At 40.7% G+C, this 144179-nt stretch overlaps 6 protein-coding genes across 12 annotated transcripts; all 6 read left to right on the plus strand.

Annotated features, from left to right (window-relative positions):
• Window positions 1-3662: 3662 nt before the first annotated feature.
• Window positions 3663-19179, plus strand: LOC125894297 (plastin-3-like). Its single transcript, XM_049585610.1, has 16 exons — window positions 3663-3788; window positions 7930-7998; window positions 9231-9382; window positions 10191-10320; window positions 11196-11328; window positions 11549-11630; window positions 11861-12026; window positions 12294-12433; window positions 13672-13767; window positions 13883-14069; window positions 14181-14259; window positions 14371-14491; window positions 14729-14862; window positions 15413-15536; window positions 15702-15826; window positions 16479-19179. The coding sequence occupies exons 2-16, from the start codon at window positions 7938-7940 to the stop codon at window positions 16609-16611; spliced, it is 1863 nt and encodes a 620-aa protein (XP_049441567.1). The 5' UTR covers window positions 3663-3788; window positions 7930-7937; the 3' UTR covers window positions 16612-19179.
• A 1479-nt stretch (window positions 19180-20658) lies between these two features.
• LOC125894395 (cyclic nucleotide-gated cation channel-like) lies at window positions 20659-27487 on the plus strand. Its single transcript, XM_049585742.1, has 11 exons — window positions 20659-20720; window positions 21112-21201; window positions 23036-23146; window positions 23318-23509; window positions 23611-23721; window positions 24021-24127; window positions 24244-24731; window positions 24843-25121; window positions 25452-25550; window positions 26419-26796; window positions 27268-27487. The coding sequence occupies exons 2-11, from the start codon at window positions 21113-21115 to the stop codon at window positions 27451-27453; spliced, it is 2040 nt and encodes a 679-aa protein (XP_049441699.1). The 5' UTR covers window positions 20659-20720; window position 21112; the 3' UTR covers window positions 27454-27487.
• A 1440-nt stretch (window positions 27488-28927) lies between these two features.
• Window positions 28928-32940, plus strand: LOC125894384 (calnexin-like). 2 transcript variants are annotated; one of them, XM_049585722.1, is made up of 6 exons: window positions 28928-29039; window positions 29453-29539; window positions 31116-31235; window positions 31421-31523; window positions 31627-31700; window positions 32618-32940. In XM_049585722.1, exons 2-6 carry the CDS (start codon window positions 29468-29470, stop codon window positions 32624-32626), a joined length of 378 nt encoding a protein of 125 aa, XP_049441679.1. In that variant the 5' UTR covers window positions 28928-29039; window positions 29453-29467; the 3' UTR covers window positions 32627-32940. The 2 variants fall into 2 exon arrangements, with proteins under 2 accessions (XP_049441679.1, XP_049441680.1); XM_049585723.1 differs by lacking the exon at window positions 28928-29039 and having other exon boundaries at window positions 29053-29539.
• A 2973-nt stretch (window positions 32941-35913) lies between these two features.
• fgl1 (fibrinogen-like 1) lies at window positions 35914-41877 on the plus strand. The gene is made up of 8 exons (XM_049585506.1): window positions 35914-35980; window positions 36063-36151; window positions 37836-38004; window positions 38171-38330; window positions 38420-38508; window positions 39091-39179; window positions 39806-39993; window positions 40396-41877. The coding sequence occupies exons 2-8, from the start codon at window positions 36089-36091 to the stop codon at window positions 40592-40594; spliced, it is 957 nt and encodes a 318-aa protein (XP_049441463.1). The 5' UTR covers window positions 35914-35980; window positions 36063-36088; the 3' UTR covers window positions 40595-41877.
• Window positions 41878-44293: 2416 nt separating this feature from the next.
• Window positions 44294-66261, plus strand: snx25 (sorting nexin 25). The gene is made up of 22 exons (XM_049585505.1): window positions 44294-44510; window positions 44770-45512; window positions 46350-46434; window positions 50497-50713; window positions 51404-51576; window positions 54775-54961; window positions 55455-55525; window positions 56931-57121; window positions 57267-57398; window positions 58177-58326; window positions 58459-58584; window positions 58702-58866; window positions 59005-59136; window positions 60084-60224; window positions 60651-60764; window positions 61001-61078; window positions 62384-62467; window positions 63265-63382; window positions 63645-63711; window positions 64541-64722; window positions 65140-65240; window positions 65352-66261. The coding sequence occupies exons 2-22, from the start codon at window positions 45162-45164 to the stop codon at window positions 65415-65417; spliced, it is 2931 nt and encodes a 976-aa protein (XP_049441462.1). The 5' UTR covers window positions 44294-44510; window positions 44770-45161; the 3' UTR covers window positions 65418-66261.
• A 1913-nt stretch (window positions 66262-68174) lies between these two features.
• LOC125894639 (centrosome and spindle pole-associated protein 1-like) lies at window positions 68175-89737 on the plus strand. 6 transcript variants are annotated; one of them, XM_049586186.1, is made up of 28 exons: window positions 68175-68299; window positions 70604-70705; window positions 71033-71105; window positions 71809-71912; window positions 72468-72533; window positions 73547-73869; window positions 73976-74061; window positions 74158-74254; window positions 74633-74738; window positions 74946-75223; window positions 77509-77633; window positions 77789-77930; window positions 78322-78433; window positions 80577-80724; window positions 80841-81017; window positions 81346-81458; window positions 81701-81850; window positions 82013-82156; window positions 82797-82910; window positions 83515-83581; window positions 83873-83999; window positions 85538-85677; window positions 85756-85884; window positions 87483-87523; window positions 87688-87748; window positions 88360-88469; window positions 88635-88791; window positions 89388-89737. In XM_049586186.1, the coding sequence occupies exons 1-28, from the start codon at window positions 68297-68299 to the stop codon at window positions 89558-89560; spliced, it is 3468 nt and encodes a 1155-aa protein (XP_049442143.1). In that variant the 5' UTR covers window positions 68175-68296; the 3' UTR covers window positions 89561-89737. The 6 variants fall into 6 exon arrangements, with proteins under 6 accessions (XP_049442143.1, XP_049442149.1, XP_049442148.1 ...); XM_049586192.1 differs by having other exon boundaries at window positions 80841-80969; XM_049586191.1 differs by having other exon boundaries at window positions 74633-74690.
• The last annotated feature ends 54442 nt before the right edge of the window (window positions 89738-144179 follow it).

Here is a 144179-nt window from a genome sequence, read left to right on the forward strand (position 1 = left end):
GCCAGTCTTAATTCATGACAGAAAGTAGGCCTTATTTAAAGTTAACCTTATTTATATTATGTCATGGTCTTTAAAGCTGTAGTTGGTAACTTTTATAAAAAATAAGTTTTTTCGGTATTTGCTGAAACTGTAAATATGTACAGACAGTAGTACACGGGAAAGATATATTTGCACTGTATATAAGTATACTGTTCAGCTGTAAATGAGAACGTTTGTAACCCGACCGCCATGTTGAAAACATTCAAACCAAAACAAAGCACCGACCACCGGCAAAGACAATTGTTCTCATTTTACAACTAAACAGTACATTTAGGTATGTTTCTGAAAACATCTGAGGTGAGAGCATGGCAGTGCAGTAACAGAGTATTTGACCAGCATTGCCTAGTTTGACAGTTTGACCACAGCTCACAAGCAGTGATTGACAGCTGCATTAAACTTCCTTAAGCTGTCTTACAAATGCAATTAGAAGCACTATGAAGAGGAAGAGGAACGTGATTTCTTATCACACATTATCAGTCTGATGTACTACTGTCAGGATGTAGCCTATGTATAGTTTCAGCAAATATCAGAAAACAGTTTTTACAGGTTTTTTTTACAGCTTTAAGGGATGTAGATGAATTCAAGTAAATATTTTTCTATCTATATTGTGGTCTTCACTGTGGGATGATAATACTGTACCCACCTTTTAATTTACTGCTAAATTACTGCAGATGACTAATGTTACAGTCAGTTATCGGGCAGTGTGACAAGTTCAAACAGTCAGGTGACAGTGAGCATGTTTGTGCAGGACGCTCACTCTACGGCTCTGACTCAAAACCCACCACCGTGTTTCCCAGGGAAAATGCTGGCAAACAAAGTCAAGGCCTTCTGGAAAGATCTTGCTGGGTTTCAGCGGCAGAGGAGGAATTCACTCTGACAAGATTCAGCACATCACTGCAGACACAGAGAGATATGTGAGAGGAGAGGGAAGAGAAAAAGGGGGAGGGATGGTTAGCAAAGGTATGAGGAAAGTAGGAATGAGAGGAGGAGGAATTCCTGCGTGTAGAGACTGGTCGCACCAGCAGAGCTCTGACAGTTCACAAAGTTACACTCGCTGATAAAGTGTGTTTGCAGAGTGAATAATAAGTAATGTGCTGCAGATCACTATTTGAACACACTACCTGAGCTTGCCTGATGGTGATACATGTTCTAATCTTAGCTTGACATGATACGTTCAAGGGCTTTTATATAAAATGCGCAGGTAATAAATTACTATCTTGCATCTAAACTGGTCATGTTGAGAAACTAGTCACTACAGTGGAATGTATGACTTCCCAGTATGTTACAGATTTGAGCTGAACATCCTGTGAGTCAAACAGTATTTACCAATATGTTTCATAAAGTGGCATAAGGGTGAGGCTGGTCTGAGGGACTGTGAAATACTAAACTGAAACATTGCTCAAGTTGCTCACATAGATGTAGCGCTGTAGGCCCAGTGTTACTGTGCTGAATTAATTTATTGCAAAACAACTTGCATAAAGGAGCTCACTGACAAAAAGGATTCATGGGCCTCCCTCTGTTCCTCATCCCTTTAGGTTGGTGCCATTTTGAAGACTAGCTTAGACTAGCCTCCAACACACACAAAAATCGTCGCGCTGTGGGGCGTCAACCGGATTTCTATTGCACACTCCAGTCTGCTAGGGTGGGAAGTACAAAATAGCGCCTTTTTCAAGGGCGGGGACGCTGGAAAAATAGGACAATAGCGTAAAGTGCCACGGCGTGGCACGCTGACGCGCAACGAGCCGCCACCGATGTGGGTTTGTAAATAGCAAATGGGGGCGACTGTTTTGACGCGCGTCGTACGCTGCCAGTGTGTTTTGGCCTTAAGGCTTAAACATGTTTGGTTTTAATGGGAATGTGGAAAACAAATCAAAGAGTGCAAAGAGTTACCTGAATGCTAATTAAAATACTCAGTTTTAAACCATAATTCTTTAGTTTTGATTTAGATAGGCTACAGGGCGGCACAGTGGTGTGGTGGTCAGCACTATCGCCTCACAGCAAGAGGGTTCCAGGTTCGATCCCAGGTGTGGGAGCCCTTCTGTGCGGAGTTTGCATGTTCTCCCCGTGTCAGCGTGGGTTTTCTCCGGGTACTCCGGCTTCCTCCCACAGTCCAAAGACATGCAGATTGGGGATAGGTTAATTGGTGACTCTAAATTGTCTGTAGGTGTGAATGGTTGTCTGTCTCAATGTGTCAGTCTGGCGACCTGTCCAGGGTGTACCACGCCTCTTGCCCAATGTCAGCTGGGATAGGCTCCAGCCCCCCTGCGACCCTCAAGAGGATAAGTGGTTAGAAAATGGATGGATGGGCTACAGAGTTGACCTGTTATGGTTGAAACACACATGATAGCACTATCATTTAATGGAATTAACAATAAATAAATAAATAGGAAGCTCACCAGTTGAACATACTTTAACTTGTGTGCATTCCTGCCTTTCTGGACACCGGGAAGCGAGACAGGTGTCCTTGTAATATAACTTACTCCTTTTATGCTATATATTAAATGATGTTTTTGTAGAAATCTGAGTTGACAAAAATCTGGGGCACATCTCTAAAGAGCCTAATTTTCATAAAAATATATTTTAAAACAAAGATGATTACAGCAGTACTTTGAGGGATTTTAACACATTTTTTAATTGTCTGAAGTTGTGAATTCTTGTCAGGGACAAAGGTGTTTTCTGGCCCATTGCGTTTAGAAGAAAAAAAAAAAGAATAAGAAAGAAAGCTGAAAATATGACAACCATTCATGTCCTATTTATCAAGAATGGCCTGATGTGTTTGCATATATGTATAGATACTAGCAATAGGCTGGACAAATAATATTCCTTTTGTTTTGTAGTTGGTGCTGAAATTCTTGCTGGTCATACTACCTACAGGAGTAGTTGGTACTGTTCATCTTTAAGGGTGGGGACAGGTGACTTGTATTTGTGTTGTTTGTGTTAAAATCTGAAAATCTACAAATATTTTTTTTTGAAAATGAAAGCAGATCAAAATATTTTATAAATCATATTCATTTTGTATAAATAAATTATTTAAAGGTAGTATTTTAGCCCCAAAATGGATTATTTATTTATTTTTTTTGTAGTAGGACATGATTTGTCATAGTTTTCAATAATGGATGACCTTCCCAAAAATCTTTTTTCTTTTTTTTTTTTTTTACACTTTGGGTAAAGAAATATTCACGCCTGCAAGTGGGAGTTATTTTTTTTATCAGTACAAAATGCCATTAAAAGAATTGGAAACATATTTGGTGAAACAATGTCATACACTTAGTTTAAAATGCTGCTAATAATAAGCTTATGATACTGTCTTAAGTTTGTTACTGGAGGACAATGCACATTTTAACCACTAACACTATTGCGGGCTACACCGCAACCTTTTGGCTAATTAAGCTAGTGCCTGAGTGTTTTCACATTAAAATTGGTTATCATTAGGATAATATTTGGCTATAAGGTAAAGCAACTTTATAATTATGTCGCCCACATTTTATTAGAATAAGTGTTGTGGGAAAAGCTATCAAATACCAGTGTCCACTACAGATGGCTATGCTTCCTGTGCTGAGTGTTCAGACTGCTGATGGCAGGAAGGCGGAGGAGGGCTGGTTTCAGGGAAGGAGTGGCGCGGAGGGGCGGAGCGGTTCTCACAACCGGGCGGTGTCAGCCGAAGAAAACGGGGCAGAGGTGCAGCGCGAGGCCGAAACAGGGCTTCATTTCCCCGGGTGATTGTACTGAGTAGCACCAGCGGACTTCAGGTAAGAGGAAGGAGCGTTGCAGGGCGTTTTCTCGTGACCCAGGAGCAGCCGTGTCCTCCTGACCGAGGAGCAGCAGACAGAATTTATATCTCACTGCGGCACAGCTGCTGCTCTTCACACAGCTAATAACTTTCAAACATGTCACAGCAAGATATGTCAATAATAAAAAAATATGATACCAGTAGCTAAAAATGCGCCGTGTTTGTGAGTTATGTAGCTTAAAGCTAGCATATTTAGACAGTTAATTGTATCCCCCCATAACATGTCTAGCTAATGTTATTTAATGTTAATGACGTGCATGCGTTTGTGCTTGTTTAATTTATTTTTTCATTAAAATTTTATACATTACAGCGGCTATTATGTAAAGGCCTACTATTTTGTCTTATTTAAAATGAGAATTATGCTAGCTGACCAATTATGAAGCCTATATAGCTAGCTAAAGGAATTTCTATTATTGCATATATGCTTTTCTTGCTGTTATTGCTCACAGTGTCTGATATAAAATAGGCTACTACAAGTTTTAATAACACATTTTATAATTCTTTTTTTTTCCAAATACATATACATATAGCTTAAGGATGACTTTTTCTCTGTGAATGTTTTAAATGAATAACACTGGAGTGTGACTGGCAGACCTTCATTGTCACTCTAAAACAGATACCTCAGATACCGATGGCCTATTCCACAAACATGCTATTTTTGATCATGAAATGTTTTTAATAACACATTTCTGTCATTTTCTGATTAATAATTGCATAAACACACCTCTAATCTACCTCTATTTTAAGAAACATACTCTGAAAACACAGCAAGGACAAACCTTAAAGGCAGCGTCAGTTCTTCTGTGTAACAGGGACATCTTGTGGCAGTAACGATGTAATTTTCTGTAATCCAACAATTTGGCATGAACAGGGTTATTTCACACTGAAAAGCTGTAAGGATTATATTGGCAAAAACATAATTATTTCTTTAAAGATTATAAACATAGCTTAAGTTTATTGCATTCCCTGTGTACTGGAAATGCACTCATAATGATCACAAAATGCAGCCACACAGTCCAGCTTGGTAAATAAGTAACTATGGTTTTAAGGTCTTCAGTATCTATTGTCATAAGGAGGATACAGTCTGTGTTGTGAATACAGGCCTGTTTTGCATTTGGGATAATGCAATTCCATCCATTATTCAAATAACTTTGGCAAAAGATAACGTGTCATCTGACCACTGGTGTTATACTGTTGTCTTAGGAGAGGCTCAAACACGCTATATTTGTTTCAGCTGTCTTTGGAGGCATTAGTGACCCTGTGATTGCCTGCCCATTTCTGTGTGTGTCTGCCAGACTATGCAACCACTATATTTGCATGTTTGTGCGGAAGTAAGCCGATTTGTTTATATGGCAGTGCTGTAACATGATCATGGCACATGTGAGATCTTTAACTCAGAGAAGAATCCTGATTGAAAGTGAGTGAATTCCGATGTGGAAAGGTGAATTGGAATGATGGAGAAGATTTTCTAGCCAATGCTTCGCTAATGTGTATTCAAAGTTTGCAGTAAGTTTGCATTTCTCATCAGATCAAATGTTTAATGGATGTCGAAGTAGGGAAAAATAGCATTTTGGTAGATTTGTATCAAACAGCAATGAGAGGATTGGTCACTTTTCTGTGATGTTTGGAGTTAGATGCCATTGATATCTGAGGCTTATAATACTTGATTTGCCTGGATGGCTTTAGGCTCCTGGGCTTATTGATTGTCTGTGGATGTAATACATCAAGTTGCCATAAGGTCTCAGCTAGCAGGGCTGTGCTCTTTGCAGCAGAGAGCTTTCTCTCAGACTAAATCATATAGTACCGTCTAATAATATTATCTCTTATTACTGGGACTGTATATCGAGGCCAGTATTGTCTATATTGAGCTGCCACGCTAATACAGAACTCTGCTTTTGCTACTGAAAGCATCATTCTAGCCTGAGCTCTAATAGGACTCATCTGTTTCTGAAGGGATCTGCATGCTAAAACGGAAATATTCAGCTGCCTCATTTCATTAGCCTATTAAAGGGTCAGCTCATTCAAATTACAAAAATAATTTTCTCATACTGCATGCCTCCAATGACCTTTTGTACATACCATCTTTGGTTTTATTTGGGGAAACTTTTAGATTTCAGCCACTATATTAGAATATATATATATTATAGAATAGCCAATATTCTTTGGCAGAAAGTAATTGAGTCTTTGGATTTCTTGAGTACTCAGGATGTTAATTCAGAAAAGACACATTGCTTTTAATGTTGTTGCATCCTTTGAGTAGCCAAAACATATCATTCATCTATTTCATATTTGGGTAATAGACAGTGGTGTATTGGTACTTGATGAGGTGGGTGTACTACTCAGTAGAATACAGAAGAGGAAATGGGTAGGCAAGTATAGGAGAGTCAGAGTAGGAGAATATCTCCTATATATTCCAATGGCTTTTTGGCTGATAGGTGGGTATACTGTACAGCCCGAAAAAGACGTGGGTATACCATATATACCTGCGTTTACCCTCCATTACACCACTGGTTATTGAAAGGTCTCAACAGCTGAGGTCTCAGAACAAAAGCAAAAAAATCCCCAGACTGTCCCAGTGAGACGCCACTATGCTATGAGTGCATCCATACTTAGTTATAACAGATAAAATCATTGTGATTGTCATTTTCAAGTGGGAAAGTTTGGTGTTTTTGTGACTTGGACAAACTCATCCTCATCCTAACCTTTTAGCCAACAACAACAAGCTCATGTGGCTCAGCTGTTTGTGTTCCAGAGAGACCTATGAAATACATTAGTGTTAATATAAACAAATGCTATAATACAAACCGTTTGCACCCATCACAGAGTCATATTACACCAAAAGCAATCTACATAAATCTAGTAGATGTTATAAGGGTCTATGGGCTGATTTAACTGTAATGCTAAATGGCTCTTTGTGTAATAGCTCAAGCTACTATCTATTTTTGTCATTGTGTTAACAGAGCTGTGCTGTTAGAGAGTGTGGCTCCAGGCTGGCCCCTGCACGTAACAGTAAATAGAGGAATAATGAACACGCCCTGCTATTGTATTTCATAGACTGAGCTAATCGAGCCTCGAGCCATGTTATTTAACAAATCTGTTTCTGTTGTACCCTGAGATGCCCAATCTATGAATATCATTCAGTCAGTTTCTCTATTTTAGGCTGCTTGTTAAATCTTTAAAAGCAGTTACCCAAGAAACCATCAATAGGAAAGCAGGACGATCTGACTTATTTAAGTGAGACTTACTTACTTTTGAAGGGAGAAATAATACAGTCTTCCTAACTAACTAAACTAATTTTAAAAGCAGTAAAACACTGTCTTGCTCAGTTTGATACACTCAGAGGTTTTGCTGTTAAAGGCTTCCTCGGCCTGGCATGACTGGTAACTTATGGTGGCTAATGTTAGCTAATTTATTAACCTTTACGGTGTGCTGCCGTCACACTAACTTTTAGCATTTGTAGTAATTCCATAATTGTCACTTGTTATCGCAGTAGCTGCTGTTAAGCAGAAGTGACAGAGGGTCACTTTAACGCATGGAAATTTCCTTCCTTAGCATGCAAAGTGGCAACAATATTGTAAGAATAGGTAAAGTGCCAGCCGAACAGCCAGTTCTAATAAACGACTATCAGTTCACAGGAGCTCATAATATCAAACCATTTTATCCTGGTGACTGACATTAAAGGGACAGTTCACCCCCAAATCAGAAATACTTATTTTTCCTCTTACCTGTACTTGTGGTGCTATTTATCAATTTATCGATTGTTGCCAAGTTGCTGAGTGTTGGAGACATCGGCTGTAGAGATGTCTCTGGACTGTCCCTTTTATCTACACAACTGAAGAGAAAACATTCAACAGTTACTGTGAAATAGTGACTGATTTATTGAGACAAACTAACAACACTTTTAGCTCGTGATCAGGCTACCAATCATCTCCACTATTTCACTTGTTTGGCTCAATCAAACTGAAATAATGTTAGAACTGAATGGTAAAGTACCATTGTCTAAAATATAATTTATTTATAATATCTGATGATATGTACGGTGTGTAAAGAGTTCAAATTATGTTACATTATCTAAATGCTGCTCCTGCACTACTTTATAGGAGTCAACATGTCAACAAATGTCAGCGCCGAGGAGATGGAGGAGATCATGGAGGGCTTCCAGAAAGTGGGTAAGTCAAAATGTAAAGCAGCTGACCAACACATGTTTTTATACATGGTGTGTATACCATCTGACAGACAGATGTCTGGATTTATGGGAAAGAAATGAAACCTTTGATACACCCACATTTAAGTTATCGCTTAAAAGTCCAATGTGTAGGATTTTAGGGGGATACATTGACAGAAATCAAATATAATATAATAAGTATGTTTTCTAGTGTAGAATTACCCCCCAAAAAATAACTGTTGTGTTTTAGTTACCTGAGAATGGGATGTTTATATCTACACAGGAGTTCACTGTGTTGCGCCACCATATTTCTACAGTAGGCCAGAACTGACAAACCAAACACTGGCCATTTGCATTTTAGTGTTTGCTCGTTGGCATGTCGGCCACCGTAGTCAGCTCTGTGATGGACCAGTGTCGGAAAAACACCAATTTGTAACTGATTTATTCAGTGTTTTTGCATGTTTTAGTCACCTGGTCCATTTATTATGGAGAGGAAGAGACTTCTGTGGATGATTCGGCTCTCTGTATAAATCTCCTGAATTCCTTGATCTTAAGTTATCAAAGACAGAAGGTGAGCACAGATTAGGAGATGCTGGTCGAACATCTAGTTTCTGACATGCCAAACGTCATCACGGAAATCACTGATTTGTAACGTGGAACTGCTTTATTCAGTATTTGTACCAGTTTCAATCACTTGGTCCATTTGTTCTGGAGAGGAGGAGACCTCTGTGGATAATCCAGCTCCTGGTAAAAACCTCCCTTACAATGAACACTGAAGGAATTATAACCGGGAGAAGCTTCAGCTGGTTGTAATGTTCCTCGAAAGGAATAGTTTGACATTTGGAAATTCGCTTATTGGTTTTCTTTCCAAGAGTGAGATGAGATTTAGTTTTAGGTGAGATCAGTTTAAGTCTTTATGCTAAGCTAGCTGTCTCCTGGCTTAAGCTTCCTATTTAACCACTACTGACATTGTAATTTTAACTGCAAATAATTATTCCTCTAGTGTAAACAGTTATTAACACATGTAAATCAAGCAGATAAGCGGAGAGGCAAACATTGGTTCTAGTCCTACCAGACTCCTGGTGTTTAGAATAACAAATGCAAAACTTGTTTTGAACATTACTGACCGAATCTTGATAGTCTTGCATCAATTGGAGAAAGAGCAGCATGCCCTCCAATTAAAATATCACCTAAACTTCTTTTATTTTTCCTCCTGTCTCCACCCTACTTCTCTAGATGTGGATAGTAACGGGTACATCACCGCCAGTGAACTTGGTGATCTCTTCCGTGAGGTGGGCATGGCTTTGCCAGGATATAAGATCAGAGAAATCCTTCAGAAGCTGGACAGAGATAATGACAGCCATATCAACCTTGAAGAGTTCACGGCTGTAGGTAACACTAACTAACTAACTAACTAACTGGCTAAACCGTTTTGCAGCTATACTAACAGTTTACTAACTATCAGCAAAATGTCAATCTCGTAACCCCTCAGCTTTTATCTCATGGCGATACTAAGTCTCTGGGAGAAACAGCCAATATTTGGGGGGTTCAGGTGTAGATAGCATATATTCGGATAACATATATCCGGACCAAGACTTCCTCCTCCTTGTGCCAGTCATTGTTTACAGTCTGATTAGCAACTTCAGATGCAAAAATGGAGCTACAGTTGTTGAGAATTAACAACAAATTAGATAATAAACTTAATAAAAAGCTAAATTGTCATCAGACAGTAGCCAGTGGGTCCCTGCAATGCGTTTCAGCAGTGTGTTCCACCTCTTTTGCTCACCCTAAACATGACTGGTCAATACTACTTGGACTACAATTGACCCTTGTTTCCACCAAGCAGTCCTGTTCCGTTCACTTCAGTTTGGACAGAGCAGTGAGTAACAACAACCCTATCTACATTTAAGACTACTGTCTATGGTGGGAACTCTGAACAGATCTAGGGTTTAGATATATATCCGTATGGGTTACGTATGTTCTAAGGTTGGGGTGGGTGTTCTTGTCTTGTTTCCTACAGATTGACTAACTACCTGATTAAATCAAATTTTATACCAACTGATGGAAATTAAGGTATTGTCTGTTATACTTATTGGTGGCAGTGACTGACTACCTACATTAAATGACATCTTGATGAATTAAGCCACAATTTGATCGACTCTAACCATCGGCGTGTGTTTTTGTTCATACAATCAGATTTTCAAGGACTTGAAGAACGACAAAATGGCCCAGAGTTTCAAGGTAGCTCTCAACAAGAAAGAAGGCATCCTAGCCATCGGGGGCACCAGTGAGATCTCTAGTGAAGGAACTCAGCATTCAATCTCTGGTAAGTAAAGCTCTAGGAACACAATGCCCATGGATGGATTACTGAATGGGCCTACTGGGCACAGACCAGGAAGAGACTCCGAATAACCATAAAGAATCATAAACACAAAAAGACCAGAAAGAGAGAAACAAAATGACAACAAAGAGATGTAAAACAGCCGCAAGGAGACGATGACGACTACATGAGATGAAAAATATAAAGAAAAACACAAAGAGGCAGAACGACCACAAAGACATACAACATGACTATAAAGAGATGTAGAGCAGCTACAAACAGACAAAAAAAGGACAACAAGAGACACAAAACAACAACAAAGAGATGCAAAATATCTGCCAGGAGACACAAAGAAACAACTACAAGAGGTGCAAAACAGCTGCAAAGAGGCACAAAAAGACTTGGGATGACAATGAGAAAACAAACAAAAAGAGACACAAAACAACTACAAAGAGATGTGATATGACTACAAACAGGCAAAACAACCACCAAGATACACAAATTGACTACAAAGAGACACAGAATGACCACAGAGAGAGACACGAAACCTCAGAGAGATGCATAACGACTACAAAAAGGGACACAAAAATACAAAGTGATGCAATGTGAAACCAAAGAGACAGAAACACAAAAATCCAAACCAAGAGATGCAAATCAACAACAAGAGGCTACACAATCATAAGTCTGTGTGTCTTGCTCTTATGTAGGCGAGGTGCTGGGGCCCTCTGCATGTTCCCAGGGGCCCCTTATCTCATAATCCACCCATCACAATACCTGTTTGATATGTAAGGGTTCACTGTCCACTGTAATCAATGTCATCCAGCCATGGCGATATCCATGACAGCAGAAGGGACATGACACTTTATTCAACTGTATTTCAGAGCAGGAGCGCATTGCCTTTGCCAACTACATCAACTCGTCTTTGGAGAAGGATCCAGACTGTCAACACGTCCTGCCCATCAACCCCGAAACTGAAGCTCTGTTTAAAGCAGTGGCAGACGGCATCATACTTTGGTAACACTTCACAAATCTGATAAAAATCATGTTTATAAAATCCAAGTATATTGATCACTCACTTCATCTGTGCTTACCTATCCACTACTTCAATTATTCTTATCCTTAACTTTACCTTCAACTCCGCTGTTCCTGATTTGTTGATTTGACCAACTTTGCAGTCCGTTTTCAGGCTTTGTGTCAGTTCAGTGTGCAATATGTTATTCTTGTGTTTTTACAGTAAACTCATCAACCTCTCTGTTCCCGACACCATTGATGAGAGAACCATCAACAAAAAGAAACTCACACCTTTTACCACACAGGTTAGTGCTAGTTAGTCAGCTGTATATGTCATGTTTAGTATTAACTAACTTAACTGCATTCATCATAGAAAAAACAAAAAAGAGTTTGTTTTCATAACTGTATTTTATGGTGATACCACCCTCATATCTAAAACAACATCACTCTTTAAACATACAGTATGTACATTATATTGCAAGAATCTGACCTTTCCTTTGGCGACTATCATCCAACTTTTTTTCTCCACCAACAGGAGAATCTGAACTTGGCTCTGAACTCAGCTTCGGCCATCGGCTGCCAGGTTGTCAACATTGGAGCTCAAGATCTGAAGGAGGGAAAACCTCATCTGGTGCTGGGACTCCTCTGGCAGATTATCAAGATAGGACTGTTTGCTGATATAGAGCTGAGCCGCAATGAAGGTATGTACAAACACACACACACACACACACACACACAGAGTCAGACTTGTCCGTAGATATAGAATAAATGTTCCCATGCAGACAAACTTCCCATGACTATATAGCACAGATTGTCAGCAAGAAGCCTTAGCAACATAAAAGTAAAAATTCGGTCAGTCGTATCAATACATGTGGACAAAATTTCTCAGAGAAACATGTTTGCCATCAGTTAACCTTTCCGCACTGATCACTCCACCCTCACAAATCAGCTTGTCTGTCTGTGTACAGCTATTGCCGCATTGCTGGAGGAAGGGGAGAGTCTGGAAGAGCTGATGAAGCTCAGTCCTGAGGAGCTGCTGCTGCGCTGGGCCAATTTCCATTTAAAGAAAGTTGGCATGTCCATATCAAACTTCTCTGGAGATATTAAGGTAAGGAAATGTCAGTGTGATGCCTAAAACTCCTTCTGCAGACCACTGAAACGTTAATTGCACTGCTAACCCTTAGTTTCAGGCTCTTGCTGTTGCTGTTTTCTCATGTGAATGGAGAATCAGGTCTGGACATTGTCTGGAGTTTTTCTTATCTGTGTCAGAAGCTTTCTCACCTACTGGACATACTCTGTTTGGTTTTGGTGAGGGGTGGCGCCTTGGTTGAGCGTGCAGGAGACAGGATGTGACGCGGATTACACTGTGGTAATGCAGGCGGTTTGTAATTTGGTCGTTAACAACAGAGTTTCAAGCTGTTCCTTTACTTGTGTGATGATTTGACTTTGACTACAGAAATTCACAAATCCCGTCATCTCTCCAGTTGGACATTTTTGTTGCTGTCATCATGTAAATTACCCTTCTTCACCCTAAGTGTGTGTTGTGTTTTCTTCTGGTATGGCGCAAGCCTCACGATACAGATGTCCTCAACACACTCACTCGCTGTGAATTCTCCAGACAGTTACCTGCTCTCCTCACACATGGGCTTAATTGGACATTACAAAGACTTTGTAGTGGGGAGCTGGCAGGGTAAAGTCCATTCAATGTCGAGTCCAACTGATTTGGACATTTGCGTTCTCAACATAGACTGTATAAAATAATGGACATAGCTACTGTGACTCCCATTTTTAAGCCTCAAGCTGGGCATTTCAGCTGTAGCCATCTTTGTTTTTTTGGAGCCAGAGGGGACCATAATTGGATGAGAGGTTGGAGCTGTAAAGGAGCGAGGGTTGGATCTGACTTACAAACTGTGGTGATGCCTTGCAGACAGCCTATCACACAAGTGGCCTCGTCCTCAAATATACATAACTATAAGCCTTAATAATATATAATAATATATAAATGGGTGAGTCATATAAAAATTCACCACTGTCCAGCTGTCATAGATGTTGAAATTGGCTATAGAGACCAAAACTGTACCAGGCTGTAAACATGTTTATTTCTGCTGTAATTTCTGTATTGACTCTTTTCGGAGCCAGCCTCCAGTGGCTGTTTGATGAACTGCAGTTTTTTGGCACCTCCACATTGGCTTAATTTCTCAGACCTGGAGGTTACTGCTTGGTTCTCACATACAGCTCCTCCAGTTAATGTGCAGATAATTTCCAGTTTGCAGTGCATGTGTGAAAAAGGCTTGTTTCAGACAGCAATAGTTCTGTAGTTCTCACTAAGTGTCTGTTTCTGTGCAGGACTCCAAGGCGTACTTCCACCTGCTTGAGCAGATTGCCCCAGACGGCAGCAAAGAGGACGCTCCACGTGTTGAGATTGACATGTCTGGTCTTTATGTAAGTTGATAAAGCATGTTCTGTATCCCACATGACAGAGCCTGTTTTCCTCCAACAAAATGTTAATCTGTGTGTGTGTGTGTGTGTGTGTGTGTGTGTGTTTGTGTGTTACCAGGAGAAGGATCTTACGAAGAGAGCAGAACATATGCTCCACCAGGCCGACCGCCTCGGCTGCCGACAGTTTGTAAGTGCCTTTGATGTTGTGACTGGAAACTCAAAGCTCAACATGGCCTTTGTAGCCACGCTCTTCAACAAACACCCGGCTCTCACCAAACCAGAGGACCAAGACTGGAATCTGGAGAGTAAGCCTAGATGGATAATCCCTCTTTCAGCCTCATTTGTACATGTAGGAAGTAGCTTACCTATGTGGTCCTGAGTCTGTGAGGCTTACCTCTCTTGTTATGTTTCCAAAGGTGAGACCAGAGAGGAGAGGACTTTCAGGAACTGGATGAACTCCCTCGGAGTCAATCCACATGTTCACCATATCTATGGGTCAGTATCTCAGTCTGAAATTACATGCTGTGTGTTCATTTTTACTGTTTATTGCCACACTGATGCACAGTGTCTAAAGACATGCCTGTGTGTATTTGTGTGTTAATGCAGTGATCTGCAGGATGCCATGGTGATTCTCCAGCTTTATGATCGGATTAAGGTGCCAGTAGAGTGGGATTCCAGAGTCAACCTCCCTCCATTCAAGACAACAGGAGGAGGGCATTTAAAAAAGGTACATGTACTGTACATACTACTTTCCAAACTGCTACATTATGTTTACCACCTGAAGTTAACCTGGAGTTACAAATATGACAGTAGTTGTCTCCTTTGGTATATACCTTGGGACATAGACAACATGAATAACAACACACATACCGTACCTGTATAACTCTGTATCACTCTGTCTCATTCTGAACATCTAGATTTACTGTAAAATATATATGTTTGTGTTTGTGTGTGTATACGACAGATTGAAAACTGTAATTATGCTGTGGAGCTGGGTAAAACCAAAGCTGGTTTCTCCCTGGTGGGGATTGGTGGAGAGGACCTCTTCAATGGAAATTCAACTCTAACTCTGGCACTGGTGTGGCAGCTGATGAGGAGGTGATTTAACCTTTATGGTGGAACTTGACTTACAACATACATACATGCTAATTCTGACATGTTATGAAAATGAACAGAAACAAGCAAAAACACCACTGAGAAGAGCAACAAGCATCTATTGCCCTTGAGACTCTGAATGTTTGACTTGCTAGACAGCCTGATACAGGGTGAGGGCGCTGTTTTTCTCGCAAGTTTATTCACTTAAGTGAAGCCATAGGAAAACGCAAACGCACCCAAAAATACACCAGGGAAGAATTTTCCCTTTTTGTGGATGGAATCAATGGGGTTTATGGGAAATGTAGTATTGATTTTGAAAAGTATTGCAGTAGTAGGAGGCTATCAGTCATTTTATATGGTTCCACTTATTTACAGGAAGGTATTGCAATCAATTAACAGTGTTTTATTGTTTGTTTTGGTAGCATGTTGCCCCTTAAAATAATCCCCTTAACTGTTTAACTCACTGGGTTTACCCTGAGCTCCAAACTGTGTGTAGAATATAGTTTAACTTCACGTTGATATCCTTACATGTGGTCTTATTATCTACACACAGGTACACGTTAAATGTTCTGGAGAACCTTGGAGATGGTGAAGTTGCAGGAGATGATTTGATAGTTTCATGGGTCAATAAGACTTTGGCTGAGGCTGGCAAGAGTTCCTCTATCAAAAGCTTTAAGGTGAGTTTTACTTTAGTTATGTCGAAGCTTAGTTTTGAGATCATCATCGTTGTAAGAGAAAGTATTAATTTTGACGGTCAGTTCTAGACTTTCTTATTCTTTGTTGCCTGTATGTTGAGTAGACATGTGTGATATGTGTGTGTGTGTGTGTATCCCTCTGTTCAGGACAAAGGGATCAGTACCAGTTTGCCAGTTCTGGACCTGATTGATGCCATTCAGCCAGAGAGTGTGAACTTTGAGCTGGTTCAAACAGGAAGTCTGTCAGACGAAGACAAACTGAGCAATGCCAAGTGAGCACCTACCTACTTTTCTCTGACTCTGACTTTGTTTACTCCTAGTTACTGGGCTTTAGCATGGCATTATATATGTGACTACATTTTGAGTGCACAATGGGACATCTGCAGAACAGAAAAATGTTTTTCAGAGAAATTATTGTCATTCAAAGTGGGGCTGGGAGATAAAACAACCTCACAACGGGGTTGCAATAAAACTTTGAATATTTTTTTCTAAACGCTCGCAGCTTGCCGGCAAAACGGCCCAAAATCTGTGGAAAATCTGGCAGTGTAAAAGGGGCTATAGAGACAGCCAACCATTCAGGCTCACATTCACACCTACGGGAAATTTAGAGTCACCGTTTAACCTGCATGTCTTTGAACTGTGGGAGGAAGCCGGAGTACCCAGTGAAGACCCATGCTGACATGGGGAGAACATGCAAACTAGCGCTAGGAAAATGGTAGCTGGATGAAGTTATTATGGGGGTTGTTGTATGTGAAAAATAGCACCAATATCTTAACAAAACATGATTCACGTGCTTGGAAAAACTTTTTTTCTGTGTTCAATATGTCCCATTGCAAACTCACGATGTTGACACAAATGTAACTCAGCTGATAAAAAAAATTATGCTCCCACAGTGATCCTAACTGTGACCCTTTCCTGCATCAGGTATGCCATTTCCATGGCGAGGAAGATCGGGGCGAAAGTCTACGCCCTGCCTGAGGACCTGGTAGAGGTCAACCCTAAAATGGTGATGACCATCTTCGCCTGTCTGATGGGGAGAGGCATGAAGAGGGCGTAGAGGAGACACACATTCACATGTACACTCTCCCTCACACACACACACACACACATTTTGACTGACTGTGTTGGCCTGTGTGACAGGAGGAGACATGAGGAGAGTGAGCAGAGCTGTATTGTCCTGTTCTTTTGAGCAATTCTTTGTTAGCCAAAATAGAAGTGTCACTTTATTAATCTATTCTGCATTAGGGCTGGGTTTCATTTAAAAAATTGCGATGCCAGTACCAATACCAGTACCTCTGAAGTGATACCGATACCAATAATAGTCCCTGATTTGATACCTTTTTTCTTACTTCTTTAATACCCATCATGTGAATGGAAGCGATCAGTTGTGTGAAAATGCCACGACCACTCCTCCTTATCCAAATGATTACTTCCTAACAGTTTGGTGACATCTTGGCACGCTGAACTTCCAACTGCCAAATACACCGCACTTGGCTCCACCACAACACAGACTGTATTGGTTGTAGATGCTACGATAGTGGGCCAATCACATGTTGCATTAAAAAGCACTTGTGGCGATTGGCTGCGAGCAAAACCAGACAAACATGGTACAAAAAGGATCAAACGCAGGTATTGTTTGACTGGAGAAGTTTCAATACTACTTGGTACTGAGTTATTTCGGTTGATACCTTGAAGATATTGAGTAGCGATCCCCAGCTCTATTCTGCATTTAAAACAGACATGAACATTTGTATATATTGACACAGTAATGCTCCTAGGGTTCAAGACCAAGTTAACAGTGAGGTGAGAATTCTATAATGGCTATGTGGTAAATATTTGGGGTTTGGGGTTCTCTTCTGGATCTCAATTTTGCTTTGGGACACTATGGTGGTTGAATGATTTGCAGCATCACATTAAAAACACTCTGTCTCCCATACTGCCCTTAAATATGAATATAAGTGTGAATGTGTTTGTCTAGACTGGTGACCAGTCCAGGGTCTGCCAGTGCATGCTGGGATAGACTCCTGCCTGCCTGTGACCCTCATGAGGGGTAAGCCTGTTGAGAAAAGAAATGAATAAAAGGTTTAGTTGCTGTGATACATGGGAAACATTTAGAGGCAGTGACCACTTAACTTCTCTCAGTCCTGCTGAAAACACAAATTCAGGGTGATGTTTCTCGTTTTAGCATTTCAGTTGATTTTAAATCTCCAGTGAGATTTTACTGCAGTGTTACCTCTGCATTCTTACTTTCTCCCCACCCACTGACCTCAGAGTTTCCCATGTGTCTCTGCTTCTTAAAATACCATCTAGGTTCTGCTGTATCTTCCAATGTGCCAGCCAAATCAACGAATAAGCATTTATTGTACTTAAGCCATAATATGATATTCTTTACTGAATACCTTTTGGCCTTTTTAAGTATGACCAAAGCTGTGCTAGATTATAAGTTCATGTTGTCACACTAGAAACTGTAAAACCTTTGAAGTCCATTAACTTACTCATTATTACTCATGTAGTTCAAGTATTTTAAATGGGATTTTAAGGGGACAGATATTAGATATTAGTGGATTTATGGATGTAATATACTTGTGCCTTTTACAAGGCACACATTCAGGTGTTTTTAATGGATAATCTTTAAGGGCTGTTTAAGGGTTAAAAAAACCTTTAAAACTGACAAAATAACATGAATGCCATCCCTTAATTTAAATCATATCAAGGGTCTTAATTTTGTTTTCAGTTATTGAGAAAATTTTATGTTATTTAGTACATTTTAAACGTGGCATTTTAAAATCATCTTAAAACTTGCAGATAATCCATTAAAAACCTATTAATAAATATCAATACAATCAATTAATTGACCTCAAATTATTTTATAAAAGATGACAAAAACCCTTTTATATATTATAGTCCACTGTTGTATCCATTATAAAAGTGCAAATCTGGACTATTAAAAAGCTGAATGTTGCAAAATAATCCCTTAAAATGCCATTTATTTGCACCTGAAAATGTTTTAGACTCCTAATGTAAATCAGGGCCCCACCCATAAAAACCCCTTAAAATGATGAGCAGTCACAGCTCTTGTTTTATAAACAATAAAAACTGTTTATTTTGTTTGTCTATGCAACAGTTTCTTATCTGAGTTGTTGACATCTGAATTTTAACATATGAAAGCTGCTGCTGCTGTTGAATAAACTCGGTTATACAGAAATGAAAATGATATGTACCTGTATTGTATTGGATCTATATGAAAAATAAAATTAAAATTAATATAAATGCTGTCAAAAGATGATTCCCAGATTATTTATACAGAAACAGAACATGTGAATTTGATGCATTGACAATGTACAGCTAATCTCTGTAAACAATGCCAAGGAACATTCATTTAGATTTTTCTGTTGCTAATGAAACAGCTATGATTGAAATATGACTCCTGCTATAAACATCATGAGACAGGTTGCTGTATTAATCCTAACTAAAAGTTATCCAGGTGTGTTGCTGCACTTCTGTTCTGTTTTTTTCTTTCATCCCAAATGTTTGCCAAAAATTGCTTTACATGCCAGCAATACTTCCAAAACTCAGTGTGTAAAATATCAGATATATAATGTTCAATAAAATCATTTTTTCCATATATTCTTGTTTCGTTGTTATCTATTCTTCGTTTTTGCTCTTTTTCTGCCATAAACAGAATCTTAAGTTTGCCAAAAGGGTAAGTAAAGATTTTGTCAATATCTAATTAGACTCAATTATTGGACTATATTTGGATTAATTCATTCATAAACAGAGCAAAAATGTATTAAATGTGCATTTTTATTATGCATTTAAAACTAAAAATGAAATAACTTCAATTTTAAATCACAATATCAAAAAAGCTTTTTTTTTTATTTTAGATTTCTTTCATTGTGTGTGCCACTGTTTGCCTTATTGTCCATCTTACATTTAATTTGTTTGCTGTTCATCATATTACGGACACTGCAGTAAATTTCAAATTTCTCTCTTTAAAATCAACACGTAAGCAGTATTGAAAAAATTAAACAGGGTCCCACACATAGCAGCTGACCATTGAATTTCATCTGTCAGTTTCTTAATTACTGTTATTAATCTGTTTTGGTGGTACACGTCAGACTCCACAGTCCAACAACTAGCATCTACTAAAACAGCAATGTCAATATTGAAGATCTAAACATTTTGAGATTACACACACTTTTTCTTTCTGGATTATGCTAAGGTAGGCTAACCACATTCTGATTACAGCTTCATTCTTAAAGGGACAGTTCATCTCCAAATCAAAAATATTTTTTTTCTATCAATCTAGATCGTTTGGGTGTGAGTCACTGAGTGCTGGAGATGTTTAAAGGAACCGTCTTTAGTTTGATTCTAGAGAAATCCAGAAGTATTCAGATAAGATTGCATTTGCCAACGTAGGCTGTTGCTACTGTATGTCAACAGTGTGGTTGATATGACATCATAATAGTACAGTATTATGGATAGTTGTCATCAATATTGGGGGGCAGCTGCATGTGTCCTGGGTCTCATTCAACTGATCATGTGTGACATTCAGTCCCAAAGGCATACTTGCTATTACCCTGCGCACGCTTTCAGGTTTTGTGTGTGTGTGTGTGTGTGTGTGTGTGTGTGCGCACAGAACACACATGGAGCACATTTTAAGCTAAAAACATCAGGTTCCATCTCAGCCTTTTATCCCTCTGCTCAGTACAACACTAATGGCGATTCTGAGCGGTATCATGGATTAAAATCCAGTTTCTTAACAGAGCTTCAATAAAACTGTTCCAATTCACGTGTGCAGGTGTGTGCATAAAAGCACTTCTCTTTCAGTAATCAGGGGAATATACGCACACAAAGACGCACTTGTAGTTCGAAGGCCACTTCACACAAGGTTCTTGAATTCAGATGAGCGTGGTGTTGAAAAGGAACACACACACGCGCACACACAATTTGCAATTTAAAGGATGCTTTTGTGGAGTACCATGTGATCAGTCTTTTGATCGGTTGTTCACTCCATCCATCCATCCATCCATCCATCCAACCTTTCATAGGACTGTTTGTCTGTCCTTGTGAATCTAAATAAATTGATAGAGATGGGATGCAGCTGAACTACAGACGTGAGCTGAACTTGTCAAGCTAACGTTGAGATATCTGGACATTTATCAGGTTTGTTGATTTCGGATACTCTCTGTCTCTACCTCTTATGATCTGTTGTCATAACTACTTTACAGCTTGTTGCTATGCCATCTGGTTTCCATGGTGGTGCCTGATAAAGGATGACCTCGTACTGGATGACCTTCCTTTTCTGACTGTGGGTTCATCATTGCATATGTGTGTGCTGGTTAGTGAGTTGTGTGTTTGACAGGCTGCGTGAGAATCTCTATGTTGGCACGTCTCTTTAAAGTCAGTGTGTGTTGTAGCTTGTATTTTATTGTGTGTATGTCGTAACTGAGTGTGTATCTGTATGTCTGTCTGACTGTATGGTGATAATGAATTTGGATTGAGTGTTGTTATGGTGTGTGTGTGTGTGTGTGTGTGTGTGTGTGTGTGTGTGCAGTATGACAGGTCCGGTGCAGGATTCACACAGGCTGTCTGTGAAAACATGGACAGAGGAGGAGAGTGACCGAGCTGACAGCACACTGAGCAGGTATACACACAGTCATACACACGTTCTCAGTCGTATGTGTGGTGCTGGGTACTGACCTGTATGTACGTAGGGTTAGCTCAACTGTTCAGCTCTACTTTGTATTGTATGAAATATAAGACAGTATGTGTAATTGTGCAGTTATGTAACATGAGCATCTTGTGAGAAGCTACAATTGTTAACTTTTATAAAAAATAACTTTGTTATTTTGCTTAAACTGTCACTGTATCCAGACGGTAGTATGTATGGCAGATAATAAGTGAAAAAAAATCATGTTCCTGTTCCCCCACTTTGTGGTTCTGATGGCATTTGGTAGAATCTATGGGGCTGAACGGTCGGTGGGTGGTGCTTCATCTTGGCTCAACTGCAGTGACAGAGTCTTGATTCATATGTGATCAGCGCTGCCTAGTTTCAAAGCTCAGTTCATGGGCAGTGATTAACATGATTGACAGATGTGTTGGAGGCTCATCAGCTCTGACTGGTTTTGTGTTTTTTTTTAAGTGCAATGTAGTCAATTCTAGGGAATGCCAGTAAAAGTTGCAGGATGATGAGGAGGAACATGATTTTTTTTTTGTTACAGACTATCTGTCACATTCAGAATATGAGACAAAGTTATTGTCATAAACGTTTACAACTGCAGCTTTAATGTAGGTGTGTGTCTCTCATAGTTCATAGTAGAACTTTCAGTTATATTGCATGACACTGGCAGCAGGGCAGCCTATGTAATTTTGGATTACAAACTTATGTAACATGTTAAAAATATATATATATATTGTTAAAAATACATGTTTTACAGGATTTATGTTTTGTATTTAAAGCTGCACCAATTAATATTTTTATATTTAAGCGATACTAAAGATTTTTTGAAGTGGAGTTGCATGAGGTACCATAGGCGGTATATTATAAACAGATGGTGGTCAGTATGCCATGTTTGGAGAAGCAGACTGAAGTACTGCCATGGAGGCTGAGCAATGTACTGCTGTGAATGGGAAACATACTTTAGCCATCTAAAAAAATGTTCCATGTAAACAATCAATATCAGTTTAAGTGTACGCTATATTGAAAGTATTTTCACCACTTTACCTTTGCGCCATTTCCAACAGAGAACTGAAGCTATTATATTGCTCTCTTTAACGCCAGAGAGCCATTGAGAAAAACAGTGATTTAACATCACTGAACATAGTAGTGGCTGGTCTACCCCTGCCTTGAACATTTATTTTGTGTGTGTGTGTGTGTGTGTGTGTGTGTTATTGTTTGACTTTGGCGTTTAAAAGGGTTTGTTCAGAAAGTCACACAAGAGTAGGTAAGTATAATTTATTTATATAGCGCTTTAGGTCTCAAAGGGCTTCACAAAGGCAATATACAACAAGAAAGGAATCATAAAGACAAAGTGACTATGTGAGCCACATTGTGAAAAGTGGATCGCTAGCAAAACCCTTTGCGCACACACAAGAAAAATAGAATTCACACTGCACAACACCAACAGCTGCACTGCCCAAGATTTACATCAATAATGAATAGATGTTCATTTATGTGAATATATACACACACACACACACACACACACACACACACATATATATATATATGTATATTCATATAAATATACAAATATATATATATATATATATATTCAGAAATGCTGTTGTCTTGATCATTCTTCATACTTTCAGCTGATGTGACAACTCCATGTTTTCTCTCCAAGTTTCACTCTGTGTAATCTACTGAATAATGTTTTTGCCTTCCTGTATGAAGGAGATTATAACTGTTGTTGAAGCAATCACTGAATTATTTTTTTATGTGTTTGTGATGTGTGTGTTGGGGTTTATGTGAGTAGAGCGCAGTCGATGTGCGATGACACCTCTTCAGAGCTTCAGAGAATGGCGGCCATTGACAGAAGAGATATTAATTCCCAGAATTCCTTGCCTGGGCGAGGTGCTCTGTCCAGGTATGACAGCCGACTAATCTACAAGTTGATTTTACATCTTCTTAAACATTCAAACAGATTTATTCAGACTTGGTTTTTTTCCGGTGTGTGACAACGTCAACTATTGGAAATAGGTAAATTATTGGTGCCCTGTGTTATAAATTTTACATGTGTGTGTTTCCCTGTCCTCAGGATAGTAAGAATGGTGGTGACTCTAAGAGAATGGGCGCAGAAGAGTTTGGTTGAGGAGACAGAGCGACCTGATTCCTTCCTGGAACGTTTCAGAGGTCCCACCAACACGGACATACAAGCCCCGCCCAGCAGGTTCAGCCACAGCCACACTGGCTCTGATACAGAACATGAGATCAGACGCTCCAGACACAAGTGAGCCACCAAAAATACACACACAATGCATACACATTAAAGCATCAATTTTCATTTACAGATAAATTTGTCTTTTGTTTTTTATTACCCCGCTCTGTCAGGAGGAGGAAGTGTCATGTCGAGGTCTTATCGCCATCTGATGATGCATACTACTACTGGCTGATGGTGATTGGTGCTGCTGTATTTTATAACTGGACCCTACTTGTTGTCAGGTTGGGAACTATTACTATGCCTATTCAACAAAACTATGGCAGTTCTAGCACTTACTGTACCACTATGAATCCTATTTCTTACCACCAACTAGAACTTCACACAGTGCTGCTGTTTTTAACAATTAAGTTCTGATAAACTGATAAACTGTACACTATCTGCCCAGGATGTTAAAATTAACAGCAGACAGACAAAGTTAGCAACTAGTTGGTGACCATAGTGGAGTGTTTAGAAGCTATATTTAGAAGATATATTTCCTTCAAGACTTGGTAGATCTGTTAGTGTCTCTGTGTTTCTGTAGGGCCTGTTTTGATGAGCTCCAGATGAGGAATGTGTTGGTGTGGCTGGTACTGGACTACATCTGTGATGGAGTCTATATTCTGGATATTGCTGTTCGTCTCCACACAGGTACTAAAAAAACCTGTGGAAGAAGACTAGAATTTCTGTTACATCATGAAAATGTTTGATAAAAAATTCTGAGGCACCTACAGTCATTTTCATTTATCTATTTTATATCTGCAAAGGTTTCTTGGATCAAGGCTTGATGGTGAAAGACGTGCGGCGTCTTAGAGAAACCTACGTGCGAAGATTGCAGTGCAAAATTGATATCTGCTCCATCCTTCCAACGGACCTTCTGTACTTGACCATTGGAGTCAGCTACACCCCTCTTCTTCGATTCAACCGGCTGCTGCGCCTGCCACGTCTCTTTGAGTTGTTTGAACGTACAGAGACACGAACAGGCTACCCCAACGCTTTCCGCATCTGTAAGCTGGTTCTGTACATCCTGGTGATCATCCACTGGAACGCTTGTGTATACTACAGCTTCTCCAAAATCCTTGGACTGGGCTCAGATACTTGGGTTTACCCCAATGCATCAGATCCTGAGTTTGGCTCCCTGACCAGAAGTTACATATACTGCCTGTACTGGTCCACACTGACACTGACCACCATTGGAGAGACACCTCCTCCTGTTAGAGATGAGGAATATTTGTTCCTCATATTTGACTTTCTGGTAAGTCCACAGCAAAGGTGTGACCTTAGCTGATATTATCTTACCTTGAGTGATGTGGATCCCAGTTGTTTCAGTGTATCCAAACAGCTAATACTGGTATTTCTGTCCTAGGTCGGTGTTCTGATTTTTGCCTCCATTGTGGGTAATGTTGGAGCCATGATCTCCAATATGAATGCCACGAGAGCAGCCTTTCAGAGTCGCGTAGACACCCTGAAACACTACATGCAATTCAGGCATGTGAGTAAGGTGCTAGAGCAGCGCGTCATCCGCTGGTTTGACTACCTCTGGACCAATCAGAAGACGATAGATGAACAGGAAGTACTGAGGAGCCTGCCCAATAAACTGAGAGCAGAGATTGCTATTAATGTTCACCTGGACACACTTAAGAAGGTAAAGACACAATTTAACCTAATTTAATTTACTGCCTCTTTCTTCATAAATACAAGGTATTTATGTAAAGATTATCATCAGAAGTAGTATATTAAATCCCATCGCTCGAGGTTGCCAGAAGTTGCAATACCACACACAGGACCGAACATTGTTGCTAACAAAATTTAATTAGAAACTTAACTGTTGTTAATAATTGTTGCTTAATTTTACACTGTCAGCAAATGCTGTTTGTTGAGTCATGAATGTCATGGGTGGCTGTTTTACATGCAAGCTCCTCAAACATTATTGTTGTGTCCATGTGTTTGTGTTTGTGTGTGTCTGTGGATATAGGTGCGTATTTTCCAGGACTGTGAGGCAGGCCTCCTTGTAGAATTGGTATTAAAACTTCGGCCGCAGGTTTTCAGTCCTGGAGACTACATCTGTAGAAAGGTAGGTATTACTTTTGCTGGTGCTATTGGAGGACAAATTATCTGTTGCTACTGCTGTAGTACTGAATGGGGTGTCCATTTATTCTAATAGAATAGTTGGTCACCCAGCACATACACCAGAAAACATGGCCTTGCTTTGTACTTTGGTGCCCATAATGCGTATACATGGACGTATGTAAAAACCTCGCTCCACAGCACTGCGAGTGGTCAGAAACTTCACAGGCTACTTCCCAGGACAGTTTTTATCAAGACCTTTACATTTACTGTTGTTTCTAGTCTGCATTACAACTACTATATCTACAGTAGTGCAGGGTGTAGTACTAGTAACCCTGGTGGGGACTGCCCATTGTTCCAACAGCTCATAATTTCAAAGCCCCAATAGTTCGAAAAATGTCCCATTAGCTTAAAAAAGGCCATTTGCCCAACGGCCCAGTATTGCGCCAAAGGGCTGTTTCTCTGTCAGCACTCAAACAGAAGCACGTGGCTAATTATTCTGTAGCATGACATCATCTGACCTTTTACCATGGCAAAGGCCTGACCTGCTCTTCTCTGCCTCTGACTGGCAAGTACTCATTGCCTTTGTTGGTTGGGTAAGGCAATCAAATGCAGAGTAGGATGGGTTATGCCTTCGCCATTGTATATATCATTCTGCATCTTTGTCTTCGGGATAGTGGGCTGTTGGATTAACGGCCTTTTGATCCACTAGGACATTTTTTGGACTACTGGGGCTTTGGAATTATGAGCCATTGGAACGATGGCATAGCACCACACTAGACTACTAGGCTAGTTTTCAGATGTTGTGCCTTTCTGATGAAGGGACAGTATTACTGTTAAAAATACTGATTTATGTTGTCTCTGTGTTTTTCCAGGGAGATGTGGGAAAGGAGATGTACATAATTAAAGATGGGCAGCTGGCAGTGGTAGGGGAGGATGGAACCACCCAGTTTGCTGTTCTGACATCAGGAAGCTGCTTCGGAGAAATCAGCATCCTGAACATCAGCGGCAGCAAGATGGGGAACAGACGAACAGCTAACATTCGCAGTCTGGGATACTCTGACCTGTTCTGCCTTTCCAAACAAGACCTGATGGAGGCGCTCCAAGAGTTCCCCCATGCCAGGGCCCAGCTGGAGCAGAGGGGACGAGACATCCTGCGGAAGGAGGGGCTTCTAGAGGAAGTAAATGTATCAGCAGGGGAGGAGCTCGAGGAGAAGGTGGAGAGGCTGGAGACCAGTCTGGATCGGCTCCAGGTCGGTACCCATTTGGCTGCTACTGCAGCTGTAGTCTGGGGCCTTAAGTGGCCGTTTTGGTAAGGAATGGGAACCAGGGCGAGTGAGACAGGATCCGGAATTCGATGGATGCGCCTTTCCGTCAAAATAAAAGCACCAAGCTAATAAAAATGCGGTGAAACTTTTAATTTAAAGAATATAATTTACAAGAAAAACCCCAAGCCATTAAGTTAATCGATTTTCTCATACCCCTCATCACCCCAAATCGATGGTGCGCCAGAATTTAAAGTTTTACTTTGGTGAACACTTTTACTTTGGTGAATTTGGTGAATTCCGCATCCGCTCTCTAGACCGGAACCAGATTCCAGACGAAATTCAGACTGAATAAAGAGCCTGGTGACGCGAGGCTACTGCAGCTGCTGCTGGTACTAATGCTGCGTTTCTTACAGTCATTACAATAATGACAATAATGAATGATAACTTTGTTTTCAGACGTGTTTGGCTCGTCTGCAGAGTGAGTTCAACTCTTCCCAGCTTCGACTGAAACAGCGAATCACAACCCTCGAACACAACATCACCACAGTGGGAACAGGCAGCGGGTTCCTGTCAGACGCCGATGGCAACGAGAGTGTTTCTGGGGGTGACGGTGTGCGCAGTGAAATCAACATCCGGCTCTGAAGGATGTACTATGGAAAAAGCACATAGAATTGATAATATGACGAAATAATTTAAGTGTTTCTTTTAATTATTTGTAAAAATAAATAAATAAATAAATAAATAAAAAGAAGAATTACACAAAAAAACACCAAAAACCTTTAATTTTGTTATTGTTGTTATATTTCATGTAAAATGTGTTTGTATTTCATTTTGAAGCTTTCTTCATATCTTTTTGCTTCTTTACTTTTAAAAACTTTCTCACAGGTTTACAAAGTTTGTATAGGAAAATAAGAACATATTAGTGTGCATTGAAATCATGATAATACTAATAAACTTTATGAATATAGCTTTATGTAAATGCACACTATATAAAATTGTACAGGAAAAAAAAAACGTTAAACCAACAAACAAATTTAATGGTTGCAGACACACAATTTAGAAAATAATGATAAGAATGTTTTTGTTGTTTTTAAGGACACATTGAACCATTTACTAACACTTTAATGTAACCAATACTCTGCTATGGAATATTATTAGGTACAACAAACAAATAAAGAAAAAACAAAACAAAAACTAACTAACCTTTCCAGTTGACTTGTCCAAACATGTATTCAGTTATGTCTTTTTCCACTAGGGGGCCTAAAATCTCCATAAATACAACTGAATACTTTCCTGCTATAGCGGAATATGACACTTAAATGCTTCAGAGCATGAATTAAACTCATTCTCACACACTTGTCCTCCCTCATAACTGCATCAAGCTATCACATGGCATATAAAGTTTTTAAGTTTAAAGGAATACTTCAGCATTTTATGAATGTCGAACTCCATTAATTTCAACCATTTTCAACATTTTCTGTCACAGGTTTATTGTTGTCTGTTGTTTAAAATAATAATATTATAATAAGTTTGATAAAACTTGTAAAATACGAAAAAGTAAGTTTGACAAATCACATTTTATTCAGTATATTTCTATTTTCAATGCAGTAGTTACTGGGTGTGAACTGCCGCAACAAATGCAATCACCTTCATGTTTAACTTTCTTCACCATGTCTTTCTACCAAAAATGATTTGCGCTGATTGGCTGAAAAAATATTAAAAGGGGTACATCTTTTGAAAAAAAAAAAAAGTTTGAGAACCACTGGCCTATTCATTCGATTTGTAAGTTCTCTCAAACTCTCCCTTTACGTTTCACAACTTGTCAACTTTAATTGAAAATAAAAATTTGTAAAAAGGACATTTTTGGTGACTACTGACTACTGATAACTGTGCGCCTTACAGCCTTACTGAATGCACATAAAAGTGATGAAACAACATAAGCAATTTAATTTTACACTCTTTTTTTTACTACTTTGCTACCCCAACTCTGACCACTTATTTTTAGTATGATAAATGACACTTTGGACACATTTACTTCATAACCATGAAATGCTGTGTGTGTGTATGTTATTAACCATGTTGTACCGCTCTAATGTGGCCACTGCATGCTCTGCAGCCATGACAGTAAATGACTTTGGACCAAAGTCCAACAGCACATGACTGCAAGATTTCAGGAAGTGACTTTTAAGGAACCTGTGGAAAGAGTGAGAAATCACTGAGTTAAAAAGGTAGAAACATACTGTTTGGTTCTGTAGCTTCCTCTGTGCTCTGTGCTTCTCTTACTTTTACTCTCACTTCTTTCTCTTTCTTTTGTTAATCTTCTTTGTTTTTGTCTCACTCTGCTTCCTCTTGGAGTCTGGGCATGTTTCTTTTGTCGCATCTCGTTTATTTTCCTCTCTCAGAAGTCTGTGTGTGTTCACAGTCTTTCCTTTTTTGTCTTTTATCTTTCTGTTCCAGTTTTATTTCTGTAGTCATATGATAGATCTAAAAGACAGAATGTTTTTTTCTGTTCCTCATGAGGATCTTTGAGTGTGTTTTTATCTGAGTGTTTCATTTTGTGTGTGCATGTGAACACATGCAGTATATTGACTGTTACTGCATGCATGCGGACATGTTTGTGTATGAATGTGTGTGCGTGTAGGGGCGTGTTTCAGACATGGAGATGAACTTTGTGTTGCTGTGCGTGATGCTAATAGCCAGTGTGACACCTGCGTCTGCTGCAGCTCAGGTAAGACCTGCTTTTATTGCATTTATTTATCTTGTAATGAACTAAGTCTGTTACTCACTGTTTGGAAAAGAGAGGTTATTGATGTCAGCACAGGTACACGTGTAAACACATATAAATCATGAACAAACAATACAAAAAGGTAGATAAAATGAAACCCCCCAAAATAAATGTAGAGATATTGGAAAAGAGTACTATTAAAATGTATTTTTTCAAAGAGTCATGGGTTTTTTTTTAGCTTTATGGTTCTGTAATTAATAAATAGTTCTTAATTATATTTTTAAATTATCATGAAAAAATATTATTCGCTTGAAAATTCAAATTATTTACATACACTCATGCCAAAAAATGTAATGGGCTGATCAAATCCTGATCCACCTCAGGTGTAGTGATCATATCAGTACTACTGCTTATTATTTGGACTTTCTTTAGAACAGTGTCAAAGTCAGCTGTTTAAGCTGTAGTTGGTAACTTAAAACAACATTTTGCTGTGTATACGCACTGCACTAAATGAGTATTTCAGAAACATACTTTAGTGCACTGTTCAGTTGTAAAATAAGAAGGCTGGTTCGGCAGGTGGTCCGTAGCGTTTCAGTTGACCATTACCAACATAACGGCCAGGTCACAAACTCTCATTTTATAGCTAAACAGTACACTAAAATATGTTTCTGAAAACATTTGAGAAGTAGACTGTAACAGAATCTTGATTCATATTTGATCAGAGCTGCCTATTTTGGCAGTTTGATTGCAGTTCACGAGGCATGATTAACATGATTGACAGCTGCGTTAGACACTCCTTAGCTCTGATTGGCTGTTTTTTGTAGATTGTAGCAAGAAGTCATTAGAAGCAGGAGGAAGAGGAGGAGGGGGGACATGATTTTTTTTCCCAGACAGTCACAGACCATTTGTCTCACGCTCCTTCTTTTAGAATATAGTGACAGTTTCAGTAAATATGACACAAAGTTATTTTAGTTTTAAAGTTAAAAGCTCAAGTAAAATTAATTCTATGGCTACATATTTCATGGATCAGGTTTCTTTATTTTCAAATCAACCAAAACACAATAGCACTTAATTTTTTATTCCCACAGAGTGACTTCATAATGGAATAATTCAATGTTGCATGTGGTCAGATATTACACTACAAGCATGAGTAGTGTCAAAAATGTTGCTTCCCCAAGCAGCAACACTTGTATCTAGTTTTAATCAGGGTCATACACCACCTACTGCTCTGATATACATATGCATATGAATTACAGATACAATTATATGAACTACAGGTGAAATTGTCAGCATATTCCCTGTAGCTTTTATGGTCTCCCTCCTGAATGATGTCCCACTTCTTTTCTTTTTAAACATCCTCTATATTCTCTCTTCAGCTCATATTGTTCTTATTTTTCACCTCTTTCCTAGGTTTTTCCTTGCACATGATCATTTGTGATCATAGTATTATTATTCAGGCACTGTGGTTTTGACCTTTGACCTTTGCTTGTTAACAGTTATTTATGTTATATAGTAGGTTGATATACTGTAGGTTTTATCATGTGACAAGTAACGTCCAGTATCTGTATGTGTATTCCAGCCAGGTATCATAGAGAGCCTCCTAATGGCCACCCACCAGCGTCCCTGGCTCTGGGGTGTCTATGTCTTCACTGTTGGACTTCCCATCATTCTCTTCATTAGCTTCATGTGGCCTGACGTGGTAGAGTATTTCTGCTTATGCACGTGTGTGTGTTATTGTTTAGCTTTAGAACTATAAGAAGTTTAATGTGTCAGTGTGATTTAGTTCTCTAGAGACAAATAGTGTAGCTATAGTACAAGAAGTCATAGTGTGTGTGTGTGTGTGTGTGTGTGTGTGTGTGTGTGTGTGTGTGTGTTTGCATACAGAGGTTTGGGCCCCCTGATCAACAGTATTACTACAAGAAGTCTGATGATGCTCAGCCAGATGACCCTGAGTTCTCACAGCGGACAGAGGCAGTGGATATAAAAGGTAACTTTTTATTTTTTGATTATTAAAAGTAACAGAGGAGCTACAGTACTACTTGAGTAGTTGTAGTACTCCAGGTGATAGTTATGTTTTCCCATCTCTTCAGGAAAGGCTGACAGAGCTGCAACAAGGAGGAGAGACACTCATGGTAAACAGATGAAATCTGACTTAGACCTGAAGGTGAGATTCAACACATAATGTGAAGGTGATAACGGCTGATAATGCCATTATGTGATAACTGAAGGTTTGAAAGCATATTTTGAAAGTATTGCTGTACTACAAAGAGGCTAAGAGGACCTGATGTGTGATGAAGTGAATATATTAGCTGGTTTCTAATCACAGTGAACTCAATAATACAGCACATGTTTGACTGAAGTGAAAGTAAAGAAGGCCAGCTCATCTTCTAGAGAACCTAAAATGTTTTGACACTGTGTAAACAAAACACCATGTTTGGTAATGAGGTCATGCATCATCTTGCAAAATACTGGAATACTAATAACACTGACTGGTAACACACTACATCTGGGCAGGGCTAGTGTTTGCCAAGTTTAGCTCAAATGTCATCAATCCTTTAAGCATTATCCATTTAAGTTTCCAAATATTGTGTTAAAATCAGGAATCTAACTAAAAACCTATTTTAAAAAAATCCATTGACTTTGAGACAGGATAACAGGAAGTGCAGAAATGCTACATGTTCTGTTTGTGTTTTAACAGCTCCGTTACTATGAGCAACCGTGACACATTCGCCTCAGTCTCCAGTATACACGGTCACTCATTTACCTGAACCATCTGTTTTTCTAAAAAGGTTATGATCCAGTAGGAATGTAGTAGAACCTGAGTCTAAAAGATGACTGGTGGAATATCATTTCTGACAACCAAACACGCAACAATCAGACATTATAATGCTGGCAACAGTCTTAATTCAATATTTAAATCTTACTTACTCCTCTGGATGGCTGGGGCAAAATGCCACTTATGTTCAAACCTGTTATTTGCAAAGTTCATTCTTGTCCCTGAAACTGTGGGTAACAAAAACTAATTGTGTGCATTTGTGTGTGTGTGTGTGTGTGTGTGTGTGTGTGTGTGTGTTTGTGCAGGAACGTTGATCAGTGCAACAACCTCAGGAGTGGAAAGCACCACTACAGTCAAGAAGACGCTGAGCAATCACATCTTTGGCCAGTCTAACTGATGACTGGATGAAACTACACAGTGTGAACACAGCGTCTGAGGACTGACAAATAGGCAAATCTTTTATTTCCAAGTATTATCATATGTTTATAAGTATTTCTCAATGTTCCCATTAATTGTATTATTCTTAGTGCGCAAACACTGCCAAACAAAATACAAAATATGTTCTACCTCTGCTTCTAAGAGTATTACATTTGCAGTTGGAATAAAGGATTTGAACCCCCCAGCTTGTTTAAGGCTAGAGAATCTTTGTTGTTGTTTTGTTTTCTCATTAATGCTGTCAGGCTCTAATAGTTACATCCGCACATACACAACATACAACAGCTGTTCATTATTTAACTAAGATTTGCTAGATTGTACTGGATTGTCCTTTATCTCATGATCCTCATTATCATTAGGCATATAATAACAACTTGTGGTCAGGCACAGGCCCCCAGGAACTGCGCCATGCTTTAAAGCCAATTTTAGTGGTCAAGCAGTGGAATTACACCCATCACGTGATGCAATTGGAACCAAAAATACTTATATTGTGAGAAAATGTAACACAAAATGATTAGTTTTACTTCAAGAATTTGAGCAATTCTGCCCAATAACATTTGGAAAGTGCAGAAGAGCCACACAGTTATATAATTTCATGACCATTCAAGTTAGCAGCGTGCTAAACCAGAAGTACTCAGTTCGGCTGCTGGAAGTCTTTAGTACGCCTGGTCTATGGGCCCAATAATGTGGAAGCTGCACCAATCATCCAGGTAATTTTATACATGGCGGTTAAAGGTTTTTGGCTTTGTGTGCCACTGAATTTTATGAATGAACAGGGTCCCACCTCCAAAGCTGTATTAAGGTCTCCTTATTCATTCATGGTTAGGTTCCTCTTACTTCCAGTTGAAGTTCCACTCACATCGCGCTTAAATCCTGCTCATTCCAAACACAAATACAGAAACAGATACAGATACAGATATAGATACAGATACAGATACAGAAACAGAAACAGATACAGATATAGATACTGGTGTACTTGCTCATCCCCAGGCCTGTGGATTTGGAGGTTTTCCTGGTATAATTGAAATGACCCATCTAGAGTTACTGTTGAAGCCAAACATAGTTTTAATATTTTGTGAAAGAAATAGACATAATTTGAATTAGGCTTACGTGCATCCTTGCCAAACATTAATAACATAATCCAACACTCTCTAAGTCTGTACAGTAATCATAAAGCTACCACCAACACCTGCTTAGCTTAGCATTGCATCAGTGTTGGGCTCGTTTCTTCAACAATGTATAATTTTACTCATTACTCTTTTCAAAAGTAATAATATTACTTTACTTATTACTCCCTGCCAGCAGTAATTTGTCACAATACTTGTTGTATTACTTTTCTGTTACACCCCATAAAATTGGTAGTAAGTAACCTGTAGCTAAGGCTAGATAGCTTGCAAACATTTTTTTACTTGGGGTTTTCTGTTGTCTGTGTCAGTATTTTCCAACTCACGGGGCAACATGTCATCCACCACGTATCCAACCACAAGCTTCATCACTTCTTTGTAGCCTTCAACTGTTTATGATTAAAATGCAGCTTTAGTTGTTTAGCCAGTGTAGGGCTACAGCTGACTTCCACAGCCGAAGAGGGCTCATCTTTAGTGTGGTGTATTTCCTGGAGCTTCACATTGTTGTGCTGTCAGTTGTAGTAGCTGAAGTGTTTCAGGATGTCTTTATGGCAGTGGAAAGAGTTTTAGTCCAACTACCTGCAGCAGCTTAAGGTTAAGTGTTTCCAACTAGCTTGCTGCTTTGCAACATGCCTAGGCAACGCAACAATTAAAAAAACGAGTACGCTGATGTAACTGTTGTATGTCAAGTCAGTAGTGATTGTAATGACTGTAAAATTATTACAGAAATTTTACTAGTAATTAGCTACACTACTCGTTACTGGAAAAACTGATATTATTAGGTGTTACTAGTCAAGCATCACTGTTCAACACTGCATAGCACAAAGACTGGAAATAGCTAGACCGTAACAAAATCCACCCAATAGAACCTTTAAGGCTCACTTCTGTAATTAACATCTTTTTTGAACTAAAGAAACATGCAGGATTATCTCAACTGGGAGCAGCTGCATTCTCAAGTCATTGCCTTTATACTATGCTAAGCTAACCAGCTGCTGACTGTAGCTGCCATAGATGAATAAAGAGAAATGGATACAGCCTTGGAGGCGGGGCTATATATCTTAGGGAATGTTCACTGCTGCGAAAGTCGCACAGTGATGCATGAAGCCAAAAATGTTGGACTTCTCAGGTGTAAAATTACCCACATCTTCCACACTGCGAGGCCCATAGAAGAAGCGCACGAGAGACTTTCGCCAACTGGCTAGCCTCCTGTTTAGCTCTCCGCCAATCTGAATGGGGATAAAAGGATTTAACTGTGAGGCTGTTACAGACTTTTGAAATGTTATCGGACTGAATAAATCAAATCACAACAGTGAAATGAGTCATTTAGTGATGGTAGTAAAGTCAATAAAATAAGAAGGATCCAATGACATCTCTTTCCCAGTGTAACGGAAAAGTGTTTTTGGGTCTATTTTAACCTTGCACACAGGAGAGTGGTATCAATTTTCTTATCTAACTCTTGGCAAGAAAGACACAGAGCCTATTTTCCAAAACAGCTGCTTTGTGTGAAGCAAATAACAAAACCTTGTCTCCTTTTTTGGGCAAAACACACATCTTTTCTTCATTTTGAATCACTTGAAATCGGTCACTGCCACATGATTCACTCAAGTTCCTTGCAGATGAAATGTGTCCTTCTGCTCTGCCCCTTCCCGCATTGTTCAGCTCTGACCTTCAGTGGCATTTAGCCGCTCGCAACATTTACTTAAAATGGTACAATCCTGCTCATCAACAAAATGACTACTCGAGTCTTTTGATGACACTCACAGAGCTGGATAAGTGGCCATGAAGGAGCAGAGAAATCAGAGAGCTGGCAGGAGGAGAAAAGGAGAGAGTTCTGAGGGAAGGAGGACAGATGGCAGATCACAGACAAAAGGAGAGATTTGAGGATCTGAGGAGTTTTTTGGCCTTGTTTCCTCTGATCAGATGCATATGTTTGTGTTTTTTATTCTCTGTAATATTACAGAACAGATCTTCCCGAAAGTGTGTCTACTTTTGGCAAGTGTACATCTGTTCTAGACACTCCCTGCATATTTGGTATAGTTTATGACTGTAGAGAATCAGGCATTTCGTCAGATTCTCCTTCCCCTCGGACAGAGCTTTGTTTGGGTCCAGGTAACAAATCTAACATGCTGTTGGTGAAAATCAATCAGATTCAACTAAACTCTAAGACGTAGGTCTTCTTCTAATCTTGTAGCTTTGTGCTATCCAAACAAGAAGAGGATGGGAGGCTCACTGCTGTTCATAGGACTGATGGTCATCGCAGCTTGCTCTCAGTCTCTCTGTGTAAGTACTCTGCAAAGTCAGGCTGTTGTGCTGATTTACAGTTGGTTCATTAATATTTCACTTCCAAGCCACAGACTTCTTCTTGACAACATTTATGTGTGGTTATGCTAATGTGTTCCTATCATGTATTTTATATCTGGAAATGTGTTATTGTGGCTGTAACTGTTGTTTACTTCATAAAACATTGTGTATAAGGTGCACTTTGAGCGGGCCTGTATTTCAAAAGAGGTGATTAGATCCATTTATTTACGTTACTTAGGCCTACGTACTTTGTCAATTTTGTTTTGGGAATTTACCCTTTTCAAAGTTGCAAGACCAATTCCAGTGAATGTAAACTTTTCACACCACCTAATGTCCAAGCTCAGTGTCTGTTTAAATATGCATCCTGTTTTAGCAGCACCGGGGAGAGTTAACCATATCTTTACAGTGGTAGGGGTAATGCCTTTGTGTTTGTCACACTGAAAAACACAAGTAGTTGCTGTCATTTTACAGGAATAGCTTAACATTAAAAAAAAACAGTTGCATGCAAAAGTTTGGACACTTCTGGTCAGGTTTTCTTTTACTGTGAGTAGTTAAGTAAGTAAAAGATGAGCTGATTTCCAAAAGGCATGAAGTTAAAGACATTTTAAGCAATATTACTTTTTCTTGAAGCAAAAGTTTGGGCACCTTGCGTGGTCAGTATTTAGTATTGCCCCCTTTGGCAAGTATCATACAGTAGCTTCCTAACACTCTTTGTAACCAGCTAAGAGTCTCTCGATTCTTGTTTGGGGGATTTTCATCCATTCTTCATTGCAAAAGGCGTCTAGCTCTGTGAGATTCTGGCGCCGTCCTGCATGCACTGCTCTTTTGAGGTCTACCCACAGACTGTGAGGAATATGGTAAAACCTTCAGCTCACTCGTCTTGAGGTAGTCCATTGTGGATTTCGAGGTGTGTTAGGGATCATTGTCCTGTTGTAGAAGCCATCCTCTTTTCATCTTCAGCTTTTTTACAGATGGTGTGATGTTCACTTCCAGACTTTGCTGGAATTTAATTGAATCCATTCTTTCGTCTTGGCCAAACTTTTGCATGCTGCTCCTTTTTTTCACTCTAGAATTGTACAAAACAAAAATAATGCACTGATCTTGCTTACAATGTTGAAAAGCATGTTTCATCTTAGAGGATGAGACTGATGCCAACTGCATATCAAATTTGAAGTTAGAACCAGCAGCCAATTAATTTAGCTTAGCATAAAGACTGGAAATGAGGAAAAAGCCAGCCTGTCTTTGTCCGATGGTAACTAAATCTGCCCATTGTTTCCATTAGCTGCTTAGAAGCAAATAAACTATTCGAGTTTGTAGCACAAAAGTGTCTCCTTATCTCATTTTTTTTACTCCAACTCTTTTTTGTTAAAAGCAAAAATCACGTCAAGTGAGTAAATTTTGCTGTTTCCGTACAACTTTTTCAATGTAAAACTTCAAAATGTGCATAAGAATAATCTTATGAAAACATGGCTACAGTAAGTCACTACTCTCAGCAAAGAAATAGTCCGGCACATAACCTCCATAAAACCACAACTTCGCATTTTTACACATCTGGTTTTTGTATGAATAAACAATATATTTACACTGTGCATAATTTATCTCAGAATTAGGGAATGGATCTGAGTGAATTATCAAAAATTTAGCAATCCAAATGTGTGCGTAGGCGTCAGACAGTTGCCTTGAGGAGGTGGCTCGTCTGAGGGAAAAGGAGAAGCTTCTGAAAGTGAAGCTTCAAAAACAAGAACTCCTCCTACACAAACTACTACAGCTGGATCAACCTGGCAAGGAGGACACAGCCAAACCTGACCAGAGCCAGGACACCCAGTTCACAGGTCAGGGCCACAGCCTCAGGACTGCACAACAACATTTAAAAGCTTAAAATATCTTTCAGGTCTCATATTGAAAAAAATACAGGAACCAGAGATGCACTGAATACAGAGTGTGTATTTGTGTGTGTGTGTGTGTGTGTGTGTGTGTGTGTGTGTGTGTGTGTGTCAGACTGCGCCCAGCTTTTCAGTTCTGGCTTCAGATCTAGTGGTGTCTACTCAATCACTCCCCTTGGCAGCCCTGGCCCAGTCAGAGCCTACTGTGATATGAGTGATGGAGGTGGCTGGATCGTCATTCAAAGACGACTCGATGGAACAGAGAAGTTTAACAGGTGTGTCTGATGTCTGATAACTATAGTGTTCAATAATAAGATACAACTGAAAGTGATGCATTCTATCTATCTATCTATCTATCTATCAGGTCGTGGGCAGAGTACAAGGATGGTTTTGGAGACGTGGATGCAGAGTTTTGGCTCGGCAATGATAACCTGCATTACATCACCGCACAAGGTCAACAGTGCTTCTTTTACAAAATGTTTTAATTCAAAGCTGTACTAATCAATATTCAATTATTGACAATAACCCAAGCAATAACAATAGTTTATTTTCCCTGGTATATGGCGGCTGATCTCGTTCTCTGCTCAGAGGATAAGGAGCTCCAGGCTCCCAATTTACCAACACTTTCGACGTCTGTTCTTCTTCTTTGAGTTAGCTGCTAATTGCTATCAGCTGCTTTTTACAGTAAATCTCCCTGGATGGGTTGCATACATACCACATTGTCAAAACATTACACCTGTGCCGCCCATGATCCCATCCTGCTGGATGTCCCTTTTATACAGAAGTCTTTCCAGGGCTATTACTTCCTCTAATGCCACTTTAAAGGTGAGACAACTCTGTCCTCCCATTCTGCGTTTGTACCTTTTATACAGAACAGCTAGGAGGAATAACAGCGTGAAATTCCAGCCTTGAAAAGGCAGTGTAAAAGTGCTATAGTGACAGACCTCCAGAGAATTATCACCCATTCTTCTTGAGTTGATGGGACATGTGTTGTTTTTGTATTTTCAGAAGGCTTTTATTTTTTGTCTGTTACAGGAAATTATTCACTGAGGATTGTCCTGGGAGACTTTTATGGTTCCAAGCGCTATGCTGAGTACGAGAACTTCAAAGTGGCCAATGAAAAGGTGCTGATGCTGACTGACCACAAAAAATAAATATATTTTGAATTAGAATATTAGACTGAATGTTTTGGGGGGCAAAGATTTACAAATATTTGATTATCCTGAGGAAAGTAGTAAAGTAACTACCTAGTACATCTATCTTGTTTTCGTTTGCTAATGTAAGATAGTTCCCCCCCTTCTCCCTCATGGAAAAAATTAAGGGAATCGTCACCATTCTGGGAAATTATTTGCTTTCTTGCTGAGAGTTAGATGAGAAGAATGATGCTACTCTAATGTCTGTACAGCCAGCGGCCGGTTAGCTTAGCTAAGCAAAAGCCTGGAAAAAGGGGGAAGTAGCTAGCATTGCTCTGTCCAAAGAATCCTCACACCTCTGAAACTCAACAATTTACACATTCTACCTTTTTCCCCCCAAATCCCTTCAAAAACCAAAGTGTAGAGCAAGCTTCTCTTTTTTGGCTGGTCCAGTGACTCTATATATTCTCATATTTAGCGTAGGTAACATGAGAGTGGTTATGACTTAATCATCGAACACTCCACAAGAAAGTAAATAAGTGTATTTTCCAAAATGTCAAACTGTTCCTTTATTTTTTAAGCAAGTTGACACACTCTCCTTATATCTCTTCCTGCAGGATCACTACCGACTGACCTTTGGATCTTATGTAGGTACAGCTGGAGATGCTCTGTCTGGAAATTATGAGGTTGGTGTTTCACACTGGGCCAGTCACCAGAGCATCAAATTCAGCACCTATGACAAGGACAACGATAATTACGAAGGAAACTGCGCCCAGGAAGACAAAGGAGGCTGGTGGTTCAATAAGTACGAGTATTGTGATACTAGTGGAGTGTCCATTCAAAATATGACTGCTTTGACCTGGCTGATTGGTGGCCTCTGGTTTGTTGCTACTTGCAGCTTTCTTGAGAGCTGCTCATTCAAACAACTTCACACTCGGCACTGCACTTCTTTGGGTCCTAAGCAATACACCTGCCATGACATGATTGCATCCCCTGCGACCCTATGCTGGAGTATATGTGTCATTTGCTAAGAGCTAGCTACTTGGGACCCGGCTATTTCCAAATGTGAAGTTGATCGGATGAATGGTTGTTGAAAATTGTTAAGGACAGACATGATATGTACACATATTCAGCAAGATGGTCACAGTCATTCGTTGCAGTAAAAAATTACAAAATATTATTTCCTCTCCATTCTGTCTTTTCTTAGGTGTCACTCAGCCCATCTTAATGGCCTGTACTACTCCCGTGGGCACTATAGTGCGGTGACAGACGATGGTATAGTTTGGTACACTTGGAGAGGATGGTGGTACTCCCTGAAGACCAGCATCATGAAGCTGCGACCCACCGACTTCAAAGTTGATCCCATCAACGACCCCAATGCTGTCCAACGCAAACCACCTTCTTAGAGCAAACATGAGCAGATATCAAATCTTGGCTCAACTATTTTTTGTCAGAAACAGCCTGGCAAATAGTATGAAAACATGTGAAATCATATTTCAAACACAATAAATCATTAACTTCATTTTAACTTCTCAAATTCTCAAAACTTGTTCGCATAGCCTACTAAGACTAATCAACCCCACTGCATAGAACCCTGCTGAAGGAAGAATTGATCTACTGCTAGATTACATAGCACCACTGTGCTAACTAACATTACATAACAACCAAGGGGGGCGCTATACATGTTTACATCTTGCGCAATCACGAGCACGAGCCTCTTGTCCATGAGTAGATGCACACTTCCTTCTGCGTAGTGAGACGGTTGGTGGGTGTAGTTTGGTAGAAAGATCTTACATGAAACTGCTGACAACAAGGTCTGTGGATTATCTTGAGTAACTGGGTCATGATTTCTGTAAAGAGACATTGCTGTTGACTTTTCAAAATGTATTTCTTGTGGTGTTTTGAGCACCACATGCCGAGTGCCATCTAGTTCCATTACACTGGAGAAAGGACAGACATCTCTATGGCCGATATCTCCAACACTCAGCAACTCACATCAACACAATCTAGACTGATAAATAGCACTACAAATAAGGAAGAATTGTAGCCTATTTTTGTTTTTGGGGTGAACTGTCTCTTTAACAATCCAGTGAAATCTTTGAAGACTTAAGTATCTTCTTCTTTAATATCTTCTATAGCAACATACTGACAGCTTTTTGCTTGACATGATTGTTGAAAGGGGAAGTAGCTTGTACTCACAGCTGTCTGTTTTTAGTGTGGTGGAGAAAAAGGAAATCTGATGTCAGTGTGTGTGCCAGACACAGACAGAAACATTGGACAGAAGGCAGTGAAAGGAACCATTATCATGTCATTGTAAATGGCTGTAACAAGAACTGGATGTGTTTTTTTTTAAATACAGTGATATATGACACAAGGAGCAGCTGAGTGCTGGGAGTTTGCCCAAATGTTATGTTATGAAGATTAATATAAACTGTCTATGTATCACAAAATGCTGTTACAGGAAAAACAAATAGGGCTACACAGCAATAGTTATTTCTTAAGATGTTAGAAAGTGACATAAGATAGAAAAAAAAATCATAAACACGTAGGATTGCTTTTAGGGTTTTATAAATGCTGTACTTCATCTCACACTTACAGGTTATTATTTACAGCTCAGATTGTGAACAGACTGTATCTGTCTGCCATTTGCATTATAACCCTGATTCACCAAATAAAACAAAGAATCACGTCCCCTTGTCTATTCAATTTATTCATATCCTTGAATGAGCACCTTTAAGACCGACCAACTGTAAATATTATTCAGTCAAGGATACCTGTACCTTGACCATAACCTTTTACACACTTTATGTATTACTGATCATGTGTTACCAGTTCTTAAAGCTCATGTGGAGAAAAGATATAATGCTCAGAGCAGAGCCTCACTATATCATTTTTCAACAGTGTATGTAAAAGTAAATGTCACATTTCCCTCATATTGTGAAGGACTGATTTATGCTGCAAAGAAAATGTGTCACACCACATCCACGTCACAATTTAATGTCTCCCAGTTATTGTCTCAAAAGCATATCCATGCATGTCACTGGTCCAAGATTGACGTGAAATTGAATTTATCTGTCATATTGTCTCATCGACTGATGAAAAGTGATCTGCTGCCACTCGTTGATTTGATTATGAATCCAATAAAATGTCTTTATTACTGCCTGGGAGTTTAAGAGGAGGTATCCTTCATATGACTTGGCTTGATACTTATAAAGGAAACTCCTTTTTGAATATTAAGCCTGTAAGGATAGCTTTTAATTCTTATACATTTTGTTATAGCATGTCATGGTAAATCTATTGATAAACAAAATCAAGTTTTTATTAATCATCTTTTTCTTGTTAGCTAATTGCTGATTGTTATAGTGGGACGAGTTACTGGCAAAGTGGGACAGCCCTTCCCTGCTTCTGTGTCACTCATAAATTTAGCTACGCAGCTAGATTTTTCAACATGGACTCACTTAACACCTAGCAGTGATGAACATGTTTCATACATTGTCTCAAACAGCAAACAAAGCCTGCCCATGCATTATTTGTTCCATGACAAGTGGTGATGAGAATGACCTCACTGAAGACCAGGAAGGCTTTCTATTGCATGGCCTGTACTGACACAAAGACGAACCTACTATACAAAAAGCAGAAATCAAATTTAGCCTGTGAATTATCTATAAGAAGTACCAGTCAGTTCCTCTTTTTATATTTAAATGTAATATTGTGAGGGGGGTGGGGGGTGAATCTGCTCCTCCTTAAAAAAACGATGTGTTTTAAGTGTCTGTTTGCCAGTAAAGGTGTCCCACTTTGACAGTAGCATCATGTAAAATGTGTTTTTGTGTTGCTATTTGTTTAAGGAAGAGGTTTCTTTCTTTTTTCTTCAGTATAGTATAGTAGAGGTCTTCAATTATTTAGAGTAGTATCATATGAGGGGCTAAGACATTTGGATCACAATTTAAAATGACAGAAAGTAAATTATCAACAAGTGTCCCAGTATTACCAGTATTCACCTGTGACCTGTTATCTGAAGTGAATATGACTAAAACATAATTTGTCATTACTGTTAAAAACATTATTTGTATGTATTCTTCATGACGCCTTTCTACCACAACACAGGGAACAGACTATTCATAATGTCAGACAGCAGTGTATTTAGTCAATGTTTTTTTCATCCAGACACTTAATTTATAATAAAGAGGTATACAACATTTTTTGTTTCAAGAAAACAACATGTCAGAGGTAGTTAAAATCCATTCATTCCTTCCAGAGTGCAAAGTAAATGTACGTCCTTTAAAACAGTCATCTTCTAATGAGGTGCCATAGTGCTTCAGGTCACCAATAAACCGCTTAAAGTAGGGTTTGGAGTCAGACCATTTCGATTTATGGATATGGAATTGAAAGAATGACCAGAGGCTGAATAATATAGATAATATTACCAGCCATCCATGGAACACAAAATATAACATCAGTGCTATTTTCCTGTTTATAAAGTTTTGCATATGTATCCAAAATAAACTTGAATGCTCACAGTGAAAGAACAAAAGCACATGTATAATCTATATTTAGCTTAAATCCTTCCTCCTTTTCTCAGTAAATGTACATTTTTGAAGGACATTTCTTTCACTTTAGCATTGATACTATATTTGTTTAAAAATAACAGGCTTTTCCCCCACTGTAAATCACCCATGAAAAAAGATCAAAAGAATTTTGCTGCAGGTGTAACACAGTCCTAACTATTTCTGATGTGTCTGATTCCACATGGTTTATTTAGAATATCAGTATTTTTCCGATAAAAAAATATGCTCAGATCTGATAATTTTCATTTCTGTAAGATCACAACTCTTTAAAATATAATCAAAAATAATAACATATGTTTTGGTGCAACTGGTTTATTGAAATCAATGTGCTATTGTCTGAAAGAAAAAACAATGTTCAGAGAAACGAGGCATGATCCTTTACCTCGGTGTACGCATGATTATAATCCGTCGCTGCCTGGTTGGTCGGTATTTGCCCCAGTGCATCTATAGCAACGTTCAAACAAAAAAACCCGCCCGGTCGGGCTGTCCTGATTACGAAAACAGGCGCACCGTCGGTGGTTAACACAGGCGCTGATTGGCTGACACCCTTTCAACGTTCAGCGAGAGATTGTCAGTCAGCTGGAGCTCGAGGAAAATAACAGTTGCTTGTTTTTATCCGGTGCGATTTTTGAGCTGATATACTTTGTCGTTGCGTTAATAATACTTTTAATTCGCGTTCGCAAAGCTTTCGACACACTGTCTTACAGAGGACAGCGAGAATGTAGTGTTGTTATCGCACACCTTTTTTCAACGATAGGTGAGTAAGCTAACATTAGCTGATGTTAAATTGGTTACTTAGCAAGCAGGCTAGTTAGCTAGCTGTCGGTGTTGCAGTTGGTTTAGTTGTCAAACCACACCGTAGTACGAGAGTATTTGCTGGCTTTTACTTGTATGTCATGTATTTTCGTCTTACAGCAGGCTACAGTAACTTACACTGGCTTTCCAGTTGAGCTTCCTGCTAGCCCAGTTGATTAGCAACAGTCACTAAGCTACCTTTCCACCTATTTGTCTCCAAGGTGACGGTGGATGTTGCTACATCTATCCCATCACCCCGGGTCTCTCTCCGTCTGCTCTCCGGGCGACTGGCAGCTCCTGTCGCCTATTTCCAGCCGTGCCTGGTGCCCCGTGCTTTTGTGTGGAGTACCGTGCTGTGGATGACTAAGCTGACGGGGCTCCGTGGCTGCTGTGGCCGCCGGGCGGGCCGATGCTAGGAACGTGGAAAACATAGCGGTGCAGGTCGGTGAGGAGATGTCAGAGCGGGGATGCCTCTTCTTGGAGACAGTGTTGTAGTCGAGGGTATACACGAGTGTACACAGTATACCTCCCTCTCTGACTTGGCGTACAGACCAGCGGACCAACTTTTCAGCCAAACTCGTAGTGACACATATATGGATGGTGGGGTCGCAGCATGCCCACCCCCTCAACTACCACTACACCACTGGCTGGAGGGAGTAGCAGTAACGGAGGAGAAGAGGTGCCCATGTCTGCCACCTCCACCTCTTCTATCGGCTCCTCTTTCCGGTTCATCCCGGCTTTCTGCCTGGGCGTGGTGGCAGCAGTAGTGTTTCAGCTGGCCTGGGGAGGCCTGACTCTCACCTCTTTCTTCTTGAAGTTGTTCATCTATGTGTCCTTCGCCCTCCTGTGTTTCCTGGCTGGGAGTTTTGTTCTGCTAGTCAGGAAAAGTCCTCTCAAGGTCAGCTGCTTTGACAGAACCAAAAGACAGTCAGCAGTACAACTGGGGTTCTTCAACAAGCTCATGGTAAGATGCTGGGCTCTCTCAGTTTAAACTCACTGATGACATGCAGTACTCCTCTTGCAATCCACACACACTCTACCAGCTCTTTCTGATGTTACATTAGCATTACACTATGAGTTACAACCAACTGATGGAATCCACTGATAGGGAGAAAAACTGCCAAATTCTACTGTAATCTAATGGCACTTCTGTCTAACCTTTACTCTAACAGACTGGAGCACTTGTAAACATGTTGATCAGACAAATCTGATCCTGATATTTTTCATTTTTGCATCCATCTCAACTGCTTCATCCTTTCCCCCCTAAATTATCTCCCTCTCCTCCCCCATCTTTCTCTCCTCTCTCATCTTCTCATTCTGCCCCCTGGATCCTCATTGTGTTGTTCTATAATAGATAAGGTGGAGTCATGCTGCTGGTTTTTAGACACACTTAAATGCACACACACACACACACACACACACACACACAGATATATGGTGATTTATTCTGCAAGGAAAGTGATTGTGTCCTTGCAGCCGGCTGGTGGCTCGCCTTAATAGGCTGCCACAACCCAGCGGCTGCCTTTCAGCAGTGTTTGTGTGCCACTGTGCCCTGATGACTTATTGATGCTGACAGTGGAGGAGTATTGTCACAAGCATTTGTCTGGTCGACATATTGTATAAGCTATGACAAATTTGGGCTGCCTTGTTTGTTGGAATTTTACGCTTATTTGACACCCAGCTCTCAATGTTCTCTTCCTTCCCTTCCTGTCATTGCCCAATATTTCCTGATATTGAGCTGTTGTCCCCATCTGTGATGTGAAGTGAAGAGATGTGATGTGATGCTCTTGTTGTTTTTCAGGCCCGCTTTTCAGTGCCAGTTCAGGAGTCAAGCCTGAGCAGGAGAGTGGTGGTGTCACACAATGTGGACAAAGCTCTGAAAGAAGGTAATGAATCATCTTTTAGTGTCTGAAATATGAATTATTTGATGCCCTTAAATCCCAATTGGTTTTTACCTTGAAATAAGATCATGATTTTGCAAGGTATTTCTAGTGTCCTGCACTGTCAAATATTCTGCAGCAGAATAGAGTCTGATTTTAGCTGTGCTTGTATATAGTCGTACAATAATGCTACATTTCAAAATATTTATGTTAATATCATGTTATGCCCATTTTTTATCATGACAAAAGGACACCAGTATTATCCATTATATCATCTCCCTACATTTGGTAACAGCCTCACATTGCTGAAGTTAACAAATGTGACTTAGTTATGCAATACTACTTAGACAGTGTTGTTGCAAAGTAATGACAAGTAGGTGTCCAAAATCTCTTTCTCTCTCCTCTTAATTTCTGTCTTTATTCGGGAGGGACAGTGCATATTAATAACTGAATCATTTTCATCTGAAGCTCCCAAGCAGGCAATAGTTAAGCCTCATTTATACTCCCTTTACATATAAAAATAGATTTGTCCGTTTGTGTCCTTCATGGTGGCATAGATATGGCCAATAGATGGTATGAGAGGGCAAAGTTGCGACATGTTGAGTAAAAATTCTGTTTACTATTATTGCTTTTGTGACTTTTTAAATGTCTTGGTAATCTCCTATGTTGTATCTCGCTTGAAATATGCCACACTGCCCCCATTATCTCTCGTGGTACGGCTCCATTTCGTCGGTATTCATAAGCTTTAATAAAATGGACGAAATGAACTCCGACAGAAGGCACCTCCTGTCTCCATTTACCTATCTAGTGTTAAGCATAAACGAGTTCTTAAAGGCACAAACATTAAGAATAAAAGCACTGAAAATAAAATCAACACTAAAAGCAGCAACAATTATACAGACTCAGACAGAGCCTGCACTGCATAGAGACAAAAAGCAGCTGTTATGACACATAAGGACCCAAGCAATAACAAATAGGACAACAAACACCACAAAAACACTTCAACAGTAAAAGCAGTTAAACAAAGCAGAACAAAGCCTTTGCTGCATAGAGACCAGAAAGCCAAATTTAATGACTCACAAAGAACTAAAAAAAGACAAATAAGACAACAAACAACATGAAAACACCTCACTGTTCTAATGTTCACAAGTTTGGTTTCTGATAAACCCGGCTCAATGCTGTGGAGAAGGAATAATAGCTGACACAACTACCATCTCAATTTTATGTTTTCTTCTCTTAAAAAAATTAAAAAGGAACTCTACACATCCTCAAAAATCAGTCTTTATTTCAGTGAGTGTCTTTGCTGATTGGTTTGCATTCAAAAGATCCCTCATGAAATGTTTCTGACACTGTTGGAAACACACACAACTTCTGTTTTTGAGAAAACTGCTGACTGATGGAGCTCTGTTTCTGTCAGTCGTCACGTCCTGACAGGGAGCCCTCCCACTCATAGTGGATTACAACAGCACAGCATCCTGGTCATCACGTCCCGTTCATACTTGCACATGCACACACACACGCGCGCACACACATAGACATACACAGGGGCACAGTATGTCTGGCTGCCAAGTAACAGATGGCTCCAGGATTTACACTAAGGGTGTGTATTTGCATATGCTCCTATGTGTGTTTGAAACAGTTTTTGAGGCGTTGTGTGGTACAGGTTTATGATGACATTATTAGGTTCACAGTCAGGACTTGCTGTGCTGATTATTTTGATGAACAGTGTTTATGTATCAGTTTTGTGTTTGTGCACAATTCTTGGATTTAAATCAAGTACTTTAGTCCAGGGCATTAGCTTCCCAGGGGACCTCTCAGTATTAGCTTGTTTTTTTAGTTGTTTAACACATAATAGCAAATACAAAAATGCATAAATTCACTTGTTAAAAAATATTTTTGTGACACTTATTCCTGCTTTAGCAGTGAAAGAGTTAATATTTTTAGAATTGGTTTCCAAAGTAAAAGAAAATGGTGCCTGTTATCAGTCTATTTTGACTGCATTGGAAATGATCTACTGTAAAATATGTACTTTAACTACTGTCAAAGCACCAGCCTTCCATATATCTACTCATCTATCCATCTTATTTCTCAACCATTGATCCTGTTCAGGTTTAGCATGGCTGGAGGCTCTACACCAAACAGATCACCAGCCTATCACAAGACTAACCCACACGGACAGATAGATGCACTTACCTATAGACAATAGAGTCACCAGTTCACCTAATTCGCAAGTCTCTGGGCTATGGGCGGAGGGATACAATCTGTGGAAACTAATGGAGAACATGCAGAACCCTTTTGTATGGTGAATTTAAAAAGGGCACCAATATACTTGTGAAAGCTGACCATTTTGTACAAAAGATGGTTTGTCTGCTACATAGTATGTTGGTGAAATACTGTACATAGTTGCATCATTAACCCTAGAGAAATGTGCGCTACCATGTCCGCCATGTCTGCTCTTCGGTTATCCTTGTAAAGATGTTAAGATTGTTCACAGAGGTACAGTTAAAGGCTAAAAGACGTTGCCCTTAGTTAACAGATCAAAAAGGAAAGATTGATTTGAATTACATCTTTCATGGAGTTCTACTTAATTATGATTCCAGTACCATACTCTTTTCTTCAAAGCTAATCTTGATTAGTAACATCAGTATGCAGACGTTACAGCATTAATGTTAACTGAAATTTCACTGTTGTAATTTTCCTTTAATGTAGAGACTGTTTAGAATACTTTTCCAGTTGCGTCTGATACTCCAGTGGCAATCTATTTTTGCACTGACAGTGTGTATGTTTAAGCTTCTAACAGTAAGATATGGCTAATGAGTTAGATCCACTTGCCATGGAAAAATATATCACAGCAAGACTGTCTTAGGTTTGAATTCACCATCTAGCTGTGGCCTTTATACATGCACTTCCGTGGGTTTTCTTTGAGTGTTGTGGTTTCTTCCAGCAGTCAGATGAAATTCAGGTTAAGTGAATTGGTGACCCTAAATTGCCGATAGTCAACTCGTCTGTGTGTGAAAACGAGAGGTTGTCTGTCCAAGTGTCTCTCTGAGTGTCAGTCAGCCAGCCCTCCAGGATGTTTTGATGTCTTGATTGCAGCAATCAATGCAAATTCGACCATTTCCCTGTGTGACCTTGCAGCTTTGTTCAATCACTGCAAATTTTCATGCTGTAGATTCCCCTGAGATTTACCAATCGTAGCAGTCCCCACCTAATGTCAAACCCACCTAATGTCAAACTCACTTCCTTGTTTTTGATTGTGAAGATAGAGACATTTGTGATTCGAATGTCTCGCATTTACAAAAAAACAATTACTGCGTAAGTTCATGCAAGGCAACTCCCTGATATTCTGCACAAAAGCATGTGCAAGTTTGTGATAGAACGCAAATAACATTGATTGACAAACACTTTTCTTCCCCAAACACACTCGGTGAATGGCTGTAACACGCTGACAACAGACAAGACAAATCACCATGACAGAGGCTGTTGCATCCACATCATTGAACATTGCAACATGCATTGCAATGTTTTAGAAAAGCTTCTGTGAAATTAGGCATCTTTGTCTGCAACAATCCCAAAAAGCCTGCAAAATTCTTGAGGGTCATCTTTATGTGTCAGCCCCTTGTTCAGGGTGCACACCACATGCCGCATAATGTATGCTACCACCTTGACCTTGCACAGGAGAAGTGCATATTGAAAACAGATGGATGGATGATACTTCCTCTACCTTTCAAATACTGCACCAGTGTTCACCAGGGTTTTGAAGGAAATGAAACCTAACGCAATACATGCAGTGGGTAGTTCAGGGGGCTTGGGAGATTAGAGCATTCACAATGAAAATGGAGCTAGTTCAAGTCTTGTTGAGAATGCTTAAAATCTCAGCAGCCATTTGCCAACAGTGGACTGGCAGCAACGCTTTCTTGTACACAAAAAAAGGTGGTAACTTTTTGCAAAGGGACTACTTAGATCTACTCTTTGTTTATGTGCTGCAGGTGTCTGTGCCTTTAGTATTCGTCTTCTATCAAAAATGATATCTATATATCAATTCTCTCCACCTGTGTCTTTCCACAGTGTTTGACTATGCCTACAGAGACTACATCCTGTCCTGGTACATCCCTTTGAGTCATGATGAGGGCCAGTTGTACTCCATGTTGTCGGAGGACTGGTGGCAGATGATAGGGCAATTGAGATCCAGGCTCGCTGACATTGACCTTGTCAACGTGGTGTGTTACGACAGCATCCGAATCCTACACACACACTTCACTGACCTCAAGGCTGCATCTGCAAGGTATACAAACGCACACACATATAATTGTGAATAGTTAGAGTTACATTCCCCAAGTTAAGGCTTGAGTTTTCCAAGGTGTTTATCACTCAGTTACCCAGAAATCATGTAAGGGAAAGCCAGTGAAAAACAGTGTTCCTCACTTCTTAGTAAAGCTTTCATTGCACAACGTTCTGACTCACTGTTGTTTGAACAGAAAATATGTCAGCTTTGATTTGTTAGTGTGTTAGTGTTCATACCCAGCACCATAATGTTATGTACACAGATGGGGTGAAATTATGGCAGTTCAGTACCATGTAAACAACGTTAAAATCCTCCACATTCACTTCCCTCTTCTCCAGGCAGCATCTGCCAGGTACGCTTACAGAGTGATGATTCACACACCATCTGGTTTCATTATCTCCGCAAGTCAGGCGAGACTTGTGATTTGATCACACAGAGATGTCTGGCCTCCCTCGTTTTCAATAGTTTAAGAACAGTGTAGCAGCAACGCATCTTGTTCAGTCAGGTTTTAGATGCAAAGACAGTGAGATGCGACACAGCAGAAGAATGAATAACAGTGGCAGTGTTAGCTATGTCAGTGAAATCAGATCTCCTATAACATCATCTGACATCTAGCACCGCCAGAATAACACTCTGTCTCTCTGTATATATCTCAGCTTTAATTTGCGTCTCTCTCATGTGTGCATCCAGACCAGAGGAGTGTGCTCGGCCGTTTCCTCTCCATCCCTGTTTGGTCAGTCCAGACTCTGAGCTGGCCTTTCTTCGCTGTGTAGCCAGAATACTGCTGCTATGTCTGCTGCCACAAAAGGATGCCAAGTCACATACACTACGCTGCTGCCTCACAGAAGTCATCACTACTAAAGGTATTGTGACATTGTGTGCATGAGAGTGTGTGTGCAAGGACTGTGCTGACACTATAGTGAACCTTTTCTTTTCTTGGGTCAGCTAGTGAACACAAACTCTAAAGGCCCAGACACACCAAACCGACATAGTGGCAATGAAGGCTGACTTTTGTGCCACCTCATGTTGCCTGTGTCTTGACCAAACATTTGCACTTGAGCACATCGCAAAGACTACAGCTAATGGCCGGCTAGCACGTATGTTCTGTGCCCGCATGAGAGGAATAGCTTTCCATATCAGCAGGCAGCTGTAGACTGTATTGGTCATTCAAAAACAGGAAACTAGACGACCAACAGGACAAATTCAAGGTGCTTTTTAGCCAGTTAGCATATTAACAACTTAGCCCAGTGGTGGAAGAACAAATGATATTCTTGAAATCAAAATTATGATATTTACTGTGTGCTAGCGAAAAACAACAAAAAGAGTCAGCTCAGTGGCTCAAAATAATATAATCTAATATAACAAATTTGTTTTGATCTCACACCCTCTAACTCAAGTCATTTGTTGGTTTTCCTCACTTCCATTTCTCTTCTCGTGCACTGAGCTGAACTGCCAATCAGAGTGATTTCTCTCACTGATGGGCTCCGCCGGCTTTGATGCCAATTCAGCATGATGATGCGACTGAAAAACAGCAGACAATGGCCAACAAGTGCCAACAGATCGGGACACACTGCAAAAACTAGGATGTAAGACACACCAATGGCCCGTCATTGACTGACGACCGACTGTTGGCCAGTGTGTCAAGGCCCTAAAAGTCAGACATCCAAGATCATGGTGGGAAAATTAAGAAATGGTCTGAACTTGATTTGAAATCAATCAAAATTTGCACAAGACCTCCCACATTACAAATTAGAGAACCCTTTTTACTACAGACACAGACATATGACAGCAGGAAGGTGTCCCAGTTATGAGGTCCTGGTGTTGTGCATGTTTGCCCTTTGGTGTGACTTTTGTGGAAACTCAAACGGAATGGAGCCATTGTTGATGTTATTAGTGCCAGCGAGGACAAGTAAAAATGTGCGCTGTGAAAAAAAAGAGGAAAGGCAGAGACACATAGATATAACACAGTAGCACTTGCAGTGTGTCTTCAGTTATTTCGTGATAAAGGCAAAGGTCTGTTGTAACAGCTGAGGCCTTTTGCTAATGTTCTCATTTGCTATAAAAGACATCTCTCTGTTTTAGATAAGAATAAGTGTATTAACGAATGCGACAAATTATGTATGACAGTGTTTCCCACAGGACAGGAATTTATTTGTGGTGGTGTGGTCACACTCATCTGTGTGAAGAAGTGAACATCCAACATCAGAGTTAATTACTAACGAGCAGAACCTTACGGCCGGGCTCCACCGGCTGCAAGCGTCACGTCAGTGTAGCGTTGCGGCGTATTCATTTGGGCTCCACTGACTGCGTACGGAAGCGACATGTAGAGAAGCCAGTGGGGTTGTTTACCATTTGCCGAGCCGAGAGGCTGCATGAAATGTTAAAGCATTTTCCACCTAAGTTATTACATATATTTGAGTTATCTACAAGTTTACTGTACTGTTTGTCATCTACTCGCTTTCAAATGTCTGCCACGGACATTTACACAATGTCACGGATAAACATGGGTAAATGCATGAAAAAAAATCATCACATATCACCTCTGATAATGGTTTATTCATTTAAAAACACATTGTGCTCGTTTAGCACACTATTTCATGTAGTTTTTATCTGCTGGAGGGTCGCGTAGGGGAGCATCATGTGATCTGGTTATTGTAACGTGGACCCAGAATAGACTCCGCAGATATGAAGTTTGTTGTAGCCATAGCAGCGCCCTCTATAACAAGCCTGTCAATACAAGCAAGTGCTAATGGATAGTGGGTTAGCTTTAGTGATGTGACGTTTGCGAACGAGCCGAGTCGTTCAGCCGGCTCTTTGTAGTGAACGAGTGAGCGGCCGCACTGTCTTTCTCCTTCATAAATTAGTCTCTCTCAACTTGTTACAGATCAAATAAAAAAAACACTGTATGATATGTCATGTTGGCAGACTTGTCATAAAAACACAAATGTTGTTGGTGAATCTGTTACCTTTTTTTGTTTGTTTTGTTTTTTATTCTGTTACTGTGTGTGTCTGTCCTTTCCTCCTGTATAGTAGTATTGAGTCAGCTGTGTCAGTAATAGATCTTCTCATCTGATGATAGCTCTGTTTCACTGACATGTAGCTGTAAGCCCTGCCATGGAGTCAGCATGCACAATACCAGGGCTCGGGAACCTCAAAGACTAAATTGAATGCGACCATTATTATGAGTGTTATTAATTACACCTGTGCTTTTCCTGCTATGAAAAGTAATAGATGAAATAAAAGGACTTCCTTTCAGTATTTATGTATTACATTAGAGGGTAGTTGTAAACGCATAATCCTGATATGTAGCTGCTATTCTGTCTCCAGAACTGCATTTCCCACAAATTAAGCCCTCTAAAGGCATAAAGAGTACCTAAGGACTAAATCCACTTTATTAAATTTGTCAATTATATGTACAGTCACTTAATTATTGAGGTAATGTAAGTCATGGTCACTGCTTTCAATTTTGGCAGGTAATTATTAAGATGCTTAAGGTCACACAAGCGAAATACAAGCATTTACCGGTGTTGCGTTAAAACCAGAGCTACATATGTAGCTACAGTATAATTTCTAGATGACTGCCAGGTGACATGTGTAGGCATTAATGAGGAACATTGGAGCAACGACCGAAAAGAGCTGTGAGGGGAGTCTAAGTGGTCTCGAGGGATTGCAGAGGTGGATTCATTTCAGTTCGGTGGCATACAGATCCATTTCACTGTGCTGTAATTATCCACTTTGGCTTTAAAAGTGTTGGTTTGGCTTGAAAGGCAGAATGACTGCTGGTATCTGTTTGTACATACGGGCATACATCTGATATTTGTGAGTATTTTGGCTTGAGAAGACTTCACTGTGTATATTATGTCTGTGTATGTTTTTTCTCTTTGAAATTTAACAGCATTTTCTAGAAATAGTTAGTGATTCAGACTTAATTAAAAGCAATCAGTAGATGTTTCCTATTGTTTAAATGTCTTTATATCTTGGTGTGTGTGTGTGTGTGTGTGTGTGTGTGTGTGTTGGTATGTGTATTGGTATGTGTGTTGGTATGTGTCTGCGTGCTCCAGTGTTGAAGCCTTTGGTAGAAGTGCTCAGCGATCCAGACTCCATAAACAGGATGCTGTTGTCTCAGCTGGAGCAGAGGGAGCAGCAGGCTGAGCAGCAGAAGAAAGCCTACACCTACGCTGCCTCCTATGAAGACTTCATCAAACTGATATCAACGTCTGCTGATGTCAATTTCCTCAAACAACTCAGGCACGACACCAGTGATACACACAGACATACACCTGTACCGCCTCATTAAACTGAGACTGCCACGTACGAACATAGACTTCCTTAAATAAACCATACTGTACATACGCACAAACATGTTAACCAGACAGTGTTATCCACCAGTCTGCTTGCTGCTGTGGGGTTACCATGGGAACAGACACTGTCTCTGTGGCTATATACTAGATCTAAATGCGGGTTGGACATGATGCTGCTATATTGTCTTGTTAGTTTGACAAAATAATGTCTCAAAACATAGACTCAGTTACCCCCATGTTTGCATACTGTACTATATGTGGTGCATGCTTTAGAATAAATGCATATAACATTTGACTGTTGTATCACATCATAATGTATATATATTCCTTTTTTTTTTACTTTAGTAGTATTCAGTTTTTTTCATGTTAAGATAGCCCATTTTGATGTTTTTGATTGATTCCAACTGCTGACTGAAATTTTACATCTCTGTCTCTTGTAGGTATCAGATAGTGGTAGAGATTATTCATGCCACCACCATCAGCAGCCTCCCTCAGCTCAAGAAGCAGAAAGGTACAGAAACATTACAGTTCACCATATGACAGGAAAGCCAAAATGTGATTACACAAAACAAAACCAAAAAATATGGGAATTTAGGGATTGTGGAGATAGCCAGAAACATTCAGAATGTACAGCAGCTGAACAGCTAGCTGATGTTGTCAGTAGACCACGTTGTTCATTATAGTGACTGCAACAGTTGTACAATTCTTCTTTTCTTGTCGCTGCAACAGCTCTGACAGTCCTTGTTGAGAGCTGGGTAATCAGGTCTGACGTGGCCTTTGAGCTGTGTCAGTCACGTGCAAGGTGGCCTAAAGGCACTGAGTTCAGCCTCATGTCAGAGTAGGTTAAAGACCAACAACTAACAATGAAAGCTGAACCTAAGAGTTAAAGGGAAACACCACGTAAATTAAGATTTCCATTATGTTATCTCCGTGGCCTAGGAAAGTTCAGTCGATAGCTGTGAACATGAGCTACTCTCTCTCGAAGCCAGAAATCAGAGAAGTAAGTATCAGACTTGTGATGTCATCAGGTATGAAGTCTGGAGCTGCTCCATAGACAATGAATAGGAGCCTGATTTTGTGAACGGACCGAATATTTATTTTCATTTTATTAATAACCAAATGAGCTTTATTTTATTGTAGTGTTCACAGATCTGAAACAGAAAATGTACCCATGTACTCAGAACATTCCCCTGGGTGCTTCAGTCCAATCTATAATATCTTTCCCGATGCATTATCTGTGGAGCAGCTCCAGACTTTATACTTGATGACCTCACAAATTTGAGTTATAGCCCCCTAGTTTTGGGATTTTAGGAAAGAGTTGTTCATGTTTTAACTGTCTTAGACCATAGGAATAAAATGTATGAATTTTGAAAATGAGCAAAGTGAGCCAGGCTGGTAGTGTGGCCAGAAACAAACAGACATGATAGTGAAAAGTCATTGTTCTACATACATGTATTAGCAGAGCTTTTTTTTTTTGTTGTTTGTAGTTATTTTGTTCAGTTACATGTTCTTTTATGCGTTGGTACGGTCTGAAAGTGAGTGACACCGTAGCTAAATGATAAACCGATTACTAATCAAACCCACTGAAACCAGTTACAATAAAACTGATTACATTTGTTCATAAAAATATTGCCACATACTTATAATTCTCCATTAGTATCAGAATCATTGTGCAGTATCCTGTAAATGTACTAATGAGCATAAGTGTACTCAAGCATATAAAAATCAACATGTATGGAACTTTGCTTTCACCAGCCACTATGCTTGACTGAAAGTACCTGTTTGTCACATACGGTTAACAATGTCTATCAGCTCTATCTTCGGTTCAGTGGCTCCACATCAGATATCAGTGTATTACTGTGTGACCAACGGTGGCTCACACTTTTCTTTCATCATCTGCTGTCACTTTCTCTTAGAGCGAAAAGGTAAAGAGTCAGCAGCCATGAAAGCAGACCTGCTGAGAGCCAGAGATATGAAACGATATATCAATCAGCTGACTGTTGCTAAGAAACAATGTGAGAAACGGATCCGCCTACTCGGTGGACCAAACTATGAAAACAATGAGGAAGGAGGGGCTGATGATGGCGATGATCCTCAAAGTCAGAAGGTAAGACTCAAACAAGGCGGACTGTGAAGGGTAACATTTTTTGTCAGTACAATGACAATACAATGCTTGAGAGTGTGTGCTTTGGATCAGAGCATGCTCCATGTGGCTGATGTTTTAACATTTGCTCTCTCCTCCCGACATCCAGATTCTTCAGTTTGATGACATCATGTGTAATCCAGGTTACAGGGAGCATTTCAGAGTTTACATGGAGAGAGTTGACAAGAGAGCTCTGATCAGCTTCTGGGAACTGGTGGAAACACTTAAAACTGCCAATAAGGTAACCTGTACACGCACACACTCTGCAGAGGGTTTAGTCTAACACTACTAACAGTATATGGTGGTGGGTGAATTGTGATATCATAATGATTTATGATGGTTGTTTTGCTGCAGCTGTAGTGTCCTGTATTAGTGCTGGGCCTGGGTGTTGCTTTCACACAGCATTGTAAAATATTGCTACCGTTATTCGTCCACATCAGAATACACATTGTGACAGTAGTTGTCATTTGCCAGTGAAATGCCAAGTGGATATTTCTCTACTGGGACATCAGTGCTATACTAAAGCACATTAATGCATTGGAAAATGTACATGAGTTGGGCTTTGCAAAACAGACCCGAACCACACTTGGAAGTGGGTTGAAATGCAATTCCAATTGGATTTCTACATGGACATTCTGGCTGCTCAAATCAGCAAGAGTCCGTGGACAGATGCCAAAAGAAATTGTCTGCTCACACTTTCGCATCTGTATTGTCAAAGCTGGAGGGAACCTACTGGAAAGGGACAAATAATCAAGAGATATCTCACGGCATTTGTCACGCGTTATGTGTTGGAAAGCCGTGTTGTCAGCGTAGCTACGTAGTTACTGACGCCTAAGTTGTTACCACAGCAACCCCTACAGGAGGCTGATGATGTCTCGATACACAAATCCAATCTGATCACTTGCAAATAACAGCATTGACAGCCTGTCTTAAAGATCTGATTTGAGAAACAAATCTGATTTGCCTGTAGTCTGAACGTAGCCTGACTGCTTATTTGTTTCTTTATGTGTATGTGACAGAATGAAGTGCCCCAAATTGTAGGAGAGATCTACCAAAAATTCTTTGTGGAGAGCAAGGAGATTCCAGTGGAAAAGTTTCTCCTTAAGGAGATCCAACAGAGTCTGGTGGGGAACAGAGGAACACAGGTCTTTGTTCGACTACAAGAACAGGCAAGTGCTGCTTTTACTACTAGCTAACTGTAACTATTTACCATAGCTAAAGGTCCTCAGAGGAACAAGAAAAGTGTCAAAATATTCTACGATGACAATTAAGTGTTTCTGTTTCTCTCATCCTTCCTCTAGGTGGCTGAGACCATGAGAGAACGTTATTACCCCTCCTTCCTGGTTTCCGACCTCTACGATAGGCTGATCAGACGAGACGAGCATCATAGCCAATCACAGTGTAGCACTGAGGAAAAGGAGGAAGGGGTCAGACATACACTATGTTGTCAAGAATCTGTTAAGATACTCAAATGTATAATTTTTCAGTGTTTATACCTCTGTTATTGCATATTTTAATAACTATATGTATATTTGATTTTGTAGTGCCAGGGTCTAGATGCAGGCGAAGAGGTGGGTGATGAAGGCAGTAAAGGAATTAATGAGCAGGCCAGCTATGCTGCTACAAAACTCCGACAACTCTACGACAAACTGGAGTACAAGCGACAGGCCCTGGGCTCCATACAGAATGCACCCAAACCAGACAAAAAGGTAAGAAAATACAAGCAAATGTGACAAAACACACCCTGGGGTCAAATCCAAAATCACTTCAGAAGTTCACAGCAGGATAAAACACACAACGTCCGGTCTGGCATGCTAGTTAACAATCTTTATTTTGTGTGTTTGTAGATTGTGAGCAAACTAAAAGAAGAGATCGGAGCCATGGAGAAAGAACACGGTGAACTCCAGCAACATATTACCAGGACTGACTGGTGGTGTGAAAACCTGGGGCACTGGCGGGCTACTATCACCACTGCTGAGGTAATACTTCATGTCTCTGTGCCAGTGATAGCCGTGGCCAGAGGCATTATGTTTTTGGGTTGTCCGTCAGTCCATCCCATTTTTGTGAATGCAGTATCTCAAGAACACCTTGGGGAAAATTTTCCATATTTGGCACCAACATCCACTTTGACTCAAGAATTACCTCATGAGATTTTGCTGATCAAAGATCAAGGTCACTATGATCTTCTATCTGTTGCATTCTCACGAACTCTGTATCCCAAGAACACCTATAGGGAATTTTTTTCAAATTTCAAATGTCCACTTTGACTCAAGGATGAACTTATTAGAATTTTTGGTGGTGAAAGGTCATGGTCACCGTGACCTTGAATGCGTGTCATTCTGTCGGATGCAGTATCTCGAGTAACAGCTTGAGAGAATTTCTTCAAATTTGGCACAGACGTCCACTTTGACTCAAGGATGAACTGACTAGAATTTGATGGTCAAAGGTCAAGGTCACTGTGACCTCACAAAACATGTTTTTGGCCCTTAACTCAAGAATTCATACGTCATTATGACAAAACTTCACACAAATGTCTAATGGGATAACATGATGAATGATGACATTTTCATCAATAAATGGCTGCTTCTACCACTGCTATAGAAACAAGCTATTTGTAACCAACTGGCTGATGGTCAGTGTAGAACCTAAGGCGCTGGAGTGCTCTGATGACCTTCCTTTCCACTTTACAAACTTCATTTAAGATGCAGTCACCCAAACCATTTACAGAAGTGTGCAGGGTTGCATTTAACATCATTAACAGGAAAGCACAGTGCCTCCAGTCCACAGCACCATCTGTAGAAACAGAAATATATTGTACATGGATCAAATTGTTGTGCCAAGCTAATATCAATTGTGCAGTCATTTAGACATTTGTTAAACCTTCTGTGTGTGTGTGTGTGTGTGTGTGTGTGTGTGTGTTTTCCAGGCTACAGAGGAGGGTGGTGAGACAGTAGCTTGTTACAGTGTGTGTGTTAGCCTGGTAGAAGGAGAGGAGACAGCCAACAGCCGCTGGAGCGTCCAGAGGAAACTCACTGAGTTCCAGATGTTGCATCGCAAACTCACCGAGGTAACACAACACCAAACCTGAATGTCTATGGATTTGTTTTCATTCTGAACAGAACTATGTTTATACTGCAATACCACTAGTTGAGAAATGTCAAACTTTTGCCAGTGTTTGAATGTTTCATCTCCTCCACCTCACCCCACCCCACCTGTTCAATACCACTACCAATACCGTGACTTTGACACCTGTTCTTGAACGCTACTTTTTTCCATACCAATTCTATAAAATCAATGTTAACAAAAAGAAAATTGCATTTCACATTAGGGTACAAATTTATAATTTGATTTTTCAGTTTCTTGGCATTTTTACAAACTGTGACTATTGTGTTTATTTGTTAATACACTGGAAATACTTTTATTTTGGCATGGATGTGTTATATCTTTCATTACTGTGAAAGCACATTTCAATCTCTGCGTGTCTCTTCCTCAGTGTTTTCCATCATTGAAGAAACTCCAGTTACCATCGCTCAGTAAACTTCCCTTCAAATCCATCGACCAGAAATTCTTAGACAAGAGCAAAACTCAGCTCAATGCCTTTCTCCAGGTAAACATGCAATCAGTACAAACTGTAAAGCTATATACACTTGGCTAATATTACTGCTGACTTGACAAGAGGACCCCTTTAGTGCTCAGTGCCTGTTACACTTTTGGAGGGTTTGGATCCAGTCTACTAGAGAACAATGCCAAGCTCTATGCTCACACTGCCTCTTTCTGTTTGTATGATGCCAGCTAAATAATGATGTTCATAATGACTTTGGCTCCATGTGTGTGTATTTGTAGCGTCTGCTGACAGATGAGCGATTGTGCCAGTCAGAGGCTCTCTATGCGTTCCTCAGCCCGTCTCCAGAGCACCTCAAGGTAACCAGATTCTCATTACCCTTCAACGAAGTCAGGGCTACTAATTTGGCTTGGGCAGAATCTATTTTTTCATACCGTCTTTACATTTTTACTGGTGTATGCAGTATGTAACATTGTAAAAACAAATTTAAAAAGTAAAAACTGTGCTGCTGGTGATAGAAGTTATTGTAGCATGTGTGTCATTGTCCGGCCTGCAATGTTGTGTGTCTAATACGCAATTACCCTACTCAAACTGAACTTACACTGTACAATTTGAGCCCAATTCTGACCTGATTTTTGAGCTGCACGACTTATTTTGGAGTCGCACCAAATTTCAGCGTTGTCAGGTGTCGTTCGCTGTATGTGTGTGTATGTGTAAGAGAGAGAGCGAGAGAGACTGTGAGAGGGCGAATCGAAACGTGGACTGACCCGTTTTTTGAAGAAATGGACTTCTAAGCTTTATTTGAAATGTCTGTCTTTACATTACTGTGAACTGTACCTTCGCTAGCAAACAAACTTCTACCTGCCTGCAGCCCTGGAGCTCTCAAACAAACCTTTATTGACATTTGTCAATAGCCAGAACAGTCCGCAGGAGCTGATGGGCCAGCTTATTGTCTATTTGACATGTACAGTGTGAGCAGATCATGGCCTGATGATCAGACCACACTGTGAGCACAGAAATTGAGCTTTGCCTTCACATCACAGAAGATTTAATTGTACAGTGGGAGTTAGAATTAAACAACAACTAATTGTACAGTGTAAATCTAGCTTTAGATAAGTCTCGTTAGGTTTAAATACTTCTGGCCTGTGGAATAGTGAATAGATAGGTAATAAGAGCCCTACTTGCTGGGGGACCAGATGATACTTGTTGCTGCAGTGGATAATCAATCATCAGTGGGCTGAACTGAGATGATGTGTGGATAGTGGTGGCAGACTGGCAGTTGAATAAAGTCATGTGGCTATTAAACTGCTTTTGTAGTTGGAAGAAGTCATCTCAAGATAAATTTATATGTGGCAATACTCCCAAACAGGGGCAGAGGCATTTTGCTTTTATACAAAGCCTGTAATGTTGTCCTCACCACTCGCACTCACTCTCAGCTCAGCTGCCTGTTCCATCAGTAGATACTGACCTCTGGTGGTGTGTGTTGTGCACAACAATACATCACCTCAGCACAGCATCTCTGTGGAAGTTTCACAGAAAGATAATAACTGATAATTACAGTAAGATTTGTCCAGATGATGTCATTCATAGCTCTGACATTTGAGGGCATTGGTATGATTCCATACAGTATATTGTGTAGTGATGATCTTATTCAATGTTTGAAGGTGATGTCAATCCAGAAGAAATCGTCTTTCTCTCTGGCCTCCTTCCTGGAGAGGCTACCTGGAGACTTCTTCTCTCATACTGAGGTACACGATCATTCATGACTGGTGAAGTAACATTAAGTTGTGGGCTGCCTTTGCACTCCAAAGATCAGATACATAGAACTCTGTAGATCCACTTCTAAAACTGTGGGTATGCACAAAGACAGAAATATGCATATGCATTCTTTTCGGATTTATAAAGCAGCATGTATGCCAAATTCTTTTTTGTAAATCTCAGTTATTGTAGAGCTGGACGCATGAGCCCAAGCCTCATTTCCACTCCCACAGTTTGCATAAATGGATTTAGAGATGCCCTTAAACCACCATTTGCATATTGATACTTGCGCCTGCTCCACCACTTACTAGACCTTTCAGTGAGAAATATGGCAAAGATGATGATGTCGCATCGGGGAGGTTCTCCAAAATCGAAGTGGTCATTACGCACGTCATTGGATATTTATAGTGTCAGCCTCAATCATCATTATTATAAAACGTCAGAAAGAATTTATAGTACTCATGTTGAAACAGACTTTACAAAGTGCATCACAGTTCTGATAAAATTAAGTGATCATTACGACAGGGAGATGATGCTCAAATGTAAGTCGAAAGAAATATTGAATGACTCATAAATAATTGCAAATTAAGTTTATAAATGTGCCTTTGATTGACCACATACAAAATGATTTGTAGCCTGCAAAATAATTAGGAAAATTGGCAAACATGTATGCGTGGGGAAAGACGCACCCATGGTTTTTGAGCATTCACATCATTTATACATCTGGCCCCAGCTGTCTTGCATCCTCATTTGGATTGTGTGTGCTCTGTGTTACTGCTGTCTCCAGGAGGAGGCTGATGATGACAGTGACTTGTCAGACTACGGTGATGAAGGAGATGGGAGGAAAGATGCCCTGGCTGAGCCCTGCTTCATGCTCATAGGAGAGATCTTTGAACTCAGAGGAAGTGAGTAGCACACTGTTGCATTTTTCATTTTAATGTCAATACACAGACCAAAAAGTCTGACATGAAAGAGACAGAAGCTACAGTATATGAAGGAAAAAGAACTGTCTCTGTATGGCAAAAGGTGGCGTTACATCTTTTGTTTTAGATGTGATTAGCAAGGTCCTCTCTTTTTGGTACCAAATCATGAATTCTGACGTATCTGAGTGAATTTATCTTATCAGTTTCGTTCTCTCACTGTCTGTCTGTCTGTCTGTCTGCTCAGTGTTTAAGTGGGTGAGGAAGACTCTAATTGCACTAGTCCAGGTGACATTTGGACGAACTATCAACAAGTAAGTTCCAGCAAGTCTGCATTTTGATTAACTACCAGTATGCCTTCAGGGGCTGTCACTAATATAACTCATTCCACATAGTATGGATGCAACATGTGATGCTTAATCATAACATATGTTGCAGAATAGACTGTTCCATTTATTCATGGTGTCTGTACTACCGTGTTTGAGTAAAAAGTGGTTACATGTTACTGTGTTTGATGGTAGTTAGAGCTTCTTCAGCCTCTGTACTGACATATTTTCCAGTTAAATGGAATATTTGAGCAGTGTACAGTTACAAGAGGGATTAAAATCAAATCCTTCCCATTTCATTAGACACCTAAAAAGTGGGCGCGCTTAGAATTTAGCACTATATGGAGCTACAGCACATGGTTGGCTCCACACACACCATAATCACATTAGATAAGGAGGAGGACGAGGGAGAGATGTATGAATTATAAACCTCAGTCATATTGTTTTGGAAATGAAAACAAAGGTTTTTTTGCCCACTGATATCCAAACACAAATCTCTTCCTATTGATGTTGCTCTGTTTGGTAGGTACTACAACCCACAGAGGGTGAAGCGCAGTTTTACATGAGTTCTGTGGCAAGCGAGCCGCCCAAGTTTTATTCGATTGGATAAAGTTTTGTAAACAAAAGTAAGAATGTGAGAAAAAAACAGGGATTTTGATGTAAAAATACTCTGATATTGAATTTTGGATGTATATTTGGCATAATACAGAGACAAGTGATCAGTAAACAGAGACACAGGATTAAAACTGGGAAAAGTATTTTCATTTCACTAGATACTATAAGCTATGAGACTAACATCTTCCATGCTTCATTTTAGACAGATCCGGGACACAGTAAACTGGATCTTCTGTGAACAGATGTTGGTGTGTTACATCAGTGTGTTCAGGGACACCTTCTGGCCCAACGGGAAGTTGGCACCGCACGTCAAAGTCCGAACCGACACTGAGCGCAATGAAACTAAGGAGCGGGCTCAACAGAAACTACTTGACAATATCCCAGGTAACAACTTAAACACATGTAAACATGACTTGTAGATATTAAAGGGAAAGTTTGGATATTTCGACGTGGGGTTGTATGGGGTACTTACCCATAGTCAGTGTATTACATTATGTACATGTTGGTCTGCATGTCTCCAGTTTGAAGAAGCAGCACGAGTGCCGAAACAGAAGCTAAGCAATGTACTGCTGTGGATTGGGGAGCAGCAAAACATATTTTAGCCATCTAAAACAATCTATAAAAGTTTGTCTCCCTGCTTCTCCAAACTGTGGGTGTCCTGACTGACGCCTATTGTGTGTAACACACTGACTATGGATAAGTACCTCATGCAACCCCACTGCAAAACATCCGAAACTATCCCTTTAAACGTAGAACATGTCTGACCTCTTTACTTTGTTTCAATATGATCTTCCATATCAGACGCGCTAGCAAATCTAGTTGGCCAGCAGAATGCCCGCTTTGGAATCATCAAGATCTTCAATGCCCTGCAGGAGGCTAGTGCCAACAAACATCTTCTCTATGTAAGAATAATGCACATTATATCTGTCTTAAAAACAAATTTCATACAATTGATTATATGATTTGTAGCTACAGCTGCAAACATAATTATTTTGTGTCACTGTCTCCATTAGGTGTTGATGGAAATGTTACTCAAGGAAGTGTGCCCTGAACTCAGAGCGGAGGTGGACAACATCTGAACAGACCCATGCACACACTCACACACACACATACGCACTCAACATAAACAGAGTCTTTGGATCTTTTAGGCCTTTCCGTAGCAGACCAATCATAAACTGCCAAGCTAGACAGGGAGATGGCCTTTTGGTTCAACCTCAGACAGAAAGCTGCTGTCGGTCAGAGCTGAGACACACGCTGATTCTGTTGGTAGAACTTTGCTGTGAAATGATGAAAAGCTGAGCTGACACCAGACTGAAAGGGGCTGATGTTTGACTTTGTTGTGGTGCAGATTGAAACTTGTCTGTCTGAACAGGAAGACAGTCTGACATCTTCCTGTTTGGGCAGCTGTCTAACTAGACGGAACACATTTGTACCTTAAAGTCCACATTCACACAAGAACAAAATGTTTTTTTGACATTATGTGACCCACGTCTGCACTGAAACATCAGATCTGTACCACGACAAATCTTCTGTTCCTGAGTAAATCATGACGGTCTATCAATTACAAAGTTGAGTAACAATATGTGAAAGTAAACAACTTGATCATTTGGTCATCGGTTTCCAGAGCAGATAATCTGAAGACCTTGATTAAATGCAGCAAAGACAGTTAAAGTTCAGATTTTCTGTTGCCCTCTGAAGGCAACCAGTGTGACATTGCCCACGGACCTCTGAACATTCCTCCTACACACAACCTGAGCAACAACACTTGTGTTCTGTGATTCTTGTTAAGGCTTATAATTGTGCAATATAATGTCATGTAAAAGTCATTGTGATGATTTTATTTATGATTATTATTGATAGATTTTATTTTTACCAAAACTTGTTTAGAGAGCGTTTATATAAGCAATAAATTGCAAACAAAAAGTGGATGTGGTATTTTTCATTTCTTAAAATGGTCTTTGAAACTACAAGAAGAATTCTAGAATTATATATCAACCAGATATATTCTGGATATAAAATACAAATGTTATTGGCACAGATATGTCCCTGAACTAGCATCCTGAAGTAGAAACACTGAACAGCATAAAATCAAATGGACATGTACGAAAATTATCGGGTGGGGAGGAGGGCTGAATCTTTTTATTTGGGCAACAGCAGCCTTATCCATATTTTAATTGAACCCTCCCTTAGGAAATATTGATATATGGTGTAACTATTCAATATATTTCTTTTTCTTTTACAAGTCTAACAAATGATGAATGAAATAAAATCAACTGCAAACATCTGCAATGGAAAATAGTTCGGACCCCACCTTGCTTTTCCAAAAAATGTAGACACCCCCCACCCTTTCATAAAAAAGGCAAAAAAAAAAAAGCACAACATTATTAATTATTTATAAACGTATACTCCTGCAGTCCCTAAGTGTTTTGCTCAGGGTTTTTGAAAGTATATAAAAGTAATGTTAAATATTACATTTTAACCAATCTGATGCAGAAATAGAGTCAAGTGAGTTGCAGCGAAGACATTACTGCCATTTTAACTATTAAAGCATTTCCTGTCCTACTCTGCTGCATTCATATTTCTTGGGATGAACTCAGTGTTTACCTTTCAATTATTTAAAACAAGCAGTGCTGGATAAAGGTTTTCAACTGGTCGTGGATAAGGACTGTTCATCCGTGACCCTATTTTTTAAAAGTGCACCTGAAAGTGGGCACTTTTTGTATTTATATATAAAGACAGCAGAATAGTGTGGTTGCAAAAGGTTTTAGGCTTTTACAGTTTTTCCCCTCCAAGGACATGAATGCAATATGTGTTCCCCCAAAGAGAGCATGGTGGTGTCAAAGGGAGTGAGGTGCTAATGCTCTGTTACCTCTTGATGCCAAACAGCTGAGCCATCACATGTCAAGGTAGAAAGGACAAATCAAAAGACAGGAAGTGTAACACATGGCCTTCAAAATGAAAGCATAAACTGTTAAGTGATTAGGCAACTGCGACACCTTCAGCAACTATAGAGCTGTGTTGGATTATTTCAAACATTAAGATAATGGTGTAATATTGCAACTGCAATCGAGCTTCTGCATCTTTTTCTTGTGAGTTATTCTGGTTGTGTATGTCACAAGGAGGGAAATTTGCAATCTCACAAGCGAAGTGTATCAAGTGTGCAATGCTTCAGAGTGGAACCATAGCCAAGTTATAAAGAATAACTGGCATGCAGCAGTACTAAGAGGATAATTATTACTATACAACAGTTAGTTCCTGAAAAGTTATATTGAATGATCTATGTACTCATGCTCCTATAATAAAAGTAAGAAGTGATACTGAGCTGTTCTAATATGAAGGGGGCCGAAAACAGGACTTCAGAAACCAAAGGGGAAATTATAGCCTTGTCTAGACTGTTATATATTTTTTTTAATTTGCCACAAACTAATGAACACACAGTAAGGGGCCCACATGAAGGCCATGCACAGTTGTACTGAGCCAGAAATGGGAATGGTATCATGGGCTAAATTGCCATATAATATATTTTGACACAGTACTGCCCATATCCATCACGGTGAAGGTGTAGTACAATAAGCCTCATATGTCACAGTTATCTAAAATGATACATTATAATATCCGGTGAGATAAAAAGGAAAATATAAAATGACTAATGCATTATGAATTGATGAACTTCAGAAAACTGAGATGAAACAATGAACCAAGATGCATAATGTCTCAGCCCCTTAACACGCAGATGCTAAGTATAACCACCTTAGAAACAATGTCGCAATGGTGGCCCGAAGAGTGAGTACAGCTGGTTTCTCACAGGGATTTTATTTTGACGATCAAATCCGGAAGTACTGTTGTATGATGATGAACTTGTCAGTGATGTCCTCAAAGTGGACGAACAAGGCACCGCCAACATTTGCAAGCTAGCAAACATTGCCTTATCCGGTAACGTCATACTCAGCATCGGTCAATGGTAGGTTTTGTTTAGTACTAACGTTTATAATACCGATAATTACCGTAGAAAGCCAACGCTAACTCGGCGAGGAGCTCGTCATTAGCTAAGGTTAGCTTTCCTAGTTTTTGTCTCGTTCTTTACTTTGGGTTTGCCTCTCTCTTTCAGTTAGGGCTAACAAGCTAGCTAACGTAAGCTATTGGTTACTGTAAACTAACTAAACAATCACTACTGTGTTACATACATTATTATTTTTCATTCTAATAATAATTGTGTTGTTGTAATGATAGCCGCTAAGCCAATACCGTGAACGTTAAGCGGGTTAACGTTATCTGTAGGGAGTGTGACGCTATCGTGTTCATTGTGGTTGCCTGACAACGGAAAATTAAAGAGACAGTAACGTATCGACCTGACTGTTAATCAATATTTGTCAGCACCAAGTTGTGTAGAGTCGAATGATGTGTGCCTAATATCAATACTATGTTGCTGACAGTAATTTTTCAGGTGAACGTTAGCCCTTCTGCTCTATGTGACCCCTAGCTTCCCACTAACGTTAACGTTAGGGGGAAAGTGGGATTTTTAACAAAATTCAAAGCACCCAAACAGTGATGAAAGGCCGCAAACGGACGTTTCCCTGATAAATGAGCTCCACAGATAATGCACCACTATAGTGACACTAAGGAACTAAATAGTGATATAATTTCCTGTAGTCTTTGGTTGTGATAAAATGTTTTATTTTTATAGTCTATGGATAGAAGCTGTATACATTTGGCCCTCCGTGGCACACTATTGAAAACGCTTTTTCAATGGGTTATTAATTATTGTAGCTATTCAATAACCGTTCTTATCTTCACTAACTAAAATGATCAGTTTTGCAGCCTGGAGTCAGTCGTCATTTTACAACACAAAAACTTGGGATGCCAGGACGTAGATAAAACAGAATGCAGTGATTTGCAAATCCTTTTTGACCTACGTCCAATTGAATTGAGTACACAGGGGAGATATTTAGTGTTTAAACTGATACATTTTAATGTTTTTTGTAAATATGCACTCATTCTGCAGTCTGGTCTGCAGGCGGGCCTGTCTAGTGCCTGCTCTCTTATTATGAAGCTACGCTGTTGTAATACGTGCAGAATGTGTCTCGTTGTTTTGCTGGACTGGGCATGGACATCTCTGAAAAAGATGTTGCCTGTATTGCAGCATATGTTGCCCCAAAACCTGTATGTACCTTTCAGCATTCATGGTGCCCTCACAGATGTCTAGGTTACCCGTGATACCATGGGCACTTACACACCTCCATACCATCACAGTTGCTGGCTTTGAACTTTGCACTGTTAACAATCTGGATGGTCCTTTCCTTTTTGGCCTGGAGGACATGACATCAATGATTTCCAAAAACAATTGAAATGTGGACTCGTCAGACCCCAGCACACTTTTCCACTTTGTGTCAGGTCTTCACAGATGAGCTCGGCCCCAGAGAAGTCGGCGGCGTTTGTGAATGTTGTTGATTTATGCCTCTCACTTTGCAGGGTAGAGTCTGACCTGGTGTTTGTAGATGCAGTGATCAACGGTGTTTACTGACAATAGTTTAATGAAGTGCTCCTGAACCCATCTAGTGATATCCTTTATACAATCATGTTGGTTGTTAATGCAGTGCTGTCTGAGGGGTCAGAGGTCAAGGGCAGTCAATCTTGGTTTTCAGCCTTGTCCTTATGTGCAGAGATTTCTCCAGACTCTCTGAATCTTCTCATGATAGTATGGATGTTAGATGGTGAAATCCATAAAATCCATAAATTCCTTTCAATAATACGTTGAGAAATGTTCTTTAACTGTCGGACTTTTGCCCACACAGTTTTTCACATAGTGGTGAACCTCATGCTCTACTTGCTTGTGAATGCCTGAGCCTATTGAGGGTGCCCCTTTCATAACCAATAATGATCCTATCATCTGTTACCAATGAACCTGTTTACGTGTGGAGTGTTCCAAACAGGTGTTTTTGAGCATTACACAACTTCCCCAGTCTTTTGTTGCCCAACTTTTTTGGAGCTCGTTGCAGGCATTAAATTCAGAAGGAGTGTATATTTGCAAAAAACAGTCGAGTTTATCAGTTTGAACATTAAAAATCTTGTCTTTGTACTCTATTCAATTAAATATGACATATGAGTCAAAAAGGATTTGCAAGTCATTGCTTTCTGTTTTTAGTTACATTTTATATAACGTCCCAAATTTTGGAAATGGGGGTTGTACAGTTTTATTTTATGCTCTTATATTATGCCAAGCATGGCATTTTGTGTTCTCAGTTGGGTTGTATGACTTTGCCAAAAGGAGATGGATGATGAGCTGGAGAGCTTCATCAGGGCGCGGAAGGCCAGAGTGGCTGAGGACAAAGCCAGTTTAGAGCAAGACCCTCCTTACATGGAAATAAAGGTGTGTTGGTAAGATGGTTGTCAGGTTATTGGTTTCTGGATCAATAACCATTTATTATATACATTTGTTTTGTTAAATTCTGATTGCTATAACCTTTTATTTCATGAAGTGCAATACAAATACAAAGAAGTAAATTATGCATCACTTTATTTTCTGTGGACAGAAAGCGGAACAGATTTAATTGTAATTGAAGGAAAGTATTGAGTGTTTAAACTCTTTTTGTATTTGTTTGGAAAGTTATTGGCAGAGCACTGGGATGTCTCTTTTCCAGTGATCCTATTGCGCATACCTTTCAATGCATGATGTTCCTCTTTTTTTGACTGACAGGCAAAACCCCACAGAGCTTATGGATCCACTGTTAAAGAGAACATCCCTCCCAAGACTATAGCACAGGGGAAAGGTACAGTTCAGTTCTACATTTCCCTCATTTAAACTCCTAAATGATTCTTTTCATAAAAGATGAGCAAATCACAAAATCTCTAATTAATAGTAAATCGTGATTTGTCGTGTTGTCATGTGGGCAATGTTTGTCTGGGTAGATGCTAAGCTACAGTTGGCAATTTTATAAAAAATACTATTTTTTCATTGTGTCACATTTCTTGCCTCTGATGTTTTCAGAAATAAAGTGTACTGTTTACCTCTAAAAGTGACTGGTGCTTGGTTTTGGCTCCACTGTTTCCAACATGGCAGCCAGGCCACAAACTTTCTCATTTTACAGCAAAATGAATTACTAAAATATGTTTCAGAAAACACTTGACGGCAGAAATAGGCAATGCAGTAACAGATTTGTATTTCATATTTGATCAGTGCTGCCTTGTTTGACAGCTGCGTTTGAGGCTTCTCAGCTCTGATTGGTTATTTTTGTTAAGGTGCTGTGAATTCTTGCAAATGCCATTAGGAGCACTATGAGGAGAACGTGATTTTTTCACAGACTATCTATCTCAGGTACTACGGTGTGGATATATTAACAGTTTCAGCCAAAATGACAAAAGGTAATTTTTATTAAAATACCAACTGTAGCTTTAAGGAGGCAGTTTTCTTGTTTTGGCACCAAACTCTTCGCCTTATGTCTCTATTAAAAATTGATGGATGCGTTTTGTTAGAGGACAGTTGCACTGTGGGTCTGCCCCTCGGCATAGAGTACGAGAGGAAGAAACAGAGGCTGCAGCATGAGCTCCGTATGGACTACAGGCGCTACATGGCTCAGGTGACTGTCACTGACCTACCTGCTTACTCATGTGTTTGGCTGTAGCAAACACGCTTTGTTCTAGATCTGACAATAGTTTGTGTTTAGTTTTAGATTGAGATGAATTGTACTAGAGGTTGTACCTTTTGCAGCTATTGGTATCCCATGATCGATGTAGCGTTCAGGTATCCTCAGCCGTGTTTACAGTCTGGAAATATCACATGACCAAGATTAGTTTACCAGGCATTTAAATTTAGGTGGGTATTTCCTGCATATGGTAATTTAATACCAACAGTTGGCATAAACTTCTAGATATGCTGTTAATTTCATGGTGCTATGGAAAAAATACAGTACATTTACCATTAACCTGTCATACCAGATATGTTCAAGTTAAATATCACAAATTTCACAGCATACACAGGCTTTATTTGTGCTAATATTACACAGGTGGATGAGGATCCAGTCTTTGGGGTTGGGGCTCAGGGATAAGCTCCTTTTAACTTTAGATATTAACTTAAGCTCTGAAGAGTAAAAGTCACAATGTTGGAGTCATGATAGTAACATTTTATGTTACAGAAAAAACACTTGGATCATGGAGAGCCTGGGCCATTAATTCACCTTGATAACAGGAGGTCTATCAAGGTAAATGTCTTCTTTTAAATGACCTAATGATGTCAGCTGATTTGAAAATCATGTCTTTGACTGGAGAGGGTTATGTTTAAAAAAACATCTGTGTCAGTTGCTGGCATATCACAAATTTAACTAAGAACCTCGTTTTTTTACTTGCCACCTTTTTTTAATGAAAGAAAATAAACTGAACCATTACTGGATGGCTGCCAAAATCTGTGGAACACTAACTTGAAAGAATTAAGTGATACAGAAACCTCATGCTGACTGTCTCATTCAGCATATAGAGATTTAATAAACAACCCCAAGGTGCTGTTTTTTTCCCCCCTAAAAATGAATACGAAAACACAGTTAAGGTACATTGTGAAAATGAGCAGTTACCACTGTTGTTTAGGTGATTGATTCCCAGCCAGGGGTACTTGTAGCTCTGAGTGTACTTCTGCAGTTTTTAGTGGGCTCATAAAAAGATAGTAGAGTAGCTCAAATCATTTGACAAATGGAAATTACATTTTGAAGAAAAGAATATGTCTACATATTCATTTTCTATAACGCCTGAATGTTGTGTAACTAAAAATATCACATAGTGAAAACTAATCATGAAGTGAGCGTGGTCGAGGTAAGTCGCTAAAAGTAATGCATATGTGGTTGACATATATGGTTAAAATGAACAGGTAAAGGAAGTGGATAAATGGTTGAACTGGATAGCTGAGAATAATGGATAAATATTTGAAATAGCCAGCTTCATGTAATGGGGTGATGGTTGATGTTGCTTTGATGATGTTGTTGCAACTTTTCAGTGGCAGTGGCAGTGAATGCTTAGTTTTCCCCTCAGCGCAAAAGGATGCAATGTTTTTTGAGTGTTCCCAAAAATACTGACTAAGGTGACAGAAGTGGTTGGGAACCACTGATTTAGATTTAACAAAATAAATTGTACATTTGATTGCACCCAACTTGGCATTGATGCTTAAAATTGAAAATAAGGACCTGATGATATCTTCACACTCTGTTTTTGAACATGTTTCCTTCAGCAACACCTGCTTGAAGACCAGACAGGTGATCTCCCCAAACAGCGACCCCCCTCACGGAGGGATGCAGCCACTCTAACAGAGGACAGTAGGCGGTTGCACAGGGCTTTGCGCCTTACTGAGGTTAACACTCTGAGTCCTGAGGAGGACGAAGGGCAGTCGTCTGTACTTCCCAGGCATTGTGACAGGCTGGGGAAGCTAGCGGAGCAGGAGTCAGAGGAGGAGGAGTACTTGATGGAGCTGGAGCTGATGGAAGGAAGACGGCGCAGGCATACAGGGGTTGAGACCAGTTATGAGAAGAGACGATCCAATAAGACTGACGGCAGGTATGTTGATTTATGTGTGTATGTTGAAAGCATGATATAATATAGCTGACTTGTATGTCCTTATTAATCATTCTCTGTCAATCTGTTTTTATCTGGCTTTTCTCAGGGAGAAGAGGGAGAATCTAGCCGGCAGGGGATCGAGAGCACTGACCAAAAATGAGGATGCTGAGTTTGCCACTGGCCTTATAATAGGTTAAAGGACATTTTGTATTTTGCAGATAACTCACACCAAACAATTACAGAGTATCGATGGCCCCCCCTTATTGTTTATTGGTATCATCTGTTCAGGAGTAGCTGATACAGAAGATGCCTTGCAGAGGAGGAAGGAGCGCTATAGACAGGAGCTGCAGGAGCAGATAGCTGAACAGCACAGGAACAAGAAGAGGTGCGTTGTCAGTAATCCTTGTTCTTCCATGCACAGCATTACACCAGTGTAATATTCTCATTTTAGGCAGGTAGATGACACATATTCACAGTGATGTTCAACTGCTGCAACATTCTAATACTACAGGCAGTTATCCTGTGTTTGAGTGATCATGAATGATAGCTAAGCCTCTGAAGGGCTGAATGTCCATCCACAGATTCAGCTAGCTTCCATCCTGACAACACCTAATGTGTCCGTCAAGGGCCTTGTGTCTTGTTATTGAGCAAAACCCTGAACCTCTACTTGAGCTCTTGTTGGAACATCCTGCAGGGTGACGTCATTAAATGCGTAGCATGTGTATCTCTGTTAAACAACTGTACATGTGTGTCCTTATTGCAGGGAGAAAGATTTGGAGCTGAAAGTTGCTGCAACGGGGGCAAACGATCCAGAGAAACCGGTCAGCCAGCATCTGACAACCAACTCACATTTAGTTTGGGTCAAGAAGGTTGTTGATTATTTTTAAGGTCACAGTGGGTAGATACAAATTTACTGGCCATTTTAAGTATTTTACCCTTCAGCTACACTTGTAGAGCATAATCTGTGAATCAGTATTGTGTCTCAGCCGACATGGATGATATTTCTGGGGAGATGTCAAAGGGATTTTCAATATATCTCATTAACATATTTGTTCATCTTTCAATTTTGTTTTCAGCCTGACCGCATCAGACAGTTCGGACTGTGCAGGAGAGAAGATCGGCAGGTCTTAGAGCCTTCAGCAACAGGAGAGAGTGAAACATCATCCAGAGGTCTGCCTAATAATGTGAAGATAGGCGTTAGAAATCGAGAGATTCCTCCTCCTGAGCAGCCCCATGTTGCCTTCCAGTCCCCTCTGCTGGAGTACAGCTCTGCCCTGGGCCTTGGGGGAGAAGGTCTGTCTCCCAACAGCCAGCCTGCTGCCCCCTCCTTCCCCAGAGCCATGGACACTCCCAGGTATCCCTTTTCTTTAAACTGCATGTAAGCTATAATTCTCTTGATTTCAGTCTTGGTTGATTTGGCGCCATGTTGTCACTGTGGTAACAGCTAGTGCAGTTTAACACTACATAAACAGCTTGCTGTGGCTGGTGATTATTGCTCCAGTACTGCCTGTGATTAAAACAGATTCACTGTCAAAAAATTTACCAAATTGTCTTTTATTTGTAGATGCATCATTGATAAATCATTGTCGTCAGTGCTAACCTCGGTGACTAATGGGACGATATGCTTACCTCCTGATATATTATCTTAATACTTGTGATTTAATTTATGATTTATCATGGTATTTCTTTACTGTAGCCCTTGGGAAAAAGTTGAATCATACACTTTTAGAGACTATATCACGAGAAATACTTTTAATAACAATGCATGTCAGTCAGTCAGTCTTTGTCGCTGTCATTACAGCGGTGCCATTGTTTTCATGGGCATTTTTCACAGTTTATTCCAGTGAAGCACTTAATGACTTGCGAAATGCTCTGTGAAAGATGCCATTTAAAACAAACTTTACTTAATTACTTACTGACGAAAATGTACAAACTGCTACATTTAGCTGTCCGTGCTCATCAAGCTTGTAATGTTTCCCATACATTGATTAATTTGTGGCAGCTGCCACAAAATTATTACTGAACAGTGCCTTTCATTATTTTACATATTTATTTTTTTACTGTAAGAAACAGGTAAAATCTTATTCTCAGCCCCTCAGTCTTTTTAATCTCTTTCTTTGTTTATCAGACCGCACATAAGGCGAATTAACGAGGTCATGCACCTCCAGCCACTAGGAGACTATTTGCCAGAAGGAGAGCAGGCAGAGGCATTGGCTTCTAGCGCTGGTGTACACAGGGGCTGGGTCTAATTTGTGTAACAGCAGCAACAGAAAGTTTGCTGATCTGGCAGGGAGTTTGCACTGGGCTGGCTGAATTGAAGTTGCTATTCCAGCAGTTTAATGTCTGTATCCTCTGACTATCTGCCATTTTCTGCTTTATCACTTTGGGTTTGTTTTTCTTTAAACTGATATGATGTCATGTTACCCATAGACCAGCACAGTAGTTTGTGTATGTCCTGGTCATGTGAAGGCAATTTGAATCCAGCACGTGAATGGCAGACTCTGCCACTAACAATACAAAAAACAGTGTTTCCTTAACATCTTGAGAATTATAACTTTAAACTATGTGGTCAGTTTTGACAGATGGCTGTTTTTGCCAAGTTGCTGGCAGGTTATTTGACACCTAATTTTTATTATTGTAAAAAATAAACTTGAGTATAAATTAACTTTAAATTTAAGACTATTTTTGCCTTTTTAGTTAACCTCATACTGTGCAGCTCTGATTATAATAGAGAATAGGATGAGTGGTAGTGAGCTATGCAAAGCACTGTGGGACTTAAAGACACAGCAGCTACGGTAGAGACTGAGTACAATTAGACGATGTGTATGAGTTATATCTTATCTGGTTTGAAAACACGGTCAATCATCATGTCATTTCCAGTAAATATCACAATATAAAAATGTTTAAAAAGTACAAACATAGAAAGACAGCAAGTACTCACCCATCTTTTAAATGGTTATATCTTAAGTATGATCTCTAGCGCACAGCTGACAGGTACAGTGGTTTGTTTACATGATGTTCCTGAAGTCCATATTTCATGGCCTCAGTGTGGACAGAGAGGCACTTGCTTGCTGTTAGGGCACAGTGTTCGGCCTACATATTTGCAGGGGGAAATATTTTTACCGGACGTTATGAAAGGAGAGATTTAAATAAGTCAGACTTCAACAGATGTTCCTGGTCAAAAGCCGTGTAATGGAAAGCCTGAGCTCAGCAGCGCTTATGATAAAGCTGCTTGCTGTGTGAGAGAGACAGAGATGGAGAGAGGGGAAGAGAAGGTGGAAGTTAGATCATTGCACAATGTTTCTTTAAGTTAATAACTTACTCAGAACACTCCTCTATGACCCACTCGCCTGAAGCCTGCGATATTTTCTAACAAGCTTACCCGAACTGCCTGACTGCATCATCATCTGACTCTTTGACCAGTCCATTCTTGTTTCTTGTCTCTGTTCAAGAAGCAAAGTATGGATGCTGCTTCCGAGAATGCATTGTTTTCTGACATTGTTGCTTATTCTCTATACATAATATCAAACACCTAAATCTACAGATATAGCAAGAAAAATAAGACCTGCAGAAGGTTTTAGATTTGAGATGAGACAATGTTATATAACAACACTGACAATTTGATATCATACTTTGTAGCTCCAGAATCCCCTTGTTTCCTCCACATCCTCCTTCAACTCTCAGTGAAAGCTACAGGAGCCCGTATGGAGAGCCCCACCACTACTACGGCACCAGAAACCTGCTTGACCCAAACATGGCCTACTGTAAGCACTAGTCTCCTCTGTTAAATGGGAGTAAAACTAGTTGTCTTGATGATAGTATATATCACACTCAGTAAACATATTGGTAGTATGCCATACAAATATGCTACATTCAGCATGATAATCATATTTTTAGAGTGTTTAATTTTTCTGTCCAGATGGCCCCTTGTCTGTTCCTGGTGCTGGTCTTCCCATGTCCTACTGGAACGTACCACCAGGGGGAGCTTTGCCCAGCCAGTATGGTCACCACAGCCCTCACAGCCAGCACAGTGGGAGCAGCTTCCCTGAGCCTCCAATACAGTAAATATCTCCTCTTTAGTGCTTTGGCCTAGACAGCAGAGTCAGAAGATTAAACAGGAAGCACACAGGCATCTTATTCTTCATCATTTGGTGGTGCTGTCAACTCAGCTCACTTCACTGAAACTTACTGTTTTGGGGCATATGAGCAAAAACCACAATGGTGTAGCCTCTTGTAATCTGCCTTATGATTTCAAGCCAAACAGAATGGACATGGTGTTAACACCTGCTTGTGTAAACCTTTTTGTCCGATTATATTGGAGAATTGAGTAGTAATCATAGTAGGATTGCTTTTGTCTCGTAAAACTGAATGTCATTTTAGGGAAATGTAATAAGACACTGTAACAGGACAATAGAATAAAGTCCTGGTGTCATTCTGCAACTTTCCTGACAGGTCTAGCAACGACGCAGCAACTTTGGACTTGCATGGCAGGACTTTTCCTTCAGACAGAACCAGATCAACCAGGGAGAGGATTATGAGCTACAGGGAGGCTTTGAAACAACAGGTAGGTGAAACTTCCCTACTGCCATCATCCGTTATAATAATAATAATAATAATAATAATAATAATTTTTCTCTAAAACACAAAGAACTCGTGGTGGTTGGATCTAATGACTGTATAATAACAACATATCCAATATGGGTGTCAATCACACATCACAATACAATGTTATATCAGTTCTCTATACAACGACACAATATCAGCTGATATGGAAGAGTCTGCCACGATACGATTTTAATTTGATGCAAGTCAGGGGCCTGTGATCGACTTGAGACCATATCAGTGAATATTTCCTTTGTCTTTTTGTTGGCAGCCTGCCATTATCTGCCTGTTGCTAGGCTGCTGGCACTGTGTGTTTAGGAAGGAGGCACACTTGGAAGGAAATGGTGACATAGATGTACTGCAACCTCTACAGTGTATGAATGTGTATGAACAGCATCATCTTGGCTCAGGTCCTATTCGGTTAGAGACAACTTTGGTAGGGAGTATGAATTAAAGTGGTTGCAGGTAACTTTTAACTTTCACTGCATCCTAGTGTGTGGTATGTTGGCAGGAAGCTTCCAGGAGAGGAAACAGCGAGCTTTTCGACAAGGTAAAAGTGATCTAGATTAGACTAAAAGCTGTAGTGTAAGCTAAATTACACCCTTAGATCCTCATTCATTTGTTGATAGAGTCAGCTGTAGAAGTGTGTGAGACCTCTCCCTGCTCAGCTGATACGTTATATCCCTCTGCCACCTCAGTCTTATCCCAGTCCTTATCTTTCTCCTCTAGTTACTCTGTGATACTGAAGCTACAAAAATCCTTTCTCCTTGTCGCCCTAGCTAGCACATTTTGCCACATGATCACTGCGGGCTCACATAAAGCTGTACCAGGTGGCTCAGTACTGATGTACTTAGGTTGTTTGTTGGGTTGATTTTGGGACTTAAACGGATAGTTTGGATCTTCTGAAGTGAGGATGTAGGAGGTAGTTATCCACAGTCAATGTATTACATATAGTAGATGTCAGTTGGCATGCCCCCAGTTGGAACAGCAGGCAGGAGTACTCCCACAGAAACCAAGCAATGTACTGCTGTGGAGGGGTCAGCAACAAAATGTATTTTAGCCATCTAAAAAATCACTTAAAGTGTCTGATGTATTGAATATTTTACCTGCTTTACTTTTCCCTCAGACAGCGATTTCCAACAGGGAATTGAAGCAGTTATATCTCTCTATTCAAAGCCAGACTCCACTGAGAAAAAAAGTCATTTAACATCACTGAATACAGGTGCTGCTGGTCTACTGCTGCTTCATTCAGTCAGTTTGTATTATTCTGTGACTTTGCCATTTGTTGGGATTCACCAAAGTCACACATTGAGACAGCGGCAGACCTGCAGCTCCCATGTTGAGTGAGCAAAAATGACTATTTCTCAATGGAGTTAGGCTTTGAAAAGAGCGATATAACAGTCTCAGTTCCTTATCAGAAGTTGCTGTCTGACGGCAAGGGGTAAAGCTGTGAAAATGTTCTCAATATATCAAACGCTTAAACTGAAAGTTATTTTTTTTAAGGTGGCTAAAATACAATTTACTGCTGCCTCTGTCCACGGCAGTACATTGCTTAGTGTCTGTGGTGGTTGCTTCTCCAAAATGGGGGCATGCCGACCGCCATCTCCTATATGTAATAGGCTGACTGTGAATAAGTACCTTATGCAAGCCCACTCCAAACATCCAAACTATTCCATTATCTGTTAATGATCTTTGATAGGTTACAGCGGTCAGAATACCAATATTAGGACATCCCAGAGTGTATTATTATGCTTATACCAACACATATGCCTCTTACATTTACCTGGCCTCTGTATTCTAATTTTTTCAGGTTATAGTTTTGTTTTTGTTTTTTGTTTTTTAAATTGGAGTTCTTTTTAAAGCATCTTGATTAATTTGATTTTTATCCAACAATTATACTGCAAGGCATTGTAATATATTTTGATCACACGGGTTTACCCAATGCATCACTGGCTCAGTTTGAGGTAATTATACTCATACAAAGCACTGAGAAGCCGGTGTTGTGAAGAGCATTAGCTGCTGACAGAGAGAATTTCTTAGGGTTTAAAGAATAAGGATTTGTCATGTGAGGATTTAAGTGTAACCTAGAACATACTGTACTGTAGATCCAGGAGCAACAGGAACAGAGGCGTGTGGAGAGGGAGGAGAGGGAGCGTTATGAGGCCCAGCTGGAGGCTGACATGAAGAACCACCAACCCTGGGGTCGAGGTGGAGGAGGAGCCCCGCTCCGAGACAGCACTGGAAATCTTATCGGTATGTGAATAGATAGTCTTTTTTTTATAGTTATATTCTTGTTTTTCCTGCAAAATGATCACACATATTGTTCTGTTCACAAATGACAAGTTCCTACCTGCTGTTCTTGTTGCCAGCTGACCTCAACCAGATGCACAAACTGAACGAGGAGGCCTACAGCAACCCGGAGCAGTGGCAGAGGAGAGCCACGGCTGCCATGACGGCCCGCCAGGCAGAGCTCCCTGACCCCAATGAGAGAGTCTCTGGTACTGTAACAGATTGCAGTAGCCATGACACTAGTGACAGGCTCTCTGGTACTGTATCCATCTTTCTTCTTAATGTATTAAAGCCATGGACAGGAATATTTGAATCATACTTACCACACATTCACAAAGCACTGTAAAATACAAAGAAAACAGAGTGACACTGCTGACTCTATGAGTGCTTAGAGCTCACTCATGCCTATTTTCAAAAATGTCATATTTGCAGCTGAGCAATAAACACTAGCACCACTAATGGTTGTGCTTACATGGTCTGATATACTGATGACCTCAGCTGCTGCTCCTCAGTGAGATTTTTTTTAGAAGAGAAAGTTCTTTGGTATTCCTCATGTAGAATTCTTCATGTTTCCATCTTTTGTAGGTTTCACCCATGTCCAAACCCCCCAGTTTGCCAGAGGCAATGTGTTTGCCAACCAGCCCAGCCAGCAACAGCTCCACGAGCAGGACAAGTACAAAGCTTACCTCAAACAGCAGGTATTGCTGAGTTTCACTTCTGCTGGTAGCCGACCATCCTTTTGACATTCTGTTCTGTAGAAATTTAGCAAGCTGTTTGTAAAAAACTGCAAATACATTTAAGTTTACCAGCACAAACCAGGGAGAGGTTTGTTTTTGTTTGTTTTGCAAGAATATGCCCTCTGGTCTGCAAGTAAAAGTTGTTTGATGTTTTGAGGCTGTGTTAATTAATTTCTGTCTCATTAATCTGGGTTTGTTTAAAGATTGATGAGAAGATGCTTAAAAAGGCGGAGGAGAGGGAACGAACAAGACTGGAGGAGGAGAAAGAGGAGAAGAGGCTGGCGGAGCAGAGGGCTCGTATCCAGAGAGAGTATGAAGAAGAGCAAGAGAGGAAGAAACGAAAGGAAATGGAGGTGAGGACCTAAAAATCTTAAGTCGTGGGTTTACACTTGTGTCCAATAATTGCACTTGATCCTTTAATTATCCGAAAAAAGTAGTCTACAGGGAAGTGTGATAACATTTGCAGAAGTTCAGATTGACTCGCCAGTTCTCCCCCTTTCCTCTGTGTCTCTTAGCAAAAGGCCAAGAATGAAGAACTAATTCAGCTGGCTGAACAGAGGAAGAAGGAAATGGAGAGAAAGAAGAAGGAAGCGGAGGAGAAGGAGAGCGCAGCACTGAGGAGGCAGTATGAGAGGGAGAGGCAGGCGCGGCTGGAGGAGGTTAGTTCAGACTCCATGGCGACAATCACGATCACACTGCAATTTAGAGACATTAAAAAGTTAGAAGTGTCAACTGGGAAGCTTTGAAGTTAAGAAAATGTTAGTCTCAATATCACCTAAATTGTGTAATCATTATTATTTTGCTGTATAATTATTATACAGTTATTATCATACAGACATAATCAGCAAACTTTCAGTTCTAGCTGTGTAATCTGTCTGAGCATGTACCTGTTGAGGATTAGTCCTCTCAGGCAGTGACAATAAAATCAGCGACTGGAACTTTAATGTCTTTCCTCATAAGGACATTTTATGTTGTCCAAAAGATAATTTTGCTTGATGATCCATGTGATAAAATGTTGCCTGAGGTCTTACAGTGCTGTTTTGAGTTGCAAAGACCCAACACAAAGACTATAACTGACAGTCAGCTGACCGTAGTATAGTATAGTGTGTTCTAAACCATTTATATATTTATATTTTTGTACACTGTTTATAAATGTTAAATTAGTGGGTAAAGGATTGTTAAGTAGTATGTCCCTTTTTGTAGCCACTCTTGATATTTCCAGTCAGAGGGTGATAACCATCAAGTTTCATTTTATTAACCTGTAGATTTATGCATTTAATGGGTGGCTGTGTGTTGTAGGTCCCCAGGGAGCTGTCACCTCCAATCCCCACCCTGCAGAAGAAACATGGGCTACGCCAGTACACCCCCAGACCACCCACTGCTGACAGCCAGCATTCTACTGCCCCCCTTTCTGTGAGTTTCGTCTCAGCCCAGTCTCAGAGTTTTCGTTTTGTTTTTTTTTTTGTCTTTGCTGATTCAGCATGTTGTATCAGCATCAGCGAGAGTAGAGCCCGTCGTGAAATAAAATCACTTTGATTGGCTGTTAAGCACTTGCTACATGAGGTAGGATTATTTTTCTTTAGCCATTGAGCTCTTTAACAGCTCTTTAGTTTCGTGATGGGTTGTGTTATTGTTCATCACCACATGGTTAGTATGCTGTGGTTAGGGTTCTTTCAACACTGGATTGTGTTGTTAATGTGCTAACTGGCTAACTAGCATCAAGAAGGTGTTCCCGTTTCCCTTTTTGAGTGATGATTGTGTAGCGTTATTTCCCCACACGCAGGTGCAGAACGTATGCGCTGGTTGACTGATGGCTGTAGTCTTTGTGGTGTGTTCATGTACAGTTTTTTGGGCCTGGGCAAGGCCACGTCAGGCAGCGCAGCAGGGGGCCTTCATCGCTGCTAGTTCTCTGGAGTCAGTTTGGTGTGTCTAGGCCTTTAAGCTCACACACAGCAACGTCTTCCTCCAATGTGTATTTTTGTTTTCATAACTTTATCCTCTTCTTTGTGTCTCTCAGGAGCGCTCTCTGTCTGGTCTCCAGTCCCCTCCTGTCCCTGCTTGTAGGAATCAGCTTCGCGCTGCTGGTACTGTATCAACAAGGCAGTTAAAAATGTCATCTGAGCAAAGCAGTTGTTTGCCATATCTGCAGTGTCATATTATTTGGTTCTGTCAGTCCCACTGACGGCATTAAAATGTTTCAACAGGTGGTACAACTTGTTCCACAGCTCCTGGGCTAATATTGTTTCACATCTGCCATATACCCAGTTGTTAAAGCTTAGTACTGAGAATCTGTACTGTTTGTAAAAACACTGTAGCAGACTCTGTGTGTGTGTGTGTGTGTGTGTGTGTGTGTGTGTGTGTGTATGTGTTTTCAGGTGACCAGCGGGATGTGTTCAGTGAGCTGTCAGCGTTGCGTCGGCAGCTTCGCAGTGAACAGAAACGAGTGGAGGGTCGTCTGCAGCATGCCGACTGGGAGGAATTAGACTCTCCGCTGAGTGACAGGTCAGACCCAGGCACATGCATCACTCTTATTGTAAACCTTATTTATCACATGGAGTGCAACATTTTGTGGACATATTTAGTCACATATAGGTTTCTTACCTTCAGTACTGCGTACATTTGACACATTGGATACACTGGTAGTTTGGGATCTGTTGCTGTGATATTTTATCAAATTGTATTCTGTAACATGACAACAGCAACTTGTTTCTTGGTTAGTAGCAGATAACAGCAGAATGACTGCAGTAAACATTAACAACAATTAAAACTTTTTTACATTAAACTGTCAATCTGAAAGATTTTGGTGACACCTGTAGTTAGAATCAGAATCACCTTTATTGTTTCTGTTACTGATCATCACAGCAAATGTAGTCAAGTTCTACAAGTCACAGATTTCTGGGGCCAGCAAAACAAATTATTGTTTTAATAAAGATTTCAGGCAGTAATTGGCTGTTTTCCATCATTCTATGAGCAGACATGATGTATTTTTATGCTGCAGTCTGCGGACAGCAGGGCACTGTGAAAGTGAAAGTTGGTTATCTCGCTAAGTTGGAGGTGTGCAGTCTGTTGCCTGCAGCTCTTCATCTAACAGCTCACTGCGGCTGCTCCATCTTCTTCCATTACTCCCTGCAATATTTCAAACTGATCCGCTGTCACAAAGTGTAGAAAATGGTTGTTGTGTTGTTTTGTATAGAAATCTTTGATGAACAATAGTGGAAAGGGCTAACCTTACAGACACATTGCATTTCCTGTGACCCCCTTCATAACAAAAGTCAACTCATGTTTCGCCAGTTAATGTGAAGCTGCAGCAGTAGGAAATGTTCCATGTACGTCAGCTGTAAGTAGTGAGAGGAGGCGGTGCTGTTAGGGCCGTGTAGTGTGTGTGTGTGTGTGTCAACTTGCTGTAAGCAAGAAAGTGCTGCTGGTACTGGTGTATCGATACTGTGGAACATGAGTATTGAAATATTTGTAATATTCAGAATGTATTGATGAACTGACATATTTAAAAGCAGTCCTAAACTTCAGTGTTAAAGATGATTAATCTTTGAATTCAGTCATAACAGCTAAGCTGTTACTTCAGTTGGTTCCTCTTAATAACAAAAAAAAAATCCTGGTATCCCTGGCAATATTTTTGCCTGGTAATAAAGTTGTTTGATAAAATGACATATCTTAACAGTGATCACTAATTAGCTAACACCTTACGCCTAAATTGCAAATATAATATCAGCTGACTGATGTTAGTTTTGTCCAATGACAGTGTTTTTAATTCTGCAATTTTTTAGCAGTGGTGAACTCAAAGGACTTATGGTTACAGGCAGTACATCAGGTTGATCATTTTTAGACTAAACTTTGTGCGGAAATCACACAACCCTGCTCATACAGAGTTAAATCTAAGATCCTGGTAAATCCTGATTTGCCCTTTTTTCCTCAGATCACTTTTATCATTAGCAGTTTGTGTGAGATTCTTCTGTGCCAAATAAGTGACTGATGCCAATTTAGTTTATGAGCATTTGTGTGTGTTCCTGTCTTGATTTGCGCAGACACCGAGAGCGTCCCCAGGTGGACGTGTTTGATATGGCCAGGCTGCGGCTCCAGGCGCCCGTCAGACGGCCAAACTCCAGAAACGTGGAGCCCAGAAACCTGCTGCGTATCCACGACTCTCTTCAGCTGAAATACACAGGTAATACACAAGTCTTACAGTCTTAATGGTACGCAAAGCAGCATTATTAGCTGTGACTGGTTTGTTTGGGTGTTTCAGACGGTGAGTCCAGGCTGGGCTTCAGTGACGTTCCTAAGCTGGAGGAAGGAGGAGGAGGAGGCAGGAGAAGGCGGGAATACAAGGATCCGTATCACCAGTTCAGCAGCCAGAGGTCAACAGTCCAGGACGGTCAGAGCTCACTGCAATTTTAAGTCCTATTTATCCCTTTGCAGTAGTTTCAGTTACAGCTGTATCTGTGGTGGAACAGTTTATGTAAGTTTGTTCACTTATATCATGCTAGGTCAGCAGTTGGCTGAGTTTTTATGCCTTTTAAAATAATTGTGTAAGTTTCAAATGTTGATGTTGGGAATGAATATTTCTTCTATATGGCCCAGTTAACACCTGATATTGACACATGATCTGTATCTGGATAATGAAGTCCAGTCAACAGGCTTTTGTAATTACACCAGGTGTTGATAAACATTCTTTGGCCGGCTTGTCAACACTTGTAAGGAGTTAATTTAGTAAATGCAGACTTGCTAGCTACGGCGGCTGTTTTTAGCTTTTACTGTGCTTATTCCAGTTAGCAGAATAAGGTGGAGTTAAGGTGATTTCCGATGGTAAGCGACACTCTGCCTGATTACCTGCTTGGATCTTGGTTTCATTGTGCTCCTCATGTGACAGGCAGAAGAGCGCTATGCAAGTAAATGTCAAGCACCTGTGTGTGGTAACCATGGAAACAGTATCATATGTCCCTCATCACAGGTCGCTGTGTTGACACATAGTGGCAGTCCCAAGGCCTTTTCCATTTTCCAGTTTCCCTGATACCTTTCCTTGAGTCCTCTCCTCGTGTCTTAGTCCTGCCCATGGGAGATGGGAGTGGAGGAAGCGAGGAATGGATGCAAGGAGAGAGGAGTCAAGGCAACAGGCATTTAATGAAATGAGACATCTTACTGAAATGAGACAATAACTGAAAACAGCCTCTCCAATTATTAAAGTAAAGCAAGCCTCCATTCTCCTGGCTTTTTGAAATGTATTTTAGGAATTGGGACGTCCTTCAAAATGGAGCGCTGAGATCGATTTCTGGTCACAAGCCAGAGGATTGAGGAGCTGAGGAAGCACATAATCGGGAAATGGGAGAGGCCCCCAGTGTTTGATGCATAGTTAGCAATATTAGCATAGTTGTGTCTGAAACCTGCCTTAAGTTGACACTATATGTAGCCTTACCTGATACATCCAGTCTTATGTTGATGCTCTGCCATGCAACCCCCCCCCCCGTTTGTGTCCCAATAACTGTTTAGAAAACAGTTTTATAATTCAGGGAACTCACACATGGCAGTCACCAGTCATTTTTCCATTGATTTGCACTGTGTTTTGTAGAAGAATGTTCAAGACAATGCAAGTGTGGCAGGGGGCGGGCATGTGTGTGAGTTGAGCACGACTGCTACAGTTTCACAGGACTGCCCGCTTGTTGCTACGCCTGTCAGGTTGACCGCACCTCTCTACCTGCCCACTTGCCTCTCATTGAAAATGAATTACTAGGTGTGTCACCTGCTTCCTGTCTGAAGTGTCTGAATGCACTGCAAACCAGACTACCTTCAGAAGTCTGTTCCCATCTAATTCCAATCACAAAGTATTTTGTGTGACAATTGTGTCAACGTTCACTTTCCGTATAAAGGCTATCCAGATGCAGATCACATGTTAATGCCAGCTGTAATTACATTCCAATATTTCTGTGGTAGTGAAAAGGAAAAGAGAAATTAAGTAATGTTCTTGTTGTGTTTCAGATTATTTTGACCTGTTGCCACCACAGCAAAATGATTATCTGGTGAGTTACAAAGAAATAATTGCTTGGTTTAAATAAAGCATCCGTGCTTCAGCTACAAAAATTCCTTACATGATTCTGTCTGGTTTATATGTACTGTTATATCCACTGTCTAACTTGTGAGTAGTGGAGTGTAAGTATGAAAAGAGTTGTGTTTTATGTTCCAGAGAAGTGTGCTGGGGGGGTCGGCAAGAGGTTCTCTGCTGGAGTCAGAGAGTGCTTTCATTGGTAAGAGCACCATGATGCAGGTGTTGTTACAAAGGCACTTTCACTGTCATTATATGTCAAATATCTGCACCTCTTTGATGCACGATGAAAAATGTAATCATTTGGAGTTGTGGATCTCTCATTTACACAGCATACAATCATTTAAATCTTCTAGAGCAACTATAGAACTGGTGTATTATTTCAGTCTCAAGGCAGAAAGTGAATATTTTGATACTCTAAACACAATAAGATCATTTGCTTGGCTTACATCTGAAACAAGTGCAGTGTTTCTACAACTTAAAAAGTAAGTTACTTAATTATGAATCTTCACAGCTTGAAATAATTTAAGGTTGACTTAACCCAAAAACAGAACTCTGCATGAAGTACATCTCGCTCAATAAAGGACAGGCAATTTAAAGTATTGTTATTATATTGTGTGTCTGTGTATATATACTATCTAGTATCACCTGGTTAATGTAAATATAGAGGAGGGGTGGAGCGGAGTGGGTGGAGAGATGTGGGGACAACAAACTGTTGCACAGTGTGTCCTCTTCAAGTTTGTGTCATTGAGATGCCTGGGGCTAATTTTGCCTCTGGGTTTATGTGTGTTTGTGGGTGTATGTTGTGTTAAGACCCCCTAGGCGATGCCTTTCCAGTGCCGCATACCCCAGAGCTTGAAAAAGCCCCTCTGCTGTCAGCCAGGGAGAGGAGGAGGCTGGCCAAACAGCCACAGCGTCCCCAGGTATGCTGCTTTACATACCACACACATACCTCACAGTTTCCTGATGTGTGGTGCAGCTTTAACAATAACTATGTGGACTTTGAGTTTAAGCACAGCTATTAAACAATGGACAACTCTAATTGTGTGTTGTTTGTTTTTGATTTTCATGTCCTCTGGTTGTTTCAGGATCGAGCCGCTTCCAGCCAGCCCTTCAGCCAGTGTGATGACTACTCCGCCCACTCAGGTAACAGACTGCAGCAGGAAGCTGAGCCCAGCGGTGACATAGGGAGCCGGGACAGGACAGGTCGTCTGATGGCTCTCAGTCGTCGTGGCAACACAGCAGGTACGACTAGAATGGTTCAGTTCTGCTTGTTCTTGTATTTTATGTAGTTCCAGTTTCGTTGGACGAATGCAAATCTCGGCAAAGCATAAACTTCTGTCTTGACCTGTATTTACTTTTCAGGTAGGAGAGAGAGAAACTTCTTTTCACAAAGATAGATTCATGTTAATGTGTATTTTCAGACATTATTTGATTTTTGAAAAGAAAAAAAAAAAGGCTCATAACTATCAAACAATAATTTGCCCCCCCCGCAGTAACTCTGAGGACCCCCCGTTGAAAAACCAGGCAGTAGATTATTTGTCTTAGATGTCTGAATTAAAATTTTAGCCTAGGGCTTTAATGGTTTGCAGAAGCCAAGGGGGTGTTTTAATACAGCCAGTATTCAAATAACCATGGGAGCTGTTGATTATAGGTGGATATAGAAAAGCATTGCAATTATTCTGCAGCAAATATTTGTTTAGATGTTATTAATTATCATATACACACAGTGAGGTCTGCAGCAGTTAATGAACGGTGATTCTGTCATGCAGTTTTAAGAGCAGGTGGATATCCGAGTTTGTTATTTAACTCTTTAATGTTTCACTCTCTGTGTTCTTCAGGAGCAGCAGACCTGTCTGATGACAACTCCTCCCCTCCCCGGTTTTCTCTCGGCAATCTCAACCATCAAGGCTCCGTGGATACTGTCTCCACAGATTCCTGGATGCGACCGGGAACATCGGACACACTGAAATGTTTGGACCGACCATCAAGGAGGGAGCGGTTGAAGACGTAGCATTGTGTCCCTGAGCTCGCCTCAACACACCTGCCCCCTCTGATCATGACATCATGGTTGGTTTTAACTCAGCTTTTTGTGACGGACAGACACTTCTGTATGAATGTCTAAAAAAACCTGATACTAACGGGAATGTACTTTCAGTTAAATGACGTCAGAGAACCTCAATATCTGATGTCACAGTGAGAATTCTTGTTTGTTTACTATTTTATTAATAATTAAATTATGTTTTAAATAAATTATGTTTTAATTATATGAACTGTGTTTTGATTGTTTCACATCACACACTCAGGGTCTGCCACAGTTAGCCCACAATGAACTTGATGCACATGTTTTAAAATTTCTGTTTACATAAACACTTGTGCTTCTTCTGTCATTCACGTGTGTAAAACATGGCAGCAATTTTGACTTCACTAACATTTAAATGTACGCTATGTACACTACATTATATTCAATATAAATGAATGTAATTTAGTTTGACATTTTAGGAAGTAAACTCACTCTCTTGCCAAGAGTTAGATGAAAAGATCAATACCACTCTCTCTGTCTGTTCAGTATGAAGATATAGCTAGCAGTTCAGTTTGGCACAGGAAACAGCTACAACTGAGAAATCAAACTGACTTGATTATTTAAAATTGTAATAAATACTGAATAAAAAGCAAGCCTTATTCACACACACAGTTAAAAATGCCATTAAAGATTAGACCTTTGTGCTGTGCTGGACCGTCATGGTGAAGAGGGATGATTTACTGGTCGATCTACATCCTAACCCTCACCTATGGTCATGAGCTCTGGGTAATGACTAAAAGGTCGTGGATACAAGCAGCTGAAATGAGTTTCCTCACAAGGGTAAGGAGCTTGGACAGTTACAGGGAACTTGGAGTAGAACTGCTGCACCTTCGCATTGAACAGGGTCAGTTGAGGTGGTTTGGTCATCTGATCAGAATGCCTCCTGTTAAAGGTGTTCTGGGCACAGCCCACTGGTAGGAGGCCCCGGGGCAGACCCAGAAAAAACTATCTTGTCTGGCTTGGGAATGTCTCGGGGTCCCCCAGGAGGAGACTGGAAAGCGTCGCTGGGGAAAGGGACGTCTGGAAAACATTGCTCAGTCTGCTGCCCCCACGACCCAGCTTCGGATAAGCGGTTGAAATGGATGGATGGGTTAGACCTTTGCACTCAAGGTCATGCAACATTGATAACACTGCATTAATGTCCAAGACACTGAAAGTAGTTTTCAGTCTGAACTGAGAAAATGGCTTCAAAGGTTGTTTTTTTTTTTTTAGAGGTAGAAAAGTAGCAGTGCATGTATTAAATGTGTATTCATAAAGTAATTTTTATGCCTTAAAACAATCAACATTTTGACCTATAACGCCCAAAATGCACTTAAATTGCAGTTAATGCGGTTAGCCTTTGTAGGGCCGTCAGCTATTTGTCAGTCTAGATTACCTTGTAAGCAGTTTCATGGAGGAACTGTTTTTTAACTACACTTGCAAAACATATCATCATGCAGAAGGAAGCGTGGGTCTGCTCATGGAGAGCTGTAACATTAACTAGCTCAGTGGTGCCAGGTGAGCTAGCAGTGAATGCGCGCTGCCCTCTGCAGGGTGATACTGTTGGCAGGTGTAGTTCGGTAGAAGAAAATAGTCCCTATATGAAACTGCTCACAACAAGGTCTGGGGATTATCTTCAGTAATCAGGTCATGATTTCTGGAAAGAGACATTGCTGTTGAGTTTTTCACATGTGTTTTTTGGCGCTTTGAGTACCACAAGCTGAGTGCCATCTAGCTCCATTATATTAGCGAGAAAGTAGGCATCTCTACGGCCAGTATCTCCAACACTTGGCAACTCACAGCAAAACAATCTAGACTGATAAATAGCACTACAGGTGAAAGAAAAATTAATGTATTTTTTATTTTGGGGTGAACTGTCCCTTTAAAACAACAAGCCCCTCCCATCCACCATCAAGTTAGTGATACCATCCTATTTGAAAAAGAAATGACCAACAAGGAATGATCTACATTATTTCCAAAAGAAAATAAGATCATAAATGAAACCTGTGATTACATTTTACCTTAACTGCAGTATTAGTTATTATTATTTAGTTAAAAGTAAACTAAACATCAGTATGTTGTCATTTTTTATATGTTAGAATTTAGCTCAAAGCTTTACTGAGTGTCTAAGTTCAGCCTCATAGACAGGGGCAGATTATCAGACAACGGGCCCCTGGGCATAGATACGCAAAAAAATCCCCCAATTTCTCCTCCATAGATGCCATACACACACACTTAATAGTTGTTTAGCCTCTTTTTGTGTGTTTTTTTGGGTCTCTGGTTGTTTAGTGGGGTAGTGGGGTAATGTATTTATTATTATTGTTATTATTTGGCCGTTTTGTGTCTCTTTGCATCTCTCTGTGGTCATTTTGAATCTGTTCTCGGTCAGATGTTAATTTGAGTGGCATTTTGCAGGTGAGGGCCAGGGGCCAACCCTTACACTTTGGGCCCCTGGGCCTGTGCCCGGTTGGCCTTCTGTTCAGTAATCCTTCCCTACTCAGAGCTAATAGCGTGGTCTATGACTCTCAGCCTGCTTGTTTGTGAAACTTAATTCACACACGTTTTACAGGATTTGGGTCTTCCTGCTGTTAAACAGCAAATGTTCTCGTATCCCAGTGAAATCTCGAGCAGTCAGTCTCCAAGCAGTCATTACATTATTCACTGTCTGTGGAGCAGCTCCAGAATTTCAAAATCACAGCCTGAATAATGTCTTTTCTCTGCTGTTCAGTGAAAGTAAAGACTCCCATTTAAGGCTGGATGTTTCCTCTGTGTGAAAAGCCTGTGGGAGCCCGCCTTCTGCATCATCGCCCAGACCTGAACAAGTGAAAACAAACAAACGACTACAGGCTCTGCAGCTTTTCATTTTCTTATCATTTGTCTTCTGGGTTTGATTTCCTGACAACATGCTACATGAAAGCAGAGCTGTTTACCATCAAATGTCTGTCGGAAATGTCGGATTCTCCCACTGGAACCTAAATGCAGCAGAACAAGTAAAGCTAGAGTAATAGCACAAATCCAAGATGTGGATTACCAACACAAAGAGAGAATTTCTGATGATCTCTTCGCCACATCCAATCCAAAATCTTTATTTAGACAGTAACTAACAAGTGGGACTACTATATGGTCAGGTGACTGAGTGTGGATGTGATGCAGTGATGGCACAGACTGTAGTGTTTGCTCTGCTTAATGAGGCTTTAGAGCTTTGTAGTGGTTGAGCTAGCTGCTCTCAGTCCTCACGTATAAAACATTTTTCATATTGCTGGGAAGCAGGTTAGCATATTAATATTGTGAAATGCGAAAATAAACAGATGACAGAAGGTTGGAGGCTGTTGTTGTCGTATCCTCAAAGAGGACACGTTTTCAGCCTCTGTGTCTACCAATCGTTTCTCATTCTCCTTCCATCCTCTCTGTCCCATTCTCAGTACCGTCTCTGTGTTCTCACACACACACACACACACACACTTCACACACACACTTCACACTCTCGTTCCTGCTTGGATGAGCACTGTCGCTCTCTCCCTCTCTCTCTTTCCCTCTGTCTGTATGAGTGATGACCTTCTCAAGCATTGGATAGGAAGGAGGATAGAAGCCATCTAAACTCTGCTACGTCCCCATTACTCAACCAGACACCCCAGTGTCAATATACCTACGCACACACACACACACACGCGCGCACACACACGCACACACAATACATCCCACTCAGCATTACACTGACTCAGGAAGGCCACAGCAGCATAGCATGGCGAGCAACTTCATCCAAAAATTGATTGTCCAGGCAAAAACCTCCTCAGCTGGTTGAAACAATTTATTGCTCCAAACTAATTTTATGGTCTTTAACTTTTCGGCAGCCCTACCCAAAACACAGGAGGAGCAGGGAGCCTCTTGCTTCCACTTCCTCATCAACGTCTAGCCTGGAGCAAGCCATGGTAGGTGCCCACTTTTCCTGCTTGTAGTATCCATGATGTGAAAGCTATGCAACATTCATGTCATGTGGGGGAATTATTCAGCCTGTAAAACAGGTTTCCTGTTGAATCCTTTTTTTGGACAACTTGGGAGCAGTGGAAGCACAGAAATACAGTGAGCGGTAAAAACATTGAACCGTTTGCCCTTGTTGTTTGACTAGTACAAAAGAAAATTGCGACTGTTGTTGGCTGGTAAGGTGACAACACGTCAGTGGGTCGTACAGTGTGTCACACTCACTAGTTTGAGAACTCAATTTTAACCTTTTCATATACCTATTTTCTTTAATAAACAGAAAACTACAACCTTACACCAATCCAAGTTTGTCTTTTTCACGAAGCTAACACTAACGTTAGCTTAACTGAGTCCTAAAACCAGGAAATGAGTTAGCATTTTGGCACTCCCATTTCTCTCAGCTCAAAGTGAATGGGTTTTTTGGTTGGATGTCTGAAATAAGATCTGTAGAGACTTTTACATTTTGTCCCACAACATAAAATGCGTCAGTAAATGCCCTACTTTTCAATTTGAAAGCCTTTAGGTGTGTAAAAAAGTTGTTAAACAATGCTTGTTGTACTCTCATTTTATGTTGTTGCTAACATGTTAGCAAGCAGTTACCTCATTACACATCCAGTAGCAACATTACCGGTAATTTAGAGTCTTATGCTGCCTTCCAGGCAAGTTTCTGAGCCTCTAAGTCACCATTTAAAGTCACGGCTCACGACTTCATAGCGTTCCAGGCAAGTCACGTCAAACTCTCAAAGCAACATGACGGACCATGCAGGGTTTATGTTTGTTTATGATCACTTCTGTCACCGAAGGTGCCGGTTCCTTGCTCATTTGAGCGAAACGGAGGAGGAGAAATGGCGCATAAGGTCACAGATGCTATTATACTTTTTATTTCACGCTATCTGTGTGTTTGGAAACGTATTTTATATTGATTTATTCTTGCACTGGAAACCAGCTGTTAGAGTGGCTGCCAATATTGCGTTAACATTAGGGTTATTTTATGTCTATTTCTCACCGTGTATCACCTGCATCAACACCGCATCCATAGGGCTGCCATTGTTGTTTAGAGGAGTAAGGTAATTGGTTTAGAGGGCTGTGTGACGTCAGAAAGCGTAACTGGGAGTACATCGATCTGGTACGAGTTCACGGGTGGTATGTTACGCGTTTGACTGCCGTTCCAGTGCACTTTCATGGGTAGAAGGTTGAAAAAACATGAGTTACAGGTTGCCTGGTACGCAACATTAGCTTTGCTTTGTTTTGGTCTGTTATGGTTCACCAGCCACTTGTTAACTTTGTCTGCTGTTTTGTGGTTGGCAGGTGGGGTACAGTGAGTTTATCCGGGCTTTTCTTTGCTAAAAACAGCAGCCTGCTGTGGAAGCAACTATGAAGGCTTGGACAGTCAATCAAAACATCAGACTGCAGGTTGTAAAAGAATTTAAAGATGCTAAAATGCTCAGTAAAGGTGAAAGGAAACTTCAGAGATGGGAGCGATAATCTGTGGGTTTGTCACTACAAGTGACACCTTTCGCGTAACGTACAGTCATCTGGTGAATTGTTATAAAATTACTGGGTAAGGCAGCTTTAACATAGTCATCAAATTGGTTTTTAGGCTCACAAGATGAACATTTTCAGCAAACAGAAATATATATTTTGGAACACAGCATTAGCCTGGCTTTTATTGGCACTGTAATTCAAGTACGCCACAGCCCACTTAGCTGCTAGTGTATATCTCTTTAATTTCCCACTAATGTATGCAGAAAATTTAAATACAGTCTCTTTTAGCCTGTTATGTACGGTTACCCTGGGAGCTCATTGCACTGCAAATGAAGCAAGCACACACAAATAGTCACAACACAAGCAAATGAAGAAGCAGCCTAACCAAGATGAAGACACGTGCAGCATTTAGAAAAAAAGCAGGTTTCCCTTACGTACAATGGCTGTGTCCTTGCTGCAGCAGTGGCAGGTTCAATTCCAGTCTGCAGCCCTTTGCTGCATGTTATCCCCCCTCTCTCTCCCGCTGCCATGCTAGACCTGTCCTGTTAAATAAAGGCAAAAAGCCCCAAAAATGAGCTTACAAAAAAGAAAAGAAATACAAGAAGCTCTCAACGTAATAAAAACTGTGTAAAAGCGATACACATGGCAGGGATATGTTTGTTGTTTTCCACTTGTTGTGGCTTATGAAGTTATTGATGTCGCCTATCAGTGCATTCAGCTCTCAGGGCCACCATAGTTATGCCTTACAATATGGTTTGTTTATAGACTGTATAAAATAATGGACGTAGCTATTGTGAGGTCACCCAATGGTTTGTCGACTGATGTTTTGAAGCGAGTCTGGTGTTTTGGCTATTGCCATCTTGTTTTTTGGAGCCAGAAGTGACTATTCTTGGGATAGAGGGCAGAGCTGTGGAGGGGCGAGAGGTGGATCTGACTCAGAGATTGTAGTGACATGTCACAGAAACTCAAAGCGGCCACACCCTTAATGATGGCTAACTTTAAACCTTAATTAAATGTAAACAGGTGAGTTATATAAAAATTCATCCCTGTACAGGAAAATTACCAACCATGCTGTAAAATTGTTTATTTCTGCTATGAAGTTGGGCATTTTAACATGGAGGTCTCTGGGGATTGACAGAAATTAATTCCTTACAGCTCACTATGATGGCTGTAATTTATATTTCAGCTCTTTATTTTATCAGCATCACATGCATTGTGCTCAGACTTCCTCTCCATTTACCTACTAAAGGCAACATTGCCCTCAACTGCCTCAGCAATAACCCCAGAATACATTTGACCACAGCACTAATTCTGAGTGTTTATGTGGGTGTATCAGTGTAAGTGGAGAGTAAACACAGCCTGTGTAAATGACTTTAGTGCTTGTCTTGGACAGCGTGTAGAGGACCCCATTCATTTTGGTCAGCTTTATGAATCCTTGATAAGGCTAATGAACGCCATAGCTCACTTATGCTAATCAGTCTCTTGAATTAGCCTGCCACTGGAGTGGCCTATTAGTGGAGATCACAGTGTAATGGATGATATCAGGGCTGCACTGCCCACTATGCTTTGGGTGTGAGTGTCTGTGTTTCTGTTTTTTAAAAATGTGTTCAGTTTCTTTCTGCAGCTATATGTGTGTGTGTGTTTGAGGGGGTAGTGGTGCTAATAAAGTATAAAAAAATGTCTACAGTGCATAAAAACTAAACACAGAAGAATATGATATCCTTTTAATTATGTTCCATATCACTGAGAAGTTTATTTTAAGATACTGTATGTGAGGAGGCCATTGGAAATGATAAGGCCATTGTCTCACCACTGGATGGCAGTAGTGTATTACACGAGACTACCTGAGGCACCATGATTTAAAAGTCTCTCTCCAAACAATAAACTTAAGACTGTGCGATAACATATTCACACATAAGGCGGCTGGGCTCATTTCAGTAGCCACGGTGAGTATGATTAAGAATAAGAGAATAAATGTATTTAAATAATTCAGATTGAGACTGAACTCTGCTCGCAGTGTATCACACTCAGCGTCTCCCCAAAATTTTCAAAACTCAGTTCTCCTTTGTTTCTTTGCCTCTCCTCTGCTCTCCTCTCCTCTCCATGTCTCATCCTTCCTTTCTTGCTCTTTGCCTCTTCTCCCCCCTCCCCTCCTCCTCAAGTTCAAGCCAGGAAAAATCAAACTAAATTTTGGATCAATTGTTTGATCATTCCATACAACATCACTGCTACGGCCAATTTAGCTCACACACACACACACACACACACACACACACACACACACACACACACACACACACACGCTTGTGCTGCCTATCCCTTATGTTACCTCTGGGATGTAGCTGACAAATGACAGCACTACTTGTCTGCCAACCCCAAGTCTCTTGCTCGGCAGGGTGTGTGTGTGTGTGTGTGTGTGTGTGTGTGTGTGTGCATGTGTTGTTGGAGAAAAAAAAATCGTTGAGGGACACGGGGAGATGGAGGGGAGCACTGGCAAGATTCTTGCTTTCTGATTGGTTGAAGTGAACATCCTGCGGAGTTATGGATTTTTGACAGAAAAGATAGTTTGCTTCGACCATGTTGCTCAGCAGACTATGAAAAACAGTATATTTTCTTTCAATCCAAGTACAAACCAAATACTTGTGCTGGTAAAACCTGTTATTTGGCCATTTATGGATTTTTCCCAGTGGGGTACAGCAACAGAGGCAAACAAAAGCACATGAAAGGATAAGAGGAGGAGGTAGAGCTAAGAAAAAGAGAGGTTAGAGCTACAAAAGGCAAGACCTTTAGCTGAAGAAATCACTGCTATCAGCCTAAATGGCTGCTATTTGTTAAGCTTGAAGGGATACACTGCAGTTTTTCAACCAGCTTCATATCATAACAATGTGGGTAGTATGTGTCAATGAGTGATGGTAAATTTCCCTCCATCCTAACAGCACCCAGATTTCACTAGTCATCTCCCAAGCCCAAGGGCTGTTGTCCGGACCACAGATTTTACTGAACCATTTTGGTATGGCCGCCACCATGGGTACAAAGAGTATAGAAGCAGCTCGAGAGAGAGCCGCCATTCTCTCTCTTTCTCTCAAACTCAGACCAAATTTCAGTAAATTCAAATATGTTTGCTTGTCAGGCATTTTTTCAGATCTGTCACAAAAGTTGGCCTGAAATCAGAGCTTGGGTTCCGTGACACATTTTGACCACATCACAAGGTATCCAGGGTGCTACGACATATTTCAAACAACCGTCCACCCACTCATTCTCTGCTACTACTGCCATTGCTTTTACGTCCACGTCATGACGGCAGCAGGGTAAGCAAGGTAGGCCCCCTTGATACCCATGCAGGGAGACGTTCAGGAGACATCCAGATTAGATGTCTGAACCATCTCAACCAACTCCTTTCAGTGCATCGGAGCAGCGGTTCTATTTCAACCTTCTTGTGAAAGTCTTAAGACTCCTATCATTAATGATGAGTCAGGCCAACATGCAGAGGAAACTCACTGTCTAAAGTTAATTTACCAAGCTTCCCTTTCAGGCTCACTTCCCTCATCACCTTGACAATGCTGTACTTCTGACTTGTTAGTTACTGCTGACCACCAACTCTTGATCAGCTGTTCCATCATACCCTCACTCATTGAAAACCCAAAGACAGATGACATTCCACATCTCTACAGCCAGGTTTTGCAAACTGGCAACATGGCTCAAACCTCCGCCATAGATTTGCAAGTGGCCTGTCTCCTTGTAAAGAATACACCTTGTCTGAGATAAGTTGTGTAGACTGTACATTTCTGAAATTTTGAAAGTCTTGAAATCTGTACTAGCTCTAGATTTTAAGGATGGAACAACAGCACAAGTACCTTTAGTTACCTTTGCTTTTCTTCCCTGTTTTAAACTCACCTCTTAACAGCCGCTGGATCAGCCGATCAGTGTGTAGGTCCACACACTGCATGCTTTTTGTTGTGCTAAACTTTATCCTCACTTCCCTCACTCAAGACTTTAAACTTGAGTGTAGGATGCATCTGCGTTTCCTGTCTCTAAGCTTCTCCAGAAGCCCCTCTCTCTTTGGGGTCTGGGGGTCCTCCCTCAGAACATTTTCAATTCAGTAGATGCCATTTCCTGTATCTAGTGCATTTTAACACCATATTAGTACCAGATAATCCAAACTGGTTGTGTGAGATATAGTTCTGGCTCAATATAGATCAAAAAGGGCCCAACATTAAAGTCATTGGAACAGTAATGTTTCATAGTATTTCTTGGTCCTAATAGTCTTCTGGAGTTTAGTGTGTTTTCTTCACCCAAGAAGGCAGTTTAGTGTGTTTTGCCAACCAGGAGGGCACTTTAGCACGCGTTTTGGCTCCCAAGAGGGCACTTTAGCGTGTGCTTTGGCTCCAAAGAGGGCACTTTAGCGTCTGTTATGGCTCCCAAGAGGGCACTTTAGCGCACGTTTTGGCTCCCAGGAGGGCACTTTAGCAAGCGTTTTGGCTCCCAAGAGGGCACTTTAGCGTGTGCTTTGGCTCCAAAGAGGGCACTTTAGCGTGTGTTATGGCTCCCAAGAGGGCACTTTAGCGCACGTTTTGGCTCCCAGGAGGGCACTTTAGCAAGCGTTTTTCAACAATTGGGCCACGAGGGGTGCACACCACTGGCTTCCTTGCAAGGTCCACAGGTGTTTAAATGTATCTGTGCAGGGGCGTACTTACAGCCATATGCTTTATTTATGCCTGATGCATCTGTAATGGTCGCAAGTTTCTGCACGGCCAAAGTGACTTCACATTATACGTGGACATGGATGGGCGCAGAACCATGCTGTTGACGTGAGTTTTCGATACACTGCTCCCTACAGTTTGGGAGAATTTTGGTTTTCCATGAGGAGAAACTGTACAGAGAATAAAAGACCCAAATGTTTTTTTGTCACAATCCCGTGTCAGCTCATCGCCATGTGACCATCTGTGCAGAAAGCATAACTGAGCCTTTAGTTTACAGACTACTGGAATATCAACCTTCTGCCTCGACTTAATCACATTAGGACCAGATTTATACAGTCTCGACTGCAGCTTAAAAGAAAAAAAGTTTTAAAAAAGGAAAACGGTATGTGATCCTTTTCAAAGGCTGCAGATGCTACATGAGGAATATCACACTCTTGTTTTGTCCGTGTGGAACCCAGAAGAAGAAAGACATTTCTAGTGTTTTTATGGATGTCAGCATTAAAATTTGACAACCTCTTTCATCATATTGCTCCTTTGATTAGCCACAACAAAAAAAATACTAAATCCTAGTGGATGTGTCTTAGCAGCTGGTTGTCAAGTCACTAGGGCGCTCTAATGGTTGCTGGCAAACTACTTCTTTTATAGTTGATAATTTAACAGGATTTACCTATAAGTGTATTTAGCAGCTCTGTCTGAAATGCTTGTTTGTTCCAAGTGTTAATGTGTCATTATAAAAATTGCTCTAACATAAGAAATACCACTTAAAGGCTTTTATCATCAGAGTTTCCTTTTCTGCTGAACTGAGATTGACCTCACTCACAAAAGTGAAATTCTAGTCTCTGAAAGTGAGGAGTCCAAACTCCCAAAAGTGTCTGCTAAACTGTGGCGAGGTAGAGCCGGGGTCACTAATGATGGCTGAGCCTCTTCACCAACAGAGGGTATAGAGGAGAGAGGATGAGAGGTTAGGTGAGGTGACGCTGGGGAAAGACGAGGGGAGGCGGAGGAAGGATGACAAATTGATAGGGGGGAGGTGAAGGAGTGAATAAATGCATCGACAAACCTGAATCAATCTGCATCTTCATAGAAAATGACGTAAGCAGCAGAACCAGTGAGGACTCGTAAATGATCAAGATGTACAGACGATGTTACTGGCTCCCGTCTAAGCGAAGGTTGTGGTGATGGAGGGATGGAGTAAAAGAGGAGAGCAGTCGAGGCCAAAGCAGCACAGATCAGATAGAAACAGATGCTTTAATTAGCAGACTGAGAAATGCCCGTAGCTGTGTGTGTGTGTGCATGTGTGTGTGTTTGATGGCTTTAATTAGTTGAAGTGTTAGATGAAACAGAGAAAAATCAACAATGTGGCATCTTTGCAAAGGTTAACAACCACCCACCTTCTTCTCTCCGTCTCTCCTCCCTTTCCTTTCTCACCTCTCTGATCCTTTCTTCCTGAGCGTTCGTAATGGAGGGAAAGAGGAAATGAGAAAGAGAGACTCGGAATGAGAATGAGGGGGCAAAGACACACGAGAAGACAGAGTAACTCTCTTTAATCAAACCAGTAGCTCAAAGTGCCATCAGCTTTATTAGCTTCAAACACAACACACTCGCACACACACACACACACAGAACAACATGCTTGTTCGAAGGCATACAAATTGAATTCTGCCCTCCAGAAACAAGGGAGAGATTTAGTTTCAAGCCTGTGTCTCACTGTACAGATTACAGGTAGAAGCACAGAGATTACTGTGAAACCAAAATTGAGTGTCTAGTTTCTGATGTCTTGCCTGCGGCTTGAATCACCAAAGAGATTTCTTTTTTTTTCTCTTTCTACTTCACTGCGAGGGTTGGTTTAAGATTATTTAGGTGGGGGAAAAAGAGATTGATGGGACAGTTATGAGACAGGATGATATGCGACAGGTTTTCGTCTGTGTAGCCTGTAGCCTAGAGACAGGAAATGAGGTGACAGGAATTCAGAGTTTTTCATGTGTTTGTGGTTCCTGGGGGCTGTGAGTCATTACAGTGTTTGTTACATCACGCACCATCATCTGTCGCGATTGGTGGTTGCATGGTCCCTTACATTCAATTCTTGGAAGGATTTGGTTCTTTTTCCTGTGGATAAAGAGGAAACCAATCGTTGACAAAATCCAGTATTCTTTTTACTCAAAATGTACTTAATGCCATTCAAGTTTAGAAGAATCTGAAGACGATTCTGACAGAAAAGGAGGTGACGTTTAGTTTTGCATAATTCAGGCAGAGCATGTGAGCGGAGCGGGTGAAAATTTCCGCTCCTCGCTCGCAGACCTGTCACTTTGCGCCGCTCGTCTGCTCCGCTTGGTTCTGCGCATTCTTCGCTCCGCTCCACTCCACTCCATCATAAATTTTATCCTGCTCCACTCGTTCACCACTCCGCTCGAAAAAAATGGGTTGTACTACCCTAACCTGTAATCTTCTATTCACAAATAAAACATGAGCTTGGTAGATTCTCCAGGGGAAGCCCTCTCCCCTCTCCCAGCAGTTAAGGACCGTTCTCCACGGTACCGCTGTCAGCAGGGTGGTAATAAGTCAAAGTGCAGAGGAGACGGACCGGGTTAAGCGGCCAACCTCCGGGGAAGCCCTCTCGCCTCTTACCGCAGTTAGGGACCGTTCTCCAAGGTACCGCTGCTTCTCTTCTCAGTTTCTTTTCTGAAGTACACAGTAAACTCCATAGTTTTGAAAGAAAATAGTGTGGGTGTGCGCAGGTGCAAAGATGCATTCTGGGTGGGGCATGAGCAACCAGAGCAAAATTGAAGAGAGAGATAAGGCTCCGCTCCACCTTTTAAAAAAAATAGCCGCTCCTCGCTCAACACTAAATCCTTCCGCTCCCCGCTCACATGCTCTGAATTCAGGTTTAAAATATCACATTCATTCTTGATAACAGAGGCTGTGTGTTGTGTTCTGGTTCTGAGTAAAACTTTTTAAGGATATCCATGTGAAAGAGATACTCATGGTGCCCAGAGGATGAATCCTATGACGTAATTCGCCCCATGATTTTTTCATCCAGTGCCAGCAGCAGTTCAACATTCATAGTTCCCAGATGATGTATCCAGTGATTGTGATGACCACATACCAACAAAACAAATGACATTCCCATCAACCCCAGCTCTGTACTTTGTGTTTAGTGCCAGTTAGCAAAGGTTAGTGCACTAACATGGTCAAATAAGATGATGAACTGTTCCGTGTTGTATTTCCTAGTGAAACGTAATATTTAAGAGGTGTACAGTAACAAGAGGAATTTAGCTTTAATCCCTCACATTGGATTAGAACTCTGAGGACGGGCCGAGAGTTTAGCGTGATTCAGAGCTACAGCTGTCAGCCCTCACCATTAGATCAGGAGGACGAGGGAGAGACGATTGAATTCAACTTCCCTCAAATTATTTTGAAAATAAAAACAAAGATTTGGCCCACTGATATCCAAACACACATTTCCTCCTACCTCTTTCCATACTGCTCTGTTAGCTAGCTATTACAACCTGCAAAAGGTGAAGTGTGGTTTTATATGACCTATGTGGCTAGCTAGTTGCCCAAGGTCTAATTTGATTGGATGAACTTTTGTAAACGTCCCTGAGTGCAGAATGGGTCATTAAACATTTGAAATAGTTTTACCAGGATATACAGAAAGAGAAAAGGCAGGGATTTTGGTGTTTTAACATGGTGACATATATTTGGCATATAACAAAAGATAATTATCAATTAACACTGGCACAGGATTAAAACTGGGAAAATGTGTTTTTGATTGTCTGCGGACTAAAACATTGTGATTCTGAACATGTTAGCATGCTAGCATTACCATTTAGCTGATTTACAGCTACAGGGCTAGTAGCATGGCTTCGTATAACCATAGACCGCAATATTTAAATAAACTCAAAATGTGCCCTCCCAGACACTGACAAAAAAAATATAAATAAACAGCTGCTATGCCATAGCTGCCAACTCTCACACATTCACCGTGAGAGTCACGCAACTGGTTGAGTTCACATGGTCTCACACCACACCTCCAATTTCTCACTCGAAAAAAAAAAGTGCTGATAGTCGTTCCACTCCTGTATGGTTACATAACTAGGCTACTACTACCTACAATGACGAATGATGCCCTCCTGCTAGTAAGAAGAGAGCATGTAAAGGCATTTGGAGAGCTCTGTAAATGTCAAAAATGAAATTAAATGGCCTAGGTCTAGGCACTCTTAGACTTGCATAGTCTAAAAATATATCATGAAATGCTCTTTAGACTGCAACACACAAAATATATTATTATTCCCAAAAGAATATTTTAGTTAGATCTTAATCAGAATATATTCGACCATTTCAACCATGAATTTTGCTTTAAATCCAAAATGGGTCTTGTGTCTATAAAGTAGGCAAGTCCTAGTTTCTGGTTTTAACTAGTTCAGTCACTCTGAGATGAATGCAGGTTCACTTGTGAAGACCCTGCAAGTCAGGGTGGCTTTGAATGAATGTAGGCATTGCCCATCTCTAGAATGCTACCCCTAAACCCACATCTATCATATCCAAAATTTTCTGGGGGAGGACCCTTGGACCCCCACTATACCACCATTGTCTCTCTCTGTATGGTATTTGTATGTAAGGTATTTGGCCCTATCCATCTCCAGCAGGCACCCCAAAATTCCATTAAGATTCAGGGGATCAGGATCGCGTCTACCAAATCAGTTGACAAACAAAAATTTTATGTGTAGGCCTAAACAACGAAATTGTGGTCGGCCCCGCTGAATCACACTCCAAGGTTTTTTGGAAAGTTGACAGCCCTGTATGCTATGACTGGCAACCACACACCCCTGTCCAAAATAATCATTAGTGAATGTAGTCATGATTATAAATGAACTTAACAAATAGCCATGCTGTTACTACGACTTCTAGTATTACATTTTGGTGGTGAAAATGGGCCAATTCAGGAGTGCAATTCAATCAACCATCACTACTGTTAGTTCTGATTGCTAAGTTACCTGCAGTTAATTAACCACACGTTCACCCAAACCTCCAATGCACACAATGATCCGCACAAGAATTCCAGTAGCCTTGTACACTTGTACCTGAGCAAATGGTAAATAAGTCTTGAATCTTTGACAATGATGCTCCTAGGCATGTTCATCTAACGTTAATGTCTTTATTACATCATATTTGTCAGCCCATGTAAACTGAGAGTGAAGTGTCAATCATTTCTGTTACCCTGCTGTCATTTATTGCATATTTGCATAGTGTACTTGCTTATGATAAATAAGATAATAGAAAATGAGTTTTTAAATCTTGGTGCCTTAGAAGTCTTTCATTCAAACTTAAACAAACCACTCTGTTTTTTAATACAAATGATCTTGTTTGGAGAATTTCCTTGAATGATGTAATCCTTCAGCATGTTAAGGCTTGACTCTAGAAAAACCCTGAAGCTAGTGAAACTACTTTGGAATATATGTCTCATTCCATTTGTAAGATTTTGTGCTTGTTTTGACGGAAACCGAATATGCATCTAACAGACAAGTAAGTGGACATCTTCACAGTGCACTTCACTGTGGTGGAACAGACAATACAGGATAGTGAGGAGGACGGGGAGAAACAACATCCTCAAATCTAATCCCCAGGCTACAGCCTCAAAGACTCTTTTATCAGGGCTGGAGAGCAGTGTGTGTGTGTGTGTGTGTGTGTGTGTGTGTGTGTGTGTGTGTGTGTGCACGTCCATCCGTGCATCTGTGTGCATGCGTGCGATTGTTGTCTGCTCCAGTATCTATTCCTATTTGTATTCTTCCATTCTGTTTTTCTGTGTTATGGTTATTGACATTTCCCTGTAGACTGAAAATCACTTTTACACACAATAGTAGATGGTATAGAAAACAAACATGATTGGTTCACTCTCTAATATATTCAAGTGCCACTGTCCAGCTGCATGTTTTGTAACAGTTTATATATCATTATCGTTTGATCCATGCCAGTCTGAGGAGGTGTGTGGCAGATAGAGATATGACTTGTGTGTATGTGCATGTTATTTGGCCTGTGAGGGTAAGTGTGTGGATTTTACTGCTGTTTTATAGTCCATTACAAGCCCATTACTGCAGCCTCATGGCCCCATTCTCTTCTTTTTATTCTGTTTCTCTTTATGGCGTTAAGTAGCTAAATAATGATAGCAGAAGGGGCATCAGAACTAGCAGGGCTGCCGCACATTCAAATACTCAGGCGGGCAGTTTTTGGCAGGAGAGACGGCCAACGCCACTCGAGCTGCGTTTCCACCCGACTGTCAAGCTGTCCAACCTCAAACTTTTGAAATGTTTGAATTAAGGTTCTTTCCACCCATTTCTTGATGCAGATAAACAAACTGCCTGAAATATGGTACGTCTGAGAGAAAATGGAAGTCTTTCGATAAATGATTAGTATTGGTCAAATTATTTTCATTCTGCAGTGACAGCTAGTGTTGGTCATGGAAACTTACATAGAGAAACAGCACATAGACCTTTTTTGAGGTTTTGCTTGACAGATGGTTAAAACTAAATTTTAGCATTTAACAAAAGCATTTAATAGTGGTTTAAGTTCATTAAACAACCAAAATCAAATCATTACAACCCTTCTTTGTGTCCATACTGCAAAGTCTTTACAATATTTAACAAATAACCTACAGGAAGTTATCAAAAAAAGTCCTGACAAGAGGCAAAATAAGGGAAAACGTGTAGTACATCTGTTGCACTTGGCCACAGTTATTCTATTCCCAACACTGCTGCAGCTATTGGTCATCATTATGTAGACTTCCCATTAAATTGATAACTTAATGCAATACCAGACCAAAAATTGTGTCACTGCAGAAAAATAAAACAGTACCTCAAATGTCCAAACAAAATCTCTGAAGCCACTTCCGAAGGGTTGCTGCTATTTATCTGTACTTCTAGTCTGTTTCAAATAGTTGCTTTGCCAATAAATCAGTCAGGCAACATTACTTGGGTCCTCCTCAAATCCAGTTATTTTCAGCATGTGGTGTCAACCAATCAGGGGCCACAAGAAAAAATCCACAAAAATGACAAATGTACCACCGTCAGGTGAAGAAAAGTATGCCATTAGACATAGGCAAACCTTGCAGATGGCACTTTTTCTATTTATCATTGCACGTTTTGCAGGGTGATGGCTGGCATGTTCAACCAGCACTATGCCAGTGGGGCCCAGGAGGTGGTGTAGGTACCAGATGTGCTCAGGGTCCCAATGTTTACAGATGACCTAAGATGTTATGATTGGCTGTGCGTCAGAGGGTGTGTGGATGATAGTTTGTCAGCTAACATTAGCTAGCTAACTAATCTAATTTAAAATCCTTTACAAAATTAATTGCTCAGTAATTTCAAATTAACATTTAAGTGCTTAAATTGCATTAGCTTTGTGTCCTATTTGGAGTTGCCATGGACAATATATCAATTTTTGGAGTGGGACAAGGGGTGATGTGTTGAGTTATTTTGGTAACCTGTTTGCTAATGTGTCTTTAGCGTTTTCTCTTCAACAGTAAGCTTGCTACAATATGATTTATTTTCACAATGTATTCATTATGATATCATTTATCAGATTTTAAAATTGGTTTATATGAATGAACGAAACCAAGATGGTCTGCGGCATGAACACACGGCATCTGTTAGCTTTCCAACGTACAGCCAATTATAGTCTGAGATATGTAAACACAGGACCCTGAGCAGATCTGGCAGGCCGAGCACATCTAATACCTACAGTAGCACTGGCACTGTGCACCACGGCATTCCTAGCAGGCTTGCTGGACCACCTCTCTTACCAGCAGAACAAGCTGGCAGCTGCGATTGTGGAGGTTAAGACGATGATGGCCTCCCTCCTTTGGAGGTCCCAGGCATTTGCCATCAGAAGTATTCCATGTGTGCCCCTTATTGGACAGAGGCAACTCTGGCAGCAGCTCAGGAATATGCCAATTTCGCTGACTCCCTCTTTGGTCTGCACATCCCGCTCATGATAGATTAGCTGGAGATGGTGAGGAAGATGTGAGAACAGATGGGTTTCAGATACAGAATTATATCTGAAACTATTTTTGATTATACAGTATGTAATATCAGATATAATTTTGTTCTATTTTTATGCCTCCATGCTAGCGACAGCTGTGGTCGGAGGCATTATGTTTTTGGGTTGTCCCATTTTCATGAACGTGATATCTCAAGAATGCCTCGGCACAAATGTCCACTTGGACTTAATAATGAACAAATTAGATTTTGATTGTCATAGGTCAAAGATCAAGGTCACTGTGACCTCATCTGTCTCATTCTCACAACAAAGCACATTTATGACCACATTAGCCTGAGATGAAACATGCTTGAAACGTTCCACCAGGGAAGCCACTGAAACATTTTCAGCCTGGTGTTACTCGTTAAAGTAACCTCATTAAAATTAGCCAAAATTAGCTGTTGCATCAAGCCTATCAAACTCCAGTACTTGGCTTAAAGCTCGGCTCCAGTCCCTTATCGAGATGATCCACTCACTGAAGTGACCTCTTCTACAGTCACCACCACTGAAGGCACAAAGTGATATCATTAAATCGTGTGCACTTAACCACTTAAAACATGAAAAACAGCTGGAAAATGGCCCTCTGCGCAACCCACAACCTTATGGTTATTAATTAAAAGATCTGCCTCTGGGCCAATCTGCAGCCTTCAGCTTTTTATGACCAAATGTAGTGGCCTCAGCTGATGGGATGGAAAGAGAGCTAGACAGCTGACAGAACAGAGCTCATGTTCTCAAGATTAGGAGGGTTATACTAGTGTTCCATCATTTATTCAGTTGGTTTCAAGAAACTGTAATTTTCCCGCAATTAAAAGTCGCAACAAGTCAGCATTCAAGGGAACATGCAGTGAATCCACAAAGGCTGTTTCCTGTTGATTTTTAATGGAGCAGCTCCAGGTTATGTCTGTGTGTGTCATTATGAAGCATCTGCTCAACAAACAAGAAACAAAAGGGAAGAGAAGCTACACTCTGCCTGGCCTGGGTGTAATCCATCAATGCACATCATGAACTGTGTGTGTGTGTGTGTGTGTGTGTGTGTGTGTGTGAGTGATGGTGACGGGGGTGTGTACCTCAGAAGTGATTAGGGAGTGTTTTCAGCTCTCAGACATGTCATGAAGGAGAGAAGTCAAACGATGCTCCTTAACACCCACACACACTCGGTGCAGCCCAGCACAGTTTGACCCTAGTCTGTTGTCATCGGGATAGCTTGCTAATTAAGAAGAGCTTCTCTAACACTGACACACACACACACACACACACACACACACACACACACACATACACAAGCATACTGACACCTTGTCATTGTCTCCCTACCTGGGAGTCCCGTGAGGGGCTTGTGTATGTATATATCTGTGTGTGTGTGTGTGTGTGTGTGTGTGTGTGTGTGTGTGTGTGTGTGTGTGAGTCTGTGTCTGTGTCTGTGTCAGAGTAGTGTTGTGTGACAATTTCTGTTCTTCTGTCAAAGAGCTGTCTCCTGCTGTGAAGGGCCAGAGAGGTGATTTGTCTCCCTCAACTCTGCTCTCTGCGACAAAATGAGTGTGTGTGTGTGTGTGTGTGTGTGTGTGTGTGTGTCTCAATATCGTGTACACACACTTTAATGATTACAATGGAGCAAATTATGGTCTAAAACACAAAAACCTTTAGTAGCAGCATTTAGCTCAAAGCACCGCTGTGCCTGAATATAGTCTCACAGAGCCGCATGGGTGTAGACTCTAACCTTGTCTTCTTTCTCTGAAGACCAAACCAGAGTGTGAATATTGGACCTAAATTAATCAGAGGCACAGAAATACAACTCCTAATAAATGTTAATGTGCAAAAAAACAGGAAAAGCACAGCAAATAATCAAATTAATTATTGTCCTGATATTGTACATGCTGGATTACTGTCACACTGTCACAATGTAGCCATCATTGATGTCAGTCTGTATGCGTGTATAATCATTTAAGTGGTCATTATTTTACATTGGGATTCATGTGATGACAATTGAGCAAACTCAATCTCTTGAGGAAGACTGCCGTCGTTGTATCCAAAATCACATACTAAAAACGACATAATCGATATGTGCACTATTGTTCAACATATTTTTAATAGTATGTATCTTTTCAGATGCACAGAGTTGTAATGATAATGACACTTCTTGAGAGCCCTCTTGCCAGTTAGAGACACATAACCATTGGCATCTGCAAGCATGATGAACCTCTGGACTTTTTTGTTTTATCACATCTGTTGGAGTAATGTTACTTTGAATGTCTGAAATGCTAACCCCAGGTGAATGCTTTGTGTATGATTGTGTCATGAACATTTTCACCACCAGGTAAAGCTTAAATTAACTAAATGCTAAAATCAGCATGCTAACAAGCATATGTTTAGCTGATATAATGTTTATGTGTGCACCAAATTTCTTGGCAAGCCATGTCAGTATTTTTAAGATATTTCAGGTTGGATCAAAGCAGTCGAATGACTGACCAACATCCCTGGAGTCATGCAAGCATGGCTAACAAAAAGCCCAAACCATGCTGTACCCACAACAAAGCTCAGTAATTATGTAATTTGTCATCCATCTATAATGGTACCCCTAACCACAATACTCACTGTTCTCAATGACTGTTCTCATGCACTGTTTGTATGAAAACTAATGCACCCAAATTAATACATATCCCACGTAATCATGAGCAAGTAATTCTTGCATAACCCATGTATTTTGAAAGGCTGCGATCACATGATCACATCATCAACGTGTCTCTTAGACCCCATCCCAACTAGGCTACTTAAGGAGGTCTTTCCTTTAGTTAACACTCATATATTAGATATGATCAATATATCCTTATTAACAGGCTATGTACCACAGTCTTTTAAGGTAGCTGTAATTAAACCTCTACTAAAAAAGCCCACCCTGGATCCAGAGGTGTTAGCCAACTATAGACCAATATCTAATCTTCCCTTTATGTCAAAGATCCTTGAGAAAGTAGTCGCAGACCAGCTGTGTGATTTTCTCCATGATAAAGTCTCCAAAAGTAGATCAGGAGCCAGAGCCTTTAGCTATCAGGCTCCTCTCCTGTGGAATCATCTTCCTGTTACGGTCCGGGAGGCAGACACCGTCTCCACATTTAAGACTAGACTTAAGACTTTCCTCTTTGATAAATCTTATAGTTAGGGCTGGCTCAGGCTTGCCCTGTACCAGCCCCTAGTTAGGCTGACTTAGGCCTAGTCTGCCGGAGGACCCCCCTATAATACACCGGGCACCTTCTCTTCTTCTTCTCTCTCTCTCTCTCTCTCTCTCTCTCTGGTATTCTATTACTGCATCTTGCTAACTCGGCCATTCTGGATGTCACTAACTCGGCTTCTTCTCCGGAGCCTTTGTGCTCCACTGTCTCTCAGATTAACTCATATCGCAGCGGTGCCTGGACAGCATGACGTGTGTGGTTGTGCTGCTGCCGTGGTCTTGCCAGATGCCTCCTGCTGCTGCTGCTGCTGCCATCATTAGTCATTAGTCATACTTCTACTGTTATTATACACGACTATTGTCACACATGTATACTGCCAGATATTAATACATACTTTCAACATATTGTACCACAGTAGCCAGAACTATAACTATAATATTATTACTTTCAATAATGTTGTTGTAAGCTACTGTCATTACCTGCATCTCTCTCTCTCTCTCTCTCTCTCTCTCTCTCTCTCTCTCTCTGTCTCATTGTGTCATGTGGATTACTGTTAATTTGTTATGCTGATCTGTTCTGTACGACATCTATTGCATGTCTGTCCGTCCTGGAAGAGGGATCCCTCCTCAGTTGCTCTTCCTGAGGTTTCTACCGTTTTTTTTCCCCGTTAAAGGGGTTTTTTGGGGAGTTTTTCCTTATCTGCTGCGAGGGTCATAAGGACAGAGGGATGCTGTATGCTGTAAAGCCCTGTGAGGCAAATTGTGATTTGTGATATTGGGCTGTATAAATAAAATTGATTGAAATTGATGACCAGTGCACTGATGACTTGAGATAACTAAAGGTATCCCCCAGTGTTCCATCTTGGTGCCTATTTTGTTTTCTATGTTTATAAAGGATTTGGGTAAAGACAATTCAACAAAAATACATTTATATGCAGATGACACTGTCATTTACACGCATGCTCCCTCCATAATGCAGGGAGTGCAAGAGCTTCAGACTGCATTTCAGTCATTACAAACCACTCTGGTGAGTGTAAAATTGATTTTAATTGCTCAGAAAACTACATTTTTGGTCTTCTCAAAAGCTTGCTCACAGTTGCTTGATGATTCTAGCATTCTCACTTCTGACGGTAATTTCATTGAAAGAGTGTCCTTTTAAGTACTTGGGTATATGGGTAGATGACAAGCTTTCTTTTAATGTACATATTGCTACTCTAGTTAGGAAGCTTAAACTGAAGATTAGCTTTTATTTTAGAAATAAGTCTTGTTTTACTTTCAGTGCTCAGGAAAAACTTGTAGAAGCAACTTTTCTGTCTGTGACTGATTATGGTGTCATTGTATATGCATCCAACCTCCTCCATTTTATGTAGCCTTAATTCAGTATACCATGCATCTCTATATTTTATTACAAATGCAAATTCACTTACTCATCCTTGCATTCTTTATGATCTGGTGGGTTGGACATCACTGAAATCCTCTGTGTGTCAGCTTTGGTAGTTACCAGCTAAGTGGTTACTTTTTAATGTACCCCAGGTATTAGCAGATCTGGGGAAAACTGCATTCTCCTACTCTGCACTATGGACATGGAATAACCTTATAAAAGATCTAAAATTAGAAACACTTATATCCACTGATGAATTTAAGGGCATCATAAAGAATGTGGTGACAACGATGTGCTTGTTTTTCTTGAGAGGCCACTATGTTTGAATAGTTGTTGTTTTATTGTGAATTTTTGTATTATATGTTGTAGTATTTTTTGCATTTTAAATGTGTTTTAATTGGCTGCTACCTTGGCCAGGTCTCTCTTGTAAAAGAGAGTTTCTCTTTGGGATTTACTGGTTAAATAAAATGTAAATAAAAATAAATACAAATAAACAAGACAACAGTCTTGGGCAGTCCAGAAAGGAGGCAGGTTGGGGTGGTGAATGGGTCACAAAACACAGGGCTTTCCCTCTGTACTTTACCCAGGAGACCAGTATTGAGAACCATGTGAACTTTGAGTCATTGTTGGTACATCTTCACCATATTTGTTTTCCTAAACCTAACCACTTTAACTTTAAAATAAGGACATAACATCATTCATTGGGCACTTTTTCACAGGATATCATACATACCGCTGTATGAGAATGCGCTACAATACTTCATACAGTGTTTCCCAAAATGCACACCAGACAGCAGACTCATGACCAAAGTTATACCTCTAGAGAGGTATTCATTACTTACTGACATTACAGAGTTGCCACGGTTGCTGTCTGATGCTGTAAACATTGTTGTCACCACCACATTACTTTGTGGGATATTTATCTGGATGTAATGTCCAGTGTTTACATACTGCCATGTTTCACCAAAAATAGTTTGCAATTCACATACTATTGGTTTCATACTAAGGTTTTGGACCTACTAAAAATTATCATGCACTGTTTTAGTACAGTAGGTTAGGTTAGTATGGAATTGCCAACAAAGACTGAGATATGCTGTTATAGGAAAAAGCTAGTACGTGGACCTTAGTTTGTAAAATTATTTTTGGCATAATATTTTATTTTCTAAGTCAGTATTTTGCAAGTTGGTGCTCAACATGATCAACTCAAACTGTATATATTTTAATTTCTGTAAATATAAAAATTAGAGAAGAAACAAAGAGGAGAACAGAAGCTGACAGAAGAAAGGATGGGATGATGAAGAGATGATTAATGATATAATCATTAACAAAATCCCACTATCTGTCGCCCCTCCTCTTCCTCTCTCTCTCTCTCTTATTTAGTCTCTTTGAGCAAATTAATGTCTTCATCGTTGATACAATAAACTGTTGTACAGCTGTTCTGAAGCCCCTCATGGGAAAACACAGAGAGGAAGAGGGAGGAAAATAATCTTTGAAAGGAACTGAACTGACAAAGAGATGAGAGAGCCTGTTTGTGTGTGTGTGCTTAAGTGTGTAAATGAGAGTGAATTAGAACTACAGAGAGAGACCGAGCCTCATCCATATTAATAAACTGCAGGTCTCTCGCCCCACTCCTGGGACCGATACCTCCCCTCGCTTTAATAGATCACACTCAATCTTTGATCACATGGCTGTTTGTTTTCATAATTAACTCCAGTTCAACTCTGTGATATTTCAGCTTTATGACATTTGCTTGGCATTTCAACTTCATTATGGCACTGCTTGTCTCGTCTGCTGGTGGACAGTCATGATGGGCCACCCTGTGCGTCCCCAGCAAATTGCATATTGGTAATACTAGTTTTTTTATTCCAATAGTTTTAATTAAATGTTTAATAAAAACCTACCATTGGACTGATACATCTGCCCATCAGGCAGCAGGCTGAGCAAGGTAATCCAGAAATCCCTCTCCCCGACAACAATTTCCAGCTCCTCCAGGGGGATTCCGAGATATTCTCAGGCCAGATGAGATATGTAATTTCTCCGGCGAGTTCTGGGTCCATCCCTGGTTTTCCTATCAAAATGTCGGGGGCAGGAGTTCCTGGTCACCCAAGACAAAGTGGTCCCAGGGGGGAACCAGATTAAGAGTGATTGACTGGCCCCATATGAATTGGCCAGAAAGGAGCTACAGCACGTCATTCAGAAAAGGGAACCCGGGGCCCCTTGCTTTGCAGACCTGGGAGAGGAGCTTGCCAGCAAGAGTATGGTGGTCGAGCCTTGTAGCACCCTATAATGTAATAATTTCCTGAAAATGTAATAACGCCTGAAAATGTAATAAAATGTGCACATAACTCGATCGAAAATGTAATAAAACCCAATAATGTAATAACTTCACCAATAATGTAATAAAATATCCTGCCTGATATTGTAATAACATTTTTACCGATAATGTAATACCTTATTGCATTATTGGGAATTTATTACATTTTCAGGAGGGTCTTTTTTTTTTCAAAACTGATAATGTAATACTTGACAGATAATGTAATATATGGGGCATTCTACTGAATGTGTGCAAAGTTGGGCTGAAAATATTTTGAAATTTTGTATGTTTTATTTCCAAAACTTTGTCCCTGTATATATAGTACCATATGTAAAGGTCACATAAAATGAAATTTTTATATTGTATTTTCAGACTGTTTTGGAATGTTTTTCCTCTCCCAAAATTTGTCACTACCGAAACATACAGTATTATACAAAAAAATATATATCAACCTGTTGTGCTTGTTCCTTCCCTTGTCTAAAGATTTAATTTTTTACAAATTTTGAAGTTGTGAAGGTTTTCACAATTAAATCTATAAAAATTAATATTTTAACCAATTGAACCAAAGTTCAAATTATAGAATTCTTCAAAATCTAAATGCAATCTTTCTTTGTAATATGCATAACGCTGATCAGATTGATTTCAGAGTTAATAATTGATGAAACTGAACATAAATGTAACCGATTAGAATCATAATACTTTAGTTGATAACTCAATGTACTTTATTTTTTACAAAACACCCAGTGTTTCAGTAGTGACTGCACTGTTTCAGTAGTGACCATTATTCTGTTTTTAAGGTTGCATCATATTTCCTCAAATGTATGCCTTATGGTGGGAATATTACTTCCCAGTGCTGCTTCTGAGCAGCACTGGAGACCCCAGGTAACTCTTCCCTAAACGTACCTCTTCACTTCAGATTTCCAACAAATCACTAAGCTCCAGAAGCTTATCTGAGCTGGAATTCTGGTCTCCCAAGGAGGTAAGTCCATCACCCACTCAGTAGGACCAGGATGTAGTTGCATGTCCCTGAGTATCTGCACATGTGCATATGGCTGTATGGTACTCAAGGTCTGCAATTTAACCCAGTAGTCATTCTGTTGTTTCAAATCCAGTGTATATAACATTCTTAGATTCTTAAAACACAAAATGTAGAACTCTGGACTGAAAATGAACATATATATTACATTATCTGTCAAGTATTACATTATCAGTTTTGAAAAAAAGACTGTCCTGAAAATGTAATAAATTCCCAATAATGTAATAAGGTATTACATTATCGGTAAAAATGTTATTACAATATCAGTCAGGATATTTTATTACATTATTGGTGAAGTTATTACATTATTGGGTTTTATTACATTTTCGATCGAGTTATGTGCACATTTTATTACATTTTCAGGCGTTATTACATTTTCAGGAAATTATTACATTATAGGGTGCTACAAGCCTTGACCCATGGGGCTCGGCCAGACACAGCCTGAAAAATCTACATGGAGCTTCTACCCTGTGGGCCCACCACTCGCAGGGATAGGTATTGAGGTCGGGTGCATTGTACACCAGGCAACAGGCAAAGATAAGGACCAAGATGCGCTGAAACTGGCTTCATAGACTGATACATCTGCGTACTTTATCAAACATATTTCCACTGTCCATATTTTTTAAAACAGCGTGAGATTCTGGGACAACATATTTACACATTTACAGCTGCAGAGGTTATTTTCGAATGGAGTGAGTGTTTGGAATCAGCCTGTCAAGTGAAAACAGTGTTACAGCATTGGTTGTTAGCAGCTTAAAAGCTGCGATAATCACAGATAAACAATGGATCAAATGACTACAGGCATTTAAAAAGCACTGGTAATCTTCAGTACACTATCATAAAAAAGGGTTTTTTTTCTTTCTTATATAGCATGATGCAACTATAGCTTACATTTTGTTGTGCAACCAAGGAGCTGATTTCCCCATTGTGGGACAGTAGAGGACTTCAATTAGTAAAACTTACATTTGCAGGATTTTTCACCTTGAAACTTTTACAGAGCTCATTTCAAGTGACAAATAAAAAAAGGACATTTGTGGGCAACACAAATATTAACTGGAACTCAGTATGAAACAATGAGTTGTTTAGTTCAGGAGGTAGTATGGTGGTTTTTGTTGGAGTTTTATGGAGCTCAGCAGTGGGTGAGTTTTGTTTTCTGTCTTTTTTTGGAGTAACAGTAGGACAACATACACTTTTATCATTCTTATCAGTACATACAAGTCTCACCACAGCTCAGCGTACACTTGTCCCCAGCAGAGGTTTAATCAACCAGAATAACTGAAAACACCTGTCTGGAGATGCAGAACCTTTAAAGTCTGTCAAATTAACACTGAAGTAAAAATGTAGAATGCAGCAAGAATCACTGCAGTAATCTCGTTAACATTAAATTCATTAAATGTTTTCTGACCAGATGGCGTTCTTTGCTACATTTGTAAAAGAATAATCCTCAACAAACAAGAACACCTTGATTAAGAAGAGAGCGACACAGTTTCACTGCAGCAATAAGTGGTGGTGAGAAAACTGGAATGGTGGCATACATCCATAAAAAGGATAGATAATTGTTAAGTGTTATAGCTTTCGTCATTTTATGAGATGTAGGCTTACATCAATTTGTTAGGAACTGTACTGGCTAAGTCAAAACATGAAGTAAGGGCACAGCCACACATGAATGCTGGTGAATTACCATCACCTGCTGAGGTCATATTCATGCTGAATGTGGGCAGTGTTGGATGTGATGGCTGTCTTTGTTAGCCAGCTTGCCAGTTAGCAAATAAATGTTATTGTTGTTTATTAAATAGCGATGATGTGAAGGTGATGAAGGAGACTCCACTGACATCGTCTTGCTTGTATATAGAAAGGTTTATTACAAGAAGTCCAGCATCAAATCAAGCACCTAGGATTGCCTGAGAGAGGGTTCGAAGCCAATATGAACTGCTCTAATAACAGCTCCAACTACCCTGCTTATATAGGTTGGTTGTTTATGTGAAATGTGAGACAAAATGAAACAGATGACAGAGAGACACCCTAGATGGACTTCACCAATCCTTGACCTGGGCCATAAATACCTTCTTGACCCTGGGCCCCTAACTGGGCCCCTAACTGATCATCAGACCCAGGACGTCACGTATCATGTAGAAGCTTTCTAATAAATACAGCAAAATATGAAGTTACTAGTCCATACCCATTGGTAGCTTTGTCATCTTCTACCTATGCCAATCCTCAATGCCTATGTGCAGTTTCACACAGATTGACCACGTCAGTGAGTAGAAAAACGTGGGACAGACAGAATGATTGACTGACAGAATGACACACTGACAGTTTCCATGATTATGTACAGCATACCCTACCATGACTTAGTCATACCAAAAATTAGAAAAAAAACAAACATTGGGCCACAGGGGGAGCCACAGCGATCGGTCACATTTTAGCCATTTTTAAGCATTTTTCTGTTGTTATAGCGCCACCCAGTTGCCAATTAGAGTTAAATTTCTCCAGTCACCTTGAGGCGTCCTGTTCTACATATCTACCAAGTTCAGTAAAAATCAATACGGCGGTTAGGCCTAGATAAGAAATTAGCTCTCTAGCGCCCCCATTTTGTTTGATCGTGTTTTCGTCATTATATAGTAAGATTGGTACATTTTCCATTTTCTTACGTTCCATGCCTGTCTCCCAACTCACTCAATCTGGGCAATCGGCAAACTACAGCTAATGACAGTCAAGTGGGGTCAACTACACTTTGATGGTCAGAGTTCACCAAAGTTGAACCCCACATGATGAAAAGATGTAGATTTTCTTTGCCACCAGAAGTGAATGTTTTATTTGTCTCTTTGCTTACTCACCGAATGGAAGTAAACAAGTGCCGAATATTCACAACTGATAATTTAATGGAAGTGTGACCATGCCCTAAAAATAAAAGTTAATGTAAGCAAAATTAAGGCAATGATCTGCAGTACAAGTTTTCAAACTTGCTTTTCTGCTCTATGTACTTCTGATACAGATGCAATAATGCTCACTCAAATCTTTGTGTGTGATGAGCTGAAGGTAAGTGTGTAGAGGTAGGAGTAGGGAAGGGTATCACATGAAATAGTGGTAGACAGGTGGAGGTAGGTGCAGCAAAAAGGGACAGATAGGGTGGTGAACAATAGGTCCCAAAATAGTACGATAAATGCTGGATCTGAAACACATGCCTGGTATACTGATGAGTAAACCAGAAAGGAAAAACACACAACTAAAGGCAGAGCTGACACCTTCAGGATAAAAGTTAAGGATGCCATATGGACTTAAGAATACAACGATCATGTGCCATGGTAAAACTCCAGATGGGGACCAGAGCTACATGTGCAGATGCAAAATAAACAAGCCTCAACACCTTGCCAAAGCCGTGTCCAGTGCAGAGGAAGCTATTTTGGTGGAAACTGGAGTGGAGAAAACCCACAATGCCATTATTAACTGTTAGTATTGGCCTGGCATGGACATTGACATTCACAAGTGGGTGAGTTGGCCTCTTCAAAATAATGAGGTTGAACACAGAGGAGTGTAATATGTATTTTTGCAATTGTTGGATACAAAAACAACTAATGTCCAGTCGCTTTCCTGGGTGAATTTATGTTGATAATGCCTGCTGATACTGTACGTGCAAAGGCCTGCTTTTAGTTTTAAATATTGGGATTAATTTACAACATATGTCATAATTTTAAAATTATATTGTCTGTTTAGTACCACTACCAGTCCAAGATAACCAGTAATAAAGAAAAGAGAAAATGTAATCCAGTAGAGGTAAAGGAAACATACTTTACCAGCTTTCAGACATATCAGTAATATAACGCTCATGTCTCTTTTTCCCGGGTAATGGAGCTGCTCAGAGTTGTTGGGATGGACCTCATAGGTAAACTTACTTACTTTAAGAAACTGCTGATCTACTGGGATTTTCACACACGACCATCTCTAGGGTTTACAGACAATGGCCCAAAAAAGAAAATATCCAGTGAGCAGCAGTTCTCTGGGCCAAAACGCCTTGTTGATGCCAGAGGTCAGAGGAAGTCAAGATGATAGAAAGGGAACAGTAACTCGAATAACCACTTTACAAACAAGGTATGCAGAAGACCATCTCTGAACAAACAACACGTTGAACCTTGAAGCAGATGGGCTACAGCAGCAGAAGACCACACCAGGTGCCACTCCTGTCTGCTAGCAACAGGATACTGAGGCTAAAAAGGCTCACCAAAATTGGACAATAGAAGACTGGAAAAAATTGCCTGGTCTGATGAGTCTCGATATCTGCTGCGACATTCAGATAGTAGAGTCAGAATTTGGCATAAACAACATGAAAACATGGATCCATCCTGCCTTGTATCAACAGTTCAGGCTGGTGGTGGTGGTGTAATTGTGTGGGGGATATTTTCTTGATACACTTTGGGTCCCTTAGCACAAACTGAGCATGGTTTAAACACCACAGCCTACCTGAGTATTGTTGCTGATCGTGTCCATCCCTTTATTACCACAGTGTACCCATCTTCTGATGGCTACTTCCAGCAGGATAACGCACCATGTGACAAAGTTCAAATCGTCTCAAACTGGTTTCTTGAACATGACAATGAGTTCACCATACTCCAATGGCCTCCACAGTCACCAGATCTCAATCCAGTAGAGCACTTCTGGGATGCGGTGGAACAGGAATTCCGCATCATGGATGTGTAGCCGACAGCACCTTGTTGAATCTATGCTATGAAGAATTAAGGCAGTTCTGAAGGCAAAAAGGGACCCAACATGGTACTAGCAAGGTGTACCTAATAAAATGGATGGTGCGTGTATATGTCATGGTTGATTATTTCACCAAATAGGTAGAGGCCTACCAACTACAGAGCAAAACAGCAGATGAGGTGACCAGCTGTATTCTTGATTTCAACATTGGACTAGTATCACCCTGACTCAGGTACAAACCTCCTCAAGATCACCAAATCTGGATAGCCAGTGCTCTAAATGGGACTATGTATATCACAATGCAGGCTACTGGCGATATAAAAAAAGAACAGATAGAAAAGCCAGGGTTGGGACCACCAATTAATGGTCACAAGTGTGGATGCGAGATGGCCCGGCATGGTTCATCACTCCAGCAATCTAAAAGTCATTACTGAGTCACTGGTTTGAGCAGTGTACAGCAAATACGTGTAATTCTATTGTTTAATTATGACACTGATCAAATGATAATAATAAAAAATAATAATGCATTGTATTTAAAAGGCGCCTTTCAAAACACCCAAGGTCACTTTACAGAGTATAAAATATACATACAGAACAAGAGACGGGAATTGGGCACACACACACACACACACACACACACACACACACACACACAGTGATAAAATCAGTAGTATAATTTCCCTCCTCCAGAGGATGGGATATGCATGCACAAGTCAGGGATAACCTTAAGGTTCATCAAGTTCTGTTTCAGCTACCTCTGTGGCCTGAGGGTCTCTTCCAAGTGGGTTTGTGAAATATCATCAGCATGTGTGGTGCTCCACAACATTGCTACTATTAGAAAAGAGACGGCCCCTCATGTGGCACTCGACATTGTGGACCACATCACCCTGAATAACCCCACTGATTACAATCAGGCGGCTGAGGCTCAGGAGGTAGAGCAGTCGTCCCCTAATCAGAGGGTCAGTGGCTCGATCCGTGCAGTCTACAGATGGGTGAATGATTATTGCTTCTGATGTGCAGGAGGAGGTGCATGGTAACCTCCTCGAACAGAGATTTTTTTGCTGGACGGCGCCATCAGCCCTGATGGGCTCTTTGGGTCACTGCTGTAGAGCACCAGTGCACACCTGGAGCAAGTGTTCAAGGAAGCAGAAGCAGTGAGAAGACACACCTCCAGGAGCAGAACTGTGTCTCATCCTCAGTGACCTTAAGGCTTCTGCCATGACCCATGACTGCAGGCACGCTCACTGCAGGCCAAGACACTCGCTCCAGGCCGAGGCAGCCCATAGCCAGTGCTGCCACTCAGCCCACAATCTGTGCTCTCTGTGTCCAGCAATTTTCCACAACCACTCATCTCAAACTGTAGTGTGTGCAGGGTAACAATTTAATAATTTGATTATCTCTGTGGCCATCTATTTTTATAAAAATTCAGCATAACAGAACAGAAATGTCCAGTACCCTGTGGAGCAGGAGGGTGTGGCCAGGATGAGGCTGGACCTAGAGATGTCCTTGCTGAATATTATTTGGTACACCATACTTCAACAAATATATTAAAATGTTGTGTCTGCACTGGCATTAGACTACATCAATGCCTGTTTTAATTTTACAGTGACCTCTCTCAGCTGTGTCAGGCTCATGGGGACGACAGCTCAAGGGCTGACATTGATGAGTGGATAAGACGTTTGGTAATGTTCGGCTGGCAGACTGGGATAAACCCCAGAAAGGTTACCTCAGCATCACCATGCGAACACTCACAACCACATAGCTATAGGGAATGTATAGTTAATATAATTTCACAAGAATTAAACCCAGAATCTGACACAGATTGCCATACAATTTTAAGAAATATGTCCAAAAACGTTTAAACTGCTTCACTGTCAATTCTACTCTTGACGAGTCACTGATAAAGGACATCCTGGAAAAACCTTCAATAATATTCTAAGTTCTGTCTTTTTTATCCTCTTTTCCCTTTCAGATTGAGTGCACCACCTGCACTCTGTGGTACCACACTGTGATGGTCATCCCACCACAAAGGGAGACTTTCTGCAATGCATTTGTTTCATAAAATCTAATTTAGTGAGTATTGTTTTCTTTCCTTATATCACAATAATGAATAAGTCCACTGATACTATTAGAGCTGTAACAGTTTATGCATTTGTGCCATGGTCCGGTGCATGCAGAATACATGGTATGTAGATTGTGCATCAAAGTTAACACTTGTTGCCTGTAAGTGTCTTAAAAAGGCTGGTTGCTAACAAGTGGCTGAATTAGACTACAGAACGTCATCATACTGAACGCAGCTTTACAGCCTGTTGTAGTGGTGATGTTTAGTCATGCAACTGTGGTGTACTCTGTTTATTGCTTAATGTTGCTTTTAACTCATGGCAGTTGCATTTAGGCATAAAAAAAATCATGTAAGTAGGGTTCATTTGTGAAGATTATCTTGCTGAATGATAATGATTTGTACTAGTATCTCACCATATAGTAACACTTGTAAAGTCAGAAGGAAAGAGTAAGGTTGGCAGACACCCTCAACATTTGGGATGTACTGAAACAAAACAGAGGTTACAGTGCATGAGAGGGAAGATGTTTGGTCCAGTCATAAATAGAGGGTGAGAGGAGAGCGTTGCACCAAAGGTCAAAATAAGAGATCATTCTTTTGTAGTTTGTTATTGCTATGTTCCAGCCTGCCAAGTACTGTAAATCGTAAAAGAGTTGTGAAGAGCACATTTTGACTGCTGTCATATTTCTGAATGTTACACATTCACAACATTTTACCAGTTGCAGTCTAAACAGTGTAATGCTTTCATTCTCCTCACTGTTGACTGCATGAATAGGCCTTTTGACTTCTCAACCCCACAGGGAAAGGAACAGAGCCATTGTTACAGTTATTACCTACACCTGTGACTTTGCTGCTTGGGGGTCCTAAAGTGTTTTCAACTACAGGAACCCCTTAAAATTTTGTTCTGTCATTTTCGCCTAGATGGTGTCAGGTCTTACTGATTGCTGATTGTCCTGCAGCTGCACTGATTGATGATCGTCCTTCACCTGGTGCTGAGGCGATGAACTGATGCTGGTAGGTCTTTCTATGAGAGCTCTGTGACCAATCAGAATGACAAACAGAGAGATAAACAGGAAAATCTAGTTTGTATATCATGCTTTTTTGACTCAGTAAACACATAAATTTAACCTCAGATATCAAACCATATCCCTCTAATAGCTCTACAGGGATTGAAGAGGTTTCTTTTAGTTTTCTAATTATCCCATGGGGATCTGGTGTGTGGTTCTCACTGTCTTGTCCTAGTTTAGTGTCACTATAATTTATATAATATTAAAGTCCCATAGGGACTCTGTGGTTTTCATTGAGATAAGCATCCTAAAATGTGTGCCATCATTAATAAACTTGTTTTTTCTGAGTTGAAATAAACGATTCACAAATTCACATCCCTCAAACACATCTCCCCTTACATGTTCACCCTTGGATTTAGTACACAAATAACCTTCTTTCTTTCTGTTAAAGTGGAAAGTCTCTCCTTATTTCTCAGTCTTACTCTTTTGTAGGAGACACTGATTGCTCTGTGATGGACAGCAGCTGGCAATGGAATAAATTCTGCTACTGAAACACACTTTAAAGCTGCTCGACACATGACTTCTATCTGTAAATGCAAGCATTTTATCCTTCAAGATAACATAATGGTGCTCCTCATCATTTTTAATGTTTATCTCATGTGTTCGTTGGCCAAAATTGCCCCTCAATTCCAATCAGGGACATGTGTTGCCTGTTCACCCACTGTGTTGTCAGCAACGTGCTGACAACACAGTGGGTGAACAGGCAAATAAAAAAGTGCAATTTGCAGCAAAGTCCAGTTTCCCAAATGTAATCGGTGATATTGACTGCACTCATGTTGCTATAAGGGCACCTAGTGAGAATGAATTTGCTTTCATCAATCGCAAGTATTTTCATTCTCTAAATGTTCAAATTATATGTGATGCGGACATGTTGCTCACAAATGTAGAGGTTCGGTGGCCTGGGTCAACCCATGATTCCTTCATACTGAGACATAGCAGTGTGGGACGCCGACTTGAGACTGGAGCTGCATGTGATGGCTGGCTTCTAGGTAGGGATAATTAGAATATGTATTCAGCATTTCATCCACAATGCATTGTAATTTTTCTCTACTGCAGTGTCTAATCCTTATATTGCAGGTGATAGTGGGTATCCTCTCAAACGGTAGCTGCTCACTCCTTCCCCAACCCACAGAGTGATGAGGAGTTGAATTACAACGTGCGCCACAGCCAGGCACATGCTGTTGTGGAGCAGACCATCGGGCTACCGAAGGGCAGATGGCGTTGCCTGGATGCCACAGGAGGGAGACTGTCTTACAGGCCCAAAAAAGTCTGCAAAATTTTCAGGGCGTGTGCTGTGTTGCACAATGTGGCACAGCCAAAAAATGTGCCATGACCACCTGGCATGAACGTTGTCCCCGACTCCCAGCCCTATCCCCAGGCATTTGAGCCAGCATCTGGGTGCCATGCGTCGTTAACACAAGAGGTATGTTAAATCATTTGAGTCAAGAACATTAGATTGTCAAACAGTGCTATGGCACAGGAGGTAATTATGAGGTGAAGGTCCACACTGTATTGCCCATTTAGTGATTTCAGACGGAGAAACCGATGAGCTCGAAAGGTCCTTCAGTTTTCTGTCTAAATTAATCACCACAAATGAGAGATGAACTCTCTCGTGTGCCCACACTACCACGGTTTGGACTAAAACAATTAATGAATCCTTGGGTGCATGGTGTTTTGTCTGGGTGAATCTGGTAAATGATAAAGGTAAGTGTGGGAAAAGGAAATGGCTCCCGGCGGGCGAATTTCTACCTTGATGGTGCGCCGCGACCGGCTCTGGGTCAGCTGGGAAAGGCTTGAGGCGGAGCAGGCTCACAGCTTATGTGTTTGCCACTTTCTTTTTCATTTTAACCCACTCCATGATCTTTTCCTGACCCTAACCAAGTGGTTTTTGTGCCTAAACCTAACCAGACCTTAACCACAGGGCATCATGATGATTTCGGAACAACGGGACTTCAGAACAATGGGTTTAATATGGTCGGAACAATGGGCTGTTGGACCAATGGGCTGTCGGACCAATGGGCAGTTACCTCCTGTAGTACCTCAGAAATGTTTCTCAATGAAGCTTAATGCTTTTGTTTATGATGTGGTCGTTTCTCTCTAAGATAAAATAACTCCAGGTGGTCAACAACAAGATGTAATCATTTAAAAATGTAAATAAAAAACATTTGAAAAATGACATTAAAAAAACGTCACAAACAGTTTTGTTGCTGTTCGTAGCCACCAGAGCTTAAATAATCTCATTTCAACCTGATCATCTGTCAGTGAAGACGTATCATCTTCTTTTTTTCAATATACATTTACTCCTAATCATTAATCATTATCAGCATCTCCTGCCGTGATTTCAAATACTTAACAGGAACCTGTTCCCTGCTGTTGTAATGACCCAGTTTTCCCACAAGAATAATTTTTTACACCTTAATCACTTAGACTTTTCTCTCTCATCTCCTCATTTCTGTTTATTCCTTTGAAAAGGGAAGGATGGGAGACACGTATTGCTATGGTGACGTGCTATCAAGACACCAGCGCCCCACTGACCTTCTGATGACCTGTAAATAATGACACCATTTCCTGCAAGAACAAGAACTGAAAATTCTTGTCTTGTTTTTTGATTAAGCACATCTTTTACCCTCCAGCCCTTGGTAAAATTCTTTTTTGGCGTTTTTATCTTTATTTTGAGAGAGGACGGTGCAGAAATGGAGGGGGATGGGGGGTTAGGACATACCAGGTACCAAGGCTGGAATCGAACCACGCGTGTTGTTATATGACTCGCACTCTAACCATTTTTTGCTTGTACATACTGAGTAGCTCATAGAATAATTGCATGGACTCACTACAACTGTCTGCTTGTTCCAATCAGGGGAAAAAAATCTAACATGCAACACCAATGTGCAAAACTGGTGATTGTAACAATGGAAATAGTGCACTTATTTATCTGTTCTTGACTTTCTAATGTGACTAGGTTATCCTTTTAGCAGTCAGCACAAAATTGGCTGGCAGGCTTGCATTTGTCAGTCACCAGGATACAGTCATATTGTCATATTTCTAGTGTCATTCTAGTGACGTTATCTTTATCTGTTTCTGTTCTACCGACTAAATTACCCATATCCATACTGGGAATGGGCAGAGTTTAAACTGGATGTGGATGTGGTTTAAACTGGAAATGGGCAGGACCTACCTGGAAGTTGTTGTATGAAACCTGACATTGATATGGGTTGATCAGAAGTTGCTTTAGCTGTTATTTATCAGAAAAGTATGTACAGAACAATCTCAGAATTGAGCATCAGATAATTTTTTGTCACAACTGTGAAACTGAACACAGCTACCCAAACAGGCACATGCAGAAGGGAAGGCTAAGGGTGCTCAAGCACCTGCTCCTTTGCCCCTTGATGTCCAAAGTGCCCATTTGTCAAGGACCTTTTTCTGTTTCTCTCTTTGTTTTTCCACATGCGGCAGGTTAAAGGTCATCACTGAAGTATCACGTCCCACCCATGTTAGCATTTTGCAGCTGCAACCCGGGACCCCACAGATACAGACACCCAGCACCAGGGTTCGACAGTGTGAGCGTTTCACTCGCATTTGCGACTAAAAATAGGTGTGTGCGAACTGTAAAAAATATTTAGGAGCACATGTGTGCATAAAAAAATCAGCCAAAGCAGCCTATATTTTTGTCAATAAAAAAATATGATAATCTAACTGCAAATGTTGGAGGAACTCCAGCCGCCTTCCCTCTTCCCCGTCTGACACGGTTAAGAGCCACACCGCCCGCGAAAGTGCCGCGAATAGCCTCGAAGCGCCGAGAAGTGAAGCCAGTTTCCTTTCGGCCCCCATGTTAACCGATTGTGTCATCCACACCGGCCCCGCCGCGCAGCTCCGCCGTCGGTCCTGCAGCGATTATTTCGGCGTCTGGTCTATTTTCTGTGCGAGCCGCGAGCGAATGTGTCAAGCTGGGTAGTTACCCATGATGGAAAAACAGCCCCAAATGTGACGGAGACAACAGAACCGCTTGCCGACCAGCGTGGAGAAATGCGCATCTGATGTGAACGGAAGTGCTCTGGCTCGTGGGAGAATTTCGGTGTGCTGCGCTTTGCAGGCAGGGCAGGCCCTGGCGTTATGGGCGGTTTTCCAAGCCGCTGTTGGCACAATGAATATAACGGCCAGGCTCCACCGGGCAGGTCAGTGGCACGACACGTCTGCAGCGCGAGTCCCGTAGCAGCTCGCCCCCCTCTTAATCAATTACAGTGGCTCCACTGGCAACGGGAGTGGCGCGACAACCTCCGTCTGTTGCGCGACAACTCTCTATTTTACGCGGCTCTTCTATTTTTGTCGCGCTACGCTCCCCTACGCGACCCTCCAGCAGATAAAAACGACACGAAATAGTGTGCTAAACGAGCACAATGTGTTTTTAAATGAATAAACCATTATCAGAGGTGATATGTGATGATTTTTTTTCAGGCATTTACCCATGTTTATCCGTGACATTGTGTAAATGTCCGTGGCGGACATTTGAAAGCGAGTAGATGACAAACAGTACAGTAAACTTGTAGATAATTCAAATATATGTAATAACTTAGGTGGAAAATGCTTTAACATTTCTTTCAGCCTACATGCAGCCTCTCGGCTCAGCGGTAAACAATCCCGCTGGCCTCTCTACGTGTCGCTTCCGTACGCAGTCAGTAGAGCCCCAATGAATACGCCGCGATGCTACGCTGACGTGACGCTTACGTTTGCAGCCGGTGGAGCCCGGCTGTTAAGTCCCACTGTCGGCAGCATGGAAATAAGTCAAAGTGTGGAGGAGATGGACCGGGAAAAGCGGCAGACCTCCAGGGAGGTCTGCTCCGTTCTCCCAGCAGTTAGGGACCGTTCCACACGGTACCACTGCTGGGCAGGGTGGAAATAAGTCCTGCAGAGTTTCAGAGGACCTGGAGAATGTTTTAGGATAGTAATAACATTATATAAGATAATCATATTGCAAAGATAATATATATAAGATAATAACATTAAAGACAAAATTAAATTGCAATACTTTTTCAAAACTTGATGATTTTACCTTTCTGTACATTTTGTATACAAATTCATTAAATAATTATATAATTAATAATAATTATAATTAAATGTCTATTTACATCACGTTTATTACAGATAACACATTATTTGATCAATTTACATTGTGCCCCTAAAGTTCTTTGTACACTCCTTACTTTTTCAACTTAGGAGCACATGTGCTCCTTGGGAAAAAAGTTAGCGTCAAGCCCTGGTCAGCACACAACATTTAGATGGTGAGTTTTATTTGCTTTTCATGGGGACTTTAAGCCCTGTTAATAGCCATAGAGATGCTCTGTGCCTCTGGTGTTGGAATCACATGTTGAGAGGGAGTGACTAAGTGTCGGTTTATAACGATATGGGAATGAGAACAGGCTGGTTTTGGAGGTGTACACAGAAATTATTTTTGGAGCTTTATTCATAAACATGTGAAAAACCCCACAGAAAGAATTACACTCGACACGAGGGTCTACATTAGGAGACATAGACATGATTAAAGATTTTGATAATGATCAAAAGAAATGAATACCATTAATAAAGACAGCAGCAGAAAATATATCAACCAAACCCAGCTGACCAACAACGTTGTTAAACGTTGACATTTGATTAAAGTTAGGTTGTGACATCGGGTGACAAATGTCAATGTCAGGACATCTACTGCCTGTCATGATAACGTTTGTTTTGGTGTTTGGTTTTGTGTTTGGGATGTTCTGTGTTTTTTCTTTTTCCCCCTCCCTTTTCTCTCCCTGGCAGTGTGTGCAGCTGCTGGTGTTCCTCCTGCCATACCTGATTGCAGCTTCCAGTGCTTCAGTGTCTCCGCATGCTGAGTCTGTTCCAGCAACGCCAGCCAGCCCTCTGCTGCCTCCATTTGGTCCTTTTTCTGATTTTTGAACTTAGTGTTTTTCAATAAACACTTTGAACTGTTTTTTCGCTTCCGTCTCTGCATTTGGGGTCCAAACACAAAACCTAAATACAACACTGCCAGTGTTAATTTGATGCAGAATACTGAAGACAGATGTCATGTTGATGTTAAGTTGTGTTGTTAAGTAATCAATGTCCAGCGTCCTCCAAAAATCTCATGCCAACATCATCTAGACGTAAAATAACAAAATTTAGTCATGAGGTATGGAGAACACAGCACAACGTCTGCAAAACATTCATTCATTCATTCATTCATTCATTCATTCATTCATCTTCTAACTGCTTCATCCTCTTGAGGGTCGCGGGGGGGCTGGAGCCTATCCCAGCTGACATCGGGCGAGAGGCAGGGTACACCCTGGACAGGTCGCCAGACTATCGCAGGGCTGACACATAGAGACAGACAACCATTCACGCTCACATTCACACCTATGGACAATTTAGAGTTATCAATTAACCTAGTCCCCAATCTGCATGTCTTTGGACTGCGGGAGGAAGCCGGAGTGCCCGGAGAGAACCCACGCTGACACGGGGAGAACATGCAAACTCCGCACAGAAGGGCTCCCACGCCCGCGATCGAACCGGCAACCCTCTTGCTGTGAGGCGAGAGTGCTAACCACCGCCGCCCTCTGCAAAACATAAAAATGTTAAATGTCCACACAATGTGAAATTCTAACATTGTTGGACATTTAAAATATTGCCAACACAATTTTCATTCCAACCAAAATTTAATGTCTTTCCAACATAAAAGTCCAACATCTTTATGACATCATTAACACTCCACGCCAGTTGGGAAGATCCAAGCACTCACCTTTAATAAAACTATAGTGGAGAGAATATTGCACCCCAGAAAAAAAAATGTCACAGTGTTAAAGGGCAACTGGTGGAATTTCACAGGATATGGCACAAAACTTAATTAACAAAAAAACAGAAGAAATAGAAGGACAGCTATCTCTATATGTAACAGGTGAGTGCTGGACCCAAAAGCAGCACCGTAGACAGGCAGAACAGTTTATAATGAGCCTTTATGCACCGCTTAGATAAGTACAGAGCGAACAAACTGGTGACGCAACTAAGAGTCAATGTCCAGGTTCAGAGCTTTCTGGGAAATGGGTTCAGTTCAAAGCTCTCAGCACAGAACACCGATGCAGAAAACAAGTGAATTGCTGGCGTCCACCGGACACACACACACACAGCAAACGGTTCAATCGCGTGCAATGGTACCGTGAGGGAGCAGGCAGCAAGCTGACACACCGGTGCGAAGCAGACCGTTGACATGGAGAGGCCTGTCAGTGTCAATGATAAGTGGAATCCGCAGCACACACAAAGGCGGAATGTGCAGCCACACAGCAAAGCAATCCACAACATAAAAGTACACAGGTGGATGAATTGGTAAAGGTGAGTAGTTTGCCGGGGAGCAGTCGAAACAGGAGAGTCAGAGGTAGGTCAGAGGCATGGGGTCGGCAACAAGGAAGCAGTCCGGGAACAAACACTGGAAAGTCTTGTATTGGAATAGCGAAGACCAATCTGGAAAGGTGAGTGTGAGAAGCAGGAATCTTTATAGTGGCAGGAGGTAGTGATCCACAGGTTAGCTTTATGAGTGGTGGACCGGCAGGGGTGGGAAAAATTTGGACAGGTAGGTGTTTTTTTTTTTTTTTTTAACTGCTGACAAAATAATAGGATGCTGAATATGTTTGTGAGTTGTGGTGAAGGGATGGGGCAATGGAATGAGCAAATCAATCAATTTAACTTCAGTTTAGTCTCCTTCAGTAAGACTCACATTGGCTCAGTTGTTCTCTAGCTGCAGTAGCATACATTGATAGGCATGGTTAGTTGGTTATTTATTAACACCGTAAATTATTCCTGAATCATCATACACATTTGTCAGTTTTGTTTTTGTTTATAAAGTTATAAACATGGACTGTAATGAGACTAATTCCTGAATCAGAATTCATATTGGCTGCCACAATCAGACGTGGGTGGTAATTCAGACATCTGAAACAAGACTAGGAAAAGGTCATTAAAATTAGACTAATGGATATGTTAAAATGCATCATTAGTCTGTGAGTACACACGGTTAGCTTGGTTAAGGGAACTCTGAACCTGAAAACAAGAAAATCTGGTAAAATAACAGTGAATTTTGATATTTTCATGTAATTATTGTCTTTTTAAAGGAACAATCGTTGGTATTCGGAAATGTTGATCTAACCTCTGAGCCACTGACTGCAAAAATTATGACAAACTGATACTGACTGACACACAAAATATCACACACATACTGATTCAGCTTAGTTTGTTGATGCTAAAAACAAAGATGTCATTACAAATTCAGTCCAAATGTTTCCTGTTGCTTCTGGTACTGTATGTGTGCTGATGAACAGAGCTGAAAATATCCCTTATTGTTGCTGCAATGCAACACACACGACACACGTGCAGGCATACACACACACACACACACACATTTGCAATTAGGGCCTGCACACTGCTTTTTTTCTCACAAGTATAAAAAAAACATGTAATCACACACATACACAAATAAATGTACTGTGCATTGGCATTTACCCAAGTGTGGACAAAAGCACACATGCAAACACCCACACATAACACCCACCCACACACACACACACACACACACACACACACACACACACACACACACAAACCAACAACAGCTACAGAGACAAAGCCATTCTTCTCGGCTTCAAACTGACATCAGCCTGAATCATCGGCTCTCTGGGTGCGCTTCATTCGAGACGGCATGCAGGGCATACGGGAGGGAGGACGGGGGTAGCAATCATTCCAATTAGTAGAACAGTGGATTAACAAAGTGCTTGACACCTACAGGGCGACATGAGGGGCAGGGAGGAAGACAGAGGGGAGTCCTGTCTCATCTTGAGTTTCCCCCTGACACGAGTTCTAAAACATTCTCAGTCAGGCGTAAAGGCAAGAGGAAGAAGAAGCGTGTGTGTACAGACAGGGTGAGGAGGTGGGGTGCTTGTTTTACAGTGATGCAATGATGTTTGACCACCTGTGTGAGGAGAGAGAAAGAAAATGGGGGAAGGGGTATAGATTCTTTTACGGATTGTAAACAATGATGATTATACATAAGTGTGCTCATGGAGCTTGGCAACAGAAGTATGGTGGAGTGCAATAGCTTGTCAGGCTATGTAAAGGACATTAACCACCAAAGATTGTGAATGCTACCTAGACAAATTGACTCTGATCCATGTGCTATTGGAATTGGTATCAGTACTCCGTAATTTTCAGGTACTGACCGAAATATCACAGAACTAAGTAATATCAAAACATCTGCAGTCAAATGATTCCGGCATTTGATCCCTTTTTGCATCATGCGTCTGATGTCCAGTTGGCACGAGCTAACACTGCAGCAATGGTTAACACCCAACACTAAGCCTTTTAATAGTCCTAACAAACTTTCTGTAGCAGCCATCTCTAGCACTGCTCTCCTCAGCAAATGGTGGTTAGCACAAGCTTACAAAGCAGCAACGGCTAAGATCTAGGAAGACAAACCAACAAAGACACCAGACAGCTTAACTCTGTCATTAAATACATTAACCATTAAAGGGGCAAAAGGCGAAATCGTTTCACCACTAGGTTTGCTGTTGTGCACTGCCTGTAGACCAAAACAAAGTGTGTCATGAGCCACTCCTCCCTCTACCTCTGCTCTCCACCCCCCACCCCACTCGCCTCTCTGTGCAGCCGAGCACTGCAGCATCTCCACGGACTATTACATCCAGACAGTCCCAGTGTTTCTTCCACAGGCTCCACTTCACACAGCTGCCCGATATACCCGCTGCTTCTTCCCACATTAACCTGAATAACAAACCAGGGCTCCGTGCTCCAGTTGGATCAAACGGAGAGCCGCGGCTAACGTTAGCTGGGAAGTTAGCGGAGGTTAACTGGCTGTGCTGGCAGCTGAGTGAAGTGGAGCCTGAGGAGGAAGCACCGGTTAGCCCCAGTTTCACTACAGGCAGATTCACTGGCCACAGGGGTGAGGAAATAAAACCTAAACAGCCAACTTAGTTTGGCTTAGTTTAGCAGTTAGCGATGTCTTTCACTCACTCTCAGTCTCTGCTGTGTTTAGCTATTTCCCTGCTTTCCTGTTAGCGTCAGCACTAGTCGGCTGCCACGCTAACGTCCCAACTCTTCTCCATGAGCCTGGTGGGCTTGCAGGCTCACGGCTCTGGCTCACAGAGAAGAGTAGGGACGGTAGCGTTAGCACTAGTCGGCTGCCACGCTAACGTCCCTACTCTTCTCCGTGAGCTGGAGCCGTGAGCCCGCGAGCCCACCAGGCTCATGGAGAAGAGTAGGGACGTTAGCGTTAGCACTAGTCGGCTGCCACGCTAAAGTTCCTACTCTTCTCCGTGAGCCCGTGAGCCGGCGGGGTCACGGGCTCACGGAGAAGAGTAGGAACTTTAGCCTTAGCTCCTGGAGTTAGAACTAGAGCTACTACGGCTACTGGAGTAACTTACAGCTATGGAGCGCTTCTACCAGCTAGCTCTTCTAGTCACTGAGCCTCGCCTCCATCTCAGCAAATATATTACATTTATTACAGGGACCATCATCATTGAAGTAGGCAGGGAAATAGCTAAACACATCCCACCAGCCTGCCTGCCGTGCTACATTTTACAATGCTAATTGCAAATGTTAGCTGGGCTGCCGGGCTACTCACCTAACACTACCGTAACGCCTGACCCATTGCTGGGACAGAGCCTCTAGTAACTCAAGCTCCTGACATTAACCCATGCTACGATTGTAACATTAAATTTAATTGAATCGACATAGCGACATGCGCCTAACGTTACTGTAACACTAATTAAAACAGAAATTTGACTTTATGTTGTTATTTAATGTTACCTGTCCAGGAGAAGAAGAGCTAGCTCTGAGTCAAATTGTAGCCCCTCTAGCTCTTGCAGTGCTCTCCACCTTGGAAATGCAAGGCCAATGTTAATCCGAGTTCTGTCCCTTTCTTTATCTGACAACTTCTTCGCCAACAACCGTTGTTTCTTTAGAGGTAATGTTGGATCCTGGTCGTCTTCAGGTGAACGTTTCGTTCCGCTCTCCGCCATTTCGCTTCGAAAATACGCGCTGCCATTGCTCACTGGCTGTAGCCTTTTATAGGGAGGGAGGGCCAAGGGCTCCAAGGGGGGGGGGGGGGCACATGAATGTACATGAAGCGGACCAGCTTGTAAACAATGGGCTGGAGATCAACACAGAGAGAGGGTGTGTGAGGTCATGCTATACTCCAGATGAAATTACACCTCTAGTTCTCCACATAGCAATTTTTTAATTCCTTCAATCTAGAAATGATGAATTTCGCTTATTGCTCCTTTAAGTAACATTTGCCATTTGATGCTAACAGTTAGCTCTGTCACAGTGTGTGCTGGTGGGCAGACTTTCACAACTGGCCCCAGCATAGAGCTCACACTCCTGCGGCAGCAGCTACAACCCTTACAGATTGTGTTGTGGTGAAGCGGAATGCGTTGTATTTGATGAGTTAGCAGTTAGGCATGCTGATTCACCACAAAAATGTTACCAAGTATCACTATACTACACGCCACTCCATTCACATTATGGGTACAGAATGATATCTTTAGGGTACCAGTATTGGTAATGGTATCATACTGTAATTTTTTAAACAATACCAAGCCCTAGTGTGCTATTAGTGACTGGGTAGAAGATATTAGAAAGTAGCTCAGTATTCTGTGGCCAGATATATACAAGCATTTGGTACAGCAACCTAGCGTGTACAACAGCAAGAAACTACAAGCATATAAGTCATTAGATGGTAACATCACGTTATCTGTGGTCTTGTACATAATGTTAAATACCATGACATGGACTTTTGTCAGTGAGTTTTGTGTCTTGAAATCATAAATCCTCCTTAGACAAATACACACAGTGGTGAGTGGATTCAGAGTTTCAGCAGCCAGTATCATTTTTTTGCAGTCAAAACCTGATTGAGCCTAGGTTGGATAAAGGCTAGAATGACTAGTAGAATTTAAAGACTTCTCAGCCACAGCCAAAATTTGGCTGAGAGCAAGTGTTAATTTCAAGACCTGGTCATGACACTAAAACATGTACAACGTATTGGATTAGCCCGTATGTTTCATTATGTGTTTTTGACATTTCAGGCTTGGGTCATGCTGCGGTCATGCAGCTGTAATATTATTCAAACATGAGCTCTGTTATGGATGGGAATTACAGAGAAAGCAGTGGTTACGTGTGGAGTGTGCATGTGGAAAGACACGGGCAGGAAAGAAGTCAAGCCAGCTCCATTGAGTGAAAACAGCTTCCACAAACTAAAGAGGCTCAGCAGGCAGCTTCCAGCAGCTTCAAAAACTGCTTGGCAGAACAATGTCACACCCAGAGGCATCTAATGGTTGACAGACCCTAGATACATTTCCTTTTGCCATAGTGCATTTTATTCATTTCCAGATCTCTCCTTAGTCTTCTACCCACCTAATCTAGTCTGAAGAGAAGGTTTTTTATGTAAATACAGAGATGAAAATCATAAAGGCACAGTTTGACTTATGTCATTATTATTTAGTTTTTGAAAGTTTGGTCATATCTCTGCATTTGCCTTCAGATTACTGATTCTTGAAATTAGATTGTCTCTTTTCTATTGTGCACCTGCAATTTTTTTTTAAAGATGTGCTCAATGATTTTAATAAGAACTCAAGAGTCAAGAGTCTAAATGTGAATACTATACAGCATAATAACTGTGTCACTGTGTTACTCTTCTGAATTGACAGATGAACTGAAACTGCAGCTTCTGAATTCAAGTGCTGCAGTGCTGACAAGTCTGGAAAATAGTGACATGGAAATGGCATCATTTGACACTGATAGAGAGAAACAACCAGACTTACCTGAGCCCTTGGCTGCTTTGTTTAACACAATACTTAGGGAACCGTCACCACAGGAAATGCAGGTGAAAAGTGAAGAAACATTTCAGAGACTAAAAACTCATTTACAACCTCATTAAAGTGAGAAACTGGAATTTTTAACGCGGCAACGGTCGAGGTCAAAGGACTGGTACAACCCCAGGGCTGGTTAGATCACAAAACCACATTTCACCATGCAACCACAACTGACAAGATCAGCAAAACACAGCTAATGGATAAAATGCAGTGCAACTAAAAACAGTTAAACGTCCTCTCTGTGCTCAGAGGTGAAAACACAGAGCAAACTGCAAAAGAACACTTACATGGCTTTTATGGCAAAAAGCCATCAAGATTTCAGGGTTAGTTCCTGTAGCCTAGTGATGAGGCCTTCTGAGCCACTCTTTAGATCACTGCCAGGTGGGATGCAAGATGCACCTGCTGTAGCAAAGGGGTGGTAGAGATAAAGTGTCCCTACAAATACTAAGATGGTCTTCACGGAAGTAGAGAAGACAAGCAGTATTCTCTGGACAAGGCATTCATATTGAAGCATTCACATCCAAACTACTGGTGTCGTCGGGACTGTAAGAGGAATCAATGAGCGTTGCGGACATCAACCCAGAAGGACCCAGGCAGAGCTGCGAAATCCGAAGTGGACAAAGCAGTGGTAGTGGATGTGGAAAGTCCCAGAACTCAGGGGGAAGAATGGGACATCAAAAAAGCGGCAGGTGACATAGACAATCCTCGGAGTCAGCATCAGATAGCAGGTATTGTTGGGACTTTGAATTAAGACCGTAAATGAAAGTGAGAAGCAATGCGAACACCAAAGCAAAATCCGAAGTAGACAAAGCTGTGGTGCCAGTTAATCATAACCGTAGGTGTAGGTGGGTGAGGCTGCTCTCCCTCCACAGACAGAGGTCACCTGGTTCATCTGGAATCAAACCTCAGGTGTTCGTGCATACCGATGATTATTCATTCATTCAGACCTCTTGTTTCTGAGAAGATGATCACCAACTCCATGTTAAATCACGATCTAGCAGGGCACCCTAAGCTGCTGTCACAAAGTTAAAGCACTGCTTGAAGATTTTGGGCCTTCTTAAGTTTGGCTCCATTACTTGGTTGAGTGGCGTTAGGACCATGGCCAGAGCAGGTATCTAGCTGTGACAAATATTTAATATGCTGTTGTTTGATAACTTAAGCCCATATGCTGTCATTGTTACTTAGGCCCAGTCTCAGTTTCATCAGCATAACCAATAGGAGTTTGGTAGAACTTAAGTTGTTCAAACCTGTTCAAATATCGGTTCTAACAACCAAACACTTGACATTTTTATGGCTTTAATTCAATATTTTAAGCTCGCTCATTTGTCTGGATGGGTTGTGCAAAGCGCCACTTCCCTTGCTCACATGTGCGCACATATTTTCTTTAATGTTGGCTGTTTAAGAGTCCACTGAAGAGGCAGAAAGAGAAGGGTGGATAGAAAACTAAAGGTGATGGTCAAATATACAATGATTTTTCCATCTCCACTCCTCTCCTCAAAACACACACACACACACACACACACACACACACACACAGATCTGTAGCTGTAGTTGTCATGTTGCTGGTCATCACATGCCTAATTCAGAGGAACAATACAGGTCAGGACACACAAACTTGCACACTCGCCCACAGATGCAGCTGGACTTGTCATACTGTGACGCAAGTCTGATGATCATAACACAACTAATCCAGAGGAACAAAGCAGGTCAAGACATACATGCACACACATACATGTGCACAGAGTGGAAGAGGCAGGAAGGAAAATGAGACGGTGAGACGATGCTTTTCCAGTAGACCACATACACTTGTGTCATTATGAATATTAAAAGCATTGTGCCCAATAGTAATTACATGCTGTTTTCCTCACAAAATGATATGGCTAATGTGAAGTGCATTTGCATTTTCAAATTCAAGCAACTTTGAGTCAATGTCAGAAGGCAGCACTGTGTTTGCTGGTTCTATTCATCCACTGGAAGTAGTATTATTTATCTGCCTTGGGTAAATGGCTGGTACAAACTGAATTTATTCAGTAATCAGTTGGATAATAATCTGATTAAACAAGCAAAAGCTCATGACAGAGCAGAGCAAATACCTGAAAGCACTTAGGAATACTCTGTCATCACTGACATTGACGTGAATGAGGTTGGGCTTTTCGCTTTCACACACCTGGTCATAGGGGAGGACCAGCTTTGGACATCCCATTAGAATTAATATACCACACCTGTTGCATGGTAAGTAAATTTAAAAAAAAAAAGTTAAAGATACTGTGGAACTTTAAGGGGTACCCGAGAGAACAATCCATCAGATAATATAGCAAAATTGATTGAGACTGAGGTAAGATCTTGCTAATAACATATCTAATATATAAGCAAGGTAGCTAATTAACTTTACTATAAAGAAAAAAACTCATGGACCTAACTTAATTCTGGGGTAATGATGCATGGTAGCTGACGTATCATAGTGATAAAATGGTACATTTAAGTCCAAAATACATGTTTATTTATATTAACACATATCAAGATGCTTATTAAACAGCATCATTACTACACAGGTGTGCCTTGGGATGGTCACAATAAAAAGCCACTCTAAAGTGTTCCACTGGCATGCTGACTGCAGAGATTTCCACCAGAGCTGTTGTATGTTAACTGAATTTTTCACTGCCATAAGCTGTCTCCATTGTCGTTTCCGTGAATTTGGCGGTTCATCCAATTATCCGCAGCCCATGTGTAACCAAGCCAGCCAAGTACCGTCAGTACCTGCAAGATCATCTGAGACCAGCCACCTGAACAGCTGATGCATCAGTTGGTTTGCACAACCGGAGGATTTCTGCACATGCCGTCAGAAACCGTCTTAGCGAGGTTTATGTGTGTGATCGTTGTCCTTACCAGGGTCTTGACCTGACAGATGTTTGTCATTGTAACTGACTAACAGCTTCCTGATGATGGCATCCTGCACTTAAGAGAAGGGTCCTCTTCAAAGACAAATCCCTGTTAACACCTTACTGGGCAGACAGCAGACGGTGTGTATGTGTTGTGTGGGCGAGCGGTTTGCTAATGCCAACATTGTGAACAGAGTGGTGGTGGTGAGGTTACGGTATGGACTGGCGTAGCCTGCGGACAGTGAACAAAGGAACATTTTATTGAAGGCAGTTTGAATGAACAAGGGTCCTGTGATGAGATCCTGAGACCAATTATCATGCTATTCATTTGCTGCCATGACCTCATGTGCAGCATGATAACACATAGCCCTGTGTTGCTAGGATCTGTTAACAATTTCTGGAGGCTGGAAACATCCCCATTCTATCATGGCCTGCAAACTCACCAGACATGTCACCCATTGAGGATGTTAAGGATGCTCTGGATTGGCATGTATGACAGCGTGTTCCATTTCCTGCCAATATCCAGCAACTTCACACAGCCTTGAAGAGGAGCAGGCCAATATTCCACAGGCCACAATCTACAACCTGATCAGCTCTATGTGAAGGAGGTGTGTCACACTGCATGAAGTAAATGATGGTCACACCAGATACTGACTGATTCTCTGTGGTATCTGTGACCAAGAAATGCAAATCTGTAGCACTTGACATGTGATATTGTATTAAATGCTTTTTTTCCCTCAAGATAACACTGCACATATTAGATTGGCCTTTTATTGTGACCATGCCAAGGCACACCTGTGTAGTAAAGATGCCGTTTAATCAATATCTTGATTGAAAACATTAAAATAACAAGAATAACTTACCTCCAAGTTCATGTCTGTTATGAGTGGCCTTACATAGATAAGGGATTGGCCGACCGTAACTGTTCCACTGGGAAGTTGTTCTGGTGAATACCCTTCCTGCAGACATGGGATTACGTCCAAAACTTTTGACCTTGTTGACCCTCTGCAGCTAAGGAGCAGAAACCCTCGACATTACTGTAAATGTGGGATGTGCTTTAGGAGCTCTTTTGAAAAACTCCCTTGGGGGGCAATTCTTGTTCGATGAGAATAAAAAAGAGCAAAAGTATTACAACCTTACTGCAGTGTTGAGTAAATGTGTTCATACACCTAATATATGTGCATATTTAAATCACTCAAAAGTTTGGACGACCTTTTGCACAATGTGTTACACTTTAAAGTTCTTTCTCTATTTGGAGTTGTCTATCTGTATTCTATACAAAGTGCTCTGTCAGACTGAAAAGAAATTCTAGGAAATGTGTGAAAGAAATTAAATAAAAATGACAGAACTGTGTTTGCATAAGTAGTCAACACCCTAAGTCCATTGTACAAGTAGTTTAATACAGGCAAAAATGGGTTTAACATTTCACATAAGTAATTGCTCAGCTGTCATCTTGAGATTCTCTCTGGTGATTTTGAACAATATATATTTAATGTGTGCTAATACTGTCCGATACCTCTCTGATACCAGGTCCCTTCAATACATCTTAATGGGATTTTAGGGCATACAGTGGACTCTACATCCGAAAGCTCACACACAGTGAGATATGGGGTTAATTTATACATGGCATTTGAAGCCAGTCCCTGGGAGATCAAAGAAAATATGACTCATCACTTTACAATCACTACCAGTGGGAAATAAAAGTAAGGTAGAGGTTCAGTGACTTTTTCTAATTAGATTCCTCCCATGACTTTCATAGTAATACCAGATAGGAAAAAGTCACTGAACTTTGGCCCAGTACTAACAACTATAATAACTGATATGGTAATTTGAGACTGAATGTCATAAGGCCTATAAAAAAACATATAAATAAGAAAATGAGACTTCATCTGGAAATGTGATTCTCTTGTCCCTCAGTCCAACCCTTTCAAGGGCATGTTTCTGTTTGGAGCTTGGCACCCCACAGTCCTTTCTCCCCGCCAGGCAGAAGAAGCGATGCGTGGATGAGCACAGCTTTTGCTTCTTTGCAGGCTGAATAGGTGTTGAATGCCGCCTTCCAATCCCCTCTGTGCTTGGGTAGGGCTCAAGCAGCCTCCTAAACTCTGCCGTTGAAAAATTTAACATGTCAGCACGACCCATAGCTGTCACATCTCCCGTTTTGGCTGGGAAACTACCGTATTTTACTCCTCTTTCCCGCCGTCCTCCCGTATTAGTATTTTCCCGTAAATCTCCCGTATTATAATTTAAAAAAAACAAAACATTCCTCTGCCTCTCCAAACTGAACTCTGTCACTAGCCTCCCAAGAACTGCCACAGGCAGTAGCCTGGGTGGCAGTTGTCGCAAGGTTAGTGTCGACAGCGGCTCTGCTTGCCAAGTGGTTATTTTAGATTTCCTGTACACCTGTCTTAAAATGTAAGGGATACTGGAGCTTGGTTGGAGTGGTGGGACAGCTTGTGGCGGGCGCCGGAAAATTTCCCTTATCCAAAACTTGACAGGTATGGCACAACCTAGATGACCTGTGTTAATAGCAATTGCAAATATCTAATGGACAGAATTTCAGTCTTTAGATTCCATTTTGCAAGGCTATGATTTCAATCAACTTTATTTATTAATCCTGGCTGTCATCCTGCTACAGCTAATCCAGCTAATGTTGGCTAGCGTTAACTATAGTTTTCAATGTTAATCTACTTACGTCTTGCACTGCCTGGTGGTTGATCCAGAATTGAGCTTGAGTTGCTAACATTGGTTGTAGTATTGGAGGAAGGACAATTTTGCCATCTAAAGCTTCCACTGCCTCTCAACAAAGCTAGGCCATTGACTCCGCCCTCACCGTTGAGAGCACACACACTAATAGTGATGTGACGTTTGTGAACAAGCCGAGTCTTTGAACAGGCTCTTTGAAGTGAACAAGTGAACCGGCTCTTTAGAGTGAACGAGCCAGTTCCTAATTCACGTAGTGTTGATGACCCCCCTTGGTTAGAAATGAACGGTAGGAAGCTCACCCACTATCTGCTAGCACTTGCTTGTACTGACAGGCTTGTTGTTTATAAAGGGCGTTGCTATGGCAACACTAAACTTTATATCTGCGGAGTCTATCTTTGAACCGGCTCTTCAAAGTGAACGAGAGCCAAATAACCGGCTCACTTGAACGAAAGTTGCTTGCCAGCTTAGTCCTGCACTTGGAGTTTGACATGTTGCTAGAACTTGAACATGCAATTGCAGTTTGCATTTGCCATTTCATTTAGTCAGGGAAACAACGCAATGGCATTGAAATTAAGCTCTAGCGAAAGTTCAGTCAGGAAGACCATGCTTTTCCATGCTGTAATTCGTTCTCATAACATCATAAAATTGTTGGAGAATATGCATAAAGGTATATAAAAATTAAAATGAAAAATGGTTATTCCATTTTAATTTCAATTGTTTCAGCTGATACATCTAAAAATGCAAAATGAAGCAACAAAATTAATATTGCATTTTTATTTTAAAATTTAATTTAAGGTTTGGATATGGTCAGCCATAAATCAGTGTATCTTCAAAAATGAAATGTCTAATTGCTTTTGCATTTTCATTTTATTATTGCAATTGTACTATTGAATTTTAATTTATTTTTTGACCATATTAATGCATATTTCAGTGGGAAATTAAATTACTATTGTGAGAGAATACATTTTCATTTTGATTCGGTTTTCCAAATGCTTCCATAACTTTCCTCCTGAACAGTCTCATCAGGCTGGCTGGTGATGGAAATTTAAGGGTTTAGACTGTAATAGATGTTAAAATAGCCTTGTGCTGTCTGTCACCTCTCTTTATTTCCACCATTGTCCTTGCCCTTCTACCGGTATTAAATGACGCCATTATCTTCATCTTTATTTTAGAAATTAATTTTCAAGTTATTGCATTCATTTTAGACCTAAGTGACAAACAACTGTTTATTTCAGGGGCTGGTTTTCATTTGAAATTTTGGATACTACCTGTAGCGGTAGATTAGCCTTTTGCTGATGCAGTAACAACAGTGAACAATGCTGCTGCATGCACATCATATTTGGGAGAAATACAGATCAAATAAAGAACAAAACAATGATAGCTTTATATATTTTTACGAAGTATAAACAAAAAAGTGTGCGCACTATCATATTGTATGTAATCTTGCTGATCTTGAAGACAGTTTAATTTCATTTTTCAAAGGGAAGTCATTTCCCAGTCTCTGTTCTTAAACCCAGTTCATTGGAGACTGAGGAAAGGCTGGTTGGTTGCTATTTCTTAGACCTGCACTTTTTTCTGTGGCCTCTTCTCCCGCTGCAAACATAAAATGAGGGATTGAATGGGATGCCTTAATGTTTAAAAGTAGCACGAAATTATTATTTTCATGACTTGTTTCTGTAGAAAGTTGTTTTTGTCACTTAAATAACATTTTTTTTTCAATCTAACCACTTCTAATTCTTGACTGGTTTTGGTAATGGAACTTGCAGTTTTTCTACAGCACGCTAACATCTGTCACTCCAACCTCCCATGCTCCGTGATGGGATAGTAGCTGCAGCTGCATCTTCTTCAGTGAGGTTCTGGCTGCTGGATTCCCCCCTTCTGTCACCAAACTGTCTCTCCATTTTATTGCCAACTTATGTTTGGCTCTCCTTCATATATCATTAAATCTCTCTCTACATTGGGCAACAGTTTTTGAGAGACCAGAGCAACTGCCTGTTTGCAGTGCTATATATTGGCTCTTGGGATTTTGCACTTCCTGCACAAGGACATCACTTTCTTCCTGGGACAAAAAACAAAATTCAGCACAAGCGCTCTGCAGAGTGCCTTTCCATTACCAAACTGACTGAGAGACCTTGCACAGCAAACATCTTTTAAAATGATCTACCAAATCAGATATCT

This window comes from Epinephelus fuscoguttatus, linkage group LG9 (genome assembly GCF_011397635.1).
Source record: "Epinephelus fuscoguttatus linkage group LG9, E.fuscoguttatus.final_Chr_v1".
NCBI lineage: Eukaryota > Metazoa > Chordata > Actinopteri > Perciformes > Serranidae > Epinephelus > Epinephelus fuscoguttatus.

Bases quoted from the DNA above. Each gene is read 5' to 3' on its own strand.
- snx25 (XM_049585505.1), top strand. From the start codon at position 45,162: ATGCCCACCCCCTCAACTACCACTACACCACTGGCTGGAGGGAGTAGC. The intron at 51,577-54,774 runs GTATTGTGACAT...TGCGTGCTCCAG, and splicing joins AGAAGTCATCACTACTAAAG to TGTTGAAGCCTTTGGTAGAA. The intron at 63,383-63,644 runs GTGAGTAGCACA...CTGTCTGCTCAG, and splicing joins GATCTTTGAACTCAGAGGAA to TGTTTAAGTGGGTGAGGAAG.
- LOC125894395 (XM_049585742.1), top strand. From the start codon at position 21,113: ATGACAGGTCCGGTGCAGGATTCACACAGGCTGTCTGTGAAAACATGG. The intron at 21,202-23,035 runs GTATACACACAG...TTATGTGAGTAG, and splicing joins GCTGACAGCACACTGAGCAG to AGCGCAGTCGATGTGCGATG. The intron at 26,797-27,267 runs GTCGGTACCCAT...CTTTGTTTTCAG, and splicing joins CCAGTCTGGATCGGCTCCAG to ACGTGTTTGGCTCGTCTGCA.
- LOC125894384 (XM_049585722.1), top strand. From the start codon at position 29,468: ATGGAGATGAACTTTGTGTTGCTGTGCGTGATGCTAATAGCCAGTGTG. The intron at 29,540-31,115 runs GTAAGACCTGCT...TGTGTATTCCAG, and splicing joins CTGCGTCTGCTGCAGCTCAG to CCAGGTATCATAGAGAGCCT. The intron at 31,524-31,626 runs GTAACTTTTTAT...CCATCTCTTCAG, and splicing joins AGAGGCAGTGGATATAAAAG to GAAAGGCTGACAGAGCTGCA.
- LOC125894297 (XM_049585610.1), top strand. From the start codon at position 7,938: ATGTCAACAAATGTCAGCGCCGAGGAGATGGAGGAGATCATGGAGGGC. The intron at 10,321-11,195 runs GTAAGTAAAGCT...ACTGTATTTCAG, and splicing joins AACTCAGCATTCAATCTCTG to AGCAGGAGCGCATTGCCTTT. The intron at 12,027-12,293 runs GTATGTACAAAC...GTCTGTGTACAG, and splicing joins AGAGCTGAGCCGCAATGAAG to CTATTGCCGCATTGCTGGAG.
- fgl1 (XM_049585506.1), top strand. From the start codon at position 36,089: ATGGGAGGCTCACTGCTGTTCATAGGACTGATGGTCATCGCAGCTTGC. The intron at 38,005-38,170 runs GTCAGGGCCACA...TGTGTGTGTCAG, and splicing joins CCAGGACACCCAGTTCACAG to ACTGCGCCCAGCTTTTCAGT. The intron at 39,180-39,805 runs GTGCTGATGCTG...CTCTTCCTGCAG, and splicing joins TCAAAGTGGCCAATGAAAAG to GATCACTACCGACTGACCTT.
- LOC125894639 (XM_049586186.1), top strand. The intron at 71,106-71,808 runs GTACAGTTCAGT...GCGTTTTGTTAG, and splicing joins GACTATAGCACAGGGGAAAG to AGGACAGTTGCACTGTGGGT. The intron at 81,018-81,345 runs GTACTGTATCCA...CATCTTTTGTAG, and splicing joins CACTAGTGACAGGCTCTCTG to GTTTCACCCATGTCCAAACC.